The 144,179-nt window shown below is 37.3% G+C and overlaps 2 protein-coding genes across 3 annotated transcripts; both read left to right on the top strand.

The window, feature by feature from the left end:
* The first annotated feature begins 6,683 nt into the window (after nt 1–6,683).
* Nucleotides 6,684–35,244, top strand: LOC121324949 (G patch domain-containing protein 2-like). The gene is made up of 10 exons (XM_041267160.1): nt 6,684–6,736; nt 8,884–9,546; nt 13,780–13,841; nt 15,341–15,517; nt 15,948–16,027; nt 16,568–16,635; nt 18,127–18,166; nt 19,091–19,176; nt 28,979–29,064; nt 33,373–35,244. The coding sequence occupies exons 2-10, from the start codon at nt 8,891–8,893 to the stop codon at nt 33,546–33,548; spliced, it is 1,431 nt and encodes a 476-aa protein (XP_041123094.1). The 5' UTR covers nt 6,684–6,736; nt 8,884–8,890; the 3' UTR covers nt 33,549–35,244.
* A 24,684-nt stretch (nt 35,245–59,928) lies between these two features.
* LOC121324004 (steroid hormone receptor ERR2) lies at nt 59,929–130,347 on the top strand. 2 transcript variants are annotated; one of them, XM_041265371.1, is made up of 7 exons: nt 59,929–59,996; nt 98,688–99,097; nt 106,634–106,750; nt 115,472–115,582; nt 116,292–116,453; nt 127,399–127,668; nt 129,992–130,347. In XM_041265371.1, coding segments are annotated over exons 1-7 (1,317 nt in total). In that variant the 5' UTR covers nt 59,929–59,994; the 3' UTR covers nt 130,237–130,347. The 2 variants fall into 2 exon arrangements, with proteins under 2 accessions (XP_041121305.1, XP_041121304.1); XM_041265370.1 differs by lacking the exon at nt 59,929–59,996 and adding an exon at nt 83,207–83,425.
* Nucleotides 130,348–144,179: the final 13,832 nt, after the last annotated feature.

The raw sequence follows: 144,179 nt of genomic DNA, 5'->3' as shown, positions 1-144,179 counted from the left end.
AAACTTGTGAACAAGTTAAAAACATTTATCACGCAATACCGTAAAAGAATGTAAAAGCGGAGGAGGAGCCTGACCTTAATCCAGCAACACTTACAGGGCTAAAGCCAAGATAAATCTTTAAATCAATCCTCTTCTTAATTATTAGCTAGCGTGGTCACTGGGGCCGAGGTGTACTGCGACTTCAGCACTAGTGGTAGTTAAGAGAACATGCCTGTTCTCCAATTTGCTTAAACCAGACAGGACTTCAGTTGTACTTAATTAAAGACTTACAGTGAGCCCAGGATCTCCATGTACAGTATAGGAAAGGTTGTCTTATCAATGAGACATGGTAGAAGGAAGCCCTGCATTTCTTCAGTTACGTACTTTGCCAGGCTACTTTATTAGGACCTGTATCTATTATCAGGTTGGGCCACTATTCGCCAACCGTACAGAAGTGGCATAGACTTCACAACTTCTTGGGAGGTGTCTTCAATCATTAATATTTCACCCAATTGTTACAGAGAAGCAGAGGATCTTGATGACAAGTGCATTGCTCAAGTTCATCCCAAAACATCCTCAATTGGATTGAGATCCAGGGATTGTGGTGGCCGTGGACGATGCTTGAAGTCTCTGGCCGTCACGCTCCTCAAACCACTCCTGCAAGATTCTGCCAGTGGAGGGGTACATTCTTGTCTTGAAAGCTGCCATCACCATCAAGGTACAAGTGAGGCACTGTTGGGTGGATTTAATCCGCAAAGTGATACCAAACACAACTGGGTACACAGGTGTTAAGAAATCGGCAAGGCAGAGTACAGTGAAGACAGGTAGAAGGAAACAGAAGCAGATTTGCTTCATTTATTCCTGAATAAAGTTGTCCAAGGTCGCTCAAGGAGTCATGTACAACATCGTGCGATCGCAGTTTTCTTATGGATTTATTTAAGAACTGTTTCTTTATCGCAGGAACGCTTATTCTTGTGCTGAGCATTGCCATTGAAATGAGCCTTTTTGTCAGAGAGTTGATAATCACAGGCAGCAATAGTAGAAGCAGCACTGACATCTTAAAAGATGAGCAAAAAAAAAAAAAAAAAAAAAAAAATAGGATGGAGCAGTCATTCTCCTGCAGATAGGTACAGTAGCTCATTGCTGGTGACTGTGAGTTTGCTTCCCCTGTGGCTCTCTGCTTAGGAAAGATAGCTCCCGAACTTCATTCATTATTTTGATTCCTTTAATCTGTTATTTTTTAATGAGCCCCCCCCCCCCTTTTTAATGAAAATCATTGTTTTAGTTTTGAAAGAATGATGTTTAATGACATTTCTTTCATCCTCTAAAAAGAGTTGAAATCAATTATTTTCTTAGCAAGCCAAAAGAATGTATTGCAGATGAAGGTACTGTATTTTAAAACAATGCTAGGTCGATTCAGATAAACGTGGGTAGTTATGAGATAAGATTCCCCAACTACCAACACAGAATATTCAGAAATTCAAGTTTCTGATGTCCAATCCACACACTCAGGATGCTAGGGATGATTTGACATGTTAAAATATGCAATACAAACCAAATTAAAATTACACAGCGATCAAAAGATGGGTAAAAAAGTTTTTGCACCCCTGCCTTAGAGGACACCAACTTAAGTGATTTGACATTGATCAGGTTGCAGTTTCTCTTCATTTAGAGGGAAACCACTCTCACAAGTAAAAAAGAAGATGATTCATCATAAAATAATCCCAGTGTCTCTAATACCTAAATTAATGGGAGTGAGATCCAGGAACATGTAGCTTTCTCATCATGAGTTGGGATCTCCTGCAGGGATGCAAACTTGTGACACACAGAGCAGCTGGCACACTAAAGAACACTGCTTTGGTATGTGGTGCCCATGGCATCAGCTGCGTATGGGTAGTATCAGCCAAAAGTCATACAGGAGTGTCAGGAAACATATGGGGCTGATCGAGAGAAGGAATTTCAAGTTGTGTTCACACTACCTGGAGAGTAAGAGGACTGAGGCACTTTCCTGGATGCCAGCTGCATGCTGCTTCTTTATTTACTGCTCCTTTTGCCAATGTACCTTTGGAACTTACAGTCAAAGCAATTCGCATAGCTTGAGATTTTTGAACCTCTTACAAGTAGTGCTGGATGTTTAAACAGAGTACAGTATGTGGTTTTAATGTAGGTCTCTTTTTAAATGTTAACCTGTATGTCATGTATTATGCATTTATCTATATTTGAAGTATTATAGATTTTCTTGTTGTTACTGCATCTTGTAAAGTGCTTTTTGTAATGGTGGTCCACTATGAAAGGCACTATATAAAATAAAGACTGATTGATTGATGTGTCACTGTTACTTTGTCACCAGAAACCTGTGATAATAAACACAGAGCCTTGCATTCAATCTCCATTGTCTTTCATTTTCACGGTGATCATCATTATATACATGAAATTACCACTGCACATTTTTTTCGTTTCCATCCTGAATCGCTTAACAGGCTGCGAGGGAACGCTATTTTATACAAGTGACCATAATCACTGAAGCATCTCCAATATCCCTAGTACTAAGCCAATGCGGTCTGCATTGTAACTGTCTGGTACTATATTAATTGATGTCGCTGGAGGTGAGAATTTTGTGAGAGGAGTCTTGATAACTGCCATTAACAAGGGATTAGGCAGATGTTGATGCATTGTTCCTCTTTGAAGGGATTATTTACACTTCTCAATTACCGAGGCCCAGATGTCTCAAGGAAAATAACCTCTATCAAAATTTAAAAGGTGGAGACCCTTTTCTAATTCCTGGAGATTTTCTAATTCATCTTTCTTCGTAATTAGGAACACAAGCTAATGGCCTGGCGCTGACACAGAGCGGAGGGCAGTTTGTATCCACGGGCTGGTTAACTGGGTCTCATTCCAGCATTTCATTTTGCTTTCTGTTCTTTTGGTATGACATGGACTTAGCACTCAACATCGCACTTTGTAAAGCAATATTAGACGTGTCCTTTTACTCCTGCCTTGGATTGTATTCAGCCGTTATAAAGGAAACAATAGCTTCAGGATTCATTTGGTCATAGATTAGCTTTATAATTCCTGCAATTATCAGTGTCTCTATGGTAAGTGCGATCAAGGTAAATTATTATTATTATTCAAATCCTACGTGGCAGTTTTCAAAACACCTGGCAACAGTGACTAGCAGCAACTACCTGCTGACACTTATATTGAAGTATGAGTAATAACACTGCTATTAGCCTGTAATTAGTCAAGTAGTTTACACACAATTACTACAATGCTGCTGTAGGGCTGGGACAGTATTTTTTTGATACTTCTATTGGTGGATAGCTTATTATTGGTTTAAAGTTAAATGGTGTAGATTTAATGTATGACACTACAATGAGAATTAAATGTTCACTATACAAGACTGGAATTGTTACATTGGTTGTGGTGATATAGACCTACATATTTCAATGTTTTTAATTAACATTTTACTCTGTAAGTCTCCATGGGGCACATGTATGGTAGCTGCATTTACTGGTCTGCTAATACCTATGTGTATTTACTTTAAAGTTGCAAAATATTGTGCTTTTATCTGCATGTTTTTGCCTTCACTATGCGTTATTTATTGCTTTCTATAAATTGATGTCATAAATGTAGTCGGTGAACAAGGGTTTTATTGAGCATATTTGTGGCATAATACAGTACTGTGTGGCTCTCTTGATATCCTGTGCGTAAATTGGAAACAGCACAGATTAAATCATCACTTGGAGCACAGAACAGATCAGCACTCAGATTTAAATCATTCTGCTCCCACTCAAAACCAGTTTGAGATAACCAAAATGAAAAGGCATTAGCCTCAGAACGATGTCAAGAGGCATAACGTACACAATTATGAAGCTGCTGTGCTCTCACCTTGCGTATCTGCAATATTGATAGTTCAAGTCTCAATGTGATCTGACAGTCTAATTAATTTACTCTGAGCACAGCCAATTCATAGCTGCACTCACAAGGGTGTCTCCTTTCAATGGAAAAAGACATGCTTAAGAAAACACTGCACAGCAAGGTATATATTTTAAAGTTAACTGCTCCTTAGTATAAAACAAGAAAACAAGGACATTCTAAAAGATTTCCCAAACCTAAAAGGCTCAAGGCGAGGTTAAACCTGCTTGCTTCTCTGGTTCTTACCCCTGTTCTGGAATCCTTACGTTGGCTTCCTGTTAAGTTTTTCATTGATTTTAAAATCTTACTATTGACTTTTAAGGCCTTGAAGAGTGTGTCTCCCCCTTCCATAACTGACCTTTTCTATTTATACCCCTAGACGCAATTTGCGGTCCACTGATGTCAGACTCTTGTGTCCCCACGACCAGATTACAAACTGTGGGTGACCGGTCCTTCTGTTCCAATGCCCCTAGGTTGTGGAATGCCCTTCCCAAAGAAGTTAGGGACTCTGAATCCTTGGGTGTTTTTAAATCTCATCTTAAAACATATTTGTTTAAGCTGGCTTTTTTTTTTCTTCTTGGATTTAATGTTTGATATTTTTTTTATTGTTTACTTTTATTTGTGCACAGCGCTTTGTGATGAGTTGTCATGAAAGGCGCTTTATGAAATAAAGATTATTATTATTAAATCCCATAGCCAGAGCTTGAACATAAATGCTTCTGATCTCCAATCCTATTCTCACCACAGAACGACTCAAACCTTCTAAAAAAAAAAAGGAAAATAATTAACATCATTACCATGGCAGCACACATTTTTGTTTATTTATTGGTATATAAAATATGGTACTAGAGCAAAAATAAATAAATAACAATTAATAAACTGTTGAATTATTTTTTGCTTGAAATTAATGACACTGGTGATGTTACAAAACAACAACAGTCAAATAATTGTGATCGTAACTTTTAAACCAAGCCAAACTTTATTGGAACGCAATAATCAAGGGACCTGATGACGTCAGCCATATTAACCTTCCACTTAGGGATTCTTGAAGAGCATTTTGATACCAAGTCTTGTGCATTTTTAACAAACCCTTTAGAAAATTATTTATAAAAATGAACTTCTCTTGCCGAGGACTTTTTGAAAACGAAGAATTACATGAAAGATAAAACACTTTATCGTCGCTGAAAGACCGGACAATGCGACTCATGAAGTGGGCTGAAGAGAGAAACAATGAATATTAAGTGCTTTGGAATCTAAAGCATTTCTGCTAGCAAATTGAAACTGTATATCCTGAGGGGAAAGGCTCCAAATTGCTAATTATTGCCTCTGAAAAGGGCTGGTTCTGATATGTTTGCTTCTGAAAAGCCAACACTTAATGAAGCAGTGCTGCCTTTTTTCTTTCTGTTGCTTTCAATTCCCACTCCGAGCTCCCTCTCAGGTCTGGAACAATGGAGTCCAGGGAGTAGGGTGCTCCCACAGGCCTTAGTCAGAGTAGGCTGGGGCAGGGTTCTGAGGGAACTGCACTAGGCAGTGAAATATGGAGGAAAAAGATAAGGTGGTGGCAGCAGAGTGAGCCCCTCTCCCTGGAGCCAAGGGGGGAGTTTGTAGTTATTAAGAGGAAGATGAGAGATTAAAAGCCTTTGTGCTCATTTCTCTGCCCTTTTATTTAGCGGCTTCATCTCTAAGATGAAAGAAGTTATAAATGACTTTCTCTCAATTCTGCTAGAAGCTGGTTCATGGCAAAGTTATATTTTTGTGTGTGTGTTATATATATTCAGTGGTTGTTTGAAGCATGAGCTTCAGCGTTTTTGCAGTGCTTCAATATGCAACAGCTGAGCAGCAGTGGTTGATTTTTATTAGATTGTTCCGGGGCGAGGAGACAAAGTGCCATTTTAGGAAAATAAACACTTGTGATAAATAATGACGAGAATTTATTATGAGAGCATGCAAGACCTTACACAGCAGGTGTCTTCCTTATGAGTTGTCAGGTACAGCATAAATCTTGGAACTGCTGTTTATGTGTGCATGAAAAATGCACAATGCTGCAGAGAAAGAAGAACAGATGCTTTGCAGTCACCCTTTGTGTTCACCCAAAGCGATGTTTGACGTTGCGCTTATAAGTTGAGTCTCACGGGTTACATGAATGTCTTTGTTAAGTACGTAATGTGGAATAGTATGCAGCAGATACTGAAAATATTAAAATATTAAAGATAAATCTTGAGGCAGTCTCAGATCGTGCACAACTGAAGAATAAAGGAATGAATAATCACCAATCCAATTATCATAACATTAATCAAATAATATTTTACAAATCGGTTGCTAAAAAAAATAAAAAAGCATACTGCATTGCATTCTGCAAACATAATCAGTCAATTTGTGTTGCTTAAAACTAAGTTAGGAGTGCTTAAGAGAAATCCAGGTACAGATTAATGAAAAGCGTAAAGAGAAACCCATTCAAAATTCTGCATTTAATGTTCAATTTCTTTAGATGCTTTAAACACCAACATATCACATAATATAAATTTAGGATATTCATTCCATGGAAATAAATCTGTTAGAGAACAATAATGCTTCTTTTTACTAAAACTCAATTGATATATAAACCCAGCATTTTTTTTTATTCAATAAACTCAATTATTTTATATCAATCTATTTTATCGAGATTAATTGTAGTAGCCCTGTATCACTGAGAAAAATCTAGGATTCTCTTTGCAAATTTGAAAAATGCGCCTGACAAACAATGTGAAACAAGCCGTGCAGGGCGGAAGTTATATTCCTCCCACTGAGGGGCGGAAGTACGTATCAAGTAGCTGAGAAAACAAATAAGCAGGAACTGCGGATGGTGAGTTTTGTAGTGACAGTACACATAAAAAAACATAGAATACATACTAAATGCTGTTTTCCAAGACAGTACACACTGTTTATAATGGTGTGAAAGTGTATGGAATGTAGTCTCTGTCGTACTGCCCGTGCTTTGTGAAAATGCTTGCTTGGGTTATGTAATATTACGAGTAGCTGTGGTAGTAATATCATTGAACAGACTAGTGTATGTCAACCGAGGTCAGAAAAAAATAGCTATTGCAGGCATTATGAACTGCAGGTCAGGCAACCGATCTGAGACTAAACACATCAAACACCAGATATATATATAATATATATATATATTATATATATATATAATATAGAATATATATATATTATATATATATATATATATATAATCGCTGAACGTAATTTGAGCTGACTAGTCACGTCTGAAAGATGAGGGTGATCGGCTGAATCGATTGGTTTACATTTAAAACTAAGTAAAGCTGCAATGCACATTTTTTTTTTTTCTTGTTACTGTATCAGAGTATCTGCAATATAACATACAGTAATGCCTCTGTGATATTATTTACAAAGAAGGAAGTAGCTGGAAGCTGACTTCGTTACAGTGTGTAGTCTTGATGTTGCTGTCGACAGAGTCAGTTATATACCCCCCATAGTCGCTGCGGTTTCACGTGGATTGCACAAAGCACCACTATGAGGGATGTAAACGTGGCGACGTCACAGACAAGAGTCAGAGTAACATAAAACATAAGGCTAAATGCAGGATTTGAAACGCACCCAGATTGATTTGTGTTACAGTGAAATTGGAATGCAGTCAGTATTGAATCCGTTTGATGGGCCATGCTTTACGTTTAGAAATCAGTTATTCGTTTTTTTCCCCTTAAATTCATTAAATCTGAAGCAGTTAAAATTACTATAGCACAACCATATTTCAAATAATAGGTGTATTTATTGTAGGTCATACATTAATGTACATATACGTATTTAATAGCACAATTATAATTTAAAAAATAAACATATATCACGCCAGGTATAAAAATTCCAGTGTAATCAAAACACAAAAGCGACTAATTTAAAAGTATAAATGGCTGGTGACACTTGCAATATTAAATTTGAAAAAAAAAAAAAAAAAAAAAAAAAAAAAAGCCATGGTCCAGGAAGTTAAACAGAATATGAGTTATGAAATACATAATCCGAATTATTAAACAAGTAATCCACACAGTACTTTATTTTATTTTTGTATAATAAATGCCTGCTGATCACACTGCTGCGGTTTTGTAATGAAACATGGGAATACAAAATAGCAGAACGGGATGGTTTAACAATTGTACTGTTTCTGACTAGGACAAAAAATGAAGGCTAAAATCTGTGGCAATGCCAGTTTTCCCAGCAGATCTGGTAACCCAACACACTTGAGCCTAACTGGAATTATTAAACACATATTCAGAATTATTAAACAAATAATAAAAACAAAAATAGTTTATTTTTGTTTTAAAATTGTGTTAACACAACCTAATAAATTATTTCTGTACTCTTAAAATAAAATGTGAATTCAATAGCAAACAAAATATGATGGCGAAAAACTGGAATTGTCACAGTTTTCCCGGGATGTCTGTTAACCCGCCCACCTGTTATATATAATATATAATGTGCAAGTCTATGAGGGCGTTCAGATAAAAGAAGCGCTATTAAAAAAACAAATAGCAGTTATAAATAGTATAATAGACTAAGCACAGTCTAATTAGATTATGATGTAGCAGTTTGAGGATACCCCGCTGCTATTCAACCTTGTGGTTTCTGTAAGATGAACATACAAACTTTAAATGTATACTTACTTACTTCCACGGTTTTCTGTGATTGGTACAGTGTAGCTGTATGCACAATCATGGTCTTGTACAGGTAACCTATGATACTGAAAATCTGCACAAATCACAACTGTTGATAACACTGGTAAAAGCTGTAATGGCTACTGAAAACGTGTTAATAGAAAAAACAGAGGTCTGGAGGCTTAATCATACTTGGTTGAAACTTTTTCATTTATTTTTTATTTTTATATATATTTTTTTACTTTTACAATGCCTGCCTCCCCAGCCCTAGTTCTCCCTAGCTGTTCTACTTCAGATCCACCTGTTGATTTAGAAATGTGTTTCTTTAACACAGTTGAGAGATGGATGAGCTAGTGCATGACCTGGCCTCTGCACTGGAACAGACTTCAGAACAAAACAAACTGGAGGAGCTGTGGGAGGAGATGGTGCTGAGTCCACTGCAGCAGAGGAGGCAGATTCGCAGGAGGCGGGGCAGGAAACGACGCTGTGACTCCTCCCACTCCCTGGATCATGCCCGCTGCTTCAGCGAGGCCTCTGAGTCCAGTCTGGATGAAGCTGCCAAGGACTGCCGGGAGAACGCTGCCGCGGCCGCCAACTTCAGCGACTCGGACGACATGATCGTGGCCAAGAGACGACCCTCCTTCTCCTCCTCCTCCCTCAAAAACAAGCAGCACTCCTGGCCAGAGTCGGACTCGTTCACCGAGAACACACCGGGCCGGCCCCTGAGAAGGAGGCGGAAGGTGAAACGGATGACCTCTGATGTTACAGTCAGCCTCCAGCAGAAATTAAAAGTGTCTGAGCTGGACACCGAAAGGAGCGGGAACCATAAATCTGCCAAAAAGCAGCGGCTGTCCAAGTTAAAGAAGAGCGTTCCCTGGACAACCGCCCACGAGTCCTTGAGTAATAGAAGCTTCATTAATGAGGAGGGGTGGAAGGAGAAAATGATGTTTGAAGCAGAAGAGCAGAAGGAAGCCTCTGATGAAAATATGTCAGAATGGTAATATACCTTCTTCTAACCTTGCTTTAAATATTTTACAAGGACGCTCTGTAATTTATTGAAACCTACCTAGTTTATTTGAATAATTTTGTTCCCATGCTTTTAGTACTGTTGGCTCACAGATTCTGTTTAGGTGTCATTGTGATACACCCATGGATACTAATTGATTGTCACCCATATACAAGTTTGCCACAGTTCTCCCATGCTGAATACTTTACAATGCTTGCCTATGCTTTGCCATGCTTGCCCTATGCATTATGCCACACTAATATCTCTTCCATTATCATGCACAATGGGGTGAAGGTTTTCATAAAATTGTTTAGCCAAGTTAGATTGAAGTAACCCCTTTAACCCAAATGACTTTTTGTTTTCATTTACTGTTGATCTTATTTTAATATAAAACACATTTTCCGGTGTTGTGATGCGCCCAAGCCTACCCGTATTGCATGTTTACATTTCAGAATCCAAGTAAACATGTAATAGTTAAAATATAAAAGTCTGCAGCGTGCTTCCAGTGCCTGTCCTCTTTGTGGGGAGGTCTCTTTGATGATCTTATTATCTGACGGCCAGCTTAAGAAAAAAAAAAGCCTTCAGTAACCAACAACGTGGAGAAGTAAAGCTGCACATCTTCCAGTTTAATTTGTGCTGACCTCTCTGGCCCTGCAATGGCATTTGTTTTCTTATTTTATGGAAAAATCAATACTCTTTCTGACAGAAAACAGCTCCAGAGAAGAAATAAATGGAAACAGCACAGCTTCCTGTCAATCATTTTTCACTTACAAAACACTCTGTTTAAACTGAGTTCAGCCAAAGTACTGAAGGCAGCGGAATCATTGGAGGTGATCAGTTGGGGGGGGGGGGGCACTGCTTGTCTGTAACAACAAAGTGTAAATATCAGGGTAATCATATCAATGACATAATAGCCGTGTTTTTGCAATAGATCCCTACAGTTATTTTTAACGCTTTTTAATCATTGAATGTAAGTGCTTAGATTCTTTCCATTAACTCCTGTCTATTATGCAGCTAACCTATTAAACACCTCTGGCCTCAAGGTCAAGGCTATATGAGAACAGACCCCCCCCACCCCCCCACCCCATGGTAAGTGAAGTGCATTCCAAGCAGAGTTCTGCCTTTGCCTTATGGCAGTGATCCCACCTGGCAGCTCCACTAAGACAGGGAGCAAGTTGCATCTGTCATAAAAAAATAATTATTTCAAAGAGCAAGTCACTCTAATGTATCCTATCATATAATATCTGATAAGCCACTAGCCATTAGCAGTCCTCATCATTCAAAACTCAATCAAGCGTTATCCTTTCAATATGATAGCATTACTGGAGTTTATTTCACTTTTTTTCCATACTTTCTAATTTGGATCGGAGCAAGGAGGTTTGGGAAATGCAGAATGCCGAAGTTCATTTAATAAATCTCTGAGACTAATCCAGTTTGGAGAGCATGGGGAGGGTGGAATAACCTTTTAATCACACACCCACAGTAACGGCCTGGATTTAGGTTAGGCAGCTTGATTGAAAAGTGCACGCTTGCCATTATCAGCATGTCATTCCGCATTCGCCCATTCTTGCTGCTCTTTATTTTACTACTGGAATGAGAAGCTCAGTAAATCACAAAATAATTTTGCGGCTTCATAATCTTGCTGCTAAACAAACATCAGGTCTCTCGGGTAGCGGATTATTTCCAGATGATTGTTGCTCATCTGGTGCTTGTGTCAATTTCACCGCTCCAGCTTGTATTAAATAAATATAAACAGCTTGGGAGCGGTTCAGTTAAAACAAAAAAAGTGAGAAACAGATTATTCACATGTGGATTTGAATGTATTTGAGCAGTGATTTCTGTATTCGCTGTCTACCGCGCCTTAGATTATTTATTGTCATACACACAACAAGATCTGTAACAATAAATATTAATACAAATAAGACATGCACAACCTCCAGTTAGAATTGAGAAAGTGATCTAGTTTGATTCTTTGCACAAGTCAGACTCATCCAGATAGCACTGATTTAGTTATATCTAATTATTTACGTTTAGAAAATGACAAATGATGGCAAACAAGCACCATATAAAGTAGCCTAAATATTTGACCCTTGTGACAGAAGTCTAAAACTGAATTGCTCTCATTTCTTTTTTGCTGCACCCTTTTTTGAAATATTAAGCGGGTGGATTAATTACATCTTCTATTTGAGAGGGACCTGCTGTGAATATTAAAATGGTGGTTTAATTACATGTAATGTTAATTGCAGATGTCCAATTTCCTGCCTTCCAGTATGTTGTGTTTTTTTTTTTTTTTTTTCTCGGATGTATCATATTGACACTGTGTGTGACACCATATTCTTGTTTCACTGAAATAGTTAAATTACAGTATGTAGGAATATTTGCATATATATATATATATATATATATATATATATATATATATATATATATATATATATATATATATATATATAATTGTGCATGTTTGATTCCCATCTTTAGGCTGTTTGAAGGGATAAAAGCAAAACAATCACCCACCATCTACAATATGTAGTCTGCGTTGTCCCAAGATTTACTTCGTCCTCTACTGTATGTGGGGTCATCTGAGACTTCACCAAGATAGAACCATGATCTTAACCCTCCAGCCAGCGGGGAAAAAGGCAGATTCACAGTCTAGTTAGTAATGGACATTTCAACTCAGATTCCATTGCAGCCAGCTTTAAAATGGATATAATGTCTCTTGCAGAGGAGATTAGAAAACGTGAGCAAGACCAAGTGAATGCTTGTATAAGCTACGACATCTAGCAGCAGCAGTGGTGACAATGCTGTATGCCAGGTTAAAAATAATTTGTTCATAGCTGAGCACTGCAGAGGCACAGGCCACGTCCACTGAGGTGACTGAACAGCTGAGGGCACTGGGAGACATACTGTGGTGGTTGCACAACTCCAGTCTAGCAGAGAATACTCTTGGGGGGGGGTTCATGCTTTACCTCAACCTCTTCACATCTGCTTCTTAAAGGGATGGGATTGGGGGGGTTCAAATAGAAGAGCATATGGCAGGAGGGTAGTGTACAGGATGGCAGTCTGGGATGCACATCAGTCAGTTGGAAGTATGGGCAATGTGGCCATCATCCTTGACCTCCAGTTTTATTGGGAAGAAGGTCAGTGTTGTTTACTGCGTGGATAAGGAAGCAGTAACTTGAACAAGAATAATAATACAAAACCCATCCATCTTTCATGATGAAATAAATGAGTAATCATTAAGGATAAGCAATCCGTTTGCTTACCTCTTATTTACACTAGCAGTGTTATCACTGCTCCCCTGATCATTGTGATAGCTCTTTTTTGTTGTCGCTAGGCTTATTTATGGCATCAGAATAGATTTAGAACATTTTAACTGCTTCCTGGTAACTTCTATGCTCTCAGACTCACTGACTTCAACCTTTGCAATGGAACACCAGGTAAGAAGGTTAGAGATATATAATAAAAAATAAAAAAACAATTTTTAGTCCTTAATTTACCCATATATAGAGATTTTGTTTATTCTTTTTTTGATAGCTACTTTTGTTTACCTGCTGTCTCATTTTGCGTGGGACAAATACACAAGAACATTACCTAACTGACATTCTCTTGTAGCTTCCACACACTTTATTGAACTGATTGATAGCTTGGAATTTAGAACTGTGCAGCGGCTGTAGAGTTTCCATTCAGCAGGGCTGGGGTGCTGTGGTCAGAGTGGAATGGAACTGACAATACTGCTCCCACCCCCAGGGGCATTGGAGTGCTACAGCTTTTAAAGATCACAGTGACCAGATGTTGGGACAGTTGTAAGCTGGAATGGTTATCAATGCAGTCTGGGGCTTTTACCCAATTTATTAAAGCAAACAGACTGAGTGAATGAAGTAAATCTGGTGTGTTCACATTAGAAATGGGGATACATGACTGCCTTGTTGATTCACTGTACTCAGTGTTTATTATAATATAAGGAAGCATCTGCAGATTTAAAAAAATGCTAGTAACTAATAACTAGTAACGTCCTACAAATGAAACAAATACATTTTGTTATCCTAGCTCTAATGCACTCATTTTTATATCATAAAATAGAATTTTCAGTCCAATTTCACGTTTAAGTGTGTTTTTTGTATGTGCTTAACAGCTGAGACTTGTGTTTTGTAACCTGCTTTATAGAGTCGTCGTTGGAACTAGTTGTATAAAGTCATGTTGTGCTTTTTTTTCTCTCTGCAGTGAAACAAGTAGTGTGTGTAGCAGTGACCCTGGACTCTTTACAAATGATGAGGGGAGACAAGGTAAATTGAAGTGCAAGGCAGATTGATGGGGATCATGCAATTATTTGAATTGGATTTTTTTTTACTATGTTACCCTTATAATAATAATAAATAATAATAATTATAATAATACAAGAATGATATCTTACGTTGGCTTCTTTATATGGAATGTGAGCTATGATAATTGATGTTGATAATTTTTAATTAAATGTTGTTTTAAGAATTAGAGACTTGATTTGATTCTCCCAAAATAATTCTGAGCTTGTTGCTGCTTGAAGAACAATCAGATGTAGGCAGCTCTTGTTTATATGCTCCATAATTCGAGACAGTATTAAATTAGCTATCTGGTGACACCATTGAAAATGCAAAATATGCAAATGAAATCATTTTCATGATTATGTTTAACGATATAAACCCTGGCAGATTAATTCAATCTAAAAATAATAAAAATCAGATGACACTTTTTGTCAAAGTACGGCGATCACCCATGAACTCCTTTTGGTTCCTAGGTTTGGGCATGTCTGTTTTGCGCAATTATTGCAAAATATGTGTTGTTTGCCTTTCAACATACATAAACTGCAGCTACAATGAAATGGGGATTGCATTCAGATTGTGTTAATGAGAGGTTGTTAGCTTGTGTTAATGAGCGCTGAAAGCTTTGCTAATCACATTAGATCTGCCTGTTTGAAACAGGGCTCTGATTTAACAGTTGTCACTACACCTTGTGTGTGAGAGGCATGGCCCTGACAGCAAGGGTGAGTGACAGGTCTGGGACTAAACAGCCTGCAGGGAATCGAGAGAGAGCATGTTCTTTTAGCTGAAATTAACTGTTTCATCGCCAGAGGTTCTGATAGCTTCAGTAGGCTTCCTAATGCTTCTGTTTAAGAATCTGTTAAGTCAGAGTAGCCTGACTGAGTTCCTCTTCTTTCCAGTGGGGTCCTGTATTGTGCACACCATTTTTACTGTTGGCTGCTCTGTCGTATGAAATTATTGGCCTTGGGTCACTCAGTGGCTGATGGAAGTCTTCGTCTTTCTGCCCATAGCTCGGTACAATAAAAGTTATGTCAGACAGTCTCTCAATCACCAGAACAACTGCACAAGACTATCTAGACGATGATCTGTCTGTCTGTATTTGCATCACATGTAGGAGAGACAAGGCAAGCCTTTGTTTTATACACAAGTGGTTGGTCTCCGCCTTAATTTAATAGAGACGTACTGGTCAAGTGTTTGATGTTGTGGTTTCACTCCACTAGCATCTTTCTTTCAGTTACGTTGTTCAATCGGAATATTATATTTGACAAGCTACACATTTTCACTTTCAGTGTGCTCTTGGCTAAGGGTATGCTTGTTTTTTTACTTCTTTTACAATGTTTATGTCATTGTTGTGCCCTAGCGCATATCATCTAAGGTATGCTTAAATTTGTGCCTGCAACCTGCATTATAGTTTGTTAAACAATTACATACATTTGAAGCAAAATGATGGCTTCATAGATGTATCACTTGTTTCTAATTGATCCTAGGAGATGATGAGCAGAGTGATTGGTTCTTTGAGGGAGAGTGTGGCTCTGGAATTGGGGTCCCTAGGTTTCTTCCCAACTGGGAAACAGACTCCCAGCCAGAGCTGGGACACCTGGATTCTGGATTGGAGAAGCTTTCATCCCCAACTTTCCTCCAGCCCTCTCGACCTCCACAGAGAGGTGGGTTTAGTTTTCATCCATTTAATATGCTCTAGACAGGTTTCAGGAGACTGGTCATTCAGAAAATCAGGATGTACAGCACGTCACCGGCAAAGTGGTAATTTGATGATGGAAAGGATATTTGGGCCTGATTAATTAATATGCAAAAGCAGGCAGGGTAATAGGTCATTGGTGTGGACCAAAACGGCCTTAGCACAGAAAGAACGAACAAACAAAAAGAATGAATGAAAGGAATGTTGCAGAACCTCAAGATCAGTTTAAAAGAGCAAACATTTAAAGCTAATACTAGTTCAATTAAAAAAAAAAAAACACACTGTTGACTAATGCTGTATTATCAACAATATATTAGCTCATGGCTAAATTCGAGGATGTGCTTTTGAACAAATACAGCATGCTGTCAACAAAATGTACATTTCTCTGCATCCCGCAGGTTATCATGCACGCTTAAATCGCCTGCCAGGCGTGGCTGCTCGTTGCATCAGGAAGGGAAGGAGAAGGCTGCCTGGCAGGGTAAGGTGTTTCGCTTGCTCCTACATATCTGTCAATGTATTTGTTTCGGCATTTCAGAATATTTTGAATAAACCTATCGTTTAAGATAAATGGGAACAGATTTTATGTTTTTAAAAGTAGTAAAGAATAATAATAAATGCATCCTCAAGTTAAATTCCTTATGTCGCAAATACATATGTGTAATATAAGGTATTGTTGTTACGCTTGTGATATGCTTTTAGTGTGTGTATGTGTGAGCGGACAATTGGATATCAAAAATCAAACTAATAACCGTTGGTGGCGCTCTTAACACCTGTAAATTTGAAATTCCTACACAATTCTGTTGTGTAGGACAGCCATAGGTTGTACTTTGTTGGACCTACTTAAAAGCATGTTGTTGTTGAATGTATTTTTTATTAGGAATGATCAGCATGTGTTGTCATGGTATTATTGACTCTTTGAAGCTAATCTTCACTGCTGCTACACGATATCATCGCTTGAATATAGTTTTTTTTTTTTTTTTTTTTTAACCATTTTGAAACATTTGTTCTTGTATTGCAGGACAGTGGTGTTGCAACCTTGTCTGCTGAAAGAATAAACCACTTTTCACAAGACCCTTATCAAAAAGAGTAAGTTCCAGTTGGTTTGGTTTTCATTTTGTTTAATTGTAAAACTTTTGCATATACATTATTCACTCTGTCAAAAAAAGAACAGAGATTGTCCCGAAAGCAGAATGATAATTCTGTACTGTAATTCTCTTCTACTGTGACTTCTGACATTTGTACGACGAGATGACAACTTTTGCACCGAGAACTGATTAAATGCATTTTTTTTTTACATAGAACAATACTGTGCTACAGGTATTGATTAAAAGGCTTTCTACTCTTGTATCATTTGTTATTGCTATTATAGTAACGGATACTCATGTGATCCAAGTTTTCTGGTCACCCTTAAAAGCTCTGGATAGAAAGGAGTTTACGGTATCAGTAAAGATTGACCTCATCTTTTCAAATTTTAAAAGCAGTTCTTTCACACTGTGTTAATAAAAAAAAAAAATCTTTTGCCATATCTAGTTCACGCTTTGACCTAACGTAATGGATTTTTTTTAAAAAACCGATGCATCTATCTTTCATTTTGAAACCAATGCATATCATCTTTACCATTTCTAAAGAGAAGCATTCAGCCTTCATCCTTGAATGTTAAGAGAATGATTCATCAAGTCATATATTGTTCATGTGAGGGAATCAGTGAGCATTATATGGCATTATGTGTGTCTAAAAGATCATTTCTTGTTAAAAACAAATGGGTTCAAGTATAAATAATAGGAAAAGCATCTGAAAAGTCTATTACATGCTGATGATAGCATTAATCTTTATGTGTAAGAGATCCCCAGCTACTATTCCAAATGGCTGCTTCATGGAATTGATGAATGTATTGAAGTGATTAAATGGGAATCAGGTATCTGTAAATGTAAAGCACATCTGTAACAATTGTAATAATTTAAAACCAGGACCATTGTAGCAAAAACGTTTTTGGGTAAAATTGGTGAAAGAAATTCTGTCACAGGTGTACTGCTTTATATGTGTCCCCTTTAAGGACAAAGTCATACAGATGCATGCTTTATTATTCCAGTTTTGCACTGATTGAGTTACGTTCTGCTCGGATCAAGATCAAATGCCATACTTTCCTAATCAAGTAATGCCCCCTGCAAATCAAGTGCATTGACTGTGGCATTTGCACACAGTGATGTACTGTACATTAGATGCAACCCCTTTATTGTTAACTATTGTCATAAGTGTTCAACATTAATACACATATGTGGTTGCTTTTTTATTTTCTTTATTCCCTTTTACCAGAAAATGGGAAGTGTGAGCCAATCCAAGTAACACAATGGGCTTAACTAGACACCGCTAACTGCAGTAAAACAGTACAACCTGGAATGCTGTATATTTGTAATTATAATTCCATACCTAGAATCCAATACCTGTTTTACTCTCTAACTGATATGACATTACTACTATATGTAAATCCACATGGACTGTATATAGATTGAATCAAACAAAACAAAAAAACTACATTGGCTTTAGATTTGACAAGTTTTTCAACATTTATTCCAACAGTTTTTGGTTACCATTGATAGGAAAAAGAGACTGGCACCAGGTAAGAAGCCTGTTTAGTGTCTGACACTGTTAAGCTACTGTACCATTGTACTGTTCTGTTGTATCCTATTTTAGGACACACATGGGCTGATATTGTAACAATATGAATGCTATTAATGTAGCTGAATCCCACTGTTCTGAAAAAGGAGCTGGTCCTAATAGAATCATAATATTAACAACTGGAAGTGATTGACAGAGAGTGGTCATAATGGTTAGCTGGCCAAAATGAGGAAGTCAGAATAATATTGAAAACAAATTGATAACGGTAATAGATTTATGTGGTTATGTAATCAATAAAGGCTTCATAAAGTAGGCACTATAGTATACCTTTGTAAGATCGGTTTGAGCTGTGGTCCCTTTACTCATTATAAAGTACTGTGAACCTTAGCAGTCAAAGCTTTTTGCTTTTGTTGTGAAATTAAAACGAGTAATGCTGTACAAAACAAGTGATCAACTCAAACCGTGTATTTTGGTATCTGTAACTATTACCTGACACATACAACATAGCATCTGCACTGTGCCTTGCAAAAGGCAGGCATGACTCAATTGATAATCATCTGAACTGCAGAAGAGATTATCCACATTGGATCATTGCTTCTTCTATTGTGAGGACATTGAAAAAAGAAGTGGAGGTACTCCATGACCTTCACTTGGCGGTCGAAAGTTTGCCACAATAACTTGATGGTCACTTAGTTTACCTGTGTGACAATGGTCACCAGACTTACTGCTTTAGTGTGTGAGACACAGAGCATGAATGATGGACAGATGGAATGTGTGATTTCAGTGTATCGTGACTCGCTTCATCATAATGCAGACAGTAATACATCTAAACTGCGGTTTACTAGTATTATTTTTTTGCATGCTACCAATTGAACCTGGTAAGTTTGATTATTATAAATACCCACTGTCTGTCTCTGTGTTTCAGTTTAACCCCTTGTCTTCCTTGTATCCAGTGGATGTGGTTACAGATGGCTGCCACCGGAGGTGCTCTTCCTCACTCTGTAAAAACAGGTAACCCCTTTCATCTTCGCTATGACAAGCAATTAACCAACACCACTTACCCTTTCAGTCAACAGCAGTTAAAAGAGAGTCGCTTAGCACAAGCGCTTCTTATAACTGGGAGGTTAAATAATGTTCCAGAATCCATCAAAGGCTTTATATTCTGAATATGTATTATCTATTTAAATATCCTTAATATGTCCCTGTGAAGCAATACCCTGCAAAAATCATGTGCAGGGCTCATGGTTCTATTATACTGACTTGTGCAAGACCTGTCTGGAAACACATGCTTGTCTTTTTAATCTGAAAAACAACGCTGAAAGTGTGTGGTCTGAATGGTGAGAGTTAACTTATCTCTTTTGGTGCTTCAATTACACAATCATACTTTTATTTTAAATTGATATTACCAATTAATATTGTTCATTATTACATGTTCAAATAATGGAATTACTTTTATCTGCACAGAGGTTATTTTCGTTTCCAATACAAGTACACTTAATTGGCCATACCGGACCCCCAACACTATGAATATATCCGAAACGGATTGTACTAATACTTGTTGGAAAAATCCTTAAACGGACTTAGAGGAAAAATTTCGTAAAGTAAAAAAAAAAATATATATATATATATATATATATATATATATATATATACATACACACACACACACACACACACACACACACACACACACGCACACAGTGGCTTGCAAAAGTATTCAGACCACTGACCAATTCTTTCATATTACTGAATTACAAATGGTACATTGAAATTTCGTTCTATTCAATTTTTTTTTTAAAACACTTAAACTCAAAATCAATTATTGTAAGGTGGCACTGGTTTTATGTTGGGAAATATTTTTGAAAAAAATAAAAAAACCGAAATATCTTGCTTGCATAAGTATTCAACCCCCACACATTAATATTTGGTAGAGCCACCTTTTGCTGCAATAACAGCTTTAAGTCTTTTGGGGTAAGTATGTACCAGCTTTGCACACAGTGTTGGGGTGATTTTGGCCCATTCTTCTTGGCAGATTTGCTCCAGGTTGTTCAGGTTGGTTGGACGACGTTTGTGGACCACAATTTTCAAATAGTGCCACAGATTCTCAATGGGATTGAGATCAGGACTTTGACTGGGACACTGCAGGACATTCACCTTTTTGTTCTTGAGCCACTCCAATGTTGCTTTGGCCTTGTGCTTGGGATCATTGTCTTGCTGAAAGGTGAATTTCCTCCCAAGCTTCAGTTTTTTAGCGGACTGAAGCAGATTCTCTTGCAGTATTGTCCTGCATTTTGCTCCATCCATTCTTCCTTCAGTTGTAACAAGATGCCCAGTCCCTGCTGATGAGAAGTATCCCCACAGTATGATGCTGCCACCACTATACTTAATGTAGGGATGGTGTGTCTTGAGGCATGGGCAGTGTTAGGCTTGCGCCACACATAGCGCTTTGAGTTTTGGCCAAAAAGCTCTATCTTGGTCTCATCTGACCACAGAACCTTTTCCCACATCGCAGCTGGGTCACTCTCATGCTTTCTGGCAAACTCCAGACGTGCTTTCAGATGGTACTTTTTGAGTAACTGCTTCTTTCTTGCCATCCTCCCATACAGGCCAGTGTTATGTAGAGATCTTGATATGGTTGACTGGTGCACCATTACTCCACTCCAAGCCACTGAACTCTGTAGCTCTTTCAAAGTGATTGTTTGCCTCTCTGTGGCTTCTCTCACAAGTCTCCTTCTTGTTTGAGCGCTGAGTTTTGAGGGACGGCCCTTTATTGGCAGTGCCTGGGTGGTGTGAGGCAGCTTCCACTTCCTGATTATTGATCCAACTGTGCTCACTGGGATATCCAAACACTTGGATATTATTTTGTACCCTTTCCCTAATCTATGCATTTGTATTACTTTATCTCTAACTTCTGTAGAATGCTCTTTGGTCTTCATTTTCCTTCAGATTCACAGCCTTACCAATGATCCTTCAACAGTGGGGTTTTTATCCAGAAAATGTGGCAGCAACTTTAATGGTTCACAGGTGGAGGCCAATGGCAAGGTAATTGTGTCCTCGTTAGGGCAATTTCTTTCATCAGTGCAAACTGGGAGCTTCCACAGCACAGGGGTTGAATACTTATGCAAGCAAGATATTTCAGTTTTTTATTTTTCTTAAAAATATTTCCCAACATAAAACCAATGTCACCTTACAGTAATTGATTCTGAGTTTCAGTGTTTAAAAATAAAATATCAAACAGAACAAAATTTCAATGGACCATTTGTAATACGGTAATATGAGAGAATTGGTCAGTGGTCTGAATACTTTTGCAAGGCACTGTGTGTATATATTGTAAACGATCCTTTCACTTTTCACGTTCGTTGCCCCTTTCAAAGTAGACCCAGGACACAGAAATGGAATTGATTTAAGTGCTGACGCGCACTTTTAATAAACGCCAATCAAATAAATTAAACAAAACAAACAAACACCTAGCTCCTTCCTGGAGCACTAACTATACAGTCTGGAACCTAACTGAACCAGGACAGCTAAGCTGTTTACCTGTAACCCAAACACAACTCACAAGGTTTAACACAGCACTTTACCTTGACTGCTTGGAAGCAGACCACACCTTCTGCCTCCCTATGCACAGCAGCCTGGAACAGACTGGCTGCCTCTCTTAAATACCCTGCACCTGGCTCTAATTTACAACTACCATCAGGTGCAGGGGATTACTAAACAATTAAACAATTACACAATTAAACCCCATAATACCCAAATGTGCATTCTCACAAGGTTTTTAGCAGGGAAGGATTTTAACCCCCCTCCCTGGTACCTTACAATAATATATATATATATAGTATATATATATATATATATATATATATATATATATATATATATATATATATATATAGTACTTTACTGAAATATGTGGCTTAGGAAATAGTAAAACACAGCAGCACTGGCCAACCTAAACAACCTTTTTCATTTTTTGTTTATCAGCAACAGGAACTTACTTTGTATAGCCATAATGGTGTGATTACTCCTCAGGTTAACAAATGCTCTATGATAGTGAGACAACTGTAGTCAGATTTTGATGTAATTACCCTTTTATGAACAGCTCTGAACTGTTTCTTTTAGAGTAAGGTAAAAATTATACATAAAGAGATTACTGTTTTATGCTGAAATTGATAGTTGAATAATATTGAAACTTAGCGCATACACAATACATGCTGAAAGCATTTCTGCTTTGGAAAGAGTTCAGGAACTGGTTCATTCAAAACTGCTCAAAAGTGCAGGCACACACAATGATATTACACTAAAGCATTTTCCATTGGGATTATTTACAGTCCCAATTCTTCCAATATTTCCATTTATTTTTTGTAATTTTGTATTTAAGTTTATAGCTGAAGTCTCCAGGTAGTTTCTCATGTATTTTCTATAACATGTGTAACAAAGCAGTATTAATTTGCACGAGGCCTACTTTTCCTTATAATGTAGTTATTGTTGGTATTTAAATGTAAATGATCGTGCAGTTTAGCTTGCTAATTTGCAGAAGTGCTCCTGTCCTATACAGGCTGCTGGGAAGGTATATGATTTTAGAAGGGAGCGGCAGTCCACCTTCAGCATAATTTCCATACATTGTCTCCCAGTCTCCCCCTTAGTGGAGTGTAGAGGTGCTAAGCCTGGTTACCTCTTGAAAATGCATGAGGATATTATATCATGTATTACAGCCCAGCAACGACAAAGGATCTGTGGATGTATCTGTCTCTTCAGATAGGTCGCTGTACTGTTGCTGTCCACAGTGCTGATATTGACATTTTGAATTATTGTTCATATTAATATCGGCTGAACATATGCCTACTGATAACTAGGGGCCTGGAAAATTCACTGTATTTTTTTTTAAAAGAAATTCACGAAGGAAAAGAAGAAAACAACCAGAAAACACATGTTCTATTTACCGTATATTATATATTTTACTGATGTAAGTTGCCTAAAATGTGTTATTAGTTCATCAAGAACATCACACAAAATATAAGGCTGAAACATTTTAACATTTAGCTACTGAGTCAGCGCTTTAAAATGTTTATTGTAACATTGGATCTCGAGTCGCTGTTGTAATAACCTTTAAAAATGTAACAAACGTCTGCTGGAAACAAGTAATTTAAAATGATCTGTGTTGGCTGCATCCTTTAAAAAACAGACCTTTTTTTTCTATATCTGAATTTTTTTTTTTCCCAGATGAAGTTTAAAGTATTCTGCATGCTAATTGATGTCTGTTAACAGGTTCTTAAGACCTTGCTATGCTTTCATTTAACAGGGAGGCATTGGGGAATATTCTTAATTCCTTTATAAAGAACTGAGCTCTCTTTTTTAAAATTCTTCAAAAAGTAAAAGTCGTACTCCCAAATGAATGGGATGGTTTCCACAGTCTGTCTGTCTGATGTGTACCATTGGAAATACCAGGAGAATTAATCTCCTAAAGCTTAGGTATGCACAATATATCCATATGTGGTTGTGTGGTTCTTACCTTGATGCCCAGCAATACATATTGACACCTTGATCTCTGAACATGCTGAACTGATTCGGTAATGAAGATTGAATGAAGATGTTCCAATAGTGCGTCACTCTGGTATAATGGTAGGATATTCTCAAGTTCTACCAAATAATGCCACTAGCGTAGAAAAACAAAAAGTGACTTTTTCATTAAAATGTTTAGTCTTCCTCCATAGACAACAGGGTCTCATAATTGATATTTAGAAAACTAAAAAGGACAACAGTTGATGCGGCTAATAGACCTTGAGAAAAGACGGTGTGCTAGCTTGTTTGTCTACCTTTAAAATAAGGCATACAGCCCAAAATCTCGCACAATACGTCTATCACACTATCTTAAATGAGAGCGGGGTTCTGGAAAATATAGCATTACACGTCCCCACATGTTGCTACAACTTTTTACACTAACGTACCTGTGATTTTTCTTTTCTTTGTTAACATTCTGACAACTTTTTACACTTCTAACTTTAAAGTCTGTTTCAAAGCTCTTTTCAAAATATCTGCTCTAGTGCACTGGGGTTTGAGATCTGTCCTCTAAATCACTGCAGGAAGAGAGATTAAAAAAAAAAAAAAAAAAAAAACAACGAAACATAACAAGTGCTCTGGCTTTTCTGTTCCATACTACATCGTGGATCGTTATTGCTGTGTTACCTGTTTGACAATGTGGACAATAATCCTTACACTATCAGTGCACTAGGTGGACGTTTTGAAAATAGCTTTGAAACATACTTTAAAGTTGTAAGTAAGAAGTTGTCAGGATGTTAACAATGAAAAGAAAGATTACAGGTATGTTATTTAAACAGTTGCAGCAACACATGGGGATGTGTAACCCTATTACTCTTTAATAGATTAGCAGTAAACAAAGCAGTGAAGTGTATGGAGATGGGGACTGGATTCACTGTGGAATATAGTGGGATGGTTCAGCAGCTTCTAAATGCCCCTCCCGTTGTCTGCCTTGTTTCATACTCTCAGGTTTGGCATTGACTTATTAATGTCTGAATGACATTTGTGCAGTAAGATAAATCATAGTCTTGCACCAGTCCTTTCTCAGCTTCACTTTAATTGTGAGATCTATGTGTCAGCAGTTAGTATATTGGTGTGAGTGGCCTATTGACTATTGTTTTGCAAGCATTGACTGAACTCTCCTGGGACCCTAATCCTTTCTGATTCATTTGAATACCTCTATTCATCTTGAAAACCCTTTTAAAACTAAAACCTGTGTGTAACTAATGAAAATAGATTGAGATTTTGCATTGCCTACATTTGTCTCTCTGTTATTTATTATTTTTAATTGATGTATCTGTTTTCAGGTTTGGACGGCAGAATTATCTATGACCCTGGAGTCAGAGCTGTTTTCTTTTTTAAACCTCGTGAGAGTTGTTATAAAACCCTATCAGGCTATCATTAAACCCAGGGACAGATGTGGCTCTTAGTGCACTGTAAACTTTTTGTTATGCAAAGTTAGTATCTCTCTAAAGCAATTCTACGTATGTAAAATATGAAACATCTAGTGTGCTTTGGTGATAATTTGGCACACATTTACTCTGCAGAATACAGGCAATAGTGGAATCTAATATTATTTTCTGCATAACAAATTGAACTTTATTATAAAATATGGAAACTCAAACAAATTGGATGTGGGTTTTGCTGTAAACGGGGTTTTGTCATTCCCAGACTATATAAATGCCCCTGTACAACATAAAATATATAATATATATATATATATATATATATATATATATATATATATATATATATATATATATATATATAGCTCTGGAAAAAATTAAGAGACCACTGCAAATTTTTCTTAAATCAGCATCTCTACATGTATGGCAGCCATTCCATTCCAGTGTCTGTTGAATTCCAACACAGGCATACCTCATTCTACTGAATGAGGTACTGATTAGGGGATCACCTGAACCAAATCTTATTTAACGAGGAAAAGTATAAAAACCACTCCTGTGGTCATCACTATCCTCTTGCAATAGGACCAGCTGGATGGCAAAACAGTGCTAGTACTACCTCAAAAGTAATTGGAATCAAAAAATAACTATTGGCCATGCCCAAAGAGTTGAAAAGGAAAGGTTTGAGTGAGGAAAAGAAGGGTTCAATTCTGCCTTTACTGGCAGAGGGGTACAGTGAGCGTCGGGTTGCTTCCATCCTTAAAATTTCAAAGATGGCGGTTCATAAGAACAAGGTCAAGCAGCACACATTGGGGACAACAAAGCTACAGACCGGCAGAGGGCAAAAACGACTCTTCACTGACCGGGATGACCGCCAACTCATTCGAATGTCACTCAGCAACCGTAGGATGACATCAAGTGACCTGCAAAAAGAATGGCAAACGGCAGCTGGGGTGAAGTGCACGGCGAGGACGGTTCGAAACAGGCTCCTAGGGGCAGGGCTGAAGTCGTGCAAAGCTAGAAAAAAGCCCTTCATCAATGAGAAGCAAAGAAGAGCCAGGCTGAGGTTAAAGACCATAAGGATTGGACCGTAGAGGACTGGAGTAAGGTCATCTTCTCTTATGAGTCCAGTTTTCAGCTTTGCCCAAAACCTGGTCGTCTAATGGTTAGACGGAGACCTGGAGAGGCCTACAAGCCACAGTGTCTTGCACCCACTGTGAAATGTGGTGGAGGATCGGTGATGTGCTTCAGCAAGGCTGGAATCGGGCAGATTTGTCTTTGTGAAGGACGCATGAATCAAGCCAAGTACAAGGTTGTCCTGGAAGAAAACTTGCTTCCTTCTGCTCTGACAATGTTCCCCAACTCTGAGGATTGGTTTTTCCAGCAGGACAATGCTCCATGCCACACATCCAGGTCAATCAAGGTGTGGATGGAGGACCACCAGATCAAGACCCTGTCATGGCCAGCCCAATCAACAGACCTGAACCCCACTGAAAACCTCTGGAATGTGATCAAGAGGAAGATGGATGGTCGCAAGCCATCAAACAAAGCCGAGCTGCATGAATTTTTCCGCCAGGAGTGGCATAAAGTCACCCAACATCAATGTGAAAGACTGGTGGACAGCATGCCAAGACGCATGAAAGCTGTGATTTGAAAATCAGGGTTATTCCACCAAATATTGATTTCTGAACTCTTCCTAAGTTAAAACATTAGTATTGTGTTGTTTAAAAATGAATATGAACTTATTTTCTTTGCATTATTCGAGGTCTGACAACACTGCATCTTTTTTGTTATTTTGACCAGTTGTCATTTTCTGAAAATAAATGCTCTAAATGACAATATGTTTATTTGGAATTTGGGAGAAATGTTGTCAGTAGTTTATAGAATAAAACAAAAATGTTCATTTTACCCAAACACATACCTATAAATAGTAAAACCAGAGAAACTGATAATTTTGCAGTTTGCACACACACACACACACACACACACACACACACACACACACACACACACACACACACACACACACACACACACACACACACACACACACACACACATATATGTGTGTGTGTGTGTGTTAAAGTTTTCACATGTGGCAATACTGTCCTACAATTACTAAATTATATTGTGAACATTCCACTGTGTTATGTTAGTGAACCAGAGCTATATTTTAAAACGCAGTGTTTGCATCGTTAAAGTGTACTGCAGCTACTAATCCTTTCTTTGTGAACGTGCTAAGTGAAAAACGACAATTCAAAAACCGTCAAAATCTATGAAGGTAGCAAATCCGCTGAATTTAATACCAGCCAAAATTTCCCATTATACTGTGTGTGTGTATAATGAGCTATATATATATATATATATATATATATATATATATATATATATATATATATATATATATATATATATATATAAAACACTAAAGAATATTACTGAACCAAATGGCATGTAGAGTTTAAGTGCTGGTAAATTAAAATGTGTTTGATCTCTATATGTGGTTGTATAATCTAAAAGAGCCTTCATAAAGAAGATAGTGTGAGTAAATGCGCACTGGAAACAGTTAGCCCCTCCACCCTGTATATTCTTCTGGACTGCACTGGCTGCTGTAGGAGCCCATTGGGATTCACCTTGCAAAGTGGTGGAGAGATCCATTACTGTGTGCTATAAAAATAGACAGACAGATGGATGAAAGCATGACAAAAAAGACACGTGGGCATTACTTTTAATCCTGTAGGCATGCTTTGTGAAATAATGCAGTGTTTAAATGGCAATCGATTTTGGAATTAAAAAGTTAGTTTGTTAAGATTTACTGTTGGGAGTTCAGTGTCTCAGCTCTTTATCAGCCGTGCAAATGGCTGGTTATACGCTGTCCAACAGAGGTCCGATTGAAGGATCGATAGCTGCATGATTTACTAACTGGAGTACAGGTAATCAATAAGCATAAAAGTAAATGAAATATGCATTACTGGGATTTTATTATAGAGAGGGAGAACAGGGAGAGAATAACGCTCAAGCCATTAATTTTTATAAGTATTGATTATACAACATACCCCCCCCCCCCCCCCCCCCCCCCCCCCCCCCCCCCCCCCCCTGATTTACAGGGTTTGAGGTCACAGAAAACATAGTATGTTAAAATCAAAGTAACAGAATCTTTTATTTTAGAAAATTAACCACTTAAAGGTTTTGTAGCACACTTTTTTTCAATCCCAGTATATTTGTTCTCATCTTGGACCCTTAAACAGTACCAACCACTCTTCATTACTTTAAGCATTTTAATAAATAACAAAAGCATACCATTGCTGTGTTGTTGTGTAAACCGCTCTCCCCATACTCATTATATGTGTTGCCACCCTACTGCAGAGCTGCTTAAGCCAAGCTGATGACAAGCAGTAGAACTGTTCTGGAGTTTACATGTGCGGTTCATTTTGCATCAGTGTTGTGTATTCGCTGTATTCAATTCCTCCCTTTCCACAGGAGCAGCGAACAGCAATTTAAACCGTGACCTGAAGTTTACAATATACTGCTTAAGAGTGTGAGACACCTTCCAGCAGCTACGATAGGTGACCTCCAGGTCAAAGGAAAAGGGCATTTGTACATCTGAACTTGGAGGTGACAGACACAATTTTCACACCTCCTGTCGCTGGGTGATATGTCATTTATTATAAAAAGTCACAGCTTTAACAGATTTGTTCTCTTTATTTAAAAAAAATGAAGGATTACCTTCATGCTAATCCGTTTTATGTGTTTTACTGGTTTAGGATTACAAAACACTTGATACATTTCAAAATCCAGATACATTTCACGCCTACATTTGTAAACAGGTGTTGGCCAGTAAACCTCCTGTACTTTTTTTTTTCTTCTTTTAAAAGACAGACAAGCGTGCATCTGGGATTGCTGTGCACTGGCGACATAAAAAGAAGAAGAAAAACGACCACAGCTCCTAGTTCTGCAGCAGGTAATTTATTGTTGTTATTATGTGCGGTACAAATCTATAATTGTGTTCACATAACGCCAAAATAGCTATACATAGAAATGGAGTTTTGATCTCAAACATTATAGGATGTATGTGTTTGTTCATTTTAATACAATAATACAAATATATTCACAAGGAAAAAAATTAAAACTCAACAGATCAAAACGTTTACTTGAGCAAAAAGGTATATTAAAATACTAGAAAAGGTGAAGAAATAAAAAGAGTTTTATTGAAGACCCATGTTAACTGTGATATCTGTTTCGGACAACACTGCTGTTGATTTTAATTTGGCATATCTCGTCATGTTTGCTGGATTGAAATCTGAATTGCTTTGTCCACCTCGTTGCTAAGAGTCTCCCTCTCTTTGCTGTATCTCCAGTGATGTTTGCCATTTAAATAACAAATGCTTGCAGTTACCTGATTTAGTGCGGGTTGCTGGCCCCTGATGTATATTAATACCACAGCGCAGTACAGTGTACAGAGGTCCATCATTCATTGGGATAAAAGAGGTGGAATTTAAAAACAGCCTATGTTTTACTGGGATACAGATCACATTCATTTATTGTACTGAGTGATGGAATGGCCCATAACTCTGTCCTTCACCTCTGTGTGCCACTTCGGTTCTAATAAAACTAGAAAACAGAGCCAGCTGCGTTCCTGTAAAATAGAGGTTCTTAGTGTGAAACCTAAACGTTTCTTTTCTGTTAGCACTGACGTCTAACAATGATTTCAGTATAATTTCAGGATGAGCTGGAAGTGGATCTTGGTTGTACCCTCTGTGGTGGCGCTCCTGAAATGGGAGTGCTTTAGGGTGGCACTGTATTGTGGTTGAATTAAAATTGTTTATTACTATTCCTTCTTGTTTTCAATAGGACTAAAATATACAGTGATTAACATTATTAAAAAAGCAATCAGGATTTGGATATAGATGTTGAGTATGCCAGACAATATTAGATTTGTTTTGTGATTTGATGAAGGAGACGGGGGGATTGTCAGTCTCTGCCAGCAGCTGAATAACCACTGCTGTGGACTTGATGCCGAAGCTGCTTAACATCACACTGCTGTAAAGCTCTTAATAAAAAGTGAAGATCTCTTACCCTTTCTCTATATGGACAGTGTTTGAGGCAGACAGGTAGCATCCCCTGAAGACTGCAGTGTGTTACATTGGAACGGAACACAGCTGTTGTTTTGTCTGCTCCTTTTACCCCATTTGCACTTGCCAGCCGAAGCTGAAACATTGGAATTGAAGTGTGCTGTGAAGAAGTTATCAGTTACTCTGCCTGTTTATGTTAGCAGCCTCCGCAGCTGCATGGGATTACATTGGCCACACAGCATGCTCGTAGCTGGCATTTCTTCTTTATTAACCCCACAAGTAGCCAGTCCGTTGTGGATAGTTTCCTAGTTACTACATAGTAGAAAGATGCTTTCATTTAAAACCCACCCAGAAAATATTTAACACCAGTACGAATACATATTTTGCTATGCTTGTTGTAGAGTGCTGTCAATATCAAGATCTCTGTGGGCTTAATTCCTTTAAACGTTTTTAAATAAAATCTAATAAATAATTAGACTTAAGGCTGTGCAACTGCAAATCCGTTGCATCTGGTAGAGAAACAAATAGCAAAAGTATCGTGGCTGCTTTTATAGTTGCAAATACATTCATTCTTTAAACAGTAAAAACAGTTCACGTATACGAAGGGAAAGGGATTCACTAATTCATAGTGGTACTCTCTGTATTACTAACACCTTTTTTTATTTGGAAAAGAAACACCCACTTCTGTGTGTTGTTGAAATGCTTTACCTTTGTGTGCTCCAGTGGCCAGGTCGGTGACAGATCACCTGTGTCTGGGCCTCTTGGTTATTCCCCGGTGGGCCGGCCCTCTCTCATTATCCTAAGCACGAGTGTGAGGGCCACATGGCAGCACAAGACGAATAATGGTACATTTCAGCAATCAGTTCTGGTGACAGAACTGCAGCCCACCGCACAATTCCACCTGCTCACGTTCCTTCCGATTGTCCTTCAAATCCACGGCTTCTGCCAGTGAAACTGTGGAAAGTTTTTAGAAAAGGGGTGGGGGAGACATATCCAGCAGCGCATCAATAAAGATAGCATAGACTGTATGGGATTTTGCACATTCATTCATGTGCATTTGAAGTGTTTTAAAGTGTTTAGCTCATCCCACCTCCATGTGGCTGGTCTGGTCGTCATACTGCAGCTGTAGGTTCACCTGCCTGGAGGTTACTGAACATGGCCAGATTGCTTCACATAGTCCTTCATTTAGAGTAGCAGATACTCTGACTTGGCCTTTCTGGAGATTAATTCTATACCAAAAAAAGCATTAACTTGTTAAAGCCTAGTGGAGACATTGGCAGTTTCTTTGAAGATAGTGCTTCAAACATGTCTAGCAATTTATTTCCAAAATACTTTAAATATTTTCAGGATGTTTTAAAGTGTAGTTGTTTAGCAACCTGAATCATTTTTAACACAAATTTGGTTCAGTCCTGAATCATTGAGTCATTGAGCTGGTTTGCAAACAACCAGGACAGAAACCAGCAGTCCCAGAAGAAATATGAATCAATTATAATTCTCCCTCCTGGATCTGTTCAGAAGGGAACTCATCTAGAATGCCTAACCATAATGGAGATGCCAAAGGGACCCACAAATGAATGCTGTGTGTGTTATCCTCCAAGAAAGCACAGAGCCTTATAATCGTATTTATCCTGCCTCCTTGTGTACCTGATGCAATGTATACTTCATGTTGATGTGTATGAGTAACCTTCACAAACTCAAATAGTTAATACAAAAATCAGGGGGTGGGCAGTAAATTATTCCCTTATTGTTACCGACAGCTAGATAAAAATATGTATCGTAAAGGGTACATCGGCACTACATGAAAGATAAAACATAAACTATCCCACCTTGCTGTTCCGAATGTATTTGGTCATTGTATAATAATCCACACGTCTGCATAATGCCACTGTGCTATGTCCGAAATCACTGTTCTCGAGCAACACATTTTCCTCAGCAACACAGCGTGACTGTACACAATGAACGACCGAAATAATGCCAGACAATATTTCAACATCAGATTGTTCAGGCACTGATAGGGAAATTGAATTTGTGGCCTAATTCGACTTTCCCACTCAGCGGTGTGCAGACCATTATGCATGTGTTGTGTCAGGAAATGCAAACAAATACAAAGGATGAAGAAATGCAATATGTATTTTTTTTAGGTCGGATCATCTTCAAAGACCTCATTCCAAAAGGAAATGCATCGTTTCCGAATCTCGTTTGCTAGTTTATTTGATACGTGTCCATTCTGCAAACATTTGGAATCAGCTGGAGCTATAGCTAAGACTTCGGGGACGTATACTGAAATAACACAGTGCTGCTGTAATTGTGGGTAGGTCCCTTCATTAGTTGGAAATGAGAACAACTCCATCTTGTTTTTCTTTTCCCCACAACCACTTACACAGCACAGACTTTTAAAAAAAATATGTATATAATTGAATGCAACATTAATCATAATAATACAATTAAATACAACATGTACAGTGTGAAAGATACTACTACACAAAATGAAAGCAGACGGACCATGTTTGTCACACAGACTAGTTTGTTTCCAAACGGAGGTAATTTTGCTAATACAATGCATCATTGGGCATGCGCCGGTACAGTTCAGAGCACTTGTGAGGGTACATGCGGAAGTCATGTTGTTTGGCTCAGAAGAGATGCTTGAGAACGGTGATTTTGGACATAGCAGTGCATATGTTTGGGTGCGTACAGATTATTATACAATGACCAAATACATTCAGAACAGCAAGATGGGATAGTTTGTTTTATCTTTCATGCAGTGCTGATGTACCCTTTAACAACCTAAAAACAACCCCGTAATCTGTCTTTCAAAACTTCTTCTGATGCTGGAAAAGAGAAAATGTTTATAAATGAATACATATGTTTTTGTTCTGAGGGATACCAGTTATATTATAAATCTTTTCAGGTACTGTGAATGTAAGTCATAGTGGTCTACTCTCTCACTGACAATGTGTTTAAGGTTAATGCACAAGTAACTGAAAACTAACTTGCAGTGCCCCTTTAAATGAGATCCGGTATGTAAATGCAGCATGTATACAATGTCTGTCTAACTGCAGATTAGATAAATCCAACACATGGAAGTCGATACCAGTTTTTTAAATATATTTGTTTTAGGCCTTTACTGTCAGACTGTCCTTCTGTATATAATTGTCATCTGTAATAGATGTGTGATTCTTCTTTTTTTTTTAATAAAGCTTGCATTCCCTTCCACGAGGAGAGTCGGGGTGAAGCTGCAGAGGGTGCTGGAAACCATCGTAGTCCTGTAAGCCTGGAGTCCACCAGAGCGGGAGGGCCTTCGATGTCTGAGAAGCCTGATTTTATCAAGCCAGCCAGTTTCTTCAGATCACGGAGGGAGCAGGAGCACGACTGAAACGTGCTTCTCTTTACCAGCCTGGTTAAGTTTGTCTAGGTCACAATCAAAGGCATACTGTAGGTGCTGTAAATATAACTTCCACAGGGGAAACACGTTTTGTCTTTTAAATTACTGGAGGGCATTAAACCTATAAATGCACCCCAGTTCAATCAGCACAGCTAATATTGTTCTTTACATATGTTTAGCAGTGGTGGGTAGCGACCTCCTGTCAAAATAGCACTGTGTAAATGACACAGTGCAAATAGCAGGATGGTGACGTTCCTAAGACCTACCATTTTAATAAAAATGAAATGTTTTTAAAATGTTTGTGTTTTTGCTAAGGCAACTCTTACACTCCAGAGAGTAGGGAGCATTTGGAAATACACAATGAATTGGTGCTTTGTGGTTTTCTGTCCTTTGGGAGTCTTATTGTATATTTCAGGTTCAAACATTAAAGAAAATAAGTGAAACACTAATTGTGTTATGCATGTGTCCAAGTTCACCTGCCTATAGTGACCACTCTTGACAAATTTCCATGTTACGTATTTCATCTGTTAAAATCCGCAGGACTTAAAGATTGCTTTGCAACCCATGAGTGGTGGTTAAAGGCTGGTTTCACTGTAACGGATATTTTAACTGTGGTTTGCACAGTATAGCAAATTGAATAATTGTTTGTGTGGCCATGTCAATTTCCAGTATCCTCTTACAGTATATTCAAGTTTATAAATTATGTAAATAGTACAACAGTATCTAGATACAGTACAATACTGTATCATTCTTTGCATTTTTTATTAACTCATGACTTACTTTTCCAGGGGGTTATAATCTACTGTATCCACAGCTCTCTCTAGGTAGAATTGGGATCTAGTGTTCAATCTGTTCAAATACAGCCTCTGCTATCAAAAGAAGGCTTCCTGATTCAAGTATGAAAACACTATATTAAAAAAAAAAACATTGCTGACATTTGATAGACTACGCTGTAGAGTGCCACCTCTACGAGAGGAGTCATGGAAACGCATTCTCAATAAGTCACAGGTTGAGTGAGCTGAGCGGGTCTCTGTTCCCAAAAGGTATGCTTGAGCTGGCCAGTGGTGGTAGAACAAGTAGGAATCATGGCCTTCCCAGAGGCAGTTAACCGTCACATTGGTGATGCCTTTTTTGCAATAACATCACCTGCATATTCAGGGAATGGATTTCCAATCGACGGAATGGAATCGGAGTGTGTAGGAAGTTTGGAAGTGTCACATGGGTGCAATCAGTTGCCTGCCCTGTTACAGTTAAGAAATCCAGAGGCCTGATAAAACTCATATTTCATTCCCTGTAACGATTACCTGTCAGCGGAAAAAGAGATGTATTGATCTGTTTTCCTTTTTAAAGCAGCAGTCACCTGACAAAGGCACCTAGAAAAGCATGACTGAGTGATGCCCACAGCGTAACCCACTGTGGAGGTGCTTCAAATGACCCGGTGACAAAGAAATATAATGCAGCTATAAACTCAACGTGAACTTGGGAAATACACAAGACTGTTTCATACTCTGACACTGTCTCAGACCAGGTCTCTGGCTGTGTCTCAGACCAGGTCTCTGGCAGTGTCTCAGACCAGGTCTCTGGCTGTGTCTCAGACCAGGTCTCTGGCTGTGTCTCAGACCAGGTCTCTGGCAGTGTCTCAGACCAGGTCTCTGGCAGTGTCTCAGACCAGGTCTCTGGCTGTGTCTCAGACCAGGTGGCTGTGTCTGGTCTCTGGTGTGTCTCAGGACCAGGTCTCTGGCTGTGTCTCAGACCAGGTCTCTGGCTGTGACTCAGGACCAGGTCTCTGGCTGTGTCTCAGACCAGGTCTCTGGCTGTGTCTCAGACCAGGTCTCTGGCTGTGTCTCAGACCAGGTCTCTGGCTGTGTCTCAGACCAGGTCTCTGGCTGTGTCTGGCTGGCAGTGTCTCAGACCAGGTCTCTGGCTGTGTCTCAGGACCAGGTCTCTGGCTGTGGTCTCTGGCTGTGTCTCAGACCAGGTCTCTGGCAGTGTCTCAGACCAGGTCTCTGGCTGTGTCTCAGACCAGGTCTCTGGCTGTGTCTCAGACCAGGTCTCTGGCAGTGTCTCAGGTCTCTGGCTGTGTCTCAGACCAGGTCTCTGGCTGTGACCAGGTCTCTGGCTGTGTCTCAGACCAGGTCTCTGGCTGTGTCTCAGACCAGGTCTCTGGCTGTGTCTCAGACCAGGTCTCTGGCTGTGTCTCAGACCAGGTCTCTGGCTGTGTCTCAGGACCAGGTCTCTGGCTGTGTCTCAGTGGACCAGGTCTCTGGCTGTGTCTCAGGACCAGGTCTCTGGCTGTGTCTCAGACCAGGTCTCTGGCTGTGTCTCAGACCAGGTCTCTGGCTGTGTCTCAGACCAGGTCTCTGGCTGTGTCTCAGACCAGGTCTCTGGCTGTGTCTCAGACCAGGTCTCTGGCTGTGTCTCAGGACCAGGTCTCTGGCAGTGTCTCAGACCAGGTCTCTGGCTGTGACTCAGGACCAGGTCTCTGGCTGGCTGTGTCTCAGACCAGGTCTCTGGCTGTGACTCAGGACCAGGTCTCTGGCTGTGTCTCAGACCAGGTCTCTGGCTGTGCCTCAGGACCAGGTCTCTGGCTGTGTCTCAGACCAGGTCTCTGGCAGTGTCTCAGACCATGTCTCTGGCAGTGTCTCAGGTACCAGGTCTCTGGCTGTGTCTCAGGACCAGACCAGGTCTCTGGCAGTGTCTCAGACCAGGTCTCTGGCAGTGTCTCAGACCAGGTCTCTGGCTGTGTCTCAGACCAGGTCTCTGGCTGTGTCTCAGACCAGGTCTCTGGCAGTGTCTCAGACCAGTTCTCTGGCAGTGTCTCAGACCAGGTCCCTGGCTGTGACTCAGGACCAGGTCTCTGGCTGTGTCTCAGACCAGGTCTCTGGCAGTGTCTCAGACCAGTTCTCTGGCAGTGTCTCAGACCAGGTCAGCTAATGTAGAAATTAGAAATCGATGCCAAAATGATTATTTTGACATTCAAAATGCAAGCAAAGAAAAGCTAATATACAAAATAGTTTTACTGAACATTTAATGAATGTATTATAATGTAAACTTGGGTTTACTGAAGGATGCACTTGTTTTTCTAAGTAACTGCTCCTTACTAAGTAATCCAGATTTATGTTTGTGACAGGAACTTCTTTTTATGAGACCAACTCACAACCTCCAAACACAATTGTACTACTGGTCATGTTTTGCTTGTTGAAAACAACATTGGCCTGGTTGCCTCTACTCGGCTGACATTGAGTTGTTGGTGCAGTGTCATATTCCTCTTTTATAATGGACTTGGTCTTTTGTTTTCATACAAGGAAATATGTTCCTTCAGCAAGCAGGTTTAACTGTTGTACACTTGTTGAGTAATTAGCCTTATAGGTTACAGTTCTATCAGAATTTTTTGAAAGAGTAGAAGATAAACAATTGTGAAGGCACTCTTGAATGCCATTGCAATAAAATGGTAGCATTGTTGCAACTTATTTGAATACAAGGACATTGTGACCCTTTTACCAAGCTGAATATTAGCCCTTGATCAAAATATAACAATTCGTTACCATTTTCACCAAAAATTACAAATTACAAATCACAAAAACTTGTGAATGTAAGATTGTTTCTTTAGAAACTGCCATAGTGTAGTTCTACAGAACACATACTTGTCTTATAGTTTTTATTTTTAATGTAACTGTTTATTTTAAATTTAGTTTAACTGGTATTAAGCTGTTATTAGGTGTAGTTGAAATGGAATAACTTCTAGTAACACAGCAAGTGTTTCATTTCTGACTTTGTAATAAGCTAGTTCGACTAGCATTTTGTATAACGTAATGTCCAGTACAGTAAGCTATTCTAGTTGCATTCTTTGCAGTTCTGGAGAAATGACTCGTACTAAAATAGGGGCCACTTTACAGTATTATACAGCAATTCATGGTGTTCTTATTGCATTTAATATTCTAACCCTTCCAAAAGCTACACTCCATCATTACACCTGACTCTAAGGCATTCCCGTGCTTGGGTAATGGATCCTTTATAATTAAACTGAAGTCCAAGGTATTTCGCTTGGTACTGCTAACATCACAGGGGCATTACGCCATACACATTTTCAATTAGGCTGCCCAGGGTGGCTAATATTACTGCTTGGTATTCCTTCTTTAATGGAGGAGGGTCCTTAGGCAGCTAACCCTTGCAGTGAAGAATTAGCACAACCATATCTAGTTGTCTTAATAATTTTAGCTATGAAAGCATGCGTAATTGCTATGTTGCTATAAACTTATTACTTGAAGAATGTTCCCTGCCTTGAAAGCTCACTGTATGTATTAGTCAGTGTTAAATGTATTACAGTATTAACACTGATATAAAACATCTATTCATTTTTTAATTCCTCTCGTTAATACAGACGTAATAATTTTTAGCAATGTAAATTATCTTGTAACCTAGTAGGGGCCCACATTGTCACAATGAGAGGCAAAAGAACATTTTAAATCAGGCATCTAAAATACTGTAAAAGGTACAGCAGTAGCAAAGGGTAATGACATGTAAATTATTGAGAAATAGTTTGAAACTGGAACTTCAAAGATGATTCAAAAGGGTTGTTTCATACAGCATTAGTGTGCAAATGCTTAATGAATAGTACCCTAAGTGTTATGCTTGTGGGAACTATATATTGTACAGTAAGTCCCAATTAAACATGCTTCTGTATGTATCTTCAGATCCTCTTTAGAAAACTGTGTTGTTGAGTCACATGTTTGTTAGTGTTGCACATGTATTCACACGTAACCCTACAGAAATGGCCCAGGTGCAGCAGGCTATAGTGTCTGCTCGTGTTCTAGAATGTAATCGGACTCCTGGTTGTCTACAGCTCATGGCATGATTACTATGTTTTATATTCTATTTCCAAAAGCTAAATATTTAAATGTACACTATAAATTAGATTGAAGATTTCCATATTTTAAAGGGGATTTTTAGAATTAACATTTTTACGCCAGTAAAACTTTGACTTGACAGTTATGGGTTCTGATTTAAGTCATTTAATTAAATATGTTATTTTTGTAAATATAAACTAAGATACAAACGTCCAGTAACTAATAAGTAAGATGCTTTACAAAATGAAGATTTTAATATGATTTTAAATGAAGTATTAAAAAATACCGGTAGGTAATGTAATCATTTTAGCTCCTAAATTTGTAAGGTGGTTATGCTGAGTTTAGTACCGAATCGCTAGATAGATGGTTGAAGTCTGACCTCAGTCCGTCGTAGATTGAAGGTGTTAAACACTGAGGTAAGCACACTAAAAGGCACCTTAAGTTCTTGAACTATAACCTTAGAAGAGTAACATGTTTGAGGAACACTAACATTGCAGGTATTTAAAAAAAAAAAAAGATTTACTTTGCACAAACATATGAGTGCTGTTTCTTCCTAGTCTGGATGATTTGTACCTGTATTTTCACTATATTGTATAGGTCCTTAAGTATACATGGAAGTAGTTTATAAAACAAGCATGTATTCTGACAATAAACACCCTGAAGTATTCATCTGAGCTTTTTGTGTTTCTTTTTTTAATGTGGTTTGATTTTCATGTTTAAACTTCTTTTGGATTGCCCATTGTACGTTTATTAGACAACAATGCATCCACTTTTCTTTGCTGATATAGTGGAACTGTTTTTTTAGCTAATCCAAGGAAGTACCTTGACTTCATCATGAAGGTGTGCTCTGGGCAGTATCAACAGCAGCCTAGAGAATCTTGAGCACAGATTAATTAAAGTAACTGTTTGAAAATATTGTTTTCAGCGTATTGTTGGGAACAAAATATCATAAAATAAACAACAGGTAAGGTCAGCATGGAACAGTGGAGCAGTCCTGTGATGTTACAGAACCTATTGCAGATAGTGATCACCCAAGTTCCCCTGCTAGTGCAATCACATACAGTATTGCTATTCTCCTGTGTCAAAGCTGAAAAACGTAAGAATGCAGGCTCCCAGCAATAGAATATTCAAATACGTTTGTGAACTAACGCAAATCTGTACTAGTTATCATGTATTTATATATTTATTTTTAAAGATTAAGAAACATGCTTTGTACATGGACTACCAGGCTTGCTCTGTACTTTTTTATTTTAAGTTGGTTTCTTTTTGAACAAGACTTTATATTGTGACCAAGCCAATCCATATAAATATACTGTGTTAAATAATCAGTAAACAAAAAAACAGCTGTCTATTAAAGAATGCTTTTTGATGGTCCCTTGAGCAGTCGATATAAGCAGGTCTTAATAAAAAAATATATATTTAGGTGGATATTTTTTATTTTGAGGTGTAGCATGTTCAGTCCATGTACAGCATGTTTTGATGTATCCACTAGGCTGCTTGGAGCCTGCAAGAAGCAAGCATAGATGAAGAAAAGACATTCAGTTGCATAGAGTCTTCCATTATCCAAGACAGCCTGCTTAACAGAAAACACCTTAATATTATAGCACCAGTATCTGCTGGGTGACACACACAGTCTAAACACATTACAACCAGTCATGAGAACTGATATCAGTAAATACCAATTTACATAGGGTGCTGCTGGAAAAGTAAACTATAACATCAAAACAGCCAGAAGGATGAAGTCACTGAGCTTATCATGTTCTGCATTTACTTTAACTAAAGAGAAACAAGTCATGAAGGATGTATGTATGTTTATTAAAGTTCAATAAAGATAAATACATTGACTGTTCCTCAATTCCTTTTTATAGAGTGATGACTAACAAGATATGGGGAGTTTTACCATTAGAGCCCATGCCATGCTTCTTGTCGTTCCACGGTTGGGATATGGAACCCCTTTGTAAGTGTTGAGAACCTGAGCAAATCATTCTTTGCACCAGTAGTCAGAGCTACAAATTGCATCTCTTGCTTTTTTTTCTCCAACAGATTGATGGCGAAATGGAAGAAAAATCAATGGCTTCCTCTAGTCAGAAAGAGTAAGCTTTGTCATGTTTAAGAGTTTGATATGCAGTCAGGGGCTCAGTTACAAGGCCAGTTGCTACTACAAATCAGTCACTTTTCAGCCACTTTCACCACAGATTTCTGAGATTTCGGAACAGGAAAATTAGATTTTACTTTGATTTACATTTGTATTTTATTTTTCATTTGTTCTGCCCCCTTTCTTCGGCTCCTGCCTGCTGTTTTGGGAAGTTAAAGTGGCAAGTGGGAAATGATAAGTGGATCCTCAGATTGTGTGTGCTTGTGCAGTGAGTCACAGTAAACATATGGAACATGTCTTACGGGATTCAGGTCTGAATCGCTGGTCTCAGCTAGGGGCTGTGGGACTTCACTTCCCTGTCACGGAATCCTTTTCAGTGCCGTTTCTGTGGGAGAAATGGATCAGTCTACAAGCTGGAAAACAGGTGTCCTGCATTTCCACTGGTACTTTCATACTGATATTAGTTGGCAGTTAATGTTTACCTTATGGTTCTGGCCCTGTGTGCTTCTGGCTTTCTATAGATTTTTGTCATTGTACCGGTACTGTACATCTTAGTAGGTGACCACTCTGGACGTTTCAAACTGGACTGCAATTGAGAGAATGCTTACTAGTGACAGTATGGCGCTACTTTAAAGGAGTGCTAACCATGCATTAAACTCCATTAAACTGAAGTGTACAATCCAAAGGCAAAGAAAAAAAAGATCTTCAACAGAAGGAAAGAGGGCCCTGTGTTAATGTTAAAATGAATACTGAAACCTTGGTTGGCACCCCTTTAATGACGGGACCCTGTTCCCTATACTTAAACATGCAACCCCTGGGTTGCGAACACCAGTAAGATTGATAATGAATGTATAATTGCTGTTATATAGATTATTAAAATGGACTCTAATAATGTTCTGTAATTTGATATAATGATCATAAATGATCAATCTGCACAATATGTAATACCTTTAATCTAATACACATTGATCACTTTCACTTCTTTTTAATTTTAATTTTAACTCTCACTCATGTACAGTACTGTATTTCCTTGGTGCACTGTAAAGCTTGGTTCAGGCCAATAACAATAGGTTTCTCTGTTCCCCCCTTTGCTGTAGAGCCAGTAATGCTATTTCTTTTCATTTTTGTGGCATTTTAATCAGTGCATTATGAGCTTCTTCAAGTGAAGTACATCCAAAGTTGTGTTTCCTGACAGCCAATAAAAACCTAATAATCTCCATGATTCAAGCTGCTCATTTTAAAAACACCAACTAGTGCTATCAGTCAGGCCTCTTCCTTTTAATACTGTTTTTTATTTAATATATAGCCCGTGAAAAATGAGAGACTCCTGGCTTGGCGTGTAGATATTTTGTTGCTGATGATGCGAGACGAATTTCCATCACAGCTTTGTTTCCGCTTGGAGAGCGGATAATCTTTTACAGTGCGTGTGGGAGAGCCCGTACCATCAATCACAGGGGCTTATGGCTGCCGTTCAGTCACATTATCCAACCAGAGCCCACAAACCAAATAGAGAACTATGGGAATTCAGGAACCCTGATGCACTGCATCTCAAGTCTAGCTTTTTCTTGGAGCAAGACTGTAGCCAACACTTCCAAACAGTTTACTTTATCTGAGGTTTATACAGTTAAGTGAACTGCTTATACAAGTTAAACCAAGCCTTGTGCATTTTTTTTTAGCATTGTTGGTTGTGTTTTACCATTAGCTTAAAGGTCAATGAACCTTCACGACTATTATTAGGCTATTGAATGGACTGGCTCAATCTATTTGCTTGTTAGAAATCTACTGGGGCTTAGTTGATTGGCAATGGGATATGAAGTCATTCATTTTAAGTTCAGTTCCAGCACAGGTTGTTGTCAGTGAATAAAAGTCTCTTTAAATCACATGGCTGTGGAATTGTCTATGACTGAACAAGCATTGACATTTAGTCTCTCAACCCCAAGAAGATGATTCAATGCAGGATTGCTGGGGATGTGTGGTGGAGCTCACGTTGCCTTTACTGTACCTGCATTGCCTGTATGCAGGACCTTTGTCTGAATTTCTGTACCACAATCTTGAAATTGAGACTCACAATCTAGAAGTTGTGCTGTAATGTCCTGTAATGTAGATCTTAATTGAGTATATAAGCTTCCCCACAAAGCCCAGTGAAAAAACTGTGTGTTAGTTTAATGACATTGCCTACTGTCCGTAATGGTTTACATTGTAACTAATTCCTCTTGTGCAAATGGTTTTTATATTTACAAAGCTAACTTCCCATTTGAATTTAGGTTTCAGAAGCATTTTGTTTTGTGCTTACTGTGTAGGTGAGTGCTACAAAGTGCCTTGTCAATTAAAGGGGGCGTGGGGGCCAACTCCTGGCCCAACCATGGCGACTAAGGAGGAGGGAGACATTGTGTTTCTAAGTGATCTACAAAAATGCACATGAAGAAGATGTTAAAGCGAAATGAAGTTATAACTGCGGATTTAGACATTTACTCGGTCAGAAGAAAGGCTTTCAGAAACATTGAAATTGTTTATTGATTTTTTGTTTTGCCTGGCTGCTCAGGAGTAATCCCCAGTGTTGCTGCTCACAGTGGCTTGTTTAGTTAGTCTCAGTCTGCCAGGTGCGGTGGCTACTGGTTCATATTCACAAGTCGGATTGTTTAATCACATAATACACTCAGTTACCTGCTGCCATTCATTTTTACAGCTTGGAGCCAGAGAGAACCGAACCACTTATTCTGCCATTTCACTGCTTGTGTGGCTGCCAGGGCTGTTAATATCTGTAAACATGAATGTAATCGTCTGCCTAGTATTGTCTTAAATAAACAGAAAAACACAGAAAATTCAAAGTAGCCATCTTTTTGTTGTTGTGTCTGGTGCCGGTACAAGCAAACCTCGGCACAGACCCTCTATAAGCAGATGCTCTTCCCCATGACTGCGGTTTGCTCAGATAGGCGCAACCTGCAGGCTATCCCTGTTTAGTCATTTATAAATGAAATATTTACATTCCTGGCTAGCGGTGAGTTTGTCTTAAATACAAGCCCTGCTGTCTCTCACAGATCTTCCTTTATGTGCCTGCTGCTGAACAGGTGTCTATAGCAGCTAAAACAATCCACCTTGCAATTTTTTTTATCTTTAGTTCTTATTCTCTTATTTTTATATGTCAAGTTGTCATCTAATCTAAAAAGCGTTCTCACCTTAGACTAACTAATAAAAGGCAGGTCAAGAAGTGTTCAAGTTGAGAATTGACAGATTAGCACCTCTTGCTCGCTGTGAAATTCTGGGTAAGATTTTTGGTTCAAAGTAAGTAACCAGACCTTTGGACTAGAAAAAAAAAAAAAAAAGCATTGTAAAAAAAAATGGATCTGTTTTTAAAATAGATGAGCATCATCAAATAAACACTTATTACTTAAACACTGTAGTGGACCCTGTCTTACGAGGGTTACTCAACATGTTTCCTGTCCTACTTGTTCTCTTATTTTGCCATACCTAAATCTTAATTTCAACCAGTATGCTTCAGTGCAGTGCTGGCATGTGTTAGGAGGGAGACAAATTAGAATGCTCAGCCCCAGCATGACACACTATTGTGACCACCTTGTTACCAGACCCATGATAACAAGGTATTCTGTTTAGTTGAGCTGCTAGTTAACAAAACAGACAAGAGACTGACTCGTACTCAGCCACAGAGCACGGATAGTGTAATATATGGCATGAGAAGCCTGAACACTGCCTCTATATTTGACAGTTCCTGGTCTGCGGGACACTGATGAATGTGTTGAAAAGTGCTCTGTAGTCTCGACCAGAGTTCATGCGAATGTGATATTAATCTTGATGTAGTTTATTAGATAGAGCAGTGAGCTGTAACTGACTGCATTGTCCACTGATGAACTGGACCCCATTGAAGCGCCGGTCAGCCACCTGACAATAGAATCAATAACCAGACTGTAATTATTGGTACAAGTCGCTTTGTCCAAAAATTTCAATTGCAAGATTATTTTTTTTATATATATTAATGTGCACAGCTGTACAGTAGATTGTCAAATCTATGACCATACTTATTATATGACACAGAATAAGCTGGACTATGCCAAAGGCATATTAATAGTAATGTCCGTTTGCCGTTCCAGTTAGAGATATACTAAAATGAAGTTATAAATCCTTCCAATTAACTGTGTCCATCTGTTTCTCTAATTGGATTGTCTGTGGTTCATTAATATACGACCTTGGTTGTCAATGTACAAAAACAAAGGAAGATTGGGATTTGAACCTAGCACCCACAGGATCAGAGAAAGTGTATTTTGATAAACTATACATTAACTCTAAAATACTGAAGGCTACAGTGTGGTAATCTTTCTAGCTAGTACTGTTTGACCAACAAAAATTAACCGTAATCTTCAAAGCTAGAATATAATTCTTGTAATGCAAAGACCTTGGAAAATAAATTGGCTTGAAAAATGGTCAAAGTTCAGTTTGGATGTTTTGGTCATTGGATTTGAAACTTCCTGTTGTGTCGGGTGTTTTACAATATAAAGTGGCATCAGTATGTTTGAATCTGTATGTACAAGAAGTAAGCTATTAAACTTTGATTTTATTCTTCAATCAAATTCTCTCAATACGCAGTTCATTGGAAGCAGCATTATTACCATCGCTATATACACTAATAAAAATGTTAACCAACCATGAACAAATAATGTGAAGAAGAGTTCTTGGAAGATTTCATTTAATAGGTTTCCTTTTTTATTTTTTTTAAATCAATAGTGTCTAATATTTCCACCTGAAGCTGACCGAACAAATGAAACCATGGTTATTTAATTCGTTCCACCCGTCCTCTGCTCCCTCCCATCTGTCTTCAGCAGGATTAAAAGAGAGTCACATTTAACTGAGCAATTGTAAGGGTAGTTAAGAATTTCCCTTGAATGTTGAGAGCTGCCGGTAGCGACTTCCTCCCTGCAAGGTTCTGGGGAGATAATTCCATCATCGGCCTTTGAACGCAGATAAGGAAGTAAAAAGAGGAACACTGGGATGCTATTACTCTTTGTTCAATGTTTGAAGAGGGAAGGAGAGAGGGGTGTTCAGGTGTTTTGGTAGTTTTTTTTTTTTTTTTCTAAAGCAAGCCAACTTCAGTTATAAACAGTTCAAAGTCACTGGGTAGCATTCACAAGCCAAAGTCTACTTCAGTTATGATATGTGCAGCATCACTGTTATCATGTAGAGCAATGGTTCTCAAACTGGGGGGCGCACACCTCGTGGCGGGCACAGAATGTATCTTAACCAGTGTACATTAACTTAAAGCAAGTCTTACTGCTGACACCTCCTGGCATGTCAAAGTTTCTAGAGGGCGCTGTGCATCTGACTGGTGCCTTTTAAGCTTGCACATTATTGCACGTGTTTCATTGCGGTGGTAGACAACTACATGTAACATTATTACTAATGGTGCGCACACGCGTGTAATCATTCTGGACACACCTGTGTTAGTAATTTTTCATTGTTAGTCACAATTTAATCAAGAATAATACTATATATTATATATATATATATATATATATTATATAATATATATAGATATATATATCTATAATATAATTATTTCTATTTCCAATAAGATGTTTCCTATGTCCATTAACCTGTATTGAAATCTCAGTTGAGCAGTATTTTCAGAACTGACTTAATGTAAATGAATATTATCTGCTTATAGGCTGCAGCTCTCAAAAACTTTTTGTTAAAACAACCTGCAGGTGCTAAGCCAAACAGCTTACTCCACAAGTTTAGAATTTAAGCCTCAAAAGGTGAAAGGTCAGTATGTAAGTCTGTGTTTTGCAAAATTTCTTGCTTTCTGAGCATAGTGTTTATTTAGATGGAGAATAATAATACAAAAAAAAAAAAAAAAAAAATCACTGCATGCCTCACAAAGTTTTCTTTGTTTAACCCACAGCACATGTTTTCCAGTACCTGCCAGGTGTTTCATCCATAAAAATACTCCTCTCTGGGGCAGGCTGCTCGATGACAGCCCCAGGGCTGCTATCAAAGGCTTCATTCAGACCAGGCCATAGTCAGGACAGAATCCTACAGTGTTAGGCCTCGAAATGTGACACCCTTTTACACTCAGCCACATGGCCGGCTCCGGCCCTGCTGACAAGACCTTGAAGCAAATCTGTCAGAGTGGTCACAAGGCTATTTTCCATTACGGCTGGGGTATAGAAGGAATAAAACAGAGCTCAGTGGCACAATAACTGTATGGAAGCAGATAAAGGATGATACTTGAGCTACTTCAAACACACAGCAGACGCAAAATAGAACAGGTGTGGAGGGTGAATAAAGTTTTAAAATGTTGAAGAAGGAAACCCCGGGATGACTAAATCTGTTGTTGTGTATGGATTCTTACCTTAAAATAATTAGACTGTGACGGACCATCATAATTCTTTATGCAAGGATTCTGAAGTATGTTTTATGTTAAATATAGCCTATAAACATTAAGAGAGCCATACTTAAATGAGTATACTTGGGAATCTATTTGTTTGGTGAGATTGAAAAAGGAGGGGGTGCATGGGGCTAACAGAATAACATGGATGTTCTGGTTGGGTTGGCATTGACAACAGGGTCCTGTTTATTTAGTTACTGTAGATGATACAGCTCCCTACTTGCCAAGCACAGTTTTACTATTTAGAGCTAATGTTATTCATATAACGTACAGTTTAATTTACAGCCATTATTTTCTATGGGGTTTATAACATAAACATTAACATAATAACATTTTTGGAAGATTCTGCTTGCTGGTTAAATAAATGGATGAATTATAATTGATTATTTAAAAAGAAATTGGACCGTACCATTCCAGTTTAGACTTAGGCAAAGATGTTTAGTCACACTTCAATCAGTCCAGTGGAGCGTTATTTTTTTTTACTTCTGGCAGGACACAATGGTGGTATCCTTTAAACAGCCCTCAATATAAATGTGTTTTTCTACCTCTGGCTGCTTCAGCCCCCCTCAGAGTATTCTCTTCATCTCAACATGATTTCACCCACCTCACTAAGTATCTTGTCATCCACAGTTTTCTGGGCTGCTTACTGATGGATATTTCCAGCTTTTTTTGTCCATTTCCAGTGACTCTTCCTCTTTGTGCTTGTAATACCATCCACACGCTTCAATAAAACACAAACACGGTCCTTGCAATTTAAGCGATTTCATACCATTGCTTTGGGACGAGCTGTTTATATTTTGACGTTAATAAAATGAAAAGCCATGAAGGAACCTACAAAGATAAGACACTCATTTAATTTTTTTTTCTTTTTTTTTTTCCATCAACTAGTGAAACAGATTGTCGGGGCTAATCCTTAACAAAGCTTGACACAGCAGAAAATAAAACCATTGAGGAGCAGTGGCACTGGAACAATTTCTATTGAGGGGGTGCTGAAAGCCATTGAACAAAACTGTAACCCCTGTGTATGATGGAAGCAGGTGCACAGCACTTCAATCCAGGGGGCGCTGCAGCACCCCCAGCACCCCTAGTTCCAGCATTCCTGTTGAAGAGTGTTAAAGGTTTGGGTCTTTCAAGCTCAGGTCATCTAAATGGTGATGAAGCTCTGTCTGAATATGCAGTGAGGGGATATCTCCTTCTTTAAACCCGATGGGCAGGCTGTCTGGGTGTGGATTATATTTGTTGAAAGGATGTTTTTCCTCTGATGCTTTTAAAGTTTTTCTGTCTGTGACAGTAAGAGCAATGGAGTATGCAGAGGTCCTGAGTTTCTTTTTCATTGAAGAGGTAGGGAGTTCCTCTGGATGTATATATAGACACGCGTGACAGTGAAAGATTTAACTAAGGTATACCCTCTGCTCTTTGTTGCCACTGGTTTCCACATATGAGCCAAACATTTGCTTGTAAAATGTCATAACATCACAACAATAGCATTATTTCATTATTTTTAAAGAGCTGGTTTCAATTAAAAAGTAGTACCTGTCTTTATTAAATATGCGTGTGCTATTCCATAATTGTTATTTATATTACCTAGAATTCCAATTGGGAAAAGATATTTTATTGTTATTTTGCAAGTCTACTTATCTGGCAATTAAATTCTGTGAATCAATTTTAAAAAACTAAAACAAGCTGGCTTTATTAAGCTTAACACAACAATAAATGCTAGGTCAACATTAACATTTTCACTATGTGGCCTCTAAGTCTAGGAGTACAGTTTATAGTCAAATTTCTTACATCTAGTTTCAGGCAAGTCAGGGGTTAAAGCCTGTATCTATGACAAAAATGTGTTTGATGTTGGGAACCAATACACTTTTTGAGGGACTACTATGAATCACATTCCAAACTGAAGAAAACTAAAACTATTAAATGGTGTCCTAAATTAGCACCATGGTAAGAGGGTCACTTTTGAGATGCAGTGTGCCATCGAAGAATTCAAATATGTATCACCTGTCTATCTATAAAACACTTGTAACTCATTCATCACTGTCTTGTAAACACTGCACAGGCCATCCACTGGCATTGTGTTCCAGCTGGTCTATTTATAGATCCATGCTACATGCTGGGATAGAAACATCGCAGACGTGCGCAATGTCACGCAAATCAAGCAATGACAAAATAATATAACTATATATTGAGCAATTCTAACTATTTCTCCCCTGCTGCAGAATAAAAAAAATTGCAAAGCAATAGTGTTTATATTCTGCATATGTATTATAATTCCTCAAACCTGCAAAGAGATCTGCTGAATTCATTATTATATGAGAAGCTACAGTTAAAAGAATGGCAAAGTGGCTTTGTTACTATACATGACTTTAACATGTAATGTTTCAATAATGTAGTGTTAATGTTTAATAGATTATTTTGCTATTTGTATATTTTATACATAAGAGAATTGCCAAGTTTTATTTTAATAATACAAGTCCATTATCATGGGTTCGCTGCCTTACATATGCAAGACGTTATTTCCTTTTCCTGTTTTGTTCTTCGGGGGGAGAGTTAAGATGGTGATGTACCTGTAAATCTGGATTGCTGCATGATATGGCGACTGTACCATAAGAAAAACCAACCTCTGGTGAAATAAAACCCTTTGCATCGATACGCAACCTGTATTGTAAACAAAAAGTAAACATAAAGTAACCAAAACTAAACGTAATATAATTCAAGGTCTCTTTGGCACACTCAGGAAATTTGTTTCTCAGTGCTATGACATCAATGTGGAATTAAAGTTAATTAAAGGGAAATATAATATATATATATATAATGACAAAATAAATATATATATATATATATATATATATATATATATATATATATATATATATATATATATATATATAATGTTTGGCCCAATTTGTGCCAATTGTGCTGAACTATATCATTAATAACAAGAAGATCTGGGGTCTAGTATTCTGATTTCTGCATTTGGTTAGCATCTCTGAATCGATTTATTGACAATGGCAAGATGTCACCCTTTGACCCTTCTGTGTCTGTGTTAGAAGAAACGCATGGAACCCTTTCACAGTACTAGAACAGTCACTCCTTTAGAATGAGTCTGTGCTGTTATGACCATGCAAAGAAATATAAAGAACCAACCGTGTGGCCTGTGTTGATCCTCTTAACCCCAAACCCTTGTCCTACTGCTCAGTGGAACACGATCACAGTGTTACCATGTTTCCCTTCTCAGCTGAGACTCTCAGAGAATGGGAAAGTGCATGTCAGCCAGCGTGTGCTTACTGGAAAGAGCAACACTTCCGCCTTTGTTAGCATAAATGGGAGTCAGGGTTCATTTATCATTGCACTGCTTGGTTAGGTTGTAAGCCAGATGTCCAGCTGAACTGTCAGTGACTAGGTTGGATGATCAATCATCTTTTTAGATGGTCAGCTTTTGTGTCAGGGAGCAGCTCCAGCTATCAGTCATCAGGGATGAAGACTACCCATTCAAAAAACATGAACTGACTTCCTGCTAATGTCTTAAATCTACTCAACAAAACAAAAAAAATCTCAAACTTTGCAGTGGATCATATGATTTTTTTTAGATGTGGTATTGTTGCATATAATTGTGTTTATACAAGCTTTGCAGTTAAGACATTTATAATTCTTAAGTGCCCTATCTAACATTAGCCATTGCACATGGTGCATATCTACACCTTCAGCCCCAAGCATAGACATGACCTACCAAGACCCCCTCTCCCTCACGTAAATACAAAGAGCCATTGCAGCTGCAGGCTAGTTTCTATTGGTCAGAAAACATCCCTCTCTCAGTCTGCCATGCTTCAGAATGAATCTTAAATGTCTTCCCACTTTGAAATTGTTGGTGTACACCTGTTTTTTTTTACCTTTGACATCTGCTGCAAATGACTGACCTTATACCTGTGCAGGTTTATTACTTGTCATGCTGCAGTAAGCCCTACCTGTGCTCTCCCACTTTTTCAGTTTAGTGTCTATAAAATCTCTTCAGTGTTTGTTGGTGTTTTTACACTAGGAAGCCTTTCTGTAAGAATCAAGTCTGCATTAAAAGGAAACTGCAAATGTTTCAAAACTCATAAGAAGCGATACTATTACATGTATGAATGACATCTTGGGTTGTGTAAGCTCCCTCTTCATTTCACGATTGTTCATACTGTACTCTACTGTATAAGTAAGGTCTCTTCGCTAATTCAATATTTCATAATTGTTTGATGTAGAAGCCTGATAGCAAAATAACAAGGAAGCACTGTGCTCTATTTCCAGTTTTAAACATTAACATTGGCTTGATATATTAAAACTCCACCATGGTATTAGACAGGTTGAAAAGTGAACCTTTCAGAAACTACAAAGTTTATACAATGTCTGCAGTCATAGCACAGTATAGATGGGGTGATCAGTCATTGGGCAGTGTTATTGGCACATAACTTTAAGAAATATGCAGATGCATGGAATTGCTGTAGCTACAGATAATGTCAAATGGAACCTTTTACTGACCTGCAAAAAGCCCAACGTGGCAGATGAACTTATAGATAGTTGGTTTGAATGCATGCCATTATTGATGCGCCACAGTTTGGATGAGAGATCTTAATCTCATCTATTACAGTTTGTCAATTTTACAACACATGCACAAAACATACTGGAATACCATAATTGTTTTTCTGATAGTCGATATGATAGTTCAGGAAAACTGGAAAACTTTCTGTCATATTGGATAGCCTAAGAATGTCACTGAGTTCCTGTCCAATAATATACTTGATTGAATTATGCTTCAGGGTTTGTTTCCTTTACAAACACTTGATAGTTTAATTAATTAATAACATGTCATTAGTGTCTGTTGGAATGGCAGGTCTCATACTTAAAGAGAATTATGAGATATTAAAATAGGAGGAGGAACTCCATTAGAGCTGACCTTTTCTTTTAAATTACTGATATTTGAGATTTAATTTGGAATTCGATGAAAACTTCATTTTTATTCTTATGGTCGGGCCTCTCGTCTTCCAGTTCTGAAATGGGGTCTCCAGCAGGCTCCAGGTCGTTAGTTATGATCTTTATAAATTAAATTAAAAGCATGTCAGCATTGGATTTTTTTTTTTTTTAACACTTTACTAGAGGAGTAAGAGGTATTTTTTGAAAACCTGCTACTTGTAAATGTAAAAATTTGTATTCATCAAGACTAATGCGTGTTATGTGACCAGCAGAATCACAATTGTTGGCCTGATATGGTTCGTCACAAGCCAAAGTTTGCAAGCAAGGAATCAGCCCAACCTTTAGTGCTTGGTGATAAGGGTCGTCTTAGGTAACTCTCAATTGACTAACTCGATCCAATAATACAATCCCTGGCACACGCCTATTCTAAAATGAGAAAGTTTATGGTAGCAGGAGAACATCTCGGCTTCTTCCAGTCAGGTTAATTATATTATGCAAGACCTCACTAACGGTCAATTGTATGGAGCTCCCATAAACCTTTGGGGTTCAAGATCACTTCAAAAGGAAACCATAATATATAACAAGGTTTGTTACGTCCATTATGAGAACTATTAGCCCCTATTGGAATTCTACTGAAGGGACGATTTACATTAACTAAATATAATAAAGTCATTCATTAAAGATGACATTATTGTATTATTTTTGAATGTCATGCAAAAGATTCTTTTGACATTGAAAATGCATGTCAAGCATATGAATCATGCCAATAAGCTTTTGACTGCTACTTTGACTCTTTTTTTTTTTTGCTACATATTCAATTATGATTTAAAAAAAAAAAATAATAATAATAAATCATTTTTAAAAAATGCAACAAAGAAGTGCTGTAAATGCAGATAACCAAGCAAAGTTTTGATTCTAAGTTTCATGGGGTTCCTCTTTAAATAAAGTATTCACAACGCAACTGCTTTATTTCTGTGACAGTCCATATTTATGTCAGCTCTGCCAGGTTGTCAGGTTAATAAAATAAGTCCATTGGTGTCTGCCAGGGGGTCTCTGGAAGCTCTACAACTGGTAAGAGGTATGCCGAGGCTGGCAGGAGAAGTTGAGGCCACCAATCCCAGATCACCATGGTTTCTAACCTGGTTTGTACACTGGTAGATATAATTGCCTGTACAGCTGGGAAAAATAGGCTTTTAACCCTGAAAACAGGTAATACATACATTGATTTCATGACAGTGGCTTTCAAAGAGGACGTATGATTATAACAGGATTGCCAGAGGAATTAAAGAGCGTTCTGTAATATTACAGCAAAAAAATAAAAATATATGTTAAAGACAATACAAGATAAACCCAAATAAAGAAATGAATTAATCAATACAAAAATAACCCCTTTGCCTGTGGCGAGCGTGACCAACTCGGTTTTATTTGCTTTGCTAAACGCTGATTACAGAACGGAGGTGCTATCAGCTGCTTGGATACAGACTTGTCTCCTCACGTTTATTTATTCTTTATAATTCGGTTTGATGAATGAGTGACAGGTTTGACACCTCATTCGGCGAGATTAATAGAACGACACAATATTTACGTCGCACGGACAGCCAATTATCCAACCATCTATCATTGAGATTATCTTTCTGATTGAAAACTACTCGTCCATGTAATCGGAATTATTTGGAATTAGAAGGGAATTTATGGCTTCTTGTGTCGCTCTTTCTAGGAGATGGTAAATTAGAAATATTAGCTACATGGAGAGAGAGAGAAAGAAAAAAACAACTACAGTATGGATATGGAGTTTGTGGATGTGTGATGGACTGCTGCAGAAGCAGGTATTTATTGGATCCATAACCGTTTTTAACCACGCTGAGTGTTTCTATTTATTAGAAATTGTCAAGTTACAAATGTCAGGCTTGGATTCATTGGGGCAGACTTTTAAACAAGTGTCACTTCTTGATGAATTCATATTAGACTACATGTTGGATATACATTGAAACTGTGCAGTATGTAGTTGTAGGAATTGAGGACAGGGGAAGAACTACTGAAGACAAAAGGGCAGAAACAGACAGAAAACCATCGGTTTATAAAAAATATAAAATACTTTTAATTTGGACACTCAGAGAGACTGGTTTTCTCTAAAGTTCACACACACACACACACACACACACATACATACATACATACATATATATATATATATATATATATATATATATATATATATATATATATATATATATATATATATATATATATATATATATATAATATATATATATGTAATATATATCATATGATATATATATATATATATATATCTATATATAATATAATATATATATATAATATATATATATATTATATATATAATATATGTATGCAGTAATATATATATACTGTACCAGTGGCCAAATAAGAGAAGTCAGCACTTGATTATACTTTAATCTCATATGAAGCTACACAATACAATACATTACACAGGAAGATGAAATAAAACACCCATTATTATCCAAATCAGCAACACTGTTGTGTTAGCAAAGTGTTTTAAAGCATAAAAACACAATGAAAGCATGTTATACTCCAGACAACTATAGTAAATCGCAGACAAGAATGGTAAAACGCTGTGAATTCCATTGTTAGCATGATAAGATGTGGTTAACATATACAGTAATATAAGAATGAAAAAAGCATGAGAAACTGCAAAATTGCTGTGCAAATTAACCATGCTAAAGTAAGGTCAAATACCCAAAAGCAATAAGTCACGGGGCATAGTCCTTATTGAAGTGATAATTAATTCCTTATTCAATAGGAAATCATATAATATGTTAGCCCATGTCTAATACTAATGGAATAATTGTACTGACACATATTATAAACTCTAATCCAACATTTTTAGCCGTTAGCTCATGTAGTGTTCTGTTCTAAACCCTACGACTTTGTACCCCTCAGCTCACTTTCATCCCTTCCCCAATCATCCCCACCATCTGTCTCTCTCTCTCTCTCTCTCTCTCTCTCTCTCTCTCTCTCTCTCTCTCTCTCTCTCTCTCTCTCTCTCTCTCTCTCTCTCTCTCTCTCTCCTGTCCTGCTGAAATAGTTATTAATATACTCATTTTAAGGCATTTTATTATTTGTGATAACACTTTAAGTGAGAGTGCTCATCTGTAATTATGTTCCAACTCGTTTTCTCTATTATTTTAGTAACAATGTCATTCTTAGACTTTAAGCTGTATAGTTACAGTGTAGTAACAATGTAACGACCTGTATTGCAAAACTGCTTGTGTAAAGACACTGCATTTTTTTTCAATTCAAATGAAGAGAAAACTACTTTGGGATTCAGCTTGTTTCTAAGCAGCCCTGATCAAGTTTATATGTAACTGATACAAGTGATGGCCAGGTTGACACTTGCAGAACTGTGTCTTTTGGGAAAAAAATTCAGTCTGTCTAATGCAGTCGTGAACAAGGGATTTTGAAGGTGTGATTCCTGGACAGAGGCTAGACTGTAAAAGATGAGAGCAATTTCTATCAATGGTATGTTGGTGCTGACGCAGACCTAATTCTCAAATGCCAAACATTGCTCTCATTGATGTTATAATATAGAAAATCAGCAGCAGTATTTGTGGTTCAGAGTTTTATTTACAATGCAAACATTTTCATTACCAATAATAACTTTTCATTACAACAAAGCCACTTGCGCAGTATTAATTCAATGTAAATTATAAAGTTGTGTTAGTATGTTATTGCATTCATTCGCTCCACAGTTTATTTTTGAATGGGGTAGGAGGGGGAGGGGGGTGGTGGTTGCAGTTTACAAGTACAGGCATCTGTTTAAAACTTTTAATAAAATAGCATCCACCCTCATAGGCTTCTGCAGCCACCTTTCCCCCTCAGAATATGAAATCCCCAATCCCCACACAGACACCTTGAACAGACACAAAGCTGGCACCAAGCCACTGCTTGGAGAACCTCCTCGGCTGAAACTGTAAATAATTGAGATGTCATGAAAACCGTCAGGTAAGGGATGGGAACCATGAATAGAACAGGAGTAAGACCAGAGTCCCAGTCCCACTCTACCGTAGTGGCCACAGAGCTCCAGTTTAAAAAGAGACCTTTTAAATTACACGAGGAAGAAATGTTATAAAAAACCTCAAGCTTTAAATGCTAATATAATTTATTGTAAAGATGTGTGTGTTTTACATATATATATATATATATATATATATATATATATATATATATATATATATATATATATATATATATATATATATATATATATATATATATATATATATAGGTAGGTAATATTAATGCTAATCGTGGTCTTTGAAGTCTACATCTAATGTTTTAGGTCAAGGAGCAAGCAAGGCTTCTAGATTAAGTGATGGATTTGTGTGGATGTCTCACATTTTATGTATATTCAGCTTTGATGCCCAGGCAGGTTTTGATGGTTAATAAAGACAAACTAGATATAAAATAACAAGAACAGACCATGTGGAAAAGGAGAGCATGGTTGGCACCATATTGCCTGATTATTCCCAATAAAGGCTCAATGTGAACAACATTTGCAATGGCTAGTGTCTGTGGGATGACTCTACTCTTCCTGGCAAATAACAACAGAATGAATGATTATATGGCTCTTTTGCTTCTTGGCCCATCTGGTTTGCAAATTATGCTATGGCAGAATCTAGGAAACTAGAACTATTCTCCACTGACTTTTCCAGTTGTGGAGTAGTGAAATTACTGTGGGAGCAATCCCCAAGTCCCGAATTGTGTTGGTACAGAAATCACATGTGTTTAGTAAAGCTTTAACATGCTTGTCTGGTTGAACAGGTTAAGCAATTTCATATGAACCTAGTATATGATTTTCCTTTAAATGTCTGACTTTTCCTTCTTGAAATTTCCTGTTTGGCTAATACACAGATATTTCATTCCTTTAGCTGTCTTCCCTGTCTAATACTGTTACAGGCACTTTTTTGTTTTAAAAATAGAGTATGCTAACAGTATAGATAAAGGTTAATACCATTCCTCACAAACTTTGACTATAGCATCCCAAGACAACGTTTCTGCGAGTACCTGGTTTATTTTTATCCTCATATTAAAGGAATTATATTCTTAAAAGATGCCAAAATTATCCATGAAAATGCTGACATTGAAAAATGAAAGGTCTCTAACGGTTATTATACGCAATCTGCTTGCATTGTGCACAGTGTGACTGCTGTGGTTGCTATAAGAGCAGAGGTGCCCTAAAGGACATCTAGGGGACAGCCATGTTTGAAAGCCATCAGTGGAAGGTGAACAGTGGTGAAGAGGAAGGCTGGATGTCACTTTTAGTAGCATACGGCCGAATTCTGTACAGAGGGTTATGCAATATTTCTGCACATGTTGATGGAGGTATGTTATGGAGTTATTTAGTTTTCCAGACTACTCTCATTTACCATCTAGAGTATGTGCAGCATACAGTAGAGCACAAGTGTGTAGCACAGGACATGAACTGTGGCAGGAACATTGACTTTGCTGCAGTCAACATGAAAATATAAATAAAAAATAAAATATACATAAATATCTGTAAGAAAAGGAGTTTAGATTCAAAACATAGTGTTACCAGAGTTTAGAATTTTGTCATACTAATATAAGGGGAAAGATTTACACTTTTTAAAGTGAAAAACATATGCACAAACATAAGGGGAGTAGTGAAAAGTAATACAGTAAGGGTAAGAGATTGGATTTTAAAATCCTAGACCCTTCATTTACATTTGTCTGGCAGCAATAAGATTTCCTGTGCCGCACAACGTTACCTCAGCATTGAGGATTTCAATATTTACAGTGTTGTACAGAAAGGTCATTCGCACACCTCAGGGAACAAATTAAACAAGTCCTGGGCTTGTTGTACCTATAACTTTTTTTGAATATGAAACAACAGATTTCAGATCCTAGCCATTTTCATGGCAGGCTGCTTCCAAATGATTGCAAAATAAAATAAAAAAGTCATATGTTAAAACCAAGGGAGGAGGTTTAATGTTGTGACTGCTTGCTGCATATGGTTTTGATCACTGTGAGGAAATCCCTAGTGAAACCTGTACCTGATCTTACTCCAAGGACTTCAGCCTACAGTACTGTACACTACAGTGTTCTCTAATGATGTCCAACATGACTTTTTGTGAATTAGTAGTGATATCGAAGATTTGTATTTCTTGACAACTATCCAAACTATTCTAGAGAGAAAATTGGGCTATATTAAGCTATATCTTAAAAACAATATGCCAAGCTTGTATATAGAAATGTAATTAAACAAAGTTATGGGCAGCGAAGGAACTGAAGATAATTTACAGTGTACAGTGTTTTCAAATATTTGTTAGCATACATTTTAACAGAACTAAATGAGCATCTCCTGTATGAAGAAGTCAAATTCCTCATGCCCACAGGATAACACCTTCCTGAAAAAAATTAATAAGATAAAAGTAAATCATAATGTACCTGTATTGAATACAGTAGAAAGCATGTATGCAGTGTCTTTGCAGAAAGTCACTTTTTACAATTGCTGTTGCACAATGGGTAATGGGCAATGTGCAAAGTATTTAAGTTGTGAGACCTTGGTGTTGAGGATGATGCGACATTGTTTGAAGGAACAGAAAAAGGTCACAGACAATAAACAGATGGGAAACCGAAGTTCCACTGAAGATTAATGACCAAAAGACCAATGTGGCTGAGTATATGAACTGTACCACCGATAACAAGGGGAAACAAGGAAGCATTGGAAGTGTTCCAATAGTAGCTTCATTACCATTAGAGGATAAAGCCTCTAGTAAGTGCTCAATCTAAGGGTAGGGAAAGTGGCAAGTATTTTACTCACCCAACAAATATGGATACAGTAATGTATCATTTAAATGTAAGATAAAGAGATAGCATATTGTTGGATTTGTGAGTTGTACTGTAGGGCCACTAGATGTGATCGACCATGGTGGAAAATATGAAAATGAAGATCTACTGTATATGAAACACAACACACTGTAGATGGGGTGGGGTCACCTGAGAGACTGCAAGAACAGCACCATGGTCGGTCACAACAGAAGATCGAAAGGGCTAGCCTAGATTATTCTAGATAATTGGTGTAAAGAAATACCTACAGTTCAACATTGCTTGTGTCTCTTGTTCTAATTTGTTCCCTCTGTCTGTCTGGTCGTTCAGTGAGAGCAGAATTTCAAATCTCACCTCTGTGTCAATATATATTTCCCATTCAGCAGTGCCTCTCAGGGAATCTGCCTGGAATCTGATTTATTTATTTATTTATTTAATGCAGCCAATAAAGATGCTCATACTCGGAGACACTGTACTGGAATGTATATATTTTTTTAAAAAGGAAGCAGGTGTTTGATTTTCTTCCACAATCCTGAGGTTTTTAATTCAAGGGCAAACACAATGAAGCATGTACCACTCTATCAGTATTTTTATCACACTGTATATTCATGCACTAATTCCAGTTATTCTATTGTCCGTGCTGTCATAAAAGTGGAAAGGGTCTTCTGTAATTGAAACAAATGTGTTTGTTTGTTTGTTTGTTTGTTTGTTTGTTTGTTAAACCAATCTATATGTTTATGTTATATGTTTACATTGTAGATATTGATATTGATTTTCTCCTTGCATCAGTTTTGGATGGGACATTTTTAAATCTCTAAATATATTTTTGTTAAGATGTTTGAAGACAAAATGTCTAAAAATAGCTTAAACTATAGACAACTATCTAATTTTCAAATTGTGTTATACCCCAAAACCTGTTCTTAATACTTGTTCTTTATCCAGTGCAATGTGCATGTTAGATTATGATTTTTATTTCGCCATGAATGTGTACAACAAATCAGTATTGCTTTTAAACTAAATATAACGTTCTGTATTGAAGCGATATTGTTCCCCCCGCTGTGACTTTATCTGTTCTTTGTCATCTGCCCGTTATATCAATGACAGAGACTGTGCCGGTGTGTCTATTTATAGGCTGCAGGGGACTCTGTCCTCACTCATTGGTGAAAGGTAGGCTACAGACAGTGCAGAAGGACTGAGAGAATCAGACAAAGAGTTACTTGGAGTGCCAATCAGAGGAACAAAACACAAGCTTGAGAACAACCCCTCAAAGAACCTTCATAACACACCTTTACAACCCACAGCATGTAAGTAACTGGGGACAACACTGTTCCTTTGGTAACTTTTGTCATCTTAAAGGGATATTGCATTTCCCAAACGCGATGGTTAAGACTGTCGAGTTTTTAAAACATGTATTATCTTTTTTTTTTTTCAGTGAAAATACATCCACTGACAGAGAATGGGAAATATTGTATTTATGCTTCTTCCTGATTTTCATGTAACAGAAATATTTAAACGTCTTTAGCTGGTCATAAGCACTTTATGTACAGGTGTGTGTGTGTGTGTGTGTGTGTGTGTGTGTGTGTGTGTGTGTGTGTGTGTGTGTGTGTGTGTGTGTGTGTGTGAATGAATTTAAGGTCAGACTGTATTCAATATGTTTTATACATTGTTTGCTTAGCGGCAATGCAACCTGTGAGATAGTAACTATGATCTGTTGACAATAAAATGATAGGCTATTGATTGAACCATACCAGTATAGACTAACTTTTGCTGCCACAAGTAATTATTGGGGAACGGGTCAAACGATTATTTTGCTTATTTATGTTTGTCTGTTTAATTAGTTATTATCAAAATTCGGACATATTCACTGTTCAGCAGGCTTTACAGCGTATTGTAAATTGTGCAAATAACATTGTCTCCCTATATACTTTTAATATTCATATTTTAATGTTGACAGGGAAAATGGGCAATGCAGCAGATAGGCGATATTTAAGAGGTTGTCGTGTTATGGTGTGTTTGCTTTTCTTGTAAAAGGCATTATGGTATGTGCTGTTATTAACAGGAACAATTATAACTGTATGCTGCGTTATCGGCTAATCGAAGCTGATGAAAAAATGGTTTTGCTGTTAGCAATAAGGGAAACGTATTAGTGTTTTTAAACAAACAAAAAAGTTGAAATAGAATACTTTATTTTATATAGATTATAACATAAAACAGTTTCAATTACTTATCAAAGGGTATCGTATTAATTGTGAACGAATTGAAATGAATAATATTATGCATTTCTTTCAATTGAAAATGTATACAAAATTCGATTCTGTGGTTGAGTGGAATAACATTGGAAATTTGAAATGGTTCGATCGTTTGTAGTTTAATATTGCTGAAAAGAAAAAAAACAGCACGTGCATTTTCTTTTTAATTTTCTAACTTGTAGCTGCTGACACTATGCATTATTAGTCAGACATTTCAATTAAACACACATTTTTACAACATTGATTGACATTTTGGAAAGATAAATATGTATAGATGCTAAACCCAAACGTTATGCATGCTTGAGAATAAATGACATTGAGATATTCCAAGTACAAAGAAATATATTGTATTTTTGTAACAGCGTAAATGCAGTTTATAAGCTATTCTTGGCATACTGCTTTTCAAACGTGCATCTTATTAAAATACAGTTTAATAACGAGTTAAGGGGTACAAACGAGAAGGCTGCTGAGAGGAGAACTTTAAATGCGTATGCTGATAATTATATAGTGTAGATCTAACTTATTCGTTTGTATTATTGGTATTGGTGTAAGCCGATTTCTACCCGTACAGAACAGCTTTCGGAATATTTCATCACAGAAGCCCTTGCGCTCTGCAGGTATAACTGCGCTAGTTAAGTTGTAGAGTTTGTTTCCTTGCCTGGGGATTTGTACTGTGTAAAAAGCTCATTTCCTCATCAAACACGGAGCGAGTGATTTGGAATATTTATGAGGCTCGGAATTTAAGTTAAACATTTAACAGAAAGCATCAGATTAAAATTAAACTGCACAAAGAGTTAAAACCCCTCTGGGTATAGCACAGGATAAAAAATAAACCAAGGTACGGTTCAAAAGATAATTTAACGTAAAAAAAAAATAAAACCCAAATATTTAGATTGTACATACATTAAAATAACCTGTATTGTAATGTTTTTAATCATACCTTACATCAGAGTTGCAGTTAACTGAATGGCTTATTTAAATTGTATTTGTGTGTGTTTTTGTTTGGGTCTGGGGGAAGGGGATGGGGGCGATGTACAGCAACATATATAAATAAAAGCATACATACATAAATAGGTCTTTATATGCATAATCTACATCAAATAGTACAATATCAATCATTGTATTTAAGTATTTAGATGATTTTGGATTTTCTTTTTGTTATTGCATCTTGTAAAGAGCTTTGTGATGGTGGTCCACTATGAATGGCGCTATATAATATAAAGATTGATTGATTGATTGATTGATTGATTGACTGTTGATAAACGTGTGATTATCAGTGAAAAAAAAAAGTTGTGGTTCTGACCCACATGTACACAACTACCCACAATTACCTTCGCTGGTGACCAGTTAATTCAAGTTACCATTAAAATGCTACTTTGAAACAAACAGCAGGCACTAAAATTTTTATGAATAATAACCATCACAGTATTATCATCAATCACCTCCACATTTATCACATTGACCACTTTAGCAACACTCTTCTTCTCAAACCTCCCCCCCCCCCCCCCCCCATGTAGAAGCTGAAACTCTGCTGTGCGTTCTCACTGACATTTAGTCAGAGCCCCTGAGGAACTGAGAACCTTCATCAATCATTGAGGAAATAGTTCATCAGTTTTAATATCTAAAGACCAGGACATTCTGCAGTGGGGGTGGGGGCTCCTAATGTATCACTGATCACTGAGATTCTGTTATGACAGTGAGGCTTTTGACCGAGGCTCTCTGAAGTCCACAGGGAATGTTCGTGTATTTCAGTAGTTCTGGATTTATTGATCAAATTCCTTTATAGGCTGTCAGTGAGTATTCGCAGGTCCTGTTATTTGTGGCATAACCAGCTGCTTTACACCAACTGTGATACACAGAGCCAGCCCTGGTCAGTGTGACTGTTCCTGTGGTCTCACTCTAATACTGTTCAAAAGATCTAACCTCAATATTAAAAAATACTGAAGGAAGAGCCATGCTAAATAAATACATCACCTAATACAATGCAGTGCAAATGGTACAGATATCGCTTTTGTGTGGCATCTCAGATTGCTGTGCAATTTATAATAAAGACAGACCATTAGCCCATATTGGGCTTCCACAAATCACCCTAAGACAAGATACTAAATGATTACTAAATAAATCTTGCTACACCAAGTAGCTTTGAGACAAACAAAAATCGCAGACATCAAAAACAGAGCTGGCTCATGTTCTTTTATTCCAGTTTAACGATAAGTTTTAAGCTAATAAATGCATACTGTATATTCAGGTCAACAGCTCACACTGTTGTTACTTGTGTGAAATGATAGTGAACAAACACTTTCCACATGGCAACTTGAGCATGTTAACTAATACATGTGAGAATTAGCTGTGTTTTATCTGTGTGGTGAGTGACAATAATTGAGTGCCAGCTGTTAACGTGTGTTACCCGGGTGCATTAATGTCGTTTATTACTGCACTTGATTTATTGTAATCTTCACAGAATTTATGTAAATTGTTCTTACTAACAGCCAGTGGCCTGGGGTGAACCACAAAGGTCTGCAGCCCCTGTGTTCTATTTTTATTTCAGCAATGTAGCTGCAAAGCTCACGACACACTCTGGAGAAGCACTGTTGTACAGAAATGATGTTAGAGCCTTTAATTGCAACAACTTAGTACGTTCCATACCAAGAGGTCTTCATTACATAATTGTGTTACAGTTCTACCTGTTTAATAGTCTATCGTGTGTATTCTGTATAAATCTCTACTTTTTTATTCTTGCACAAAAAGGCTTCTGAAAAGACTTTTCTAAGGTGGGGAAGTATATTAGTGTTGCACAGGCTCAGTCGCTCATAATGCTCTACTGATGGGGTTCACTTCACAGAGAAATGCTACCATGCCTTTCCATTTCAATATGTATAGTTGGGATAGTTAATAAGCATGGCAAATAATGATGTAAGCAGAAACAGCAATAGAAAATTGTACCAAACACACACAATGGAATATTGTATGGGTAAGTAATTCAATATATAGAAATTATACATGAAATAAAGTACCCCCTTAAAGGAGGAAATATACATTAACTATCAGACCTTGTTTATTATCCAGCTTGAAAATCTCCAGTATGCATTCTTGACCATGTTTGCATGACACAAGCCCTCGGTGGCCAGTTTCCCACATCACAGACATTCTGCACAATTGGCACTGGGCACTTTTGCAGGCAGTCTCAAAATAGAGGCCAGGGATTGGAAGGGTATGGAGACTCCCTAACGCCCTAGGAATGAGGGCCCTCCAGGCAGGCTTGAGGCATGTTCAAGGAGGAAAAGAAGGAAATCAACTAATCACTCCTATCCCCCCTTATCAAACATTTACCACAGTCACTTTGTAGTTTTCCCATGCTTCCCCAATGGTTTTACTCTGCATTTACCATACTTTACATTGGTTTGCCAAGTTTTTAAATGTGCTTTACCGTACCTCTCTGTGCTTTACAATGCTTGCCTTTGCTTTACGATGTTTTCACTATGCTTTATTACACTTTGCTATGATTTTACTGTGGGAAACTTTTATGACTGCCTTCTCTGTAGAAATGTAATATAACAAATACATGGCTCTGTTTACCCCGAGTGCACATCCAAAAACCAGTGCAGTTTATTTACACCTGGCCGCATTATGGTTGAATGCTTGTTAAATTGCTTTACGAACCTTGCATTTGAACAACTTTACTTTCATATTTTTCACATTTTTCTTAATAACAGATATTTTTATACCAGTATAAGTTATTCAGCTCATTAACAACAATAATGAAAATGGTGTGTTTACCCAACAATAAATATCTGCCTTACCTATCTGCAGTGCATACAGCACACACACACACACACACACACACACACACACACACACACACACACACACACACACACACACACACACACACACACACACACACACACACACACACACACACACACACACACACACACACACACACACACACACACACACACACACACACACACACACACACACACACATACACACATATCTATATACACTGCTGTGCAAAAGTCTTAAACATTTTTTCATGTTCCTACTCTGCATTTTTCGCGTTTCAGACGTGCATTGTTTATCTGACCATGTCTTACATCAATTTAAAGGGTTTTTAATGGCCTTTCTATATCTATATCGATATCTATCTATCTATCTATCTATCTATCTATCTATCTAAGATAAGCTATTCTATCTATAGATATATAGATATATATATATATATATGAATATCTATATATATATTATATCTATAATATTATATATATATAATATATATATATATATATATTACGAAATATAGATTTTTTTATGCGAAGCGCCCCGGGCCCCCCGGGGGGCCCCGGGGGGACCTGCTTTATACTCCCCCCTAGGGCCCCCCCCCCCCCCCCCCCCCCTCCCCCCCCCCCCCCCCCCCCCCCCCCCTCCGTTGAGAACCACTGGGTAAATGTGATGGACTAGCCACCACAACACCTCACACCAGCTGCCCATGCACAGTTCACCCTGAGTTACCGTGATCAAAAGTTCTTGAAGACCCTGATCACCGTGAACCAAAGACCACTAAATGACAAGCCTGGCCTCCTCCCACGTCAAAGCAGCACAACAGCAGAAAACACCAGTGGAGCCCCGAAGTAAACCACTGATGCTACAACACCGATATATATATAATATATATAACCGGTTACAAGTGGATTTTGCACAAGGTGGCATTCTCATTAGGCATTTGATTTGATAACAGTTCTGTAAGCACAGCTGGTGTTCCTGATTTTGAAAATCCATTCTCTTTAATACGCCCCTAAGGCTGACTGCGTCACGAGCGAGCAGCTATTACACAACTGGCTAGTCGAAATGGACATAAAGTAGTTAATAGTGTACTAGATAATTAATATCACATGGGAACTTTATGGACTGTGACTACCCCACATCAACTGCAGATCATGCGTCCAACTTTAGAGCACAAAACCTAAAGGCAGAGTAGCCATCTGACAAGTACAATATAGTCAAAGTAGCTCTGTAGTGCCATTAAATAACATTGTTCTGCATTGCTTTGCTATAATAAGTGGTGCGATAATTTTGATTGAATCCTGCTTTTTTATTTAGTTGAATAAATAATTAAAAGAGAGTCTTTTTTTTTTGGCAATCAGTAGCTGACCTTTTTGTTTTTACATTTTTTTCTGAATCGTATTTTCTCTCTTCCTATTGCCTGGTAGTTGTTGAGCTATGGCTTGTCTACAGTTCTCATCCGATCAGTCTGCTGAGACAGTTTAGGCTCCTGATTCTTGAGTCTCCAATCCTCTATCACTCCAGTGTAGAAGCAGAGAGTCTAGAGAGGCTTAACGTCTTCCTAAGCCTCCTTAGAGATCGTGGAAGCAGAGCACTCACAATGTGCAAGTGGATTAAACTTAAAGTAATCAAGTCAGACCTGGTTATGTTCTCCAAACATGAACACAATCTGCTTAATAATCCTGCAGTTTCCCTTTCTCCTTGGGAATGATGACTTTCAAAGCCTGCTCGGCATCAGGAAAAGTTTCTGTGGATGTCAGCTACGCATCGGTGTCTTTATTATGGCTTCTGTTAAATACAGTGCTCACCACATACTCCAAACACAGATCTTCACCCTGAACCATGCTACTGTTGAAAAGGCATGCAAGAAACACGTCAACATTATTTTGTGGATGTCCATACTAGATTGTTTATATCTACATCTACATTTGTATATCTCGTTGTATATTTAGATACAGGTGCTCCCTCATTTACTTTATTTCACGATTTTAACAAATTTGATTAATTCACCGTGAAGCAATGTTGACAGTAAAGTGTGCATGTACAATGATAAATGTTTGGGCAAGAAGTCTTCGCATTCTCACCCGAGAATCTTAACTGATCTGCTGGTTGTGATCTCTACCTCCACATCTAAATGTAAAACTGCAGGATAAGTGTGCAGGAATAAAACTTCTACAAAATGCAGATTTCTCCAGAACAGCTGTAGTCACTTCATATACTTTCATGAGGCCTACCAGAATGAATTACAAACAATACAACCAGCTCGGCCCCACTGAATCAGAACAGCTGAATTTTTAATATTGCAACTGCATGAAATACCATCGATTTTAACCCAGTGCCATTGTTTTTTGTTCCCAATCTTATTCCTTCTATTTAATATTTTATTTTTCAACCACTTTAAATATTACCTTTATGTTTTTTTCATAAACTTTGTCAAATACGAATTAAATTCTTCAAAGGGATTACCCTGGTATCTGAGAGGTTGATTATTAACTGCTTGCAAGGTTTCATTTGAATTACCCCCGTTAAACGAGAAATTATAGGCTGGAGAGAGAGGCTAATAATGGTTATTAACCTCGCACAGACGTCGCCATAAAAGTCTGCCTTAATAACGAGGCCTACCGTCAAGCCTGCCATTGCGCAGTCACGAGACCCCTAAGGAGAGGCTAACTTATTAAAATAATGAATTAGCCGACCAGATTACTGCAGCCTGCGGCAAAGGCAATTATCCCACTCCAAATCCCTGGACATCGCTCCACGGCGTGATAAAACAAGCTTTTGGAAATCGGAGCTCTTACTGCAAATGAATAGATTGTTAATTAGGATCCCTCCCGCTGTGGGTTTCCTTATAGAAAACAATGGCAATACTAGCTGAGCAACAGCTTTAGATAGAAGCTAATCAGGCTGTGCTTTCTGCCTCCTCAAAACACATAACTGTAATGTGTGTTTGACTTTGGCTGCTGCTGAGTCCATGCAGAAAGTCTTTAGTGTGCTTGGCAGGACTGGGGGAAGCTTGTACAAGAAACATGCCAGCGACTGCCCGGTCATATTACAAGACCTGACAATTGAAACCCCTTTCCTCTGAGGGGAAACACATGCATCATCTAAGGGCCAGCAGAGCTATGGAAGGAGCAAATAGGAAGGCAAATCAAACATTTCTGAAACTGGTCTAATATGCTCATACTGTGATACATTTTCAGTGATATCTGGCTATGCTTCAAATATTTTTTGTCCCCTGATTTGTGTAAATATTTGTATTTAATTTGTGTTTGTATGTTTGTGATTGAGCTTTTACTTTTGCTTAACAACTGTAGCAAAGAAGACTACGCGGCGACCTAATTCAAGCATTCAAAATTCTAAAAGGTATTGACAATGTCGACCCAAGGGACTTTTTCGACCTGAAAAAAGAAACAAGGACCAGGGGTCACAAATGGAGATTAGACAAAGGGGCATTCAGAACAGAAAATAGGAGGCACTTTTTTACACAGAGAATCGTGAGGGTCTGGAATCAACTCCCCAGTAATGTTGTTGAAGCTGACACCCTGGGATCCTTCAAGAAGCTGCTTGATGAGATTTTGGGATCAATAAGCTACTAACAACCAAACGAGCAAGATGGGCCGAATGGCCTCCTCTCATTTCTCATGTTCTTATGTTCTTAACAGTCAGGAGCGGACATTTAACATAACGATGAACAAACCTTTATGGACAGACTTATTAAAAGCTTGCTCTAGTGCACTGCAAAATTTGCACCACTGCTTTGGTGCATATGATTAAATAGTGAGTTTCTAGTCCAGAAGCACTGGGTTGTGCTTTTCTTTTGAAAACTACTTGGTGTAGCTTAGCCTCAAGGTGTTCTAATTAGGTATTCTTTTGAATAGTCCAATGAACAATGCGGGTGCATGCCTATGGGATTTAATGGTGTTAAAGTAGCACTAGGAGCCTAGACTGTATAATGAAGCTGTTGTATGTTCAGTGGATTTATAACTTTAAACAATCAACTGATACACAGTAGAATAAAAAAGAAACTAACAGTAGTAATACAATTTGAAGATTTTCAATGTGCAGAATTAAAATAACATACAGTATATACTATTTGGAAATTGTTGGATTTTGTGTTTGTAGTGAGAACTGTATTTTGAAACACATGAAAAAACAAATCGATATATCTGTCTGTCTGTCCTGGCTGTCATGGCGTGCGGATGGGGTTGTTCACTTCATGGCTTGGTTGATGAGTGAGAGCAGCAGGTAACATCCCTCAGTGAGACGTTTTACCTGTTTTAATAACTCTGTCATGCTTCACAGCCAAACATTTTTTCTAATTTGCCCCGGGTTATAAAACTTTCCGCTACACAAAGCAAAATATGGCACCATTGCAAATTATAATTTTTTGTACCAGACACAGAAATAGATACAGAAATCAATTTATCTGTGTTGTAAATTATTATTTTTTTAAATATAATGTTCGTTCAGTGTTGCAGACACCTGCTATAGTGAAGCACAGCTTTTCACAGATTAGAGTATTGGAGTACAATAGAACAGAATTGTGGAATGTGCACAGATTTGCTAAATCAATCAAATTAATGTTGAAAAGTGAACACTGGGGTCCTTGAGTTGCTCACCTGGTAAAAGCACGGTTTTGTGGTGTGCAGGGTGAGTCATACGGTCAAGGGGAATGCAGGTTCTCCTCCTGGCTGGAGAAGTCGGCTGTCTTTGCTGGGGATTCTGGAGGGAGCATCACAATGACCTTGATGATCCTGCTGGTTCGGGAGGCAAAACCTGCAGAGACTGTTTCTCCTCATCTCGGTACAGTGGACCCTACTGGCCAGGTGGCTGATGAGCTCAGACGGACACCTGCAGGGCTGGCCCTTGTCCTCCAGAGGCCTGTAGCTCACTGACATCCGCTCTTCAGTTCCTGGGAGGACATTCAGTTCTCCTGAGCTCTGTGGGGAATTTGCTGTGATAAAGGAACATAACTGGACTTTAAATTGGGGAGAAAATCAGAGTATATAATAATAATAATAATAATAATAATAATAATAATAATAATAATAATAATAATAATAATAAAATGTGCACTGCTGTTATACTCTTTGCGTTTTGGTGTTCCGTGGCAATTTATGCCTACTGCTTTTATAAAATTTCAATCTAAGGTAGAGTTGGCTTAATCATCTGCCTGTCCTTCCATTTATAAGGTAGTGTACATTTTAACATGCTATATATTGAGTTGGTCACCAGACAGATAAAACAGAACGAGATGACGTGGTTTAAAATAATTCCATTAATGTTACCTACTGCTCACTACAGCAGCTGGATACTGCTGCCCACTGCGTGCACTGTCTCTGGAATCGGGTGCACTTCAATTTTGGGAACCTCCCGTGACAAGACTTCTGACATTTTGTATCTATGGCTGTGGCTACAAAAAAATGTGCCTGAATGATGTATAAGGAACTATCAAATAAAACTGCTTCATTGTCCCCTCCCTGCTGCTATTTATCACTTAAAGCTTTACAGGGACAAGGAGGTGAATATTAATGAGATCATTTTCAGAGGAGTTCCACATGAAAGCCTCTCGTGGCAACATACATTTTTAATCATTGAAAGAAGCCGAACAAAAAATGCAGTCATTTGCAATGATATAGCACTGTGTACTTAACACCGGTCTGGGATCTGTGGAGGTGCAAGCAGTGAAAGCTAATATATTTAAGGCAAGTTTTAGTGATGGCACAGGTGCCTGGAATGTTTTTTTAAAAAGTACGGTTCAGAATTTATTAAATCTGAACAAGCAGTTTTTAATTAATTAAAGCCATTCCAACTTAACAAATTATGTTTTACTTGTCATGCTACGACATGTCCAAAATGAAGACACACCCTAGACAATCCATTCCTTAAATAGTAATTCTGTAATTCAAGAAAAGCACGATGTGAACACCAGGGCTACAGGTTTATCGATGTGAAAACAAACAAAGATGAAATGTAATTACCTGTAAACCTCACAATAGCACCACTACAACCATTTTTTTCAGTTGTCCTTCCATATATAAGTTGAGCCTCAGTAAATCTGAGACATGATGCCTATTAAGAAATGAAGCATGGATGAAATATGCCCGCTGATACTGTAAGAATTCCATTCAGTCACTGAGGGTTGAGCATTCGTTCCAGGAGTTAATGGAAGGGAGAACCTGCTACAGCCTCCTGCCTGAGTCTGTTTGGATTCCATAAAGCTGACTTTCTGTGTTGCTGGTAAGCAAGCAATCTGTGGTGATCACTTTCAATAGCCTATAACTCAACCCGCAATTGTGATTTCCAGTGGCTCTATGAAGCGCCCTAATGGCTCTTTCCTGTTATCCGGTTGTAAAGTGGTTGTCATTTCTGAAGAGAAGCCTCTTTAGCACAGCAGTTTGAGAGTAAAAAGGTGAAAGAAATTTCAGTACCAGTAATCCTGATCCTCCTTTTCACCTAGTAATGGTTTTTATTTTGCTATATAGAAATACTCTCACCACATTCTCCTTCCACTAGGACTTTTCCAAAGGCACACATTAAGTCTACTTTGAAACAAGTGCACATTCAAATGGTACAAAGCGAGCAAGAAGCTGCCTTGAACTGCTTCTTCGTGGTTATATTTTGTTCCTTTAAATTAGTTGCAGTTTCAGAATCGGGTCCATTGAGTCAGTCGAACTGGAATGCAAGCCCTCCTCCTCTTCTGCAAGCACTATCACATTTTAATATACTGTGTTCATTCTAATATCTGATAAGTAGAGTGGATGTGATTCAAATGCATTTGCATGCTTAAGGTGACTTAAACAGGTATAAAACCTGTTTGGCCTCATGACCCAGATTGTTTGCTTGATTATTCCATGTATCCGACTGGAAAAGATGCCTCCTAAAGGAAACGTGGGAGTAAAACCTGACACTGCTGCTCCTTGTTCTGCCAGCATTTATCAATCTTAATCTCTGTGAGGTCCCTAGAAATTGGAAAACTAAGGAAAGTAATTTTGTGCTCAATGGAAGTTTTCCTTTGGAAACTTTGCTTTCCATTAAGGGGTAAATCAGTCCTTGGAACACTGCTCTCAGGAACAGTCTTTTTTTTTCTTTTAATTTGTGATTTATTAAGCTCTTGCGAGGGGAGCCAGGTTGGCAGCACTGGAGAGTGAAGTCCTCTGTTTATCCTCGGCCCAGAGAAGCAGCTGCAGTGCACTGTAAAAGCAGCCTTGCACAGCAAACAAGGCCGGTCACAATCACACCCGGGGAGGCATTTGTTAGAATCTAGCCTAGAAAAAGCAACAGCTTTATTAAATTTAGTATACCGTAAGTAGTGTCTTTCATGTGAACTGACAGAGGTGTAAATATATTTTGCACATTTAGGGCCTGTTTGCACATAAAAACCTGAACTTATCCTCAAGGACTGATGTTGGTAACCCTTTCCTTAGGACAATCCTGTAACCCAGCCATTTTGTGTAAATATCTCATTAGTTCTGTATTTCCATCATCCTCAAAGTATGGCTTGAGATAAAAGCCCAAGGTTTTCACAGCCAACAGATAAAAATAATTTTTGATGTTGGAATTTAACCTGTGATTAACAAAGGTCACAGGCCTCATATCGTATTTCGAAACCCTTAACCACTAAAACTTATCTGGGTTAGTATTATAATAATAATCTTTATAATAATAGCTGATTACCCCAGTTGCAGCAATGTCCCTGCTTCTACTCAGAAATGAATGGTACCATAAAACAAAACCATTGTCTTCTGTGTGCTTTGAAGGCTTTTCCTCTAGCTTGATGAGTTCTATGTGGGTTGGGTGGTATAATAGGTCTTTTTTGTTCCTTCTGAGCTGGGGTCCTTTTTTCCCTGCTGGACTATCTGTATCCAGATGATGACAGCCGAGGCTGGAGGCTCTAGTTCTGAATACTACTGAGGCAAGGATTCAAGCCTGGGGTCCTATGGGACACGCGGACCAAGTGAAAGCCTAACAGTTTTATTTATCTAGTGTATTATGCAGAGTGCTTTCTTCTTTTTTGTGTGTGTATTTCCAGCCTCTGTAATTTTCAGAAGTCGTTCGTTGAGAGATAAAGGTGTTTTTTGGAGATCGCCTCGGGGGTCTCTCCTCACTGATTGCATTAAACTCACAGTAATTCTCTCCTCATTAGTGACTGCCATGTTTAAACTCCTCGCCGGAACAGTTTGATGAAATATCTGCTGTTGTATTGGCAAGGAGGGGAAAGAAAGAACATTAACCACAGAACGGGGTAAAAAAAAAGGCTTTCTTATCAATTTTACCTGGTTCTCTTCCTTTCAGTTCTGGGTTTTAAGAGACACCCAGGTTAGTGGGAAACCTTCCACATGTAACCTGGCCTTGTACAGAGCAGTCATGTCATTTTTTTTTTTTTTTAACATGAATTCATTTGATCAACTGGTAGGAAAGTGACACTGCAGGGGGCATAGGGACACATTAGCCCTGATGGATAACTCCACTCTGATTTTAAAAAATATATTTCGTGATAAAGTGATGATCAGCCTGGCAATGACTTAAACAAAGGAATTCTGATCACCCAGGTTTAACTGTGCGCTCCCATTAGATTCCATTAGGATACTGCTTTTGTTTTATTCAACAGTGACTGAAGCACAAAGTGACTGGTGTAGGGGACCCAAGGTGGAATATATAGAGTCAACATCCAATTCCCTCCGTGATCTAGCTCTTGCTTAGTGTTACAGAGACCCTGGCACAGCAGGCACAACTTAGATCCTATTGTTTTTTTGTTTGTTTGTTTTTTGTCTATGGTAATCACAAGCCTGCTACATTTACTTGTCTTTGCTTGGTGCTGTTGGGTCCAGGGTTTGTAGTGTTTGTAGATGTGTCCTCATAAACGGCATGGTCAGGTTCTCACAGATCCAACTTCTAAACACTTAGTTGAGCAGGTCCCGTCCAGAGATAAGAAACTAACTGCTCAAAGAGATGTTAATTAAACAGAAACGGCGGCCGAGAACCCTCCTTTATAAAGCAATTGTGTGAATGGCCAGAGCAGAAACACAGAGAGCCTGGATCAATAACATGTGATGCTTTCCTCGGGCTTTTCCTCATATCTGTTTTGTTTTATAAAGAGGTCGCTAGAAGGGTCAGGTAGGTAGGGATGGAGGCGGGGTTCTGCTTCTTTTATCAATCAGGATTTTAATTACACACGTCCAGGGCGACAGCCAGATTAGAAACCAATTGACGCTATCGGGCACCAAAATCTAATTACAGTTTATTGACAGATAAGGACAGTGCCCCTTCACTTTTCAAAAACAAGATCAACCTTCTGTAAAACAGAGAGGAGAAGAGCAGGACCCACACAATCAACATCCAGCTTCTTTGAAGGTACACGTTGGCACTAAATGAACGTTCAGATTGCACATGCAATTCAACCCGTTGCAACTACTGGGAATGGCTCTTACAATAGAGGCATTTTAATTAGCCTGTATTCTACGTCAGCTTCTTGTTTTTATAACTGAAGGAAACTATATCTACTTTTAGATTAGAAGAGATTACATCAGAAAAACACCAGCTGAACGATGCTCTTAGCCCAGCAGTAAACAGTCAATCTATTGGGGAGAAGGGACTAGAAGATAGTCTACCCTGTAAAGGGGGAAGCATTTTGTTTTTGTCAACCTTGGCCATCTCGTTGGAAGGTTTTCTTTTTTTAAGGAATGGAAATGAGGTGGAGAGTTTTTGGAGGTGATAGTTCCAAGCAGTGGGTGGGTTGTCTCCTTTCAAGTTGCTTGCATGTTTTCCTTAGTTCCTTTTTGTCTTGAAAACAGGTGATGGCCATCTTATACTTGTACTTAATATGATATTAACATGACGTTAATAGAATATTACAACTTGCTCGCCAGAGTTTGGTGTATTTAATAAAGTATGACTGAAAACCAAACTCTGTTGTGACAAGTTTTGGTGCACATACAAAACTGTGACAGTGTATTATATTTTGACAGCAACATGCATCACATATATATGAAAACAAATAGCAAGAGAACTATAAATACAAATCAGTACATTATGTACATATTGAAAAAAAACCTTATCATCTTTATGCATTGTATTGGTTGAATTTAGTGTTATAGGTACAGTAGTTACTTTCATAGAGTAGTTACTTTTTTCTGACATTTTAACTTATTACAGTCTCTGTAAGATCAGTAGGGAGGCAGTGAATACAAAATGCATATTCTATTTGCTAGTACATATCCAGTGCAATCTCGTAGCCAGTAGAATAACCCTGCCACAGGGATCGACATTGACTTCAATGCAGACAATTCAACGGCAGGATTTCTGTTCACCACACCAGTGCCCGGCTAGCTGGATGGAATGGATGTATTGTATGTTGCATGAGGTTAGCTTAGAGTGTGATGCGAAACCCAAATATGTGTGTCTCACTATTACATGCTCTATACAGATGTATAAGGTCACAGGGCAAAGTGGGTGGTACCAATACATTTTCCGTAACTTAAAAAAATGTGAATTCTGTTAACGAGACAACAGCAACATTACCGGATGCTTGTGAAAATACACAGAGATGCTTAATAAATGTTGTCAAAATGCTGTTCTTTAGTACTGGTAAGAGCAATGCAAACCAGTCAAATCCTTGGGTTCAAAAACCACTTTGAGCAAATATTATTTCTCAGCTGTAAAAATGGGGCTCAGTCAGAAAAGAAGAAGAGAATAGTGTGTCCAATGAAACATGAACATAGCCTGGACTAATGCCATTTCTCTTCTTGCCAATTCTACTGTTAAGCACCAGCATACTTTGTTCTGTGAATCAGCTGAGCTGCCCAATGCACCTATCTGTAGTCTCATTGTAACCTAGAACTGTTAGCACTGGGGTCCTTTAGTCTGCACCGTCCTATATAGTCTATTACACTACAGTCCATTAGTCTAGCGCATTTGAGTAATTCAGTCCATCACGTTCGAGCTTGTTAGCCCACCGCGTTCGCTTTCCAGCCAGTATAGCTGCACTTCACCTTTAAAGCTGAAAATCTGCCTCTGGTAAATATGGAGTAAATTATTGGATTGTTGTTCTTTCATTTGGCTATGTAGTAATGGCTGGATTATAAACATTGCAGCATATAGATTTCCTGTCAGTTCCCATGAATCAGACATCCTTATCTTATTTACTGCTTGCAGTCCCACCAATGCTGCGAGCTCTTTTAAAAAAAAAAAACAGAGGCACTCCAAAGTCCATTCAAAGATTTCAAAAACCACTTAGTCCTCCTGTCCACATTGGGTAAGTAAGTAAATATAAAAACTGATGTGCACTGACTTCAGAGCCTGCAAGAAATGTATTCTGTATCAAAATTGGGTTAACTAAAAACATACAATCCAGGGGCTGGTTGCAGCCAGCTGAACGTAAAGGTTCGCCATACAATCAGAGAAATTGGCAGATTTGTGTATTGTATCAATCAAGGCAGTACGCAGTAGACTTATCAGGCGGGTTAAGTAAGCTTAGCTTGGCAGCACTAATGTTTTAGAGCACATATTCAAATTAATCCTGCCCTCTAATTAATTTAAAGTTGAAGGGGTGTGGTAATCAATTCAATTGCAGTGTTCCGTTTAGTATTAAGTAAAAATAAATAAGGAAATTATAAAACAAACAAGACACAGAATTGAAGCACAGGGGATACGGCTTTTATTCTCCATTTTCTCTGTTTAATTATGCATTCATTATTTTGGTAAAGCTGGATAACGAGGAGGTGTCTGTATAGACATGGAAGATGTTAAGAAAGATGTATATAAAGCTTCAAGCAAAGGCGTCTCTCAAGCTTAGGGTTAATTCAAGTTTCAAATGGAAATTAAAAGCTGATGTATATAAAGCTCAAACATATACCATTTAGCACAATTCCTTCATATTTGTATTCTTTCACAGAACATTTTGGTGAAATACTTTAAATCTGAAAACACTGAGTGAGAGCCCAAGTTTTTTTCTGCATACAAATGATATTGCTTAGTTGGTTCTGGTCAGACTGCAGTATCTATTACATTGCCGAACCACTAAGTTAGCAGTTAATTGTGTAAAACCTGTTTTTCGTGCATCTACAGGACTGTATATTCTCAGACAATTAAAATAAACACGGCAATGTGTTTACAGGGAAGTATTGTTTATTGTCTCTTTATTGTTTGTAGGTTTCCTATTTTCCATCTCTGTCCACACTGTTTACATGTAATCTAGTATAGCTTTGTGATAAACATTTATTCACATTTAAGACAGATTGTTCACACTTACCTCGTTTATCACAGCTAAAGATTTCTGTGTGACATACTGTAACATCAGGTTTATATATATATATATATATATATATATATATATATATATATATACACATACACCTTTAAAACCCTCCAGTTTGTAAGAGGTTTTGCAGGAATAGTGGGTCTGTAGATACATATTATTTGAATGTATTGTAGCATTACCTTGTATTGTTGTTCGGAAATGTAAATATGTTAAGAATATAAGTACATAAAGACATACATAAGTAAATTACCCATACACACATAGAGATAAATGACAGTGATCTCTACAGTTACTGTAACTCATTAAATATATATGGGAAACCAAGCAGTATTTGTGCAACACTTTCAGGAATATTTCCTGCTTCTTGAATTTACTTCCTTAAACCTTGCTTTAGAAAAAGCGACTTGATTCTGTGTATTGGTATGCATGGCAACAGTACATCAATAGGTAAAACAATGAAGAAGCACGAAGTAGAGCAGGCTGGCAGAAACCCATCTGAACCGAAAGTGCAGAAATACTTGAAATGCTTTATTCTGCTCTTCCACAAGTTTCTCCCAGTCTTCTAAAGATAAAACTTACATTTGTGATTGTTGTTTATTTTGCTGTTGACGGTGTAGAGTTTGTTTTTAAAAACCGAGGTTAGCAGTTTTATCATCACCCTTATATTATACTTTTACTATGCACTGGTCTCACACCACCACAGTTTATAGGAGAATTAATGATTATTGCTCACCATGTATTCTAATAATAATAATAATAATAATAATAATAATAATAATAATAATAATAATAATAATAATAAACCTGCAGTAGACAATAATTTGATATATTATTGTTAATTACTACATCTCATTTTGCACTGGTCGAAAGTTCAAATATATCAATTGCTTATAGGAGCCTATGCGGTCCAGTGGTTAAAAAAACAGGTGGTCTTTGGTTCAAATCCCACCTTTGCCATTGACTGACTCACTGTGTGACCCAGAGCAAGTCACTTTTACCTTGCACCTTTAACAAATTACATTTATAGATTTCACCTTTGTGAGGAATAATCTGAGTTTGTAATTTATACTACATCTGAAGCTCAGCAGGGAAAAAATAATCTGATCCCTTAAATTGGAACATCTCTCAGATCTCTGCCTTATTATTTCATCCCCACAGTGTAAGAAACTGTTCAGTTACACATTCCTGCAGAAGCAGAGTTAATGGGATTTTGTATTGATTTTTTTGTGTCTGTAATTAATGACAGTATGCATGTATGTAGTGCTAATGATAGTACTCGTGAATACTTCACGCAGAGGCCGGTGATTTTTTAAGTTTCTGAAAAGAAAATGACAAACTGCCTAAACATGGTCTCAGAACCCAACTCCGAACTATTTGTGTTCTGTCAATTAATATATAGTTCTGATACACAAGCGTTGTTTGAACCCAGTGCAGTAGTAAGCAGTTTACTCTTTTAGAATGTGTTTAATGATGAAACTGGAAACACGATTGTTACTCACCTGGCTTGAGTGTTCCTGTGAAAAAATGCTCCCTCTAGCGGTGGACCAGAAATTAACATCACGCAATACATTACTAATGTCATTTTAGTTCATTTTATTTTTTTTTAGGATAAAAAAAAAAGTTAATATTTTTGGTACGCCTTAAAGAATGAAGCAAAGAAAAGTTAAGAAGAAATAATGGGTTCTCTTCTTTCATTTTTAGCATACAGATAATTATGTACTATACATCTAAACATTTGCAAGCCTATTCCACACCTCTTACAAAACACAATAAAATAATACACTAGCTAAACAGTAGTGTTCTAACACATTGGGTTGCTTAAACTATTGTGACAGCCCGCCACTGTATAATGAGGCCAGCTTGTGACAGTTTGTGATTTATGTCAGTTACAGCAGCAGATACGCTACCTGGAACTGTTGTACCATACTATCAACATAATACCTTTATAGAAACAGCATTTGAAAGTGTCCGACTCAGTGTCCGATTCTGTTACACGTGCCGGACAAAAACTAATGGTAACTGTCCAGCTAAAGCTTTGGCAAAATACTATGCAAGTTCCTCAAGCTTAACATTAGTGTCCAGGAATGAAGTGGAGCAGCTTTAAGGCTCTGAGGTGGTGTGTGAGTTTTAAAGTGTTTAGCTCTGTAGGCTGGGCTGTCTGAATGGAGGAGGAGGAGGAGGAGGAGGAGGAGGAGGAGGAGTTGCTAGTCTTTTGTTAATAAACCCTACATTTACTAACACAGAGGCTGGGGCTGCCACTGTAACTCTGAGACTTCATTCTTCATAGCAGTACCTCCTGGGGAGTTCACTATGACCTACCTGTCTGATAAGGTAGTGAAACCATTCCTCCTTTACACGTCTTCTTTATCATACGATTGCAGTAGTTGTTTTTCTCATTTGTTTATACTGTATGTGATTTAGAGCGGTCAACAAAACAAGGATACATGTTTTACTTGAAGAGTAAGGATTTTTTGTTTTAAACTGTTTTTGTTTTGTTTTGTTTTTTTTAAATGCAAAGGTAACTTATATTTGTAAGAGCCTATGAATCAATTGAATTTTTTTTATTTTTTTTTAAAGAGTTTGGAATTTTGTCTCTGATTTGCCTCGAATTAAAAGTTGTGCCTGAAGACATTACAGGGGTCATGTAAAACTATGAATATGCACGACTGGTGTCTTCTGCATGCTGTGCATTTATTAAAGCTGCAATGCATTCTGTTGAAAAGAAAGCAAATGCAACCAAATGAGAAAAAAAAGAGCAGCAGGAAGAGAACCATTGAGTTCAAATGAATGCTTGTTAGTCCAGTGAGTTTGCACTGATGGTTTGAACGAAAGCAGCCCTGCTGGTGAGAGTCTAATAGGCTTGCATTAAAAAGAGAATGCTAGACTAGCAGTCTACTGGTAGTCGACACCTGCTTTTCTTCTGACAGGCCTGCGTTAAGCAGGAAAACCGAAAGGGACAATGGTGCTTCTGGTTACCCATATGTTTGTGATATTAGAAGTCATTTCTCTATTTCCCAGTCAAGTCAAAGATGTGCACCCTAGAAAGATTTATTTATTCATTCATTCTGAGAGCCTCTCTTTTGGTTTGAGAGCCGCTGCAGTAGTTGTGTTGGAATCCTGTGTGGTTTTGCTCTCTGTTTGGAAAGCCCCGCTGTACAGCAAAGTGCAGCTGTGCTGAGACACAACATTTCATACAAAATTCAAAAATGTTGACGCAGTTCTAACAGCATGCCGGGCACGTTTAATAATCATTTATTGAGATGGTTTTATTTACTGAGTTTTTATTTATTTATTTTTTTAAATTAGAAAGTTGATATTTAAAAAAAAATAATTTAAATAAGTCAAATACTTATATTTACAAATTCTTATAATGTTTAATTTAATTATGTATTTTTTAATTGTGGTTGAAAATAGAACATTTTTCTAAACAAATTTGGTTGCTTTTTCATATTCTCAACAGCCCTACTGAATCAAACATGAATAAACTAGTGTAATTACTTTTGCATTATTCTTAACGGTTTAATTGAATGAAAACGATTTAAAATTGTATTCAATTCACACATTTGTATGAATTCAGTGATAGATAAATATTCCTGTCCTGTGATGGTGTTTCTGTATCTGAATTAATTATTAATATCATGGCAAGCAAACTCATACATAAAATTCTTAACCTTTTGTTACATGTTATGCTCTAGTAGCACAAAAAAATTATACTTCATGATGAACAAGGAACATTAAGCATTGTTATCTGTTTTTTTTTTTGCAATACCTGGATTTGCTTTTATATTACACATTCACATATATATATATATATATATATATATATATATATATATATATATATATATATGTGTGTGTGTGTGTGTGTGTGTGTGTGTGTGTGTGTGTGTGTGTGTGTGTGTGTGTGTATATATATATATATATATATATATATATATATATATATATACACACACAAGTTTGAAAGCAGGCGTATTATTTGACTGAAACTCATTTTACTGTTAGGATTGAAAATGCTTCTTGGTGTAAAGTTAATCTGTGGTTGTTACAGTATTTTTTCAGATGAAAACATAATTATGCTGTGCACTGTCCGCTTTCTCTTTTTTAAAGTTGAATTATATAGGAATACAAAGGGTACCAAAAGATGTACCACTGCTCTCATCTAAATGGAATCCAGAACCCAATTAGCCACATTAAACTAAATACAAGCTGAGCAGTTCTCTAGTACTTTTGTGTTGAAGGAATGACTTTGTGATTTGAATGCCGATGCTTGAACTGTAATATTCATTGAAGCCTTAGAGCAATTGTTCTTGTGAATATTTTCAAAATAACACAGAGCCTAACACATTCATCTTTTACAAAGCCTCCACGTTCAATATTTTTGTAAGTGTATTATTACATGATCACTAATAAAAAAAAATCCCTTCACAAAGGATTAGCAAACCGGATGCATGGCGTGCAGATGGAATATTGTGTTGCAGTAATTCCACTACTGGGGCTGCACACAGTTTGGTTGTCAAATGTTTATTAAGACATTAAAAGGGGGACATGTTAACCAGATAGAAATAGAGAGAGTATGAGAGGACAGGTAGCAAGTGGGAAGAGATTAGCAAGCTCCTCCTTGACCAGCTGCCACTGACCCTCCTTCACAACCTGGGTCTGCAGTGTCCTGGTTCAATGTGTGCCTCAAGCCTGAGTACTCTATGTTCTCAGCTACTGTAGCTGATTGCACTTCTTCATTGTTACTTGTATTATTATATGGCTGGATTATATTTTCTGGTACTGCAATTAGTGTAAAACATAAAACACAAAAAAAAACTAAAAAGAAAGAAATCATTATAACCAGAAATAACCGGTCAGTTAGCTATTCAGAGAGAGAGAGAAAAAAAAACAACAACCTGATAAACACAGAATCTGTGTTTCAAAAATAAAAACAAAAAGGCAGAAGCCGTATTTATAATTCAGAAAGTAAGGTGGGGATAGGAGCTTGTACCTAGACCACTAGGTCACCTCTTTGGAAGACAGTTCAGATATTGAGGGTCTTGTCCCCTGAAGCAAGAATGACAACAAGAATGGTCAATTCTGGTTGTAAAGGTGTATTATACAACTTGCTTTTAGGTGATGTAATTTCCTTAAAAAAATCTCAAAGCCTTCTAGCTATTGTATGTTATAGAGTGTATGTTCATAAAACAGTAGCTCAGTTTGCTGCTGTATCAACTTCGTTTAGACATCTTGTTTTCTTGGTTTAATAATAAAAAAAAACATGCCTGGTCAGAAAGAAGTATAGTTTAAAAACATTGCATTTATGGTGTGGAATATATGTGTTACTGGCAGATATTTAATTCTGTAAACATTTTGTTTTCTGCATTGTTAAATGAGAATTTGTAGATGAGTTTTGAGCTCCCAGTTTACCTCTCAGAGCAGCAGATTACTGAGATGTAATAGATTATCAGATTATTTCTGTTTTTAACATTGTATTATTTACTCAAAAATAACTGCTGTTATTAATACCAGCAGGAAATAATTGCAGTGTTAAAAATAATTATGTATCCTGTCATTGCCAGCTTTCTTAATGAATTGTCACATTATTGGTCACATCATGTATTTGGCATATAAAAAAAAAAAAAACCTATAAAGGAAATACAATCTATACAGACACACGCACACGCACACGCACACGCACACGCACACACACATATATATATATATAAACACATGCAATTATATACAATTTGCAATACATTTGCAAAATTATTTCATAGATTTGATGTAAATAAAAACATAACCAATTTTTCAATTTTTAATTGTAACAAATTACAAAAAAACCCCCCAAAAATAAACAGTTTTTGTATAGGAAGAAGGTGTCCAAATTGTCATTTTGCTCCTAATTATTTATATGATTAATAATGCCTGTGTTATATTGTAGAGTATTTCAATTGTGACTGGCTGCCCCCACGTCTCCTCCTCCCATCCCTGCCTGCCTGCCTCTGCTCTGTCACTTTAAGAACAGCCCCTAAGAGCCAGCCAAAAGCAGCTGTTCCATATTCATCAAGCCCTTCAGTCTTAAAGAGCCCTATCCTGACCATGGAGAACTTCATTCCTCTCACTCTCTCTCTCACTGTCTCTCGATCTTAGCTCTACTCTCTCTCTCTCTCTCTCTCTCTCTCTCTCTCTCTCTCTCTCTCTCTCTCTCTCTCTCTCTCTCTCTTTCACCCCCTTTACCTGTCTCTCACACATACATACACATACATTTCGCACACAGGGGGTTTGGGCAGTGCTGAAAGTGGTCTCTCTGTGCCTCTGCTGCTGTCCTACCTTTTGGGGTGAATTGTTGTCAGTTCTTTCTCTTTTCCTCTTGCTGTGATTCCTGGAATGCTAAAACTGGACTGATGGACATTTCAGAACTTTGTATCCCAGACCCTATCAGCTATCACAACCAGTAGGTGCACTTCTTCTGTTCTGTTCTTTTCTTTTTCTTTTATAAATGTTTGCTTCTTCCTTGGATGATTTGCAGTGGACCACACGCAACTTCTTCTTGTAAGAAACAATGATTGATCTCCCTCTCTCTCTCTGCTTCTATTTCAATGATGTGGTTTTGCACAATCTCTATACAATAGGTAGCGGCAGGCTCAGCTTTGTATCTGTGTTGAGTTTCAAGTGATTTGTTAAGAGAACATATGAGTGGTTTATAGAAACATCCATAGCGCAGCGAAAGGAAAATTGTCTTGCAACTCAAAACTCTTATTTTGAGCAATGAATAAGTGAATAAAGAACAAAACAGACCCCAGTCCTCGTTGTGTCTGCGTTCTCTTTGGGAAGCCTGCTGTTTCTTCACGGATAATAATGAATTATGGTCTGAGTAAAGGGGTTAGCGCTGCGATGTGTATTACAATAGCAGAGGAAGTTTTTTTCCGGCTTGTCCTGTGTTTCAGCTTGGCTCTCAGTGTGATGTGAAATAAATTCAAGCAGATTAGACACACTGAATAGACTAGATAATGAGCGGAGGATTACACTTTCAGAATATTTGCACACAGTAAGATAAATGAAGGCACCTTTAGCCCTGGTTTATTTTGAGTACCAGCTGAATTGTGGTTGAACAGATTGCCTCTGAGTTTGTGTAACATCACAAAGCTGCCAGCTGAGGAGAGTTCGGCAGTTTTAAACCTATTTCTCTTTTAAAATGTGTATTTTAGCATTATGCCATTTGGAATTGTATAAGACATTATATTAAAGTGTTTGTTAATGAATTGAAATTTCATAAAATGGAAAAGCAGACTGCAAGACAGCAAGCAAAAGCATAAAAGTTCTAATAAAATGAAGTGTACAATATACAAAGGCTGCTGGTCGCGTAACATAACATGCAAAACAATTAAGGAGCTCTTTGAATGGTCTTTACTGCTTAATCTTTTTTGTAGATTGTATGAGAATTGCAATGTTTTCAAGCAGTTTTATACATATATACCTTTATATTAATTGTTTATTACAAGAGATACATTTAAATGTTTGTATAGCAATCTTATGATACACATATTTTTAATTTGGGAATTCAATTTAAATATAAATTGGTTTGTTTTTGGCATCAGTTTAACTACTTGATATCAGCAGGGTTTTTTTCCCCAATTATTGTTTATTGTTCTGAAACATATACCAATATCAATCAATAAATATCTAAAACAAATATTTCTTGTCTTTGCATAATTAATGCACTCCTAAATAAACATGCAACATGTACCACGCGTATTGCATTTTTAAAATATTATAAATATTTGCTATTTGCAATCTAGTTAGGGAAATTCATTTTCTCCTTTTTCACTTTTTGTTTTAATGATGAATGATGTATAATCAGTTATGACTAATGTATACAATGTGAAACGTGTATTTAAGCATTGTTTAACATTGTAGTTTACAAAGTAACTTTATAGTTACAGTAGTTAGCCAACAAAACCAGTAAAGTGGAAATTAATTAAGAATCAGGCATTTTGGTAAATATTTTAGGATCTGGTGCCCAGACATTAACTCTTGAATTACCAGGGCCCAGAAATACCCTTTAACCCATTGTCTTACTCGCTGTAAATATGAATCCCATTTTACTCTGCTTTGTGTTTAATACTGCTCTGGATTAGAAGGGTTTTTATATCGCTCTATACTTTTCACCCACGATTCTTGATAAATTGGCTGGCTTCAAATCGCCAAAGAATTTTTTCAATAAATTGCAGCAGATTGCAAAATTATTGTTTCACTTTTTTGTACTTTATTTTAAGGTTTTACATTAACAGTATCTTACAAATGCACATTGCTAACTCATTGTTAGCAGTACATAGATATCAGGATTTAAAAAAATAAATAAATAAAAATTGTTGCATTTGAATTGTTTACAAAAATACAAATATATTCAGTTTTTATTTCTCACATGATGTAGATGTAAAGTGGACTAGCAACAATATTTAAGACATTCATTTCACTAATGTTTATATGCTTTTAAAGTTTTTAATTAAATTAGACATAAATATATACATTTTGTAGTATATTTGGAACTCATTTTAATATTTTAATAAAACACCAGATTCAATTTAAAGTGTATTTCAATGTTAGGGCTGACACTACTAATCTATAGGGCAATTTATAATAAACAATAAACTTGTTTAAACTTAATAAACTATGCAATGAGATACAATTACAATGCATGTATTGGAGCTATACAGTGAAATATAGTTATATTATATTGAAACATTGCATTTTACAGTTTAAGATTAATAATTAATATGTGGCACTGTTGTAAGCTTTTTAGAAAAAAAAAATGACATTGAATAAATAATAAATATAATTTTTTAAAATAATAATTCAAACAGCAAGGAGGTGCAAGTTATTTTATCAGGTATGTTTGGGGTTTGCTGATTTTTATATAAAATAAAAAAAACCTAAAAGGAAGGTGATGTCAAAATAAAATTAAAATTAAAACAGCATCTAATAATTGGGATTGTACTGATCTTGAAAAAATGTAATTAATGTGTAATTAAATATTTTATTTTGACTTGAAATGTGGTAGATCTATTTTGAATGCTGAAGTGTTAAATGCAGAGATAGTACACACCTACTACATATATATATATATATATATATATATATATATATATATATATATATATATATATATATATATATATATATATATATATATATATATATATATATATATATATATACTTTTATAGAAGTATAAATTTGCTGTTTCTATGCAGATTTACAAATGTATTGAATATCTTTGTTGTTATTTTAATTGTGACTATACAGTATAGCCAAAAGTTTTGCATCACCCTATAGAATTAACTCATTTTGCTTCAAAAAGTCCAATGAAACCTGATGAATAATGTTACGTTAACATATTGAATTACATACCGCTTTGTAGTTTTCCATATACTTAACGAAAAAACTGACAAAAAATTAAAAATATGATATTTCCAAATCTAACAGAAGAAATACGGTATTACTATTGAGGCTTTCTTTGATTGCATGATGTTAAATAAAGAGAAGTTTTAAATTTGATCGAAAATGAACTTCTAAAATAGAATTCTAATAAGTGCGAGGGAAATAATTATTTTACTGTTTATGATTGTCAATAGAGAAGTGTGTTTATCCAAAGCCAGGTACTTCAACATAAAATATAAAAACCTTATTAAAATAATTATTAAAACCCTGGTTAAAATGTAATGCTCGAATGAGTGACTTTATCGCTGCTAATGACAGATTGATATTTTGATACTAATAAGATGCTCCAGATGTTTAAATAATTAAAGCACTACTAACGAACCTAAAATATCTCATGAAATGTTTTCGGTTTACAAATGACCTTTGAAAGGAGAGTGATTACATTTAACCTTTGGTGGAGCGCTGTACTCAATATACCAGGAATTCAGGAATGTCGAACGTCTCAAAAAAATTCTTCACTTGATTAAATTCAATTTCCTACACACCTTTATTCCAGGATTTACAACAAGTTGTCAATGAGCATTTATAATTACTATCATGTATTTCTTAGCCATTTAAACAAGACACAGAATATGTTTTGGTGAAGAATACTTTTTAAAAAATGTATACCGTTCTGTATCAGTCACAAGTCATTTAGAGTACAGAGATTGCAGATTAATATATCATTTTCTCCAAATGTATTTGATCTTAGTGCCTATGATGCCAAGAGGTTTCTTTTCAACAGAATGTAGAGTAGGCCCTTGAATCCAACTTGTTTTATATACTGTGTCTGGTCTGTATGTCTAGGGTGTACGTCTATATGTTCTTAGTGAGTGCAGTTTATCTAAATGACAATAAAGTCACTATAGGAATCAAAATCCGTTCTTAATTAGTAATTGCTGAAGTTAAGGGGCAAGATTATTTTGTAAAACATTTATTTTTATTTTGAATTGAATGAACTAATCATGCTGTATGTAGATATCATTGTTCTAGGCTAGTTGGGATCCTAGTACACTATATGTACAGCCTTCTGGCACCAAATATATCATATAACTTTTATTTTTTTTAACTGAATATAAGAATATATTTAAAATGCTGTCTATTTAAGGTTTGGTGCGAGCTTCCATATGAGAAAATAATTTGTTAATACTGTATTAAGCTTCTTGTAAGAAATTATATAAGAATTATATATATATATATATATATATATATATATATATATATATATATATATATATATATATATATATATACTTTTTTTTTTTTTTTTTTTTTTAAGGAAAATTGCTGTGAAAAAGGTAATGTAGGTACAAAAAAATTTGAATAATTGATTTCAGCACTGACATATAAATGTTGTTGGGGAAGTTGTTCACTAATGTGTACTGAATATTATACTCATTTCACAAATGTGGTCATTTTAATTGATGGACTTGAAAGCATGTTGAATCATGTCTTGTGCTGTAGGTATGAGAACACCTTAATATTAATTAGTGAACGAATGCATGATTTAACTTATATAAAAAACATAACTTTGATTAAAACAAAACTTAATTAAATGCAGCACATGCACGTGTGCAGTGTGTGTATATATATATATATATATATATATATATATATATATATATATATATATATATATATATATATATATATATTATTACACAGTAGTGTTTGACAAAAAACAGTGATGGCTTGCAGGAATAAAGATTTGCTATATTGGAGAGTTGTGTTGATATCAAATATTTTTATGTAATATTGTTATGGAATGCATAGAGATCAGAGTGGAGTTATTTACAAGTTAGTTTAAAAACAGAGAAAAGCAATTCCATTAGTGTATCTCAAGTTAAAAGCTCTTTGTGAAATTACAAAGTGTTCCTTTTTATTGAAGGTAATCACATTTTTGTTGTCTTCCTCAAGATGGTATCGATGGTTCAGCCAGTGGAGAGTAACTGATTCAGTCCTCACAGACGCTCTCCAGATGGGATCAGCTGACAGTAATTTAGTTTCAGAATACATTAGTGAAACAAGCTTTTGGGCACGATCAGAGATCTTGGTATTAGCTGGGGTCCTGGCTTCAGTGTCCACTTCAAATAGTGACCACTGGCTATTTAATTAATCTGAGTAAACAGAACAGACGTATCTGCAGATCTGCAGACGTGTAACTGGGGCATTAGGGATTTCTCTTAAAACCTAGTGTTTAAATTGAATTTTACACTTAGCAGGTTTCCGTAAGAAAACATCTAAATGCATCCCTTTATTTAAAACAGGGTTTATTTTCTCATTTGTTATAATGAGTATATCTACCAGGCCCATCCCATTTTATTGACAGTTTTATAATCTATACATAGTAAAGAAAGCCAGCTGTAACACAAAGACCCACACTGTTTAAGATTGTGGGCTTACATGCTAATCGCACCTTATGGTGAAACCAGTGAATAGCAGTCTTTTTCAGGCAGGATTTCAAATCTCATAGTAATTGCACCCCTCCTCTGAAGCTCGTGCCACAAAGGAAGACCTGAATTCCACCTCTCTGTAAATTGAATATCTATTGAAGGAGATTGGGATCCGAGATTCCTCAGTCAAACAGGCTTTAGCTTAGCCCTGCTATTCCACATTTACACATCTGTGTACATCTTGTCCTTTAAACAGTAAACCGGCATTTAGCGAGTCACCGGGAAAGGTGTTACATTTTTAAATTGTAACAACATTTACTTTTAGATGCTCTCCTCTATATATGATTGTATAGTACTATAATAGATAGATAGATAGATAGATAGATAGATAGATAGATAGATAGATAGATAGATAGATAGATAGATAGATAGATAGATAGATAGATAGATAGATAGATAGATAGATAGATAGATAGATAGATAGATAGATAATTTCATTGACAGAATTGGCCAAACGATTCCTTTCTGAATAATCAGCAGGTTGCATTTGTAAATCAAATGCAACACTTAAATGTAATCGTCAAGCTAATTTGTATCAACAGATGGAGTATTTCAGTGCAGTCTACTGCTGAGAGCTAATCCCTCCAGTTTTGCGACAATGCCTACAGTCCACCCTTTACCAGGCTAAATGTGTTAATGTGTTCCATGAATACAGAGGACAGCCCGTCAATCTATATGTGTTGTTTTTAATATTTGTATTTACTGTATAAAGGATAGGAGTGAAAGAACGGTTGTTGCTATAGACATGCAAATTCAGTCTCACACATCTTAGGGCAACTGTGTTAAACAACTTGCTTCTCTCCTGAAGCACCACTTGACCTCAGAAAGAGTTTCGTTCAGATGGCAAAGCTACCTGCACTCCCAGAGGAGCCTTCCACTAGAAAAGTGCATAATAATAATAGTAATAATAATAATAATAATAATAATAATAATAATAATAATAATAATAATAACCTTGTATTTTTTATAACATAATAATGGCTTTAAAAGCACCATCAGTTAGTCAAAGCTACTTGCTGCGCAATGGTGTCACCAACACAATACAAGTATGTCAGCAATTCTCTGTTAGCTATAATAGAGGGTGGCTGTCTTGATTTACAGTTATAGTTACACCTAGGTATTTTCAGGAATCTGGTTGGAAGCCAAAGGTATACAGCCAAATAAAAACTTAAGATGCTCCATAAATTAAAAGCAGAGGGCAAAATGTCCTCTATGATTATTCTATTTTTTTTTTTCTTCAGAAATTGAGAAAATGTCAGAGAACTAATTTACGTATTTGTCTCTTAAATATTACAGATGCTCTTGAGGTTAATATTCTTATTGAAGCCTCAGCCAGTGCTATTGTTACATGCTTGCCAGGCACTTCAAAGTTAAGTTAAAGCTGCACATTTGCACTGAAAATAGGACCAGCAAAATCCATTTCTGCCAAGCGCTAGATAACGGCTTCCTGGAAAATAAACTACTGCCGTATTAATCCATCTTTATATTTTTTATGGAGTAAAATGTTGAATAAAATATCAACAGATCAAGTAGTAAAGCAAACATCGCATGATAATCTGATGCAAAGAACTGTCTGTGATGAGCACTATTTCATTTTTAAGGGGTCTTTGTAACTTTAAATCAGTTATTACACATTAAGACTTCTGTGTGTGGAAACAATTTAGCTGTGGAATTACTGTGCATTACTGTTTGCAGACAGATCACGGTAACAGCTGGCATCAGGTACTATTTAAACATCAAGCATGTCTTCTAGTGTAACAGTGTTTCAAGTGGAATTGTACTGGAATACTCTGGTGATATGGTTATTCTTACTCGGAATTAAGCATTACTGATAATTGGTTCTATTATTAACAGTGCAGTGAGCATTCTGTGAACTTATGGCACAGTTTTCTCTGCTGGGGCTTAACACATGAGTACACTGAATATTTAATCTCATGTCTGCATTTGTCATAACAGGATTGTCCAAATGGAAACATTTAGTTAGAAACGAAACACTCTCACAACACAAGGGAATGATTTTTTATAACCTCGTAATAATAGAATATTTAATATGCAACATTTAGTCGGCATGTTATTGCTTGCAGTTTGTAAGTCTTTACATACCGCAAGAAATTCAATACCTTTATAATTATTTAAACAAAATAGTTCTGTCTTATGTGTATCTTCTCAACCAAATGCCACCTGGTCAATTATCTGAGTATCTTTCTTGAATATAATGCAACAGTAAATTGAGTAATAATGTATAGTGTGTGTATTTACACATTAAAGACAGACGACGTGCTTGAGCAAGGCATGCAGGTGTTTATCAGCGAATGGTATTGATATCGAGCGTGCAGTCGTTTGAAGGTTATGTTTCTGAACAGTAATTGAAATGCAAAATAACATTAGGATCGATGGATAGCTCTGTTTATTTATGAAATCAATATCAAAACTGTCCTTCACGATACTCCCTCTGATTCTAACTGACAGTTTAACCAAGTACGCGATGTACACAGCTATTCAGTGACCTCCGATTGGCTCTTGTTCACATTTTATTTTTTAATCTTACTCAGAAATGGAAGGGTTGACATTGGTTTGTATTTTATTGTCTGCACTCGGTGGTGGTGGGGGAGGGGTATTCTTTCAATGTGAGAATTCACAGGTGTGGACATTTGTTTAGACCTCTAAGTGATGCTGGATTGACATTGGAGTTAGATGGGACAGTGTGAACCGCATCACAAAGCATTGTGAGATGCAGTGGCATCACATGCACATTAGTGCTGAAAGTGCTTTGGTTGCAAGAATAAAGCAACACAGATGAATTCAATGTGAAGTAAAAGGTATTTAGTAATTTACTGACCCTCGATGAACCCAAACAGCTGTGTGCTGCAGTGCTGACGGTAGGGTTTTATTTTATTAATGGGAGAGTGTGGAAAACCCTTGGTCTGTGTCTATAGGCCGGGGCGAGGTCTGACTGATTAGCCTGCCATTAACACTCAAAGAGAAGGAGAGAGCCTGATTCACAGGCACTTTTATATACATAAAATGTTTCTCTCTGTGCTACAGAAGCAACCTGATTCAGCTGCATTGTGAAACAGTTTTGCAGTCGGTCACAACAGATGCTCCAGTGACCCTACTGCACCTTTTGCGGTATGTGTCTTACCCTTGGATTCAGAAACTGTATGAAGCAGGATGTTTGGATGCACACACAGATATTATTTATTTCTATATTATACAGGCGATATACTGTATACAGTATTAACCTTATAAATTACATACCACAGAATGGATTGTTATTTAACAAATGTACTCAGGGGAATCAAGAGATTTCTCTATCAATTCAATGTTAAAGGAGCTATATTTTTCAACTAAAATTTTACATATGCTATAAACTTTTTCCTACCTATTAAAAGTGTTTGTTACTGAAAAATACATAAAATAGTCTTATTTTTGTTTCAGTCATCTAATCAGATATTGTACATGCTCAGATAAGATCGTTTAACTATTATCGATAGTAAGATTCAATACAGTATGCTGCCTCTTAGTGGGCAACCCTAAATAGACAATAAACAACACGCAGGTGGCTGCACAACACTGAAAAGAAAGCACAAGAGAAAAACGGATGCTTTGGAACTAAACACTGCCTTTGTAAGAAAAAAACAAAACAAAGGGACAACATTATATTTTTATATGTTATACATTTATACTTGATTTTTATGTATTTTATTACATATTTTATGTAACTGACGTTTGAGAGAAACAGACCAATAGTCACTCCAGCGGTCAATTATCAAAAAAAAACAAAAAGATTTTTCTGACATCACAGGTTTAATAGAATGATAGTGGAACTGTTGGCCTACTGTCTGTGACATTCACCCATGTGGGAAACATTTCCCACAATAAGCCTCAACCGCAGCGAATATCTCTATATAATGTTCAATCATTCTAGCATTAGTTTCTTTTATGATAAGTTATTTTCAGACTTTTATTTCCAACAGTGATGGGTGTTTACCAGCACTTGGACCTTCAAAGTTACAATTACAAACCTGTGTAATTATTGCATGCAAGGAACTAGAAGGCAGCTTGTTCTCACCCTGATAGATTCACCTGTGGGTGTGAGGATAGGTTCTCCTGCATGGTCAATCACACTGATCTGAGGGGCTCAAGCATTGTTCAAACTGTATAAGTGCAACAGTTAATTACTTTTAAAACACTGGCGTTTACTTTAGTTTGTCTTTCTAAAAGTAAGCAGTCTATATTTACACATCATTTATTTGTATTTATTTATTTTAATCATCTGCGTATTAGTTTTGACCATCACAATATGAACAACAATTACAAGAAAATATCTGCAAAAGAAAAAGGGAAAATCTCACGAGTCATGCGGATGCCAAGAGAGAGATGTATGTGTGGATTGCCCCCTGAAGGAGACCCATTCATTTCAACAATTTCCCCATAGTTTAATTAATCCTGAATCGAGTTGTGCTGTACGCTGGGATATAAATCACTCAGGTCTACTGGAGTTTTTATTACTATAGCTATTTATGGGAGAGGAGAGGAGATAGATGGAAGAGAAAGGGTTCAAATGTGAAAGATCTACATTGGGACATAGCCGTTGAAGGGGGGTGAGTCATGCTGGCATTGCTATTACAGTCCTGTTTCCTTGAACCCGACCACAGCGGGGTTGACAAGCTCAGCCCAGACGACTACCTGAGTTATATCTGAGACTGCCCCAGCAGTCAGAGGTGTCATCGCACAGGCTCTCAGATGGGGATAGAGAATGCTTCTTTTTTTTCTGCATTTCCTTTTATTCTATTTTCAACCATCAGTTTTCACCTCTCTTTTTTTGCTTTTGCATTCTATTCAATCTGCACCTCATTAACCACTGAAAGAATCAGTTGTCATAGTTCTGGAATGTAGATACCCAAACTTCTATTATTTGAAACATTGCAATTCTAAGGGTCAACTAGACCAAAAAAAAAAAAACATAAACGATGCTGTTGCCCTATAACTTTAAGATACCCTTCAACCTTGTTGTGGATTATGCTACTTGAGCGCTGCTCAGCTACAGAGGCCCAAAGAACAATCTGCTTTATAAGGTGTTCTGTAGGTTATTTCAAGAATATGACAAAGCGGTACACAGTCACAGGTGCTGTTGTAGATTTTTCAAAAATCTGCTGTTTAGTGACCTGAACCTGCTTATAACTGCGAATAAACCACAACAGATTTTACTTTTTCAATTCAAATGAATGAAAGAGGCCACTTGAATAAGCAGCCATTATTATTATTATTATTATTATTATTATTATTATTATTATTATTATTATTATTATTAGTAGTAGTAGTAGTAGTATAAAATAGCATAGAGAATAGAAAACAAGCACGCAATTTCATGCATGCACTTATTCATTATAAAATCATTTTCAAAAGCCAATTGAATTTGAATGGGGTGAGCAGTTCTCTGTTACAGTGACAATTCAAAGTAAAAAAAAAACAATACATACTCAATGGAATTTAATTAACATTTTATAAGATGGTTATCATTACTCAGCAGTCCTCTGCGATTATTTTAATAAACCAGACCTAACGTCTAATATCAAAACTGAACGGCTGCAAAACATCAGTCATGTAACAGTGCACTTTAACATGATGTAGAACTACTGGGGGCTTATCAACAAGAAGCAGAATAATACTGACTGCGTTTCCATCTGTCTTAACAGCAGTTCACTTCAAATGTGATGCCTGCGTTTTAACATGGAAGAGATTCATCCTTTTTACTCGCCCTATGGCCCAGCCAGAGTGTATAAATAAAGTGTTTAAAACTTTTTTTTTCCTTAAATCTCAGATTTATGGGGTTTTTTTTTTTGTTTGTTTTGTTTTTTACAAACTGAAATTTTAAATTAATTAATAGTTTAAGCTAAAACCAAACATTACTACAAAAGCTTTAGAGTGACTTGCTGTAAGTGTATATACATTTTTTTTTTTTCAAATAGAATTCCGTTAGTAGTTTGTATATTCATTATTTGCTTTACTGTAGACCTGTATGCTGGCTACTTTATGTTCATGCCATCTGTCTGAAATTCATAACACAACATCCAATAGTCCCTATGTATTCATTGCTGCAGCATTGCCCTTTTTATTATCTTTATATATTTTAGTTTCAGTTTTACTTTTTTTTGCAACGCCACAATCTCCCCTTTTTGCTGATGAACAATATAATTTATGATTTGGGCAGGATGGGCCCTTTGTTTAAAGCAGATAGAGATTCCCTAAACAAGGACAGCCTATCAGAGGAAGATTAATTAACTAATTTCATGCACGACTCCATGGCTCTGTCCTGCTGTATACCAAGTCAACCCGTGATTTACACTGGACCTCATACAACGGGCTTAACCCCTAAAAATAATGTTTCTTGAACAGCTAAATACGTCCCAGAACCACCCCTTTAAAATACTATTAATTTACCTGCAGTAATAATAACTCTAAAAACATGATTACTTTCAATTTAACTAAGAAATCACTTTGACAATGTACAGGATCATGGAAAAGTCTTTCATAAACATACTGAACATACATTGTAAGTACACTTCTCTCAGGTAATCTTGAATCATGTATTACTACCAGTTCACCATGAGGAATAAGCTCATTTATAAAAGTAGACTCTTTATTGACTGGTCTGAAACCATAACCTTTCAGTAAATAATACAATTAAAAGGTGGCCCCTAAATGTGCATCTTACTTAGAATCTTACTTTGCTGTTTGGAATAACCTGTCTTCCAATTTGCATTAAATGGTATGCAAAAAAAAAAAAAAAAAAAAAAAAAAAAAAAAAGCCAATTATAGAATACACCCCCAAAAGAAATGTTGTATCCAGTCCAGTAATGACATTGTATACTTTAATCCCTTTGATTACTTAGGCAGGCATATTTAAACTGTTTCCGTGGTTTGCAATATAAACACAAAGTCCACACATGAGAGAAAACATTTGATTTAGATTATGAATAATCACAATGTTCACAGTAGTACTAAAAAAAAGAAAAAAAAAACACTTTCAGGTGAACAAATACATTTAAAAAATGTTGAGTGTTATCCAATCTATACATCATCTATTTAATAAGGGTATGGGACACTTAACCCGTGTTATGATAAAATGTACGCCTTGAAACCTTCCAAGCATATTAATATTGCGCTAAGAATAGGCAGCCGAATGCCTTTATTAAGAAAAGATTGATCGATCGGGATTCTGGCAACAACAGCGCTATGTTGCAGGCAGTTTGAAACAGGTCTCATGTTGTAGCGTTGAATGACATCATTGCTTTATAAAGACATGGTGACGTAGCTGGAGGAGCTAAATTTACTCCTTGTTGGAGATGGAATAACTTAATTGTCAGGGCTTTGCACAACCAGGTCCCCCTGTGGTAATCCGGCACCATCTCGAGGCTGACCAGAGTATCGATCAGGGCACAGTCCAGATGAGCATGCATAAACAACACGCTTCCTCTCCCATTCGGACTCCATTCCCATTTATGTTTCTCCTTTCTGCTTTGCAAGCCTTGGAATCATAAATCTTTGTCAGCTTTACATATATATTGCGTTTGATAATAAAGAGGTCTGTTCTGTCTCCTTTCAGTATTAAGCGACAGACAAATGAATAGAGCCCTCTATTAGGGGCGTCCCCAGCACAGGAGATTAAAGTGGGTCTCACTGGAACAGAGGCAATGCATTTTTTTCATCATCAAGAACCCACTTTGTAATAAATCTGAAGTCGTCAGCTTCCAACATCAGATGTTATTAACCCCTTTGGCTAATATCTTATACATAATATAAAAACTGCCCCCCCCCTTCCCACCTCACTATTTTAGCAAGAGTTATTAGGGTTAGCCAAATAAATATTAATGGAGAAATCTGCTTGTATTTCTGCAGGTACAAAAAGCTGTGTCTGTTATATTATGCTATAGTTTTTATTTAAAGCTTACACTCACCTGCGTAGTACCTGAAGCCTCTCCAATATTTCCACTCAGAGAAACTGAGGGGCAGTTGGAAGATCATTAGGCTGTCTAATCTCAGTCACAGCAGTATGAGCAGAATATTATTTGGGCAGGGAAATGTCGTTGCAGGGGCCAGGTGGAATCAGATTAAAACTGAACTGCGTATTATGCTTTGTGCTCTGACCACTCAACATGAACCTTGATTGGTAAAGAGGAACAGAAAATATATATATATATATATATATATATATATATATATATATATATATATATATATATATATATATATATATATATATATTTCTTTGTCGACAAACAGAGTTAGCAGTACAGCTCAGGGAAGCATTCAGTGGTATGCTGAACAATTAGGCCATCATTATATTAGTACCCTTTCCATAGGAGAGGATCAGCAGGAGTATACATGTTGTAGAAGCGAATAATAAAACTAATATTTTTTAAAGGAAGTAAGTTATGCATTAAAAAATGAATAATCCAGTCTTATGTTAATGTACATGCAAAGCTTAGGTTATCAGCTTGTGAAAAACTTAATAGTTCATTAGGATTTGACCATCCTGCAATCTTCTATTAAACAGTATGGACCAAGATCATTCTTCTGGAAACCCTGCGCCACAAGGTCAGCTGTTTTAATGGGGGTGTCCTGTCATTTTTTTGTCACCCTTTTTAAGTTTCAAGAGATATTTAGAGCTCCAATGAATATACATGAACGCTGAGAGTGACACCCGAGAATGTGATTTAATGTGACATGATGACCCCGTCCGTGTTAATTCAGGAAACAAGGTTAAGAATATAACGTTGGCCTGCTGACCTCAAGGCCTGTGTTAGTGTGAACCCACCATCACCCAGAAAGACAATTAAATCACAGTGGAATGGGAGAATACGAGGAGTCACTTCTCAAAGTCCTTCTGTGTCTCCTGGTTTGGCTACGGCTGTGGGCGAGTGTTTGACTTTCAAGATGTTACCTTCTTGTCACTCTGTAATTGTCTCACAATTCCCAAATCCCAGAACTATCAGTTCTGATAGGCTGTCACGATGCAGTTACAGTCTGAGAGGTTATTAGTACTTTGATTCTACAAACTGAAGTCTCGTACGGTACAACAAGTAGTGTGACATTGCAGGCACAGCATCTAAACCACAAAGCCTTTTACTCCACTTATTATAACATGGACCTCCATTCTGCATTTGGCAAAGCTTGTAAGCAGGTCATTCATTTAACAAAAAGTCATAAAAAAAGGCCAAGGAAAGCTAAAATCTGAGTATATTTCTCTGGTGGAAATGTATGTTTAAATATTTTCATGTTCCAATTTGGCAGGCAACCTATTAAAGTACATCTTCACATATTAACACTGAAATACACTTGGGCCACATTTTTTTGTGTTTATACATTTTTTGGGAATGATAACTAATATGGGAAAGCCAGGATTTCTACTTATTAAGAATGAAGTTGTGGACAAGCTGCGGCAATCAAAAGTTGTATTTCTCAGGCATTATTACAGCTGTACTCCTCGACATTTGGTGTGTTTCCACTGAGTGGACAATAATGAAAGACTACCATGTTAGACTACAGAAAGGTTCTGATTTCTAAAACTGACAGCAGGTAGAAAGTCATGTTAGTTTTAACATTCATAAAACATTACAATAAAGAACAGCTCAGCGTAGCCTTTTTGTGAGGGGTCCTTTTTATGCTTTATATGTTGCATCAGGCAAGGCTGCTTATGTTTTCATTGTCTAGAGTGCATATTTCTCCACAGTAATTATGTTTTTTTTTGTGTTTTTTTTTTTGTAATCAAATATGCAGGCTGCTTAACAGAATGGCCGCTGATGACCGACACTTGACCTCCAGCTGTGGGTCGTACATTAAAACAGAACCGTCCAGTCCTTCATCCGTCATCGACACGGTCAGCCACCACAGTCCCAGCGGCTCCTCTGACGCCAGCGGGGGATATGGCATCGTCATGAACGGTCACTCCAACGGCCTTGACTCACCGCCCATGTTCACGGCCGCGGGTCTAGGGGGCGGGGCCTGCCGCAAGCGCTATGACGACTGCTCCAGCACCATCATGGAGGACTCTTCCACTAAGTGCGAGTACATGTTGAACTCCATTCCCAAGAGACTCTGCCTTGTCTGTGGAGATATTGCATCTGGGTATCACTATGGCGTGGCCTCTTGTGAGGCCTGCAAAGCCTTTTTTAAAAGGACAATACAAGGTATTTCTATTTTGTCTTTCAGGCAAAACTTTTACACCTTTTTTTACACCTTTTTTTATGTATTTATTTATCGTTATGTTTTTAAGGTGATTTTAAGTTTAATAAGAAACTGATCTATTTGAGCTGCTGCTTTAGGTCTGTGGCAGATCTTTTTGGTAAACCAGCTTTGTACATACTGCACATTTCAAATGATTTCTGTCAACCCCCCTATCGGTGAATGGATAATGTATTATGCATGGAGGTAAGCCTGGCTTCCATGAGGTGTACCGGCTTATAGATACTGTAAGAACTGGAAGTGTTAAATTATCTTGAAACAGTATGGTATGTACAATACCAGTGTCTTGATTTGTTATGTAATAATGTGTGCAAGCAAGTTAAGAACTGAAGGTTATTTTCTTTAACCCTGAACACTTAACTTTTTTTTGTTTAAGCTTTAATTCAAGAGAACATATTCATTCAAGTATAACATTTTACTTTTGATAACAAGGTGTTCTTCTGTAGGTCTGCTTGCACACATTAACTTACATCTGTGTTTATTAGGTTTTAAACCCACATCCATTTACTTTGGATTACTCATAGCTAACGTTTGCCCTATGTATGTAGACAAACAAACCCTATTTATACTACCACTGCTGCTTGCTGACAAATCAGGTATTGACAAAAAACACTTTCACTTGAATAATGCATTTAAAACAGAGATGTATTCCTTTTCTGAAAACACGTACTGTAAACGGGGCATAAACAAGCAGTCAGCTTCACACCAAACTACAGCAGAGCGAGCTCCTGCACAATTAAGCGCAGAACCATGAAAGGAAAATTGAGCGAATACTCGCTTTGCATTGTCGATTCGAAATCCCTGTTTTATTTTCTCTCTCGTTGTGCTGCCTCTAAGTGTAATGGGACTAATCTGCAGTCGTTTGTCCGAGCCACAGGAGTTCTGTCAATAACAATCAGCGTTTGCAAAGTGTAATTAAGGACAAGGCTTTTCATTAGAAAAAAAGGGAGGGGGCTGTCTCGAGGGACAAGGCTGCCAATTAGAAACTCAGGCACTTGTCTCGCTATAATTTCAGGAGAAAAAGAAGACTTCTTTAGATTGGAGAGGGACTGGGTTGAGCCTTTCCAAGGAAGGGTCTTAATAGAATATTAATCAGAACTGGGCAGGAGCCCGAAAGAAGGCAAGGGATAATTTGGGGGAGGAAAGCAAAATAAAATAAAAAATTGCTTTTAACAGAATACTAAGATTAAAGAATGGAGTAAGGAGTCTTACAATTTACATCTAACTGGAAACTTAATACTGGATGCGCTCTGACTAATAAAATAATAATTAGGCTAATGAGATCTCTGAATGCCAGATGACTTTCTTAATGAGAACAAAATAAAAAGGTTAGTTTTAATTTGTGACTTAATTTTAATCAATTAGCCTTGAACAGAACCTTAGTAAAATGTGCCATTCACTGCTTGTTCTGTTCTGCAAAGCCAGCCACATTACAATCTGCTTAATTTAAATAAGGAGAGGAGGGTCAATCCTGTCTTTTAGGTTTAAAAGAAGAGAGTTTTTCTTTTATTAAGAAAGAAGTACCACTTTAGCAACTTAGATATTTAAAATGCCTGCAGTACAAGAGAGGTAGTGTGAGAGAATATTTCTTGCTGTTAAAATCAAATATAAGTTGGATGGATGACATACGAATGGAACTTTAATATGATGCATCTGCGAATCGCATTTTGCAAAAATATACACACACACACACACACACAAAGTACTGTACAGGTGAAGGGACAGTATGGTGGTAGTATGTGTTTGGTAGTTGACAAATTGTATGCCTGGGATAAATTAACCTTAATTCAATTTAATATGTTTATATCAACCAACCCACAGGTCACTAGGGACACCAGTATTATAGTACTTAATGTCCACATTGGTTTAAACAGTATTATTCATTTGATTTTACAGATATAAAATACATCATTATAAATATATTTAGAAATGCACTAAAAAGGCTTCAGCTATCTGCTGTAGCCATCATCTAGTAATGTGCTTTTACGCAGCATGCCCTCCAGTGTTTTATAGATAGAAGTTACTGTACCTCTGAATGTGGTGCTGGCATTGGAAAGATGACAGGAAATAATGCAGCTACTTTACTGTCAAAGCCATGGCAGGCACCTATGCAAATCCAACTCCCAAATAAAAACATTCCATAAAAGAAACGTCAAGCTTGATAAGACGTGTACTCACCACCACTAAACAGGTAGGTACAGCCTTACTTGAGGTGTATTTTCCAAAGCCATGACAGACAACCTAAGTGTACTGTAGGTATACGATCAGACCAACGTAATTGTTCTGAATGGGAGAAAAAATCCTAATTGCTAAAGTCATTTCCAGGAATGACTTCCTCTGTGCATTTTGTTCAGGACGCAACCCTTTGAATGTTTCTCCTTTAACTGTGGGGCAAGTAATAAATCCTTATACAGAATATCACCTATCTGTCTGCCAAAACCCATAGTCTCTGACGTACACCCTAGATAGTTCCATTCATCAATGGAAGTTACAAATTAATGTCCTGCATTATCATCATCCATCCTTAAACCAAGTCAATTTCATTTACCTAAAATTACACCTTCATTCTTCACCTCTTGTGTGCTACCAATCATCTGCTATTGAGCAGTATTTTTTTTTCCCTCAACTGCAGTCCATTTTTGTCCTGATTTTTAAACACAGGTGTAAAATTGGTTTAAAAAAGTAAACTATAAACATATTTGTTGTCATTTGAAGTAATAGCCCTTAATAGTAAGCCTGTAAAAGTCTGTTTAAATTTTGATGTGAAATACCTGCCGCTCTACTGTAATTTACTTACGAGAACCCATTCTCCCTGGCACTGGTCCTGCAAACCCATAAAATAAATTGAGACACAAACAAATCTTTTATTGGTTTAATATACGTAACCTTCGAAATATTAACATGGTATTGTGTTTTCCAGCACCGTTTGTTCTTGAACGCCCCTATAATTACTTTTTTTTTTTTAGGGGGAGATGGGTAGATAAAAAAATTATTTTAATGTGGGTTGTTGTAACTTCTAGAGAGCCATTTCACCCATAAAAAAGGGGGTGATATTAAAATGATTCTAGAAGCGCTCCTGCCTACATAGTAACTGGTGGGCTGCTCCTTGGGAAATGCAAATAAGTATTGCTCGAGTATTCCTATTAAATGTCTAAAGCTATGGAAATGGCATTCGATAGAGAAGAACTCTATTGTCTAAGCCTTGTAGGATTTACAACCCGAGTCCAGATGATCCTTTATTAGCAAGTGATACAGACTCTCAGTGGATTGGTCGATCAGCGGTTCAGCCCCTGTCTGTGCAGAAGGCCTTGGGTTTGAATCCCAGCTGAAATTGAATTCTGATCCATTACAATTGAACAACAACAGCAGCAGTATTACATTTGTATAGCGCCAGGAAATTTACAGAAATCTATTTAACAGCTTCTGTAAATAAACATAATGTATTGAGCTCGTTGTGATCAGAGAACTCGTCATCCCTGGAGATTAGCAGGAAAACCAAGAGATCTTGGAAATACCTCCAATTATAATCTGTTAGAGCAGAAATGAAATGTCCGAGCTGTTAAATATAAACAGACTTGTTTTATCAAAGTTTGATGTGTTGTTAAATAGTTTAATACAAGATTCAATATAAAATATAAGCTGTTCCAACATACATTGAACTGTGCGTTGATGATCAGAATTGAGCCATTCAAGGCTCCTAACTCACTAGGAAGACACATTTGCCAATTCTTGTTATTGAGATCTGACTTAATTACCAAGATCAATGTCCCCAAATCTTAATTCTTTCCAAATTTTCTAATGTGCGTTTTTGTATCTATACAAGATCTAATGGCTTTATCAACATGTTTCCCATTAGGATCTTCAATCTGTAATCCATAATCAGTGAAGGAAACAAAGTGATTGATGTAAATGCAGTGAGGAAGATTACACACAGTGGATAGCATAAGTGTTACCCATTTTAATTAAATCCAAATCATCCCCTTTTTCTGCTGCTAATGACATTACAGTCACATTAATGTTTGTTTGGTTTGATTTTTTAAACCACAGTGAGTATGATTTAGCTTCCATCCATACATTGTTAGGGAACTTTACCAGACGGTCACAAAAAAGATTCCTGGGCTTGCTGTGTAAAGTTACTTTTTCATTAGTAGACTCTTTTGGATTTAATGAAAACATCCAAACAGTATGACCCACATTATATGCTTGTACATGGTCCTGTTTGTTCAGACTTCAAGAAATAAGAGGACATGCCACTGCAGTAATGTGCTTACAGTAATTGTCTCAGAGCATAACAGAGCCTGAGAATTATCAATTAACGCTAAGACCAGGAAAGATAAATATTTGTGTAAGCATATATTTGAGTATAATATAGAAGGTTTACATATGTGAAGAACTTGAATGCTTGTTTTCCAGGACAGCTGACTCCTCAGGGGTTATTCTCACCCACCACTTTCCAAACCTCCATCATGTGCCCGCTGTCTGCTTCCAGTTTCAGCAGCACATTGGCAAAGGCCTGCAGCCCATTTCTTGTGCATCTGACCTTCTCTTGTCTTGCCAGCTCTCCTGGCAATGGACCATGCCCACCACATGGCATTGACACCATCGACATGGTCACAAGTGTACTGGCAGCTTCTTCTGTTCCCCTACGGCAAGCCCAGTGATGGCACAGCAGCATATCCTATTGTCTACATTTCTGAAACAAAGCACTGACATTTCTGTTGCCCGAATAAGTAATTAAGAAGCCCACATCTTCCACAGAAAAATGTATATTGAAAATTGTTTTTTAAAAGTTAATGTAGCGCATACACATTTTAAAATCATCTGGTTTTTTTTTTTGGAAAACAACATTTGAATTTGTATAAATGGGAACTGATGATGGCTTTGTAATTCTAATTGTATTAAACCGCAGTTTGAAAAAGGTTATAAAAGGTTGCTTTGCACTCAGAATATAATACAGTACACATATAACCAGCTGGATGTGAGCAACTGATTAAAAAAAAAAAAAAAAAAACAGTAACCCCTGCATTTATAACTAACTGATCAGTTTCTTACCAGATTATTATTATTTTCAATACTAACTAATGAAAGAGGCAACTTGAATTGCAGACACCTTTCTTAAAGGGGGTACTAACCAGTAATAACATGTTCCTTATCATTTTTCAGTTAATCTTTTAGTTTTCCAGGATTTGTTTTCACTTTGACTCTTATTCTCTTTATTCTGTTTCCTGCTTCAATGCTGTAGATTCACTGCAACATGTATTAGGAGCTCATCTTTGCATTGCTGCAGAATCTTATTTTTAAAGCACAGGTTGCTACACCCTTTGAAGGAGCTACTAAATATTAAGTACCTTTTATATTGTTGTTAGAATGCTGGTGGTGTACTTTTGACCTTAAAACTGAATAGCATGTACTGTTGACTCATCTCATTTTCAATTTGGCCATGGCTCTAAAAGAAAAAAAAGGAAAATGTGTGTCATAAATCCAACAAAACTACAAAAACGTCTTTGGAACCCTTTCCTGTTATCCTAGTGAGATTTATCCCCAGAGCTGAGGGGAGAGTGGAGACATGCTCTGAAGTGAGAAGATGAAATTTGCTTTGAGGTCTTGCGAGTGCCCCCGCACTCTTCCGGGAGCGCGCCACAGGAGCTCACAATATTGTGGCGAGTGTGACTCAAATTGCTTAAGAAATGGATCCTGGTAATACAGTATTACAATCAGTGAAATGGGATTCGCCAGTTTGGAATGCTCTGTTTTTATTTCTTACGCTGCCTCCTCAGCACCTCTCCAGAATTGAAACTTTGATTCTGTGGAAAGGAGATCTGTCTAGCTTTTGTGTGTGACCAATGAGAATGTCAAGATGCATTGAAAAAAAACCCACAGCTGATGAAGGGGTTACACATGGAAACATTACTGCATGGTATTGCAGGCAAAATATTCATTAATCTGTGTTTAGTTTTATTATCCCCCTTGTATTAACAATATGTATGTGATACAGACTACAACTCTGCAATAGTGTATTTTGACATCAAGGTCTGGGTACACAAATATGGACATTAAATTATTATTTAAATATTTAAATTACTCTTGTGTGTAATGTTGAAAAGTACTTTAATATAATATTTAACTTTTTTAATTATTAAAAAATCTTGGGCTTGATGTCTAAAATGTATTTAGTTTTCTTTTTCATCTCTGTCTCCCATTGTGCTTACTTCACTTTCCAGTATTTCTATTTTTTAGTTTTCTATTATTTTTTTTAACCTTTACTTCTAATTGGACTAATTAATAGAACTCCTGGTGGTCATTTTGTGTCTTTGTGGGTTCTTTGAATGGTCAATGGATCACACGTTTCCAGTACAGAAACATTATGCACTGACTGCCATTGTACATCTGTCTCTCATTCCTTTCTTGCATAAGCATGAACTTTTCCTTCTACTTAGATTTTTTTTTTCCCAGGAGATACATAGGCTCAGCTAGTCTTTCTTAGCTGGGTTAAGAATTCAGTCAACAAAATTGATAGCATTGCGGCATACACAAGTGGGGGCTGTACACCTGTGCTGCTTTCAGCCCAAGCAGGTCTGAAATGTCTCTTGTTTTTAAGGGTGTGGTGATCACTTAGATCAAGCTCAGATGTTTCCATAGAAGCTGGAATTGTATAGTATCATTTCTTACTGTCCTGATCTAGTTTTCTATAAAAAAAATACATATATTCCTTATAACATGCATTAAATCAAACAACACAAAAAAATCCCAGCACAACTCGAAATAATGCAGTAGCATGCTGAATATATGACACCACAGCAGGTTGCTAAATGTTACAGATGTAAACTGGAACTGAATCAGACCTTTTTTTTTTTTTTTTTTTTTTTTTTTTTTTGCACTGTGTGTACCAGACAATTGCATTGGTCATGGGATTCCAAAAGATGTGCATGAAATCAGTAATTCTAAAAGGTCATATTCATTGTCATTTTTCTACTTGCCATGAGTATGAATATGCTGGAAAAGCCATATGTCTTCACAAGCATCACTGTACGTTTTTCTAAATTGCTTATTAATCCAGCTGGTTAAAGATTCATATCAATAAGCAAAAAAATAAAATAAAGACAGATGGGTTTTATAAGATAAATTGTGTGTTTGAATATGTCTATGAATATGTGTGTGAATAAATACAAACTACAAAAATCAGAAAAGACTACAGTACAAGACATAATGCTGTACTACAGTACAACTACTGGCTGTACATAAAGTATGTCTTCATGTGTGTTACAGGTAATTAACTTTAATACATTTGAAGAAATCATATTTTTAAACTTGAAAATTCAGTACATTTCCCAATTGCCAAGGTATTTTACTTTGCTTGAAATCCGTGAAACGGTGGGTTGTGTTATATTAACTCTATAAAATATAGATGATGGTAATGAGGAGGTGTGATTGTGTGCAACGTTGAAGCCTATCAGTAATATGTGGTTTGTTGCTTGTTTTAGGTAATATTGAATACAGCTGTCCAGCCACAAATGAGTGTGAGATCACAAAACGGAGACGCAAGTCATGCCAGGCCTGTCGCTTTATGAAGTGTCTCAAAGTTGGGATGCTGAAAGAAGGTAAGAGAGAAACAGACAACATGCTATATGTGAATTAAAAAAAAAAGCAAAGATGCTTGGTGGTCCAGTGGTTAAAGAAAGGGGCTTGTTACCAAGAGGTTCCACGTTCAATCCCAGCCACTGTATGTGACCCTGAGCAAGTCACTTCACCTCTTAAAACTGTGGTCCTATTGTAACTGCAGCAGCAGTTGTAATGTATAGTTCACCTCCAAGTCAGTTTAGATAAAAGCACCTGCTAAATAATATGAACAAGCTACATAGTCTTGTAATGCTGTTCTGAAAAATGTCAGAACTTATAAGCCAATATATAATTTAAATCAAAAGCAGATGAACCAGAAACAAACATTAATATATAGTATAAAGTAAATGTCAGCTTTGGTCTGAAGGTGCAGAATAACACATTCTAAGTTTTGGACCTTACAACAGAATTTACAGTACAGCCTTGTTTAACATATAGGGTAGTTATTTCTGCGTGAAAGGGTCTCAGAATAGCAATGCATTTCATAACCTTTGCTTCTGTAACCAGAAAGCTCCAATCTCCAATCCCAGGTTCTGTTTACATTGACAGTATTGTGATGTCATTAAAAAAAATTACGACACATTCATGAGGCCTTGCCAAAGAGCGAGGAATGTTGGCAACTGTTTGGAAAAACACAACTGATTTTATTCCTACGGGATAGTCATAAACAATGAGCAGTTGGTAGGGACAAAAAAAAAAAATGCTGAATAGGGCGATCCTTACTTCTGACTAATAGAAGTGTAACTGTATTCCGACTGGAAAAAAAGAACTGAGTCCCTTAGTGTGCACTTGAGTGGGTCTCAGCTCTCTACGCATATTGATCCAGTAAATGTTTTCTGAACATCTCTGCTCTCTTCCTGCGGATGGTTTTTTAAAGTCGGGCCACTGGGAATTCAGTGACAATTAAACATGCTGCCAATGGATTTTTTCAGCTCAGTTTCTCCTGTGTCTCTCTCTTGAGAGCACAGTGTTGCAGTAACTCAGGGAATTACTTTACCTGGGCCTGCACATTAATGGCATTTTTATTTAACTGTTTCTGACTTAGCTGAGCTACATGATGAATAATGTGAAACCTGTGGCTTTCAGGAAACAAAACATGTTTTTTTAAGACCTTAGAGGCTACTCCTCCTCCATACACACTTTCTAGTACTCTGTTGCCGTTACGAAACTGACTTCGAGACGTACAACTGCTTAAATATTATTGGATTGTCTTACAATAACAGTGCTCATTAAAGTGAGGTACTGTGGACAGGCATTAAGATAGCTTCATACCAGTACACATGAGTTCTGATTGAAGGTGGGCCACCAGGCGGCTGAGTGCAGCAGGGACAGCTAAACTGTGCTGATCTACTGCTAGATTCAAACACTAGAGAGGACAGGGTTGTGACTTAACCTACACCAGCAGTTTCATTGACATTGACACTTGTCTGACACTTTTGTTTGTACTCTACTTGATATTAGGTTTTAAGATGCAGGGGACCAGCAACTTAAAAAGTATTAAAAGTTGTTCAGATTTATAGAAACCAATCCACATGGTTTCCTGAATTGCACTGGTCTCCATAAAGAATACAACATGCTAATAGTCAGTAGTAGAATCAGTAAGTAATCACATTACTATGCGATGAAATATTCATGCAAATATATTACCTGGAGGAATAAAAGGCCAGGGAAAAAGACATAAATGACTCACGAGTCTCAGATCAAAATGGATGATATGATCATTCATGAACCTTAGTATAAGCTCAGCTGTAATGTAAATGGTACAAAGCATACAAAGGAACCATATTCTAGTGCTGTATGTAATTGTACAGAGTTTTTTTTTTTTTTTGTCGAAAAAGCTTGAAAAATGCTTTGAGTTAAATTTCTTTTAAGTCAGGTTATTTTGTCATAATTGTTTAGTAGTCAGGCTCCTTTAATTAGGGCTTTATTGAATCTCTGTCTGACCGTCTGTAAAAAGGAGTTATATATTATGTGACTAGGTGTATGATGAAATCATTTAGTTTCATGTGCACTTTTAAACTTGTATATGTTTTTTTAAGTGAAATAAAACATGACATTAGCAAGGTGTAACTCAAGCCATTTCCCTCCTAATGCAAGTTCAGGTCCTGCAAGTGCAAATCAAAACCAATCAAATCCCCACGTCCCCCCAAAAAACCCCAGTGAGAACTTTTTGTTCTCTTTGCAAAACAGAAATGTACGCCCATAGTGGGCAGAAGCAACTTCCTGACAGCTCCCATGTTTTATTGCAGTTGTTAGAAATGGGACTCACTCTTTCAGTGTTTTGGAAATGGTACATTATGTACTGTGACACTTTGCTCACTAGAAGCAGAAAGATCAATCAAGTTCATTGCAGAGGAAAGGTCATCAAGCATGTGTGGGAATAATGCCATACCATAAGACTTCAATTATACTGCTGCAAATAGGCATCCTACTTAACACCGGTTCTGTGAAGCACCGAAACACTGTTTTTTTTTTAATTTATACAAACCAACGATTATCACTTTACATGAAAACATCTGACTGCTGGCCTACAGGGAATGGTGTGTTTGTTTATTTGTTTTTAATTAGAAAGTGTTGTTCTGCACAAAGTGCTGTACAAACTACTTTCAGTGAGTGCCAGTTCAAAGGAACACATTGTTCTGTATGTTTACTTGCTGATTTTTCTCTCAGTCAAGGCTGATCATGCCAAAACAAACAGGTAGCTTGAGAATTACGTTAATAGGCTTGGCATGGCATTGCTGGGATTAAAAAACAAACAAAAAAACGAGTCTGTATTTCAGCATGCTGTATCAGAGTTGGCCTGTTTCAATTTGATACATTGGTCCCTTTAAAAGCACTGATGCCATCATTAATCTACACAAAACCTGGTGCGTTTGATACAAGTAGCTTTGCAGATTGGGGAAATTGTATGTTTGTTGGTCTGGACAGATAAAAGATAATTGTTACAATGGCATACAATTTGCCATGAAACACCTTTACACTATACTGAATTATATTGTTTACGAAGAGCCTTTCTGATACCCTGTACAATCACAAAGACAAAATTCTATGTCTGCCAAAGGAGGTGTTTTTTTATTGCAGTTGTAGTTTACTGAACATCATAGTCTTTGTTTCTCTGGAATTACATGGCTTCATGTATAAAAGAAGATGGGTTCACAGACAGCAGCTGCACAGAGATCAACAGTATATTCTATTTTGGAAGCACGTATCTTGTGAGCATCAAACAAAGGGCTCCATCGAGCCAGTACAGAAAGAGGAAGCAATCAATAAAAGAATCAGATGTCAGGGGTGGTGGGTTTACTTTCTGATCAATCGACTGAGATCAGAGGAGAGTCTTGGGAGTTTGGAAGCATCTAGCTCTCGAGAGCTGACGTGAGCAGAACTGAACCGAGGCAGAGCCTTGTGCGTGACAAATGGGAAACTCAGCCTGTTATTCTCAGCTTCTTTTCATATCTGATGACAAGCGTTGTGCGTTGATCAGCATGCTTACCAACACTTTTTATAGGGGATCTACAGTGCATCCGCTCTTTCTGCAGGGCAGGTTGAGCGCAGACATGAGTGTCTTACCAGGTGTTCTTCAATTGTTCTTGTAGAGATTCCCATGGCCCCAAAGGACCTAGCCTCTGCATGAGAGTATTTGACTTGCTCTGCTGAAAATGCAATTCATGGCTTTCCCAAAGGGTCCTGCAGCATGGGAGTTCATACTGTTTTTTGTGAAACCAGGGCTAAGCTAGGATCACCAAGTTTCTTTTATCTGTTATAAATCGTGCGTCAAGGTTGCCAATATTTTTTTTAAGAAAAGCAGTGCCAGATTCAAGCATTGATTTGTAGTATAGCAAAAACAAGCTGGTAGTATTGAACAGAAAATGTGTGTATTTTATAATCACTCAGTACAGTGTATACTTATCTAAAGATCTGTAATGTTAGCGTTTTAATAGAATTTGCACTGGAGTAAATGCTAAGTGAATAGGTAAAAATATATATATATATCTTGAGCGACAACCTTTAAGGTTTCAGTCAGACTGATAATTATAAATCTCATTGGATTTTCATTATTGTTAACATATGCATCAGATATACTGTATAGGAGTCAGATTCTAACAAGGAAATAATGGCAAACTGCAAAATGAACTATTTAATGTTAAAAACTAGAAACAAGCATTTTAGGAACACATTATCTTCTTACTAGCTCGTGGCTAGTTTGTAACATTTGCATTAACATTAGCAATAACCTCCTTTGCACTTAGAGACCTTGATATATGTAGCCCATAATCTGTAGGAGATCCCCAAGCCCATGCTCTTTCTTACCCACTAAGAAGCCTTTTACTTTAATTGTTACACACCCCTCCCCCAGACCCACCACACTGAAGCCTGTGTCTGTTTTGTGATCAGACAGGTGAGAGAATTGCAACAGGCGTGAACACGTGTTCTCACGAAAAGGGGGATTAGTGAAGCTGCTGAATTACAGCCCCTCACTCTCACAATAAATCACTCCTAATGGGAGACCCAGCACTCGCAATTATAGTGACAGAGTTCTGGGACTCTCTGGACATACTTTCAACACAGAAAGGAAATAACAACTACAGTATATGCACTTGCAGTAAAGTGTTTACGAGAGAAGAGTCACACCAAACAGAGATGCAGTGAAGTCTGTTAATTGGCTAGAAACTTGGACAGAGCAACCCTTTGGATGAGAAAATCAGTGTGCAAAAGAGCCATATGGGTCATCTCTAAGAATCTCTTGCTTACCTTGCAATACCACGCATTTCGCTATGGGAAAATGCTTTGATATAGATCAGTATATTTTGAATGGTTTTCTCTGAGCCTCCTGTGTCCCTTTGTGGAATCTTGTGGAAGTTTGGTTCTGCCTCACTTTTATCTCTGCACTGTAATCTAATTGAAGTGATGGGTTGGTGGGAGTATGGAAGAACAGCTTATCTAGGCTATGTTTTCCGGATGCTTTTGTTTTAGCTATGTAAAACATTTAACTGTAAAACAATGCTTACATGATGGAAAAGGGGTGGTGACTTGACAGGTCTGGCTTTCTGTAGTGCCCATTGGGCACAGCAGGTGCAAAGTGGTCCTTTTTCTCACACCCTGTGATTAAACAAATGGTATCAATAAGCTTATGACCTACTGAGCCGGCAACAGGGGCCCTTTGAAATATTGCTGACAGGGTTTAGCAGCGGCAGCCTTGAAACGAGAGCACGACCATGCCTCTGGGTAGAGCCTTCTGATTTTCCCAGCTAAAAAAGGGTCAAGTTAAGCTCCCCATGGCACTGCCAACCATCCCAGCCATCCTGACACATTCCCTAGGAAGAGACACCCAGAACAGGTGAGGAGACTAAAATTAACCCCCTGGCTGAGACACAAAGTGAGTGAAGACAGGCCCTTTTGTAGGAGTATGCTCCGGAGGGGGTTATTATTGTTTTTGGAGAGAAAGCGGAGCCCGGGTCAGCTGGCAGAACCCTCTGGGCTGCGTTAATCCCCGCACAAACACTTCCCGTGCCTGCAGAAATCCTTCCTCAAACAGGGATCCTTTGAAGGCCGATATTTGATAACGTTGCTGTTGCTTTCTCCACGGTGTCACAGTGTGGGGTTGTAAAAAGAAAAATGTTTGTTGATTAATCTGAGCTCACCCTTAACCCATCTGACTCCTGGAAGCGATTCGGAGGGTCATGCACACTTGGAATAGCAGCAGTGTCCCCTTCCCAAAGCTTGCCACAGCCCTCATAGGAAAATACACCCAGATGCATGTTTTCCAAGTCACATAATACAATCTATCTCTCTGCTGTGTCTACAGCATATATCTATATGTGTTTTTGAACAGGTGGTCAGTGCACACTAATCTTTATTGATATGTAAAGAATCAGCTAAAATCCAACACGTACATCTATGCCTGCACTAAATTCTTGTCTCAGCACTTTGAGAAGTTTCCTGGTCAATTTCTCTCCCTAATCCTGCTTCAGCTGTCTTCCTGTTGTACTGCGCTATACATTACATTATTCCAGCTTTGCCAGTTTACACTATATGACTCATGGAAGTGGAGCAATGAGAAAAGTAGAAAAAGAGCATGTAGATAGATAGATAGATAGATAGTCAATCCACTTTCTAATTGCAGCAAGCCATTGGTTTAAAATGAATACAAGAAGGGGAATAATAGGAAAGAACTGACATAAGAGATAAAATAATTAAAGGGTATTATTGATCCTTCCGTAAAGAAACATCTATTTGCAATCCTTGCTTATATATTTTGTCTGTCTGTGTGATTATCAATAGAAAATGAAACAAGCTGTTTAAAGAAATGTGATTCCACCATGACTTGACAGTCATGTAATGATCTCCCAGTGTTTGCTGGGAAGAATAAGCTCCCACTGGGAATCGTGGGTAATTAGGTTAGTGGGCTGCCAGTGTCAGGAAATTGAAAGACAGCCCTAATCAGATTCCTGTTCCGAGGGAATTAAAGAATGTATACATGCAGCAGAACTATCTTGATTCCACTCATAGAAAGTAATACAGTTTATGCTGCCTAGCCAAGTGTACAGGTTGTAGCTTGAAAACCAATGTGGCCAAAGGCAAATGCTAATACATATTTTCAAAACAGTGTTCTATGCAGTTTATTAAAGGTTGAAAGGTAGTTGCCAACCTTTGTATTGATAATTTAATTAAGTGCAGTCAACAGAATGCTGATTTGGCAGGTGTACATTAAAAAGAAAACACCTCCTTCAGTAATGGTTCTTCTGCAGTTAATTAATTGCAATTCCAAACACTGGTATTATTGAACCTGTTGCAGAACTTTCAATGGATCCAGTTCAGCTGAAGTGTTTCAACAACAACTGCTTGTATAACACAAAATGATTGATTCCCCTATACGACAGCCAGTTCAGAGCGTCTATATCCATATATCGATGTTTGCTTTCTCTTTTAAAAACAATACAAGCAAACACAAACATACCAAGTCCACACGTGGATCATACAGTAGCAACTAAATGTTCATAAATTGTACTTCTGGAAAGTGTTGACTGTCTTACTGAACTGGAAAGTCAGGCTACTCCTCTCTTGAGGAAATATTGTATTACCTTCCTTCCTTCCTTCCTTCCTTCCTTCCTTCCTTCCTTCCTTCCTTCCTTCAGTTTAGGTGACTGGAGAATCTAAACAAAAACAAACAGATAGTAATGCTGAGCAATGAAAGGCTTCCCAATAGAAGTCACATACAATTATGCATGAATCATTTGTATTTGACTTCACTTGGTCACTTCTCTATATCATAAAGATTTTACTACAGTATTTTAATTGTGTTTAACTTTCTTTATGCATAACAAGGAATAATGCTGAAATTATTAATTAATCAATCAATTAATTAATTAATTAGTTTATTTATTTATTTATTGCATAAGACTATTTTCAGTCCTACAGGAGGTGTTGATTTCCCCCTGCTCAATTGTATGCAAGATTCTCAGGCAAACAGAAAAATCCTACAAAGATTTCCTTTCAAGAGTGAATGGTAGTGCCTGGAGGCTGGTGGATGCATGAGGTCTTTGTTGTTTACAGACAGCTGTCTTTAACATAAAATAAAATCTATTCCTACACCAAACACTTCACTTACAGAGACACCGAACACAGGCAGAGAAGCAGAATGAGGGAGTTGAGGTGTTTTATGTCAATTGTTTGTAAATTAATAAAATGTTTAAAAAAAAAAGGAGAAAGTGAGAATCACACCTTCAGGATCACAGCAAATCGTGTTTAAAGTGCCAAATGATCTATCACGCAATAATAAAAAAAAAAAAAAAGAATTCTATTATCTTGCATTAGATAATACATAACATCTGTTATGGACAGGGCTGACATTTCCTTATTTTCCAGTGTTATACAGGCTACCTCATTATAACACTGTCCCTGGGTGATAAGGACTCTGCATGTTATAATAGATTGTGTCAAAATGAAGACATTTCAATAGAAGAGCTAGAATTGTTGCAGTAGGGATAGTGTAAATAAATATTATTCATGCAGCTCTGTAGGAAGCAGGATACTAAAAAAAGCATTGTTCTACTGAGCAGCCTTCCTCTACTGTGATTTTACAAAACCAGAGTGCGTAGAATGTTGTGTACCTGCCAGTTCATTAGTATTCTGTCTGTCTTTCCTAAAAAGAGAAATAATTAGTCCTGGTCTGTGGGATCGTTGACCCCACGTTAACTATTCAGTTTTTTTTTAAAAGATTTTAACGAAATCTGCCAGTGCTCGCCATGTCATAGACCTGCCAGGCATGTTACACAAATGGGCAGATTTTGTACCGTAGACATTTTTTTGGGGGCTTTTTGTTCACCGACCATATGCTTTCAGAATCCATCACATACCATGCCCTAAATTTGCTTTTATATAGATTCCTTCAGTCACTGAAAGTGTGACTTCTATACTTCAACTTTCGCTGAAAAAATGAGATATTAGAAAAAAAAAATCTTAAAAAACGTGTGTGCATGTCAAGCAGAAAATTCTTCTGCAGATATTTTTTTGTGTTTTAAGCGCACTACAGTAAGGGAAACATCAAAATATATTGATATGATAAGCATGCAGGTTTGTTTACTGGAACTAGGTACATTACGGTAAGTTAAATTAAATCATAATTAGGTCTTATAGTACTTAAAGTACACTGTAGGTGTGAATGCCAGTGAATATGTGCTAATGTGTCGATGCTTTCCCTTCAGGTGTGCGTCTGGATCGTGTTCGGGGAGGGAGACAGAAGTATAAGAGGAGGATGGATGCTGAAAACAGCACCTATCTGAGCCTGACACTGCCACCCCCAGCAAAAAAACCATGTAAATGCTCTCCTATTCCTTTCTACAGACAACATGTCTGTTCTTTCAATGAATACATTGACTGCTACTGTATGTACATGTATCTGTACAGTTACTAATTCTGGTGGGTTCAACAGTAAGCAGGAACCACAAACATCCATTTTCTAATTGGTGCAGAGATGGTGGGGTTTTTCTAAGCCAAAAGACTAAAATGAATTTCTGGCATGACCAGGCTTTGCTGGGTAAATAATTTTGTTAAAAAAAGCAGCAGCACTGTTTAATTGTAGTTATTTTCCTGCAAATCACCAGAGCATAGCATAGAAAATTACTGATTTAAAACAGAATCTAAAACCACTAATGACAACTGCATTTGTTTGTTGGTTTGTTTTTAATAGAAAACAAATGTTTCCATCCAATTTATTCCTTGGGTGATCCAACAATTATATACATAAAAAACCTTCAGGCAATAACATTTTATCATGCAAATAGACTGTCTAAAATCAATATTATACATTAGCCTAAAAATAATTTAAACAGAATGTTAATCAACTAAAAACGTTGTCAAACTTTGGAATCTTTGAATACATATAAACATTCAGACAAATCCGCTACAGATTGTCACCCCTTGCGTAGAACATTCAGCACATCCATCTTCAAGATGGATGACATGCATTGCTGCTGTGCAGGTTGCTTTGCACTGCATTGAAAGTAAATACTATTTTTATTCTAGTAACGAAGATTGTCTCTCACCTGTTGGTGGCGGAGCCAGAGAAGATCTATGCAATGCCAGACCCCACGGTGCCGGAGAGTGACATCAAGGCTCTCACCACCCTGTGTGACCTGGCGGACAGAGAGCTGGTCGTTATAATTGGATGGGCCAAACATATCCCAGGTAAGAAACCTCCCAGCTCTTTCAATTCCTTTGTAGAAAACGCCCAGCGCTAAACCCCTTGAACATCCTTATGATTTTTGATCTAGTGCTAACAATACAGTAAGAAGCCCTTCAGTATATGGCACCAAGATTTTAAGGCTTTGCTAGATTTCCGTCTTACTCTTTGAATAGTTCACTGTGGAATCCAATGCCCATCAGAAAAAAAAGAACAATCATAGAGATGCATGTATGTCCTTTGCAGGGTAATTAACAGAAAACATCAAGAAAGCTGAAACCTTTCCAAGTGACATATGAGAGCATCGTTGAAAAAGATTACATTTCGTGGCAGCCTTTTTTCTGAAGTTTGAGGATCATTGAAATGTGAATATTATGTCTGATGTAATAAAATCCCACCATAAAAAGCCTCCATAGCCTATTAGGAGTGAAAGTGCACTGGGGAACCAGGGAGTAGTCTTTATGTATCTCTGGGTAGCCCCTTACCTCTCCGTGTGGTTGGCAATGGATGAGTGAAGATACCCCCCTCATATCTGAATTAACATTTGCTGCAAATGTGCACCTGGGGGAGAATCAAAGTCAGTCCAAATAAAATCAATAAACTGCACAGTAAAAAAATGATTTAAATGGAGGTGGTCTATTGAGCTCTCTTTGTATATTCCATTATCACTCCAGAGAGAGAGAGGTCCTTTCAAGAAATAAAAGCAGTGCTTTGTTCAAAATGAATAACATTGACGTATTGATTTGTAAGAATAATAATAATAATAATTTAAAAAGCGGCTGTGATAGTAAGAATGTCAGAATGTGAATATGGACAGCCAGGCAGAGGTTACAGGAGGGAGGCAACAACAATCCCGGCTCATTATTTAAAATGGTTTGAACATTAGAATGATTGACCTGTTTGTTATTAACTAAAATACTGTTTAAACCTATAAAATTCTTAATATGTGTACTTATTACCTCAGTACAGTGATTTAAAATTGATGGAGTCTAAAAATAAGTACTATTCATAATTCAGATATTTTCTGGTTATTTATTGCTGCACATCTCTTTGTAGACAATTTTCCTTACAAGCATTATATTGCTAGGCTACACGTACTTTAAATAAGAAGTCCCTCTCAACCAAACAATAGCAGTGATTATTGAGTGATTAATTTAATAGCAGTGACTGAGAGAGCAATGTTTTTTTTTTAACTTTTGCACAGAAACAAGTATTTTATAGGTTTAATTTGACATGTGGATGTTTGACATTATTTTAGGAGTAATCCCCTAGTTGATCAATGACCCAAGATTAAAAACACAACAACAAGAGGTTTGCAACAATGCTTAGTCCTCAGGAGACAGTAAGCAGTGTGAATGGTATATAAGTCACAGGGTGTTCAATAACCTTACACAACAGCCAACAAATACTGACAGTGAGAGATTATAGGAACGACAACGATGGCCATAAAATCTCCATAGGGAGAAGACAAGAGCAAATTGAAAAGAATGAAAAAATATATTAAAATTTCAAACAGACAACATTTCAGCACACCTGTTTACACCTGTTGACACACTTACTGAAATAGGAACCTTGGGGGTTAGTGATGTTGATCATTTTGGGACACAACTAACACTGCCTGAGGTGAAGCTCCATTGAGGCCAAGGACATCCACAGCACGGTTTGCTTGGGCGTGACATAATTTACAACATTTTAATGATGGATTGCATGTATTTCATGATGGAGTTTCCATAGGGATGTCCTTGCAAGTCCTTGTGTTACGAAGCAGTTTTGCTCCATTTTCGGGATTGCCTGTAATCAGGTGCAGGGGGAGGTGTTATCACATAAGGAGATTAGCCTGATGGTATCAGTGTAACCCCTTCACACTGAGGAGTGCTGCTGCGCTGTGTCAGCGAGGAAAGGTTTACAGACCTGATTACTCAGGGGTGGATCACAACTGACCCAATAAATCAGCACAGCAGGGGAAGATGTCACAGCAAATCCACTACGGCAAGCCTGTGCACCGCTAAAAACACAAGCATGAGAAAAAACAGGGGGCTTCGGTTACTGTTATCAAGCATCAGCGTTCACGACAGCCGGGCAGTTTAGGGTTTTCGTTGCAATCTGTCCCTGTGCAGTTTCCTGGTTTGGACCCATATTTGCTTTACATTCTCCCAAATCCCTTTACATTTGCCTACTCTTTGGTTTGCAAAGGATCAATATAATAACAATCGCGTCACTAAGAAGATTAGCGTAAGCAGATTAAAATGTGCCTGTTGAAAAGCCAGCCAAGTTGAAAAGTGTGAACGTCTGTGTTGATAGCCCAGCTTGTTATGTACTAGGACCTCGTCAATAGTGTCAGTGTTGTACGTGAAGGTGTAGTGTGCTGGTGAAATGTGCAGGTCAATATCCAGGACAGTTACACATTTGTTTTGCACAGGATGCCCACTTTATGCATATGACATCCCCTGTCGATTATGGAAAATCAAATGATGAGTCATGGATGAGCCTTTTTTTATTGGTTAAAAAGTGCAAATATGACATGGAGGGTCCAGAACTCATTTTGCATGCGTCATGGTTTCCCGGGGCATTGCAGTGGAACACACATCTGGTCACATTTTTAACTGCTGATTGCATTTTGATAGATTTTTGTAGGCTCTGTGCATTGGAATTAAAAAGATTAACAGTTCATTATGAAGTGGGTCGCATTGATTAGAAAAAAGGCAGATGTACAACGGCCGAGTCAAAAGGTAACAATAGATCTGTCAAGACAATGGATACTTAGGTAGCTGATTGATTTTTCATTACTCCTTGTACTTGTATTTTTTTTTTTTTTAAAGCAAATCCAAGCATTTATACAAGCAAATACTCTGGAGGTCATCCGTCATTTATAAAGAAGTGAAAATAAAATAAAACTGGAATATGTTCATTTGTTATGCTGCACATCAGAATTTGGTTGTCACGGGTTTTATCTCCACTCACAGGTTTAATTACAATTCATTATTTACCATGTAACAATTCTTACAGTATATTGCTGGCATTAACATTGTTGTATTTTATTTAACTGCTAAATTTAATAAACTTAATAATGCCCTCAAAAGGCCAGCTGAATCGAGGCGTCAGTAGAAAGTCAAATACTCAGATATCTGTCTTGCACATATAACACTTCTGTATTTAAAATTTTAAAATAACGCTAAAAAAAAAAAAACAGTCGTTGCAGAGGTATATCAAGCTCTGCAAGAGCCGTGTTATGTACAATGTTTTGTAACTTACTGGTACTGCCACTGTGGTATTTAATCTGCTGTTGATTTGCTTGCAGTTAGGGCAAACAGTACAAAATTGTCCCTTTAAATGCATCGGTGCAGAGGCTAGCCCATCTAATTTGATTGACTTTACATTGATGAGAATGAGCCTGTGACAGATAGCTTACAGTTACAAAGGTACTAAATACCTTTGACACATATTGCTATTTGTTGTGTAGCAGTCAATTCCTCGTTCCTTAAAAGACAGAGAAGCTTTAAGTGTTGACAACTTGACAAACACGCCTGTACGTGGCCCAAGCGTTAGTTTACAATGGTATCTACCATTCCTTCATCTTTACCCAATACCAATCCTTGATCCAACAAATACTGCAAATACTGATAGTGCAATGAGGCGTCAGACACCCAGGACAGAGGAATCATATCTATACACTGACCATATGTGTCTATTATTAAGTATGGGCATGTTCTATTTAATCTCAAGTTTATTTGTGTACAGTATATTTACACATTGTTAAAATATGCTAAATTGATATACCCACATTTTCAAATGCATGCTGTATGCTTCCAGAATAGTATTCATTTCAAGAAATATCTGGATTATTTTAACAATATATTGAAATATAATGGCAATGGAACTTTTACATACAATATGCGAAGCAACCAATTCATTTTTTTTTTTCCTCCTGCCTTTTTTTCTATTAAATTCTCAAATCTAGTTACTGTGTTGCAATGCTGATCCCACTCAAGCTTTGTAATCTCCTTGTAATAGAGTGTGAATACAGCAGGAGAACGGCCAGGCGATAAATCAGCACCTCATCAGCACACTTTATTAAATATAGAGACCAACAGACAGCTTTTAGTATATTCAATTTATTGTCTGACGTAGAGTTATAAAGATAAATCGAGTAATCAAGGGGATGCTGCAACTAAACATCAGTGATGTATACTAGAGATTTTGAGAGAAGCTGAGGGGAGGGAAGTGATAGCAGGGAGTGATCATATCAGCCGTGTGGAAAAAGGAATGTGGTCAGTTTATACTGTGTTTAACCTAGAATTTGCTTGGCCAATGGTCTGTTTGCAGGACTCCTGGTTATATAAAATATGCTCCTTAATCTTTTAATTTTATACAGTATTATACCTGAAATTGTGCTATTTGCAATGGTACTTGCAATTTATAATGATGCAGAAATCCCTATTCATATCTGCAGTAAGCCAAATGATGTTCCACAACTGTGTGCAGAGTAACTAAAAGGACATTTCCCTTAAGTGTTCCGTCGAATAGCAGTTTTACAAACATCCAGCTCTGGCCTTGTGAGTGTGTCCTTGTTGGCTTTTTGCCAGTGCACATACTGTACCTATATCTGTCTGAAACATTGGAGGGCTCTACAAATGTTTCCGCTGCCATTGCGAGTGTCAGCACTGCCCTAAAGGGTATGGAAACATGTTTTAAAACGCTGACAGTGCTGAAGCTAGTGCTTTTATTTTCATTTGTTTTGCTTGGATAGATAAGGAATCATTGACATCCATGCAAAGGTTTCTCATCAGGAATGTACCAGGAGATAGATAATATTGTTTTAATGTAGCCCCTTATAAACGTTTACCATAGTAAAAGCATAGCAAAGGTTAACAAATTATAGTTAAAGCATGGTAAAGCTTAGCGAAGCATTGTAAAGAATAGCAAGGTATGGTAAAGCATATTAATAAACATGGCAAACCAGGGTAAACTATGGTAAATGCAAAGTATAACCATGGGAAAACATGGGAAAGCTGCAAAAATACAGTACAGAGGTACATTTTTATAAGGTGCATGGTGCAAATTATGTTAAACTGTTGTTTCTAATATCCCCCAAAATGAAAATAAAATGCACTATGCACCCCTGAGACAGGGCGACTCTCAGTTAAAGGGTCTGGATTTGATACAGATTATTACTAGGGGTATTTTTAACATTTGGTCACTCGAATACTAGGCCCCTTTCGTGAACGGCAGTGACCAAAGGTTAAATAGGTTGGCGTGAGACTGAGGTGATCTGGCAGCCAGATATATATATATATATATATATATATATATATATATATATATATATATATATATATATATAATAAAAATGGTACCTATAAAATAATTAATGTAAAACCTACTTTAAAAATAGATATATATATATATATATATATATATATATATATATATATATATATATATAGATATATATAATATATATGCACCCCACCCTGTGTGGAGTTTTGCCTGACTGGAGTTAGAAATAATGAATAGTAATATGAGAATTCAATGAGAAGTCCTCACAAATCATATGTGTGTGTGTGAACAAGGTTCATCTGGTACGGTGTAGTAGCGGTGTAGTAGTTTGTACGAATACTGTCAAGGACAGTATATTTCCATAAAATTATGGTAACTATATAGACAAATAGCAATTGTAGATTTTACAAAGACATATAAGAGTTGACAGCGACCTTGAGATATAACATTCACCAAATGTTAGGGAGTGAGTGGGGCCATTTTGTACAGTAAAACTGTTGAATACCTGATAAAACCTGAAGCATTTCCTCCATTCTACAGACTTCTTCAGAATCAGTGAAATAAATTGATAAAACTGATAGTTGCAAAAAAATAAAAGAGAAAAAGAAAACATCAGACTTGTCACTTTTTAACTTGATTTTTACACCAGCCTTTAAATCGGCAGCATTTATCATTCTGGAAACTTCGATTTGGAAGCAACAGTGTTTTAACTGGGGAGATTTATAAATAGACGTTGAAAGGGTACTCTGCTTGTTGAAGTGAGATTGCCCTTAGTTACAACTGCAGCTTTAAGGCCGTTTTCCTGCTTGATTGTTAGCCGTGATAGATCTGCCCCTGTCGGGTAAGAATTACTCTCACTAAAAAAAAAAAAACAAGAGCTGTGATTGAGAATTAAATATGAGGGGGCTACAACAGGAGGGGCCACGGAGTCTTATAATTACATCTCCTTTTATTACCACAACTATCCCCCAGGGAGACGGAAACAATAATACATGAATAGAATATGAACTCCGCTCAGCACAAATTAGGAGATTTGAATTCTAGACCCAGCTCTAAAAAATGAACCAGCCTCTGATCATTGGTACAGCGCGGCCCTGCAGATCTAATCACGTAACAGCCCATAAAACACACCCTTTATTATTTTTATTTTGTTTCTTAACAAAGAAAACGCACCACATTTTTAAAAAAGTGTCCCTCTCGACTGTATGACTCTGAATAGATTTGTTTCAAGATAAAGATGGCAGTTTGAAATTTATCAAGTGAGAAAGAGAGATTGCCCTCTCCCCCTTACTTTTTTTTTGTTTCTGGAAGCTAAATAAATCGCATTCCACTGACTGGGAGAGCCGGGAAGCTCAGATACAGGCTCTGCTGATTATATAGACGCATTCAATTTTAATCACTTCGGAGAATCTATTTATCTTTTTACTGTCACTGTCACTGTTTAATCTCTTTTTTTAGGCATTTCTCTACCCGCTGTCTATTATTTTCCTTCTTTTTTTTTCTTCCCACAGCAGGCGATGTTTTTTTTCACACACTTGCTTGTGAATCGACATGTGCTGTACACAATTTGCATACCATACGGCGAGATCTCTGAGCGGCGTGTCAGCACATTTTAATTGAAAAGCTGCGGAGTCAGGGTCAGGGGTCAAGGAGGGACCTTTAGCGAAGTTACATTGTCAGCCACCAAGGAAGAATTAAAACAATCTAGCCAAACAAGGGTTATAATAAATTGCTTTGCCTAGGATGGTGGTACAACAAAGTCTGGTTAGCCTAAAAATATTATCTTCTTCCATTAGAATTACATCCCAGCATATACCCCATTTCAGCATATACTGCAGTGTTAGAAATTGCATCATAATGCAGTGCTATAGTAGTGCAAAGGATATTTTCAGGACTAATGTATCCAAAATACAACTGTATTCAATTAGGTATGGTTTTCTTTTAAAGACAAAATATTTACTAAGCAAGGTGTCTAAGCAGGGCAAAAAAGGCAAAAAAATACCCCACCCCCCCCCCCCCCCAACATTAGTCTGTTCCATTACTTATATTACATGTGCACTGCAACCCTTCTTTTGTCATGATATTCTGAGGAGTAAAATTGATCATGACTGAACAGATCTGTCAGCTCTCCCTGTCATAAGCATATAAAAAAAAGTCTAAACCACGTTAAAAGTGAAATGAGCGATGAATCTCTTGCTGGTGCTGCTGTCGTTTGCATCAGAGCAGAGGGGCAGAGCTGTCACTTCCTGTGTAACAATATAGAACATCTCTCTCTCTGATAGCCGCACACAACTGTACAATGGAAGGTATTCAGAGAGACAGAGATGCATGGGATTCTGTAGTGATGTCTTTCTGACTCTCTCTCTCTCTCTCTCTCTCTCTCTCTCTCTCTCTCTCTCTCTCTCTCTCTCTCTCTCTCTCTCTCTCTCGCCTGCTCTTTATAGCACAGACTGAAAGAAAGGGAAGGACACAGTACCTCATGTTTTCACAACTTTCTATTCAACCGCAATAACGTGATATTACTGTACACGGGTTTAAGGCTTTAGGGTGGAAAAAAATGTTAACAGACCCAAACAGCATAATAAAACTAACAATAATGTGAACATGAATCGATTAACAAGCTAGTCTAAACACGTACGTACAGTGTTTGTGTGAAATACACATAATATGTACAGTAGATCAAGGTAAATGTGTTTGTAATACTATACACATGAATTCAACTGCTATAATGCATTATACAGTATATTAACCACTAGGCTTAAATATTAGACCTATGATTTTTTTTTTGGTACTGTATTAAACTATGATCCTGACAGAACGTTTGAGAAAGCTGGTATCGTCATTTTTACAATTAGCAACTCAGGATCAGAAGACATAAACAGCGCCTTCAGATTTCTGTTCCTAGAGGTTATCGTTTTTCTTTTTCTTTTTTTCAGAAATATTATTTAGGCGTTTAGGCGATTGACATCGGAAGTGCTTTTCCTTGGTATAGACTTCTGCATTAGTTTTTCAATATTGTGTCATGTTTGGTCATGCAGAAAACCTGTAGGTTGGAAATTAAGATGTAAATATTGATATTTCATTAGAGGAAATCACCTGCGCAAAAGGCACTTAACGTGGCTGCCTCGGTGCAGAAAGGCTTCTCAGGCTGCAGCGGGAGACTGACCCCAGTGACTCCAAGTCACTTCATTACTGAATTCAATTGAGCGGAAAGAGCCACTCCAGACACAGTATCCCGTTTGGAACGTTTATTTAAGCTTCAAAGGAAAGACTCTTACCTTGTTTACGTTTGAAGGTGATTTGCCTTCAATTGTCTTAATTCAAACCCTTCAAACTCACCTCATATTACTCTCATTTGGCATGCATATTTAACAAGCCAGGTAAACTCCGTGCTTCAGTTCATGTATTTTATTTGTTTCATACTGTACATAAAAAATGAGCATGAATAATTTGACCTTATCATATTTGTGAATGCTAGCTAGTTCATGCTATCTTGTGCTCTCAGTCACATTTAGATCATATTTCTTTGCAAAACCTCACAGCCCACAGCACAGACTTCATCAGGTCCCAGTTATAGGGCATCAACATATCTGTCTTGGGCTCCCAAGTGACGCATCTGGTAAAGGCACTGCACTGTAGAGTGCAGGATGAACCCTATAGCTTGGAGATTGCAGGTTCGAATCTAAGCTACTCCACTGCCGACCATGGACGGGAGTTCCCAGGGGAGGACAACTGGCCAATTGCTGCCCGGGTGGGGTAGGGGTTTGGTCAGCTGGGGAGCCCTTGGCTCACCGCACACCAGCGATCCCTGTGGCTGGCCGGGCTCCTGCAGGCTGGCCTGTATGCAATTCAGAACTTCGTGGTCCTCCAACGCTGTAAGTTCTAGATATGGTTTCATAGCGGGCTTGCTGAGCTAAAAAAAGCTTGTCTCATCTGAGTTAGTTCTGGGGTTGCAGTGGAGAGCCACGTTGAATAATAATTGGACATTCCAAATTGGGAGAAAATTGGAAAATGAATACAAATAATTGTTAAAAAAAAAAAAAAAACACATATCTGGATTAACACTGTAAACACATTTTTTAAATCCCTACAATTCTTTGTGTAACAGATTTAGTTGTGGAATTAACTTAGAGAAACAAAATAGACATGCTTGCCTGGTCTAAATGCAGAGTGGGCTGTATATTAAGTGCACTCACAATACACAAAATATACATGACCTGGTTTCGTTATTTGTTTGGCGAAGGAGTTGGTCTGCCTGTCTGGCCCTATATACAGTCTACCTTCTCCATCAACAGCGTTCCGTTTGATCGGACTCCTCTATTCTTGTATCTATTGATTACCCTTCACATTGTGAAGGCAGATTGCAATCTGTTAATTAATAGGATGTTCCTAAAAGCACTTTTTGTGTTCACCAGCCCGATAACAGAAATGGGACACTCGGGTACCCCCTTTCCCACAGTGGCACAAGCTCTGAAAAGTGTCAGGTTGATAAACATCACCCACCTCATTCCTCCAGAATGATATATATAATATATATATATATATATATATATATATTATATATATATATATATATATATAAAGAAATCTGCCCTGGTCAATACAGTAATCATCAGTCTTTTAATTACAATGCAGAAAATAGTAACTCAACAGCAAACTTGTAAAAGCAATCATTTTAATCATCAGACTGTGTGAGGGGGGCTAATAGGCTGTCAGAATAGGATGCCTAGAGGTAAACGTACTGAACCTTCAGGGACCGGGGAGGGAGAGAGAATGAGGAGCGTTAAAGAGTTTATTGACATCCGAGTAAAAAGGAAAGATGGATAACTATCTATCTATCTATCTATCTATCTATCTATCTATCTATCTATCTATCTATCTATCTATCTATCTATCTATCTCTTTCTTGTGATAGATTTATTCTTTCTTAATTTCTGGGTTCAGATTGATTTTTCAGGCCTTTTTATTGAGGCTCAGGAGTTCATATCTGCTCGCTTGAAATGAAAAGGTTAAATAAAGAATTGGAGGTTTGTATCTAGACTAACAAGCTATTTTTACCTGCCTGGTGTGACCTGGTATTTCAGGTATTCCTGTTGATAGAAACAACCTAGCAAGTAAACAAGAGAGCTGCATATACTGTTGGGTTATAGGCTGAAGTGACTGACTCCCTCTCGTTGTTTCCTTCGTGCTGTTTTATTCCACAGAGGGAGTGCACTTGCCATCTATGGCATTAGTAGCAAAAAAGGAGGACAAGCACTGCAGGTCAAAACATTCTCTCCTGGTATAGAGTGAGCTTCTGTATTCAGCCATGGTTTCAAATAAAGCACTGCAAACAGGGGGACCATACTATGCACATCTGCATATTCGTTTAGCCTTAAACATTATGTTGTCTTCATATTGTCTATGAAACCTTGCTAAATGTATCCTTTGGAATATTCAGCAATATCCTTTTAAGAACGTTACAAGGTAGTATACATAGCAATATTCATTTGATTTCTAGAACCTTAAGACAGGAAGCATCTCAACACAAATTAAAACACCTAAGGTGTGTATTTTCACCTATGGGCAATTCTCTGGCAAATTGCCCCTCCATAGTAAATGTTTTACATGGGGCTGCATCTGAACCCCCTTGCTGAAGTATTAATTTCTTTATTTCTGTCATTGTCGGAGCAGGTTTTTCGAACCTTTCGCTGGGAGATCAGATGAGCCTCCTGCAGAGTGCCTGGATGGAGATCCTGATCCTGGGCATCGTGTTCCGCTCGCTGCCCTACGAGGACGAGCTAGTCTACGCAGAGGACTACATCATGGATGAGGAGCACTCGCGCCTCACCGGCCTGCTCGACCTCTACGTGTCCATCCTGCAGCTGGTGCGCAAGTTCAAGAAGCTCAAGATGGAGAAGGAGGAGTTTGTCACGCTCAAAGCAATCGCACTTGCCAACTCAGGTGGGTGCAAAGAGATTTCTTTTAATGTTTTGTGACCATTGAGGCCCAGTTGACCTTTTTCTTATGTATAAGTCTGTGCAATTAACAGTGCAACACATAATGCATATATAACAGAGAAATTATTTCTTTGACATTATCGTTGAGAGCTCAAGCCACCTCTTTGTTCTACTCCCCGTGTTTTCAGAATATGGGGGCTGTAGGTTATTTATTTTTTGCATTTTTTACCTACAGCAGATATTACTTAAATTTCAAAATATCCTCAAATTCCCAATACCGAAATACTGATTCCAGCTTTCTGGGTCTACTGTTTTAACTGGTGATGCCTAATTATTCTTTCATCATGGATACAAGTAGTTTCATTTGCAATACTGTTTGATTTAATTTTTTTATTTATTTATTTTTTACCATGCAATGCTATATAATTAAACTCCTTACTGTATCAAGTACATCTAAAGGCCAACATATTTTAAACAGGAATTATTTGGAAATAAATGGTATTCCGTGCTGATAAAAAGACTCTTGAAATCAAGCAGTTTAAAAACACTGTTGAGGAACATGTCCGACAATAAATTATAAAACAACAAAGAAAACCGTTTCAACTGTGACAGAACATACTCTGCCTACACATTAAAACATTGCCAGGCGTACTTGGGATATGCAATTCCCCATGCTGAATTGTAATCTGTCTGGGAAAAAACCAGGAAAAACAAGCCTGAAAGATTGTTTTGTTTTTAATTTAACACTCAGTCCCTGTTGTGGTATTTCTCTATTCTCTCTATTGCCATAACAGTGGTGGCTGCAGGGCAAGTCAGCCACGGGAGATGGATTTAGCATTTCATTAGGAACACAGTGGCTGTCAATAAAATGTGTTAAGTGGAATGGACTGAGCATCAGGAAGCGACGGGCCTCGTTTGTTCCAATGAGAAGATGCTGCAGCCGTATCGACAGTTTGCTTTTCAGAAGGTGGCCTTGTCCCTGTCTGATCAATGCATGCCTGGGCTTTTTTTTTTGTCCCTCTGAAAAATGAAAATGCTGATCATGAAATTTGCTTTGCTTTCAAATGACAAACCTTTGTAGGGGAGGGAGTCCTCTGAACATTTAAACAAGGTCTCGGAGAGATCACTCCCCTGGGAGGCCCTCGGTCTGACAGCTGTGAAAATTCATAGCCATTGATTTTGTAATTAGCAGTTTATCAATTGGATCGACACAGGTCCTCTGATGGATTGCAAGGAAATTATTTCTTCAAAGTTATTTTTTCACCTGCATGGTATATACTATCCCAGCCTTACTGTGTCAGACAATAAATACATTTTTTAAATGTGCATTTTACTACCTGCATTATACTATGTTAGATTTTGCGCTGCAACCTGAAGATAATTTCTGCACTATTGATTGAAAGCACCAATCATTTTTTTTAATAAATATTAAAGCCATTTTTTTGGTGGTTTTCTTGCATCTAGAATACGAATGGCTAATGGTACGACAATATTTATAAGCACCCTTAACCGAGTAATGATATAAATGTTCCGGTATGCCCTTTCGGGTAGAGTCTGCCTCTCTTAATTCACAGTGCGGCTTTAATATAGAGTGATAAATGTTTCAAGGACTTGAGAATACAATTGTTCCAGTCAATGAATTCCCACGGAATTTTAGAGTCTCGTTTTTATTGTCTTCTGATGTGAAGTATGCATCAAGGTGAGGGAAGTCAATGCATGAGAAGGGAACACTTTGATGTTCCTGCCGTGGGTTGTAACATGCATGTTTGGAGCCAGGTATAGCAAGGAGTGGTTGATAAATTAGAACCGGGGGGTGCAGTAGAAATGTCCTTGCTTAGGTCAACATGAAAATAGAAAGTGAAATAATAATAATAATAATAATAATAATAATAATAATAATAATAATAATAATAATAAATCAATCAAGAGACATGAGACACACTGAAATACACACATACAGTGTGTATGTGCATTATTGAGGGTATGCAGTACATATGGGAGTTTTTGATGTGCATTCTTGTACTTCAGGGATTGAGTTTTGACAGGCTGATATTCATTCCACATGAGCCTGCATATCTGTCGGATTACATTGATTTTCAGTCACTTCGGTTTGAGACAAAAAGACATCCAGGCTTAGACCAAAACTCACGCTCAGCTTTAATGCACTGAATGAACATTCTGAGTTTGTTTCAAGGAAGAACTGAATCTGCCTTCTTAACTGTGCAGTCTTGTATTAACTTGGACACCACTTACAACCATGTAGCTGCTGCTTCCTGCCCACTAACTCTGGCCAAGCCCATTAAAGTTTCCCTTGGTACTTCTTACAGATTCTATGCACATAGAAGATGTGGAGGCAGTACAGAAGCTCCAGGATGCTCTCCATGAGGCCCTGCAGGACTACGAGGATAGCCAGCACCAGGAGGACCCTCGACGGACAGGCAAGCTCCTGATGACCCTCCCCCTCCTCCGCCAGGCTGCCACCAAAGCAGTGCAACACTTTTACAGCATCAAACTACAGGGCAAAGTGCCCATGCACAAACTCTTTCTGGAAATGTTAGAAGCAAAAGTCTGACTGAAGACCCTGACTACTGCTTAACCACAACGTCGAGAGTGAGAGGGAGATGACAAAAAGACTGTGGAATAAAGACTTTGTGAAAACAAAGCAAAAAATAAATAAATAAACTGAGAAATTATTAAGAAAAAAATGATGCAGATTAATTTAAAATATATAATAATACTATGTACAGTGTTAAGAGCTAAGATACTTTTTTTTTGTTTGTTTTCATGGTCTGTGGTCATAAAAGAAAAAATGCACAGTACACAAAGTCTCTAAGCGGGAAACCTCTTTCCTCCTCCCCTGGTTCTGAAATAAAGTATGTGTGCCATTGTGATTAACTGGAAGAGCTAACTAATGCTGATTTACACCTAAACTATTACAAATGATCAATGATCAGCTGTTAAAAAGTCAATCCTTTTTTTATTAATTAAAAACCAACAAAACCAAAAGCTAGACTACATGAAGCAACAGAACTACTTGCTAGATAATAAGCATTGTGAGCCAAAAGCAAGGGCAATTGCAGAAGGACAAGGCAAGTTGCTGTATCTAGATAAGGTGGCGGGTGTTGTTGACGCAGTGAACTAAAAACATTGGTTGAATATTAACTGTGATTTAAATTAGTTATGTACTGTATAAGCTAAGCCACAATTGCAACGAGTTCTAAGATTCTAAGCACAGAGCATCAACAAACAAAACTACTGTCTGAACTACGAACCTGGTTGTATAGTAATGCCCCAGCCATTGTTCTAACAGTCTAATTGTCATCCTGGCTCCAAACAATTGCCATCCTGGCTCTGAACATACCACAGCACACAACAGCCTATATTTCAGGTGCTGCCTTGTCTTCCGGCCACAGACCACAAGCTTTTTCTATTTAACCAAACTGGAGGTGATAATATAATTGGGTTTATTTTATTTTGTTGTACAAAAAATGTGTAGAATAATTGTGATTAATCTTAGAAGAAAAGTGATTCCCCCCATAAATATTTATGACGTGCTGTCTACTTTTTGGCCACTGTGTAAACAGACATTGCTGAGAATTCATCTAGCAATATCTGTGTTTTTTGTTAAGAAAACTGTGAATCATTCTGTTATATATCATATTCAGTTCCAGATTATGGTGCTGTTTGAGAAGCAGTGGCAACAGACAGTGCAAGTCTAAAATGGCAGTGTAATGCTCTCAATAGAAAAACAAAGTGTACAAACTTCACACAACTTTAATGTGTTGAGATCCAATGGGGCAAGCTAATTGCAATGTTATTACATTGTAACACAGGTGTGTGTGTAATAACATTGTAGTACATGATAATATGTCATATGTAGGGTGTCTCTTATTGTATAAGAGATGCCAGCTGCAGTTTAGGGTGAGAGGACTGCAGACTGAAACTGATTGAAATGAAGTCTCGTATACAATGAGAGACACCCTACACGCGATGGATTAGCTTAATATAAATCACAAGAATGAAGATTGTACTCAGAAATAGCTTTAAAATGAAAAATAACTTTTATTTTTCCCCCTCCCCTGGTCGTGAAATGGTTCAGTCCAAAATCAACCGCAACAGACCCTGAATAAAAATAGAAGGGCTGCTGCAGAAACGTGTGTTTTTAAAAGCTTGTAGTGATTTTTTTTTTTTTTTTTTGGTTTGCTTTTTGCTTTTTTGGAGTTAGGTATGGTGTTCTATGCAAAGGATGACATCTGTCCATTGGATAAGATGTACTAGAATTTTGGCAGATACTTCACTGTGATTGGTTGATTTCTGAAATGAGATTTATAATCAACAGTGTATACGCTTTGCGTTGTAATAACTCTTGGACTACCGTTTATAGTAACTGCACTGTAACTACACATATTTAACTATTGCCACTTAACAGTAACATCAGGCTCCCCGAGCTTGCCTTCTTAGAGTATATACAGAAGCTTACAGTGTCACTTGTAGCAAATGGGCAGTGAAATATTGTTTAGCTGAACATCTCAGGAAGAGAACAATGCATTCAAATCAACTTGTTTCATGTAGACTATTAATCTTAGACAGATTTCAAAAATACAATATATAATGTGGCAAAAACATCTTTCCATTGAATACAGTGAAAACCTTTTGAAGTCCATATTTTAAAAAAGCTGCTTCTTATAGTCGGTTTCACAAAAATAATATATTTTTCTTTTTAAAAAAAACCCCAGATACATGTAATTTACAGTATGGTATTCAGCCATTATGGCTGTGTGACTTGCACCCTCTGTTGTTAGCCTAGCTAAGCTTTCAAAAAACAAAAACTGTCAACCTTACAAATGCATTTTATGCCAAATGTATTCGTCTTACTGTCTCCATCCCCACTCCCCCAAAAAACCCTTGCTGACTGTTACTGCTGTCAAACTGATGTTTAATCTTATTTCAGGTTTTAAGAAACATAAAATGTGAGATGTAATTCCTTCTGCTTTCTTTTTCAATTCAAGTTTAAAAACAACAACAACAAAAAAAGACTACTTTTAAACTGATCGTTGATAAATCGTGTTACTTGATACTGTGTTCTAATGTTAAAGTAAAGGACCCTGTAAGTCAATGCACACAGGAGCTAAATACTTTGATCCACCCACTTGCAAACACATTCATCTGCTTAACAAATGCTTTTAGTGATTCTGGTAGTTTGATGACACATGTCTTTAAGTTATAAAAGCCATAGGAAGATTCCTTATATATTGACTCATGCAGACAATCTAAGAATCCCTGCATATTTTAAGGCTAGTGAAATTCTACAAAACACACATGCCATGAAGATGCTGCTGGCGTGTCATTAAACAGCTCTGGTGTGGAGATGATTGCTGAGAAGGAGGAACCAGACACTCAAGGAAAAGAAAAATCTAACTTTCTCGAACTAGAGGATTCTGGGACTTTGAATTCCCAGATCTATATATTTCTAAGGGCAACTTAAGATAATTATATAAAAAGAAAAACTAGTACAAGAACATATGCGAAAATCAGTTTCATAATTTATTTTAAGTAGCTAAAATGGTATATAACCAATTAATTTTAATCATTTTCTAAACTGAAATTCTCAAAAGAAATAGGACAATTAAAGAAGTACTGTATTTGGTTTTATCTGTCTTGGGGATGGCCAGAATGTGGAAGCAGATGATTTCTCTTCTTGGTCCTTTTTATTCCATTTGCACTAGCCCTAATGCAATGGCAGCTCTGGTATTTCAATATAACAGAAATATATTATTTTCACTTGCTTTTGCGAATGTGTTCATTCCAACAAACAGGCCACTTTCATTGCTATGTGCTGTATATAAAAAACTAAGAAAAAAAAACTGGTTAAAATACAATTTGGTGCATATGAATAACTTAAAACTCTTAGTTTGAAGTGCCCTATTTTTTACATTTAAAAACATTTATTTTCATTATACAGGGTTTTTCAAATTGCATTTAATGTCAAATATCATCCATAACTTTAAATAAGGTAGAACTGTAAGATACTAAGTATATAAACATTTCGGGATAATCCTTTGTCAGTGTAACCCTAAACGTCCTTGTAGTGATGCAGCAACAATCAAATTTATACTGAATTTAGCAGAATAAAGCCAACAATATTGTATAATGTTGTTAGTTCACCTCATTTGGTAAAAATGTAGCTGTCTTTTTTTTTCTTTGAGGATGGTGTTCTCATTTAATTTTCAGATATTTTTATACTCAATTTTCATTACTAGCATTTGCAGATTAGTCTGGCCGTAAAAGGAAATTCTGACTCAACTTGTGACATGATTACACGTTATCAAATCAAATAAATCTAATTTAAGATTTTTTTTTTTCAACTGAGTAGTCAGCAATTCATTTTTAACCCGTTTTTCTCCCAATTTGAAATGCCCACTTTTATTTAGGCTCAGCCTACCGCTACCACCCCTGTGCTGACTAAAAAGCGGCGAAAACAAGCATATGTTGACCTCCGAAGCATGTGCCTTCAGCCGACCGCTTCTTTTCACTCTGCAGGCCCGCCATGCAGCCAGCCCAAAGCTACAGCGTTGGAGGACAATGCAGCTCCGGGCAGCTTATAGGCAAGCCCGTAGGGGCCCGGCCAGTCTACAGGGGTCGCAGGTGCACGGTAAGCTGAGGACACGCTGGCAGACCTAGAGGTATTTTGAATTTAACAGGACTCCTCATTTTTTAAGTGCAACGCAAAAGTATAGAAAACTGCTGAAAATTATTTAAAAAAAAAAAAAAAAAAAAAAACCCATCCTAATTAATATATGGTATGAAGGGGATTGTTTGACTGGTCAATGTAACTTGAGTTGTCCTTTACGAAGCACCTGGCCCTACTTATGTAATTCGTTCCTGTTGTATGCATCGCTTAAATGAATGTATATAGCAGTACACCAAATCACGTTACTAAAATAATGTATTTAACTAGAGAAAACTATTATGCAATTCAAAGAAGGAAATAATTTCTGATCTCCATCTGTGAAAGCAGACACCGGTTACACTGTCACATTGTCCCTTTATGTTTTGGGTTTTTTGTTGGTTGGTTGTTTTTCAGCTTTCACTTTTGCCTCTATAAAGGCATCATATTCAAATGATCATCATGTTCTGCTGTATAGAGTTTCATGGCAATGTCTTGTGCTGTACTTGTGGTGTCCTGTGCACTTCAAATCATGTGTAACTGTGAAATATTATTTATTTATCTTGTGTAAATATGTTTAATAAAAATACCTTTTGTTCTACAATAATGACTTCTTGGTTTATAAATGATCTAATAATCAGGTTTTTGAATGGTGCCAACACCACTGTAAGGTTTAAATGAATAACACACGTACTTAACACCTTTACTCCACAATTAAAACTAATTATAAGATTAACAGTGATAGCCAATCATTTTATTTTATTTTACTATACATGTTATTATACTATCGTAATACTAGGAAATCAAATTGTTTACAGTTGTGTAATTATGGAATTATATACAGTATAGAAATAAACAGGCCCACAGCAACAGCGAATGAAGAATATTTTCTGTGGATTCCTAAAATAAAATAAAAAAAAAAAAGATTTATTCTGCTGTTTTACTGTTTAAGAACATTTGACTTATTTTACAATGAATGAATATTGCTCTGCTAAATGCATGCAACTTAAAAGTTCCTGCAGATAAGTATTTCATAGAATTAGACTCCTTAAAATTTCCACTTGATCATTTCAGTCTGATACGTTAAAAACCTTTTCCAAGAGGCTCTAAAACAAAAGATGAATAATGGCTTAATAGTCAGTCTGAAAAGGGCATAAATAATTTGCCAGGTAGCCCTTACATGCCTCAGAGGGAGCTGCAGTATAACCATTTAGGCTGTTTTTGCAGTCCTTTCCAGCTGATCAATAGCTTCACTAATAGGAGGAGAGGTAGAGCAGAGGAGCAGGAAAGACACAGTAACCCTGCCCCTCTCTCCTTACACAATGTGCGGAACTTCACTAATGCTGCTGGAAGCAAACGTATTAGGTATCTGTGTCTCTTCCTCTGTTTCAGTATTTCAGCTGCAGAATAATACCCTGTGGCAACTGAAAGGTCCCCCACCAGACAGGGGACCTGTGCATAGCGTCAATGGCAAAGTGGTCTTAGTGCACTGAGGAGACCCTGCAGACAGGACTGTGCAGCAGCTACTATATCTGCTGTATCTACTGTATCATGCTTCTGGCCATTGTCCTGATCTAAAACACAGAACACGGTTCTTAATCTTTTCTTTTATATGTAGACTCATCAACTTTTTTTCTAGTAGATTCATCAACATTTTGGATTAAACTTTGGTTTATGGATTCCATGTATAAAACCTATAAAGGTTTTGACAATTATTAACAAAGAATAATGGTTTATTGCCATTGCATTTTGATGACTGCTGTAAAGCTGCATGTTACGTTATAAAGTAATTATACGATATCTTACAAATGCTTTAGTTACATGTCCTTATAATAACAGTGTATTGCTATAGTCTGTGCAATGCTGTTGATAACGTTCCTTTACAACAACACATGTCCAGTGTTGCAGGGATATTTGGATTGTCTATTTAGGACATGTTGAATAAGCAACAGAGCACTAATTAGAGGGCATTACTGTCTGGTACTTGACTACATTGGGATGGTAAGACAAGCTGGTAAATGGCTCTGTAGAGGGGAGGCTTGGCTCTGGTTTCAGAGAGTAGCAGATTAAGCTCATGTTATCTAAGAGAAGGAAATGAGCAAAATCTGCTCATGGATGCACATGATATTTTGTACTAGTCATAAAAAAGGCCAGGAACACCCAAATAGACATGAGGTATTTATAATGGTCACAGAGGAAAAGGCTTTTGGGATCAACATGTGTAGGATTTACATCTGACCAAGTTTTGATCCTTATTGGAATTAATCTCCTCCTAGCAGCTGATGACCTAATAATACTGACATCAGCATATATATATATATGTAGGAATATATGTATTCCTGTAAGTGTCCTGTTAATGTGTCCCAGCTAGTGCTGTGCTGTACAGAAGCAGGACACCCCGCACCCCGCTCTGAAGTGTGTCTTTAGATTGGCAGTAAATGACACTGTGCAGTCCATTTGCTAATTTCAATATGGTCTCAGTCTGCAGAGGCTGGGCCTGGGGGCTGAATTGCAGCTCTCCTCGCCAGTCTTGCTCACTCATCTGTCCCGTTTGACCTTGCGCTGAAATATTAACACTTTAATAAATACGTGACTTGCTACCTTTGTGATCCAGCGCTACGGAAATAATTCCATTTGGGAGCCATTCAACCTCCAGAACAATGCTTTTTCAGCATCTAGAGCAGCCTTTCTGTAAAATGACAGATTAAGTAAAGATAATACAGATCCTTTTCGATCAATTAATGGCATTCACCTGGAGCTGGGCTAGCCAGCTTGGAACCTTTCATTGACACTTGTTTGTTGACACAGATGTGTAACTTCCAACTGCATATTTAACATTTCATTGACACTGCTGATTGTGCCTGATTCTGTCTAAGTGCTTATTTAACGTAGCATATATGTCCTTGCAAGAATCTGTGTCTCGGTATATTGTATCTGAAATGTTCCAAGCCATTAAATAAGACCATATGTTATATCATATCTTCTAATTAATGGCCTGGATTCAATCAATGTGGTCAAATACATGTACTTATTCAAAAAACATATTCCTTTCTGTACTGCAAAAAAGTATACAAGCATATGAGCTGCAAATAAAGTACCAGAATGAAAATGACAAGAAATTAGAAATGAATTTAAAATGTTTTTTGCTAGAGCTCAGGAATCTCCATCTGAAAACATCCTAAAATGAACATTTTGAATTACGTTGTAAAGTAACCTTAGCAACCGATGTTCATTAAAAAAAAAAAAGACATTTAGAACCGATATAAAGGCATACATTTTTTTAATTTGATTAATACACATTTCTGTTATTGAAACTGGTGGTAACATTACATTAAGTGTCTTATACTGGAATTACACTGTAGTAACACAGTAAAATACACGTTGTTGTGAATTTACAATCCAATAACGTGCTTAATTACAAAATGAAAAATGTTGGCAGTTTCTAGCTTCTTTTGCAAGTACATTGTATTTGCACATGTGTTTTTTTTTTTTTACAATGTATTCACAATTGAATTACTAAACCACACTAACAATGTAATCACAGTGTAGTTAAAGATAATAAGTGTAAAGTATTATCATGGATTGTAATTATTCAGAAGCATACCAAACAGTGATAGCAATCAGTAATATAGACTTATTTATCAAATCATTTATGTATTTTCCATAAGACTCAATGACCCTGGATAATAGCAAACCTGTAGTTTCACACTGTCTCAATCAGATAGCATTACATATGATCATACATTCCTGCAGAACAACACTGTACTGTACTATTAAATCATTTACCACTTTACCAGTTATTTTAAAGTGGCACATAGCAGTTTAAAAGAAAAAAAAGGTCCTTGTTTTATAAATAAATGACAAGCCTCCAAAGAACCACATGCTGAGTACCCCCTTTCCCAGCTCAAGGACAGGTAAGGGTGCTTTTCCCTTTCTCCCACTGTTACCAAAGGGCAGATCCTCCTTTAGACAAGCTCTAATGTATTCTAATGAGAAGAGCTCCATCTATATACCACCTGCTGAACTGCAATTAACATTAAATTGTCCTTTCAGATTTATTTTCTGCTGCCCAAGTGACTTCACACATATTCAACGAGATACTAGGTATCAATAAATAAAAAAAGAAAGACAAAACCAATGTTAATAATATATCAGTTCTTTCCATTACTGACATCACATTGTACATACAAATATAAGGTTATTATAAAGTAAGGCTATAAAGAAAACATATTTTTACGAATTCTATATTATTATTATTATTATTATTATTATTATTATTATTATTATTATTATTATTTTACATGAAAAACAGTGTTCATATACTGTACTGTACCTGGGGGTCTAGCCTATGACAAAAGAGCACATTTTCATGACATGTGGTTGCATCAGTGGTTTCAAGGCTGATTTGATGTTAAAATGCTTCAGTAACATTTCCTTGTATTGCTGTCTGTAGAACTTGGTTGAAATCAATGAGTTGAGACGAGTGTGTGTAGCTGATGTTCCGAACCATTTCTTTTTTGCCACCGCACTCCTGTGCATCAGCATTTCAGCTCTTACAGGACTCTACAGGGCTATTTCAAAGTGTTTCCCAATCGGCTCTTTTTACTTTTGTTTGTGCCTACTGGTGGTTACCTTCAAAATCTTAGAAACATCGTCTCTTTAAGTACTTCCTGTAAAACGATATCTGTATCACAGTATCCCCATCTGGAATAAAAAGAGACACCCGTTTTCCCCTGTTTACAATTACATCAACCTGTAGCTAGTAATTGTGTCAAGGAAAGGCTAACAGCCACATTTTTTTTAGTATTGGTTGCTCTTCTCTGCTTGTTGTACTTATAACCTACTGCACGTACAGCATTGTGTCTGGATTAACTAATAAACATATTAAGGAAAATGGATTACAACTTCTGCAGTAAAAACTTCCCAATACAAATGACATTCATTCATTGACTTCCATTGGTGGCCCCACCAGCTAGAATTATGACTCAACATGAAGGAGTCTTCAAAGACTGATCGCTGCTTCTTCAAGAACCATGTTAAACACATGTTTAAAGGGGGAACGGGATTGCCTTTCATCGGGTTTAGGCAGAGAAAGAGTTAAACAGTAATAGTTCATCTGCAGTCTCCTCTCTCTCTCTCTCTCTCATATATCACACTCTGCCTCTGCTTGAACTTTGACATATTTTATTCCCCTAATTAAAACTCTAAGAAACTTCATGATGGCAGCTTATGGCAGCTGTTGCTAGCTACAAACAGTAAGTGTTACTGTACATCAACTGTTAGGAATCTATGACATCAGCTTTCAGTACATGCTTATTGTGGCTGCTGGATGTCTACTACTGGTTTTTTTTAAAGGGCAGTTGCACCAGGTGTTTGGATCTGGAGCCATTCTCAAAATGATCCTCATTTTTTACTCCTCACAGTACACAACAGAAATGCAGAGGCTGGCTTCATCTATTTATATTGTTCTAATGTACATATGAGGTCCATACCATAGCTTACCTTGATGCATTTTTAGTCTGCTAATTAAAAAAAAAGACCACAAGAGAGAGAGAGAGAGAGAGAGAGAGAGAGAGAGAGAGAGAGAGAGAGAGAGAGAGAGAGAGAGAGAGAGAGAGGGGGGGGGGGGTTTACAGTACTGGGAGCTGCCCCTGTTGGCCAGAGTTTCTTAGCAGATTTACATTTTGTTCTCTGAGAAAAAAAAAAAAAAAAAAAAAAGATGCACTGTCCCTTTGGGATTTGAAGTCAGACTAGACCGAAGTGCCCCAACAAATTTTTTCGACCTGACAGCTGTTGAGGTCCCATGTGAAAGGAGCACAGCCAAGTTACTACTATACAAAATCACACAACAAACAGCTGCAGAGAGGCAGCCAGCCTCAGATCAGAGAGACCCCACCATCAAAAGCATGACAAATGGGCCTGTCTCAATCTCACCAGCAGTGGCGGGCTGCTCTTGTCCTGGGACAGAATTCCACAAGGCCCTCCCTAACACAATCCTTTTGATGTTTTTTTTTTTATTATTATTTATTTAACTTCACTACTGAAGTACAGCTGAGTGCATCTCCCGGTTCCCCTTTCCTGACTTCATTCAGCTCCACATTCCTGCTGTTCCTCATGCACATTTAATTATAAACATAGGAGTTCCTTTCTAGTTAACATCAGGCAACTTTCCAACACCTTTTAAAGCAAAATTTTTATTCAATGTTCCCAACGCATGCAATTTATATAAAGCTTGCAAGGTTTACAGGCAGGAATTCTATCATTAATGCAATTTGTAGTTCAGCGCATTTATTCACTGGTCAATCTACAAGCTCCGAAGGATGACACTGTGCTCCAACTATTTTTTATTCTACTTTTTGTTTTTCTTCAACCATTGTTTGAGTTCAATGTTTTTGGAAATCTGTAAGATTTCGTATTGTAATAAAGGTGGTTATTTAACGCAAGAATGTCTTGACTGAAAAATTGTTACCTTAACTTGTGTATGTGCTATTGACTGGTCACCACCATGGGACTACGAGGCTCCTCTAGACGCACGCAGACACTGATCTCATCCTGCGAGAGACCAACAAAATTGAACCTCAGCTCTAACCTTAAAGATCTGGAGGGTAAGATACTTTATTCATGGAGAATATCGATGACATCCAGTTTACCGAATGCATATTAATTAGCAAATTCCATAATCCTGCTGTCCGCGGAACATTAGCGATAGAGCGCAGGAGGCAGAGAGAATGACCTGCACTCCCCGAGGAGAAGAAACTTCCAATCCCTCACACAGCCACACTCATTTCATTAATCCAATGGGAAATGCACGGCACGATAAAGATGCAAAAAACCCTTCCACTGGACGCATTAATGAGCGCTACACAGATCAAGCATATTAGCCATCTTGTTAAAATACATTTTCCAGCAAAGCATAAATGACATTTCTATTTCTTTTTTTTAGTTCCATCCTGTTATCATTAAAAAATATTTGTATGTTTAATATTTGGGATACAAATAGTACTGTATATTATGTTTAACACAAACAATTTCCATATAATTTTTTGGGGTGCAACAAAAATAATCAACTGTTTATCTCCATCTGGTGAATTATCACCACATTAGGCAGTTTAATTTAAAAGTAACATTTTTTTTTTTTTTTTTTTTTTTTTTTTTTTTTTGTTATATATACTTGAATGTAAACAGAATTCTAGGTTGTATATAATATAATACTGCAAGACAGTTCATGGAGTAGTGTGTTTATTCACTATACTCTCCACTCTCCCAATTAAACCCTGCAATAGAAATAGAGAATCATTTGAATTTCTAAAAGAAAATACTGTATGGCTACATTGATGTTACTACTACAAAATCACCGTCAAATTGCATCATGAAATATTGAGCTCTTCAGAACAATATTAGATCGAGAGTGAGCTGAATTTGTATAATGGAGCAGAGATGTTTCCCTTTCCCGTTGATGCTGATTGTTGCTGATATTGACCTTGAATGGAGGTGCAGGGGAGTGGGGGGTGGGGTGACAGCATCTGGACTCCTGGATAAATCTAACCCTCCATCCCCACCCTCAAGCTCTCATTATAAGCTCCCATGGATTAAGAAATCGAAATGCAAGCGACACAAATCAAAGGCCATCAATAAACACGCCACCCTAACCACTCTGATCAATCGCTCTCATTTCATCCTACATCTTCACACAATGCCATTGATCACGGGGAATAGCATGTGGTGTAACGGATTACACAGCACTATTGAATATCTCGCTATGAATGTGGGATCCCTGCACCTGACCCCTATCCTTCAGGACAAGTTCACTGTCTCTTGTTCTCTTCCACACATGCAGTCAATTAATGGTCAATAATTTGGATTTGTTAAACAGAGGCTGAAAAATAATCAATGCTGTCTTTGTTTTATTAATGCTATCTTAAACAATCATATGGTCCTTTCTCTAGTAAAAAAGAACAAGTATTTCAGGCTTTGTGAACTTGGTTCCATTTTAACTACCAGTGAATAGTGTTCAGTTTGATGTTGCAGTTTAAAACATGACTCCTGTGCAGCTCAGAAACAGATCTAATTAAATTAGGGCTGTACAAATGGTTGCCTTTTTTCTATTTTTGTTCAGCCGTTGTTTCATGGCCTTTCGCCTTTCAAAAATCTTATTCAAAAGTACAGCAAAATCAAACTTCCACAGTCCCTTTTTCAATACATCATTTTGTGAACATGTCATGTCAGCTAGTGTTAATTGGTCCTCTTTGACTATAAGAGGCCTCTTTATATTTACAAGCAAACACTGCACCTTTACAGGAAACCAGACTCCCTTCTAATGAAATGTGTTTTATGATGTGACAGTTGCTCTATACCTCTGCAATTACTTTTCAATTAGTGCGATGAACATTTTTAACACTGTGGCGCAATTATTTTATAGCTCCATGTCTTACTCCATTAATGACGCTACCAACAGCACAGGAGCGATAAACCATCTGGGCAGCGTCCCAAAGAGATAGTGCACACTTAATGGAGTGAAAAAGTAAAAGCAATTAATGTTACATTAATATAATGATAATAATGCCTTCCCTTGCAGTGTTGTGCAGTCTAGCTTGCCCAGTACAGAACTCTGACTACTGTCTCTGCCATATACCTCACAAGCCTGCAAGAAGCAGCCAAAAAACAAGTATTTTTGTGATAACTGATGGCTTTCTTGGGAAATATCCAGACAGGAATTTAGCGAGAACAGAGTTTTTTTTTTTTTTGTTGACCCGTATTAGAAATTAAACATGTTACAGGGCTAGGTGGCTGATAATGATTGGCAATTGGATACAAAGGCAGGTTTGAATGTAGCCAAGGTCATAATGATTTGTCTGGCAGCTTAGAGAGCAGGATGTGAAATGAGTTCTGTGAAGACTCCAGTTCTTAGTCACTGTGGCAGAGCAGAGCAAAAGTATTATTTTTTTGAACTGCAGTCTGTCTGGGCCTCTATCCACTCGCAAGCCTGTGACAGTCGTATTTACCACAATTTCTTGCAGGCCATCTTTTAGGCAGACTTAGGTTTGGATTGGCTTGAATACTGAAGTACCTGCTGTACTCACCTGCTGAGCATGGTTCCTCCAGGGTGCAGGCTCAGGGGAGTGTAGCTCACATCGCTACTGCTCATGTGAATAAATAGCACAGGCATGAAATTCACCACAAAGCACTGGTGTTTCAGTCTGTTCGACACGTTCAATATTATACAGGATATCTTATTGACACTTGTGCCTAACCGGATTGCTATTGCCTTCTATACGGAAGATAAATTTACAAGTTACCAATCCAATTGCATGTATATTTTTAATAATAGAACATTAATAATCTGGATTATTAAATAATATATATATATTATATATATATATATATATATATTATTATATAATATATATATATTGGATTAGATATTACCATTTTTAAAATTAAAAAAATGTAACTTGAGGTGAGACATGTAGGTTGGAATGGGAAGGGGAGTAAAGTAGAGACTGTATCCAAGGTAAAGCCAACAAAAAAAAAACTCAAACAGTCCTCATTGGTGGTGTACCAGCTCTGATGGGATATAATATTTTCTAAATAAATAAATTGAACAAAATTCTCCTTCTCTTTTTAACAATCTTTTATTTTCCCATAGACAGGTAGATGCAGAATGTTATAAGCCTTCCCTTAACACTAACGATCCCTTCTATCTCCTGACCGCTCTGTGTTTTAACTGCCCCGATCTGTTTGTGTTAATTCCTTTACATCTTCAGGGTGGTTTACATTAGAATATCTTAACCAGCGGGCAGCATTTGCATACAGTGATGGATGCTGCTGAATCACAACACAAGATAAAG

Source organism: Polyodon spathula, chromosome 12 (genome assembly GCF_017654505.1).
Source record: "Polyodon spathula isolate WHYD16114869_AA chromosome 12, ASM1765450v1, whole genome shotgun sequence".
NCBI classification, from domain to species: Eukaryota; Metazoa; Chordata; class Actinopteri; order Acipenseriformes; family Polyodontidae; genus Polyodon; species Polyodon spathula.
Note: the sequence above shows the minus strand (reverse complement) of the source record. Positions and strands in the feature narration are given on the sequence as shown.

Coding starts and splice junctions, on each gene's coding strand:
- LOC121324949 (XM_041267160.1), top strand. CDS start 8,891: ATGGATGAGCTAGTGCATGACCTGGCCTCTGCACTGGAACAGACTTCA. Junction 15,518..15,947: donor CTCTCGACCTCCACAGAGAG/GTGGGTTTAGTT, acceptor TGCATCCCGCAG/GTTATCATGCACGCTTAAAT. Junction 19,177..28,978: donor TCCTCACTCTGTAAAAACAG/GTAACCCCTTTC, acceptor TTCTTTTAAAAG/ACAGACAAGCGTGCATCTGG.
- LOC121324004 (XM_041265370.1), top strand. CDS start 83,376: ATGGACATTTCAGAACTTTGTATCCCAGACCCTATCAGCTATCACAAC. Junction 106,751..115,471: donor AGTTGGGATGCTGAAAGAAG/GTAAGAGAGAAA, acceptor CTTTCCCTTCAG/GTGTGCGTCTGGATCGTGTT. Junction 115,583..116,291: donor ACCCCCAGCAAAAAAACCAT/GTAAATGCTCTC, acceptor TTTTTATTCTAG/TAACGAAGATTGTCTCTCAC.